The 120,504-nt window shown below is 45.2% G+C and overlaps 3 protein-coding genes and 1 pseudogene across 8 annotated transcripts; all 4 read left to right on the top strand.

Moving 5' to 3' along the window:
• Nucleotides 1–15,289: 15,289 nt before the first annotated feature.
• Nucleotides 15,290–16,338, top strand: LOC133764418 (poly(A) polymerase alpha-like). Its single transcript, XM_062198100.1, has one exon. It carries the CDS (start codon nt 15,466–15,468, stop codon nt 16,321–16,323), a length of 858 nt encoding a protein of 285 aa, XP_062054084.1. The 5' UTR covers nt 15,290–15,465; the 3' UTR covers nt 16,324–16,338.
• A 16,307-nt stretch (nt 16,339–32,645) lies between these two features.
• NUCB2 (nucleobindin 2) lies at nt 32,646–88,745 on the top strand. 6 transcript variants are annotated; one of them, XR_009866374.1, is made up of 15 exons: nt 32,646–32,748; nt 38,025–38,178; nt 57,464–57,607; nt 58,199–58,306; nt 59,660–59,786; nt 65,839–65,942; nt 67,245–67,430; nt 67,613–67,703; nt 68,253–68,311; nt 68,404–68,496; nt 72,442–72,531; nt 80,452–80,622; nt 81,833–81,914; nt 82,600–84,684; nt 87,402–88,745. XR_009866374.1 is itself a non-coding variant. In XM_062196421.1 (15 exons), exons 4-15 carry the CDS (start codon nt 57,464–57,466, stop codon nt 82,355–82,357), a joined length of 1,263 nt encoding a protein of 420 aa, XP_062052405.1. In that variant the 5' UTR covers nt 32,682–32,748; nt 33,850–33,955; nt 38,025–38,178; the 3' UTR covers nt 82,358–82,485. The 6 variants fall into 6 exon arrangements, 4 of the variants coding, with proteins under 4 accessions (XP_062052404.1, XP_062052407.1, XP_062052405.1 ...); XR_009866373.1 differs by having other exon boundaries at nt 82,600–84,739; XM_062196421.1 differs by lacking the exons at nt 82,600–84,684; nt 87,402–88,745 and adding exons at nt 33,850–33,955; nt 82,350–82,485 and having other exon boundaries at nt 32,682–32,748.
• LOC133763737 (retinitis pigmentosa 9 protein-like) lies at nt 55,672–56,662 on the top strand (annotated as a pseudogene).
• Nucleotides 88,746–96,264: 7,519 nt separating the features above from the next.
• On the top strand, nt 96,265–105,258 carry LOC133764417 (natural cytotoxicity triggering receptor 3 ligand 1-like). Its single transcript, XM_062198099.1, has 3 exons — nt 96,265–96,333; nt 101,375–101,722; nt 104,965–105,258. Exons 1-3 carry the CDS (start codon nt 96,273–96,275, stop codon nt 105,183–105,185), a joined length of 630 nt encoding a protein of 209 aa, XP_062054083.1. The 5' UTR covers nt 96,265–96,272; the 3' UTR covers nt 105,186–105,258.
• Nucleotides 105,259–120,504: the final 15,246 nt, after the last annotated feature.

Here is a 120,504-nt window from a genome sequence, read left to right as displayed (position 1 = left end):
TGTTTATTCTTGTTAAAGATAATCTTTTGGGGAAGGAAGCAAATATTTTACATCCCAAATTCCATTGGGATCCCCTGACTACTTGTTAACCTATCTGACTCCTCACATTCCCACCTCTCAAAGATTAAAACCCTAACATCTGTTAGGGGGAACTGGGCGATCATCGCTCTGGCTGCTTCTTGCTGAAAAGGGGCATTATTGGGAAGAGGAGTCAAGACTGGGTTCCAGCAGGAGGTGGCTTCTCCAGGGGGATGAAGTGCCAGCTTGCAGAAACTGCTTTCATTGGAGGTTTCATTTGCATGGCCACCTAGAATTTTATTTATTTATTTTTTTTTTTGACAGGCAGAGTGGATAGTGAGAGAGAGAGACAGAGAGAAAGGTCTTCCTTTTTGCCATTGGTTCACTCTCCAATGGCCACTGTGGCCGGCGCATCGTGCTGATCCGAAGCCAGGAGCCAAGTGTTTCTCCTGGTCTCCCATGCGGGTGCAGGGCCCAAGGACTTGGGCCATCCTCCACTGCCTTCCCGGGCCATAGCAGAGAGCTGGCCTGGAAGAGGGGCAACCGGGATAGAATCCGGCGCCCCAACTGGGATTAGAACCTGGTGTGCCGGCGCCGCAAGGCGGAGGATTAGCCTATTGAGCCACAGCGCTGGCCTAGAATTTTACTTTTTTAAGTCCAGAGAAAATGAATCTAACAAGCAGTTTAAACTCACAGTAGCTAAAACTGAGGATAGAGTCATTGTTGGAGGCTCTAAGAAAGGTGTCTAAATCATGAGCAAGTTTTTTCATTGAGAGACAAGTACAAACTGACAGAAAGGGCATGGAAATAATCAGGTGGGCTTAAGGCCTTGTCAGTTATGAGGCTCAGACCTATCTATTTCTTCACACGTGGTGCATCGTAAGGGAGGTACCCTATTGACTTCTATCACCTAGCTGGCCTGGGAGCAGAGCTGGCTCAAAGAGAAGGTAGGTGGCATTTCTAAAAGGAAAACATTTTAGTTACTATACAGTTCTACCTGCAATGTTGTTGACCCTACTTGGCCATCCCCTCTATAGCAGTGGTTACTTTGGAAGCTGGGCTGAGTGAAGGGCTTTTCAGCTTAGAGAGAACAAGGTCTGTGGCTCTGACTTGGAGCCCTTCAACTCCAGGGGAGGTCCGTTTGGTGAATCTTTCAATGTTTTCCCAGATTTCAGGTTTCAGAGATAGAGAGCTTAAATAACTTTCATTATGCCCACTTGTCAGAGCTTTGACTGAGCCATCTCATAGGTCACAAGTCAGTCTGTTTGTGTGTGTTTTGTAAATTAACTGTAGGATATAACTCTTTTCTTAATGTTGATTTATTAATTTTAATTTTATTTGAAAAGGAGAGGAGAGAGAGAGACGTCTTCCATTCATTGGTTCACTCCCCAAATGCCTGCATTCATCTGGCACTGGGCCAGGCTAAAGCTAGGAGCCTAGAACTCTATCAGGCTCTCCCTTGTGAGTGGCAGGGACCCAAGCATTCAAGCCATCATCTGCTGCCTCTCAGGGTGTGCATTAGCAGGGAGCTGGATTGGAAGTGGATGAGGGACTTGATCTCAGGCACTCCAATATGGGATGTAGGTATCCCACACAGCAGTTTAACCCATTGTACCACAGTGCCCATCCCAGTTTATGATCCTTGCATCGGGTCCTATGGTTTGTCCAACTGGAGCCACTTCTGTTCATGCAGTAGCCTTGGCTCCCATACCTCCTTTAGCAAGGGGTTGTGGGCAGGACAGTTTCCTCGCAAAAGGACAGTAGGAATGGAGCTAGGGATGTGAAGAAGCATAGTTGTGTGGACTCTCTTCTAGTGAGGTGGCTACAGGGACCACAGCTCCATGCAGATCCAGGTCCAGTGTCCAGTGTCCAGTGCCAGGGATCCATGATACAAACTGCAGTGCTGGGCCTCATGATAGCAGTGCTGTCTTCATTAGATCAGCTCTAGAGTGTCATCTGCCTTGGGGCAGAACCTCCAATACTGGTTTTTCAGCCCTCCTGGAGATTCTGTGGATTACCAGAATCCCTTTAATCAAGTTCTTTTCTTTTATCTCAGTTGAGTTCTGTTCTTTGTAAGTAAGAACATGACTTGCTCAGGGCATATGTTATAGAGGGCATCTAAAGGTCAAAAGGTGTTTTTTCTGGCCACATCTGTGGCTTCCCTTTACTTCCCCCAAGTCCATGACTCCAAGTAACTTGCATAGTCATTATTAAAACCTCCAACAAGGATGGCCCAAGTGCTTGGGCCCTGCACCCGCATGGGAGACAAGCAGGAAGCACCTGGCTCCTGGCTTCGGATCAGAGCAGTGCGCCGGCAGCAGCGGCCATTTTGGGGGTGAACCAATGGAAGGAAGACCTTTCTCTCTGTCTCTCTCTCTCACTGTCTAACTCTGCCTGTAAAAAAAAAAAAAAAAAAAAAACAAAAAAAACAAAAAAAACAAAAAAACCTGCAACAGACCTCTTGATTCTTAGTCCAGCTGATTGTTATGCCCGCAGTCTGTGGTCCCCCGAAAATCACACCACCAGAGACCGAAGTTGAAGCCAATTAGCAGGGTCCTTTTTATTACGAGTTCAAACCCCTGCCTCTCAGTGCCTCCAGGAGAGGAAGCCCCCCCCCCCCCCCAAGCCCTGAGCCCAATTCTTACAGAGCTTTTATTATCATGTACAAGCAGGTTTTAGGGGAATGCTTAGGTCAAGTTGACACTTCTGATAAGTCCCAAGACTCCAGGGTAGGGGCTGGTTGTTATCTCAAGCTTTAAACCTCCCTTTTACATTCCTGGACCTGGGTCAGGGTAGGGTCACATCTGGCCAGGTGGAGGAAAGGGGGAGTGTACGATAGTGAGGGCCAGGAACGGGCAGTGGTGTGGGTCGTACAATAATCAACTTAATGTAGTTACTGGATTACTTAGCTCAACATCTAACATAACACATATATAAAGTCAAAGATACTTAACATTGCTTATTATTACTACTAGTTGCCTAATAAGCTAATGTGATTACACTTAAGGTTACATTTAAATAATGATAATATTTTCTAGCACTATTATAATGGATAATAAGGGCATAGTAAAAGCTGCTTGTGCAGGTGTCTTCTCATGATCTCCTGTGAAAAACCTTGAAGACCTGCCTTACACTTGACAGTCAACTCATGTTTTTTTGAATTTGTTGTGTTTGCATGTCCTTGCCTATGATTCTTGAATGTATAGGATCTCAAAAATTCACTTAATGGATCTAAAATCCAACCGGTTAGGTGGTAGGTGATGACAGCCATCACCCAACTGGCTCCCATCACCCAGATGGGAGCTTGAATAAATGTCCACTGTAAATGGGTGTTAGTAAAATGGTGCAGTCTTATCTATGGTGCGATCTACACCCCATACACCATCCTAGGCTCTAGCACCTGCCACCATTGCTGGAAGCCAGGTGGTCAGATGGCCCAACCACCAGTGTCAGTCCCACCCCCATCCTAATGGAATTGGCTGCTCTTACATCCCTGCCTGCCTCCCCACCCCCCGCAAAGTTTTAAATGGACCTGTTCCTGAACACGGTGGCTCTCTCTTTCTCTCCGTCTCCTGATCTCTGTCTCTCTCTCTGTCTCTGGATCTCTCTCTTACGTTCTCCTTCTCCCTCTTTTCCTTCTTCGCCCCTTCCTTCCAGTCTGTCGGGTTTCCCCCAGTAAGCCCTTTCTCTTACTCCGGTGTTTGGTGTGTTTTGTGGCGGTCTTACAATGGGAAGACAGGGCGTATGGGCAGAGAGAGATATAGGTCAGTTAGTAGGTTTCTATTGGTGAGAGGATGTGGAAAATCTTAAAAATAAGTTTCTTTAATTTTCTCTGTGAAGCAGAGAGTATTCCTCAGCTTTGAATGGGGGTAGGGAAGGGATGTTAGAGGTTGCAATGAAGTGGTTTTCTTGGGGAATGTGTGGGTGAATTTGACTAGGGAGGTTAATAGAGTGGCTGGTTACCCCTGAGGGCCCACTTGGGGATTGTGGTCACGTATTTAAAATGAGATCAGTTAGTATGCTGGTATATTTTTCTCTAGCCATATTCATACAAGATAATTATAATTCAAGAGATTAAGGAACTGAGAAACTAAAGTGTTGGATGAATCATCAGCGGCAGCAGGGAGCGGGTGGGCAAGTGTTCACAACCAGCAATGTGTCTTAGATACTTTTCTGCCTCTTTCTTTTCTCATTTAGTGATTTACCTTGGAGATATTATTATACATCAGATCTGCCTGATACTTTTGTAGGACCCTAAAAATTGGTGTCCTATAGAGAGAGACCCCCAGAAGCACGAATTCCAATCCAAGCGATGCAATAAAAGCAAGAGGAAGTTTATTTCATCTGCGCAGATGGGCCAACTCTCAAGCACAACAACACACTCTGATGCAGTGCGAGAAGAGAGGCACTGATCATCAACTGCCCAGGGTATTTAAGATCAAAAACCACAACATTAGCATATCTCCACAGCATTACCAAGAATCACAAGATAAACCGCAGCATGACAAATTCTCATAAGACACGGGGTTTTTCCAGGGTAAGGGGACAGAAGACCTTGAGCAAGCCTAAACACGGGGTCATCATGACCAAAAACTCAACATAGCCCCTAAAATAATTATCACATGCTCCATTATCTCATAAAAGCATTAACACAGTCATCATATGCTACAAGGTCAGCTAATCACATGTTACAAGGTCAGCTAAAGTCTAGTTATCTTAAAAAAAATGCATTTTGCAAGCCAAAGCATTTTGTACAAAAGCAGAACAATATGCAGTTAGCTCAGCAGCTCCATTTTAACCCTTCCTATCTTAATTTCATATTCCAATTTAACCCCATCCTATCTTAATTTCACATTCCCCCCTTTTCTTTTGACCAAATTTTAATCTTAAAATTTAAATGATAGCTGCATTTTAAAGTAAACTTTGGTATTGTTGAGTTAGGATCAAAGCGTGGGTAACAGACAACCTATCGTTAACAAACTGAATAAGCCTATTTATTATGCATGGTCCAATGGTTAAAATTAAAAGTAATATTACCAAGGGCCCTGCGATAGAGGAAATCAAAGTTGTAAGCCAGGGGGATGAGTTAAACCAGCTATGGAACCATGACTGCCCTGCCTCAGATTGGCTCTGCCGTTGTTTTAGTCTTTCCCTTAATTTTGCCATGCTATCTCTGACCACCCCAGTGTGATCCGCATAAAAACAACATTCTTCCTTTAAGGCTGCACAAAGTCCTCCTTCCTTTAGAAATATTAAATCCAGCCCCCGTCTATTTTGTAATACTACCTCCGAGAGTGAGGTTAAGGATTTTTCTAATGCACTGACCGATTCTTCTAAAGCTTGTAAGTCTAAATGCATGGCTTGCTGTAACTGGTGATAATGATTTGTCTTTGAAAGGGCAGTGGCTCCGGTACCTATACCTGCCCCGATGCCCCCGACTGTGAGTCCTCCTAATATGAGGGCTAACGTCATGGTCAGAGGCTCTCTAGGGAGCCGAAGGTTTCCCTCATACTGTCGGTAGACTTCCTCGGGGTTATGTACTGTGACTCGAGGCCACACCTCAACTAAGACACACCATTCATGAGTTTGATTATGAACTTGTCCTGCCAAACAGGGGGTTAGGCCCGTATTGCACGCCCAAAATGTCCCATTTGGTCCTGTCAGGTAGTAGGTACCAGGCTTGAGAGTCTCAGTTTTATTACAGAGGCCTTGATATTGGGAGGGGACGGAGCCTACGCAAGATCCCTGTCCTGACACTTCTGTGAGAGTTAGTCGGTGGGATGGCAGATTGGAGCACTGGGGAGGGACAGTGGTATGGTTAGTCCAATTTCCAATAACAGCTACTCCCTCATAATAAGGGGGAGGTGAGGCAAGGCACAGCCAGCAATCCCGGGTCCTATCGGGGACTGAGCCGTTTAGTGCTTGGAAGGCCCCATGTATTAGGTTGAGGAGCCTATCCCCCGTCCCAGGTAAGGAAGGTAAGGAGGAGTTTTTATGGCCTAACGGAGGAGGCGTTACCACATTTGAAAAGGAGGGTGTCGGGGAAATCGGACTGGACTGATTTTTGGCAGGCTCCTGACTGGGCTGAGTTTTGACAGGCACCTGCCCAAGGAAATGTCCCCTCGCAAAATATGGGGAGCTCGGGCTCTTTTGATTTGTTAATACTTTATTTGGCCCAACTGCCATTTTGGATGGGGATGTCATTTTGAGTTTAAGCCTAAAATTGAGACAAGAATCCCGACCATCTTGGTAGAGGCAAAGGCTCCACTCGAACCCTCGGGCCGTGGTGCCCCATGGAGCCCTTTGTCCTGCTTGAGTAAAGGAGATTTCAAGTGGGTTACACCACCCTTTTCGTTGCGAGGTTGAGCCACATTGGGAATTTAACGGCCACTGGTCGGGGGACCCATACGTCCGCCGAGGGGGGTTAGTTCTTTTGACTAATATGTAGTCCCACTTAGAGGAAGGCTTCCAGTAGGCATCCCCAGTGGTTTCACATCCCCATGAGCCACAATAGTGAGGTACCCACCCACAACGATAATGAGTTTCCCTGGGCCGGTGACTTCCAGGGCAAACGTATATCCCGTCTTGAAGGGCCAGTACTGCCCTCTGGGTGTCACTCCCGCACCCGGGGCCTGTACCCGAAGAGTGTTGCTTGGGAGCAGACAACTGTGGGTGAAAGAGATCAGGGGTTCCCCATTCGGGCCCAGCCCCCAGCGCTAACGCACAAAGGTCCACCTGGAGAGGATCCCAAGGGATGGTAGCTTGTACTTTGGAGGTGGAGTTAACCACATCCCCAGCTTGGTTATAGATTAACCAGGTAAAATTGTAAATTTGATGGGGACTTATGCTAGTCTTAACAGATTTAACAATTAGGGGGTACAGAATGAGGGAGAAAAGAACAATGAGGCGCAAGTAAGTCTTATCTTGAGATTTTGGGTGCGTTGTCGTCTCCATTCCGGTGTCGGCTTGTCGGCAGGACTGCTAGTCCCTTGACTCTGATCAGCTGCTGTCCTCTGTTGGCGTGGTCAGTGCTTCAGCGCGGCTCAGGAGTCTCGGTCAAATGCTTACGAGTGTAGACGATGTTCCAGCCTGGAACGAGTGTGGGAGCACAGGGCACTTGGACTAGTATACGGCAGCCAGCTGCTTCCCTATATGCTCGTAAGTCAGCTACAAGGTAGAAAGCAAATCAGCAGGATAGGGAAAGTTGCAAAAGGGTGGCAGTATAAAAATGTAGTGTTATATAAAAATTGTGTAAAGGCATCAAAATTTTCCCTGAAGAAGTCATACAAATTTGGGTTGATACCTGGTGCCTGTCCAGCTGAATTGACCCAAATACTGTTTGTGACTTTCACACACCCTCTTCGACTTACTGTAAACATTTTACCATTTTCATTCCAGTCTAGAGTAAACTAGCCATCCGGATTTACAAACCATGTCCTTTCCTTATAATAAAAGCTCTTTTCTCTTTAACCCTTCTTACCAACGATACTCTTTTCTTTTATGTCCTTAACTTTTAACTTTGGTACTGCTGGGTCAGCGGCACTCTCTTAGCAATGACAGTATCCCAAATCTGTACGGTAACTCCCAAGTGGCTGCGCAGGACGGCCAGCTCCTCTGTGAGCTGCTTCACGCATTCGCGCAGCCGCTCGTTCTCCAGCCTGTACTCCAACACCTTCTCTTGCAACTCCCGAATGTGTTTGGCCCTGTCCCTGCTCTTGCGCGCAGCGATGGAGTTGCGCTCCTTCCTCAGCTGATACTCCTGGCTGTCCCTATGCGAGGAGCCAGCCGGGGAGGGCTCCTCAAGGAGAGGGCTGCGGGGGGGCACGGTGGTGGCCAAGGGGGCCCCAAAGACGCGTGGGGTGTCCAGCTGCTGTAGATGCCAGGTCCCAGCGCCTTCCTCTGAGGGCCGAAGGTCAGGCGACAAGTAGCAGGGGAAGGCAGAGCTTCCCGGTCCCTCAAGGCCCCGTGTCTCAGGCGCCGGCTCCATGGCAAAGAGATCGAAGAGTAGAGTCAGGGACTGCTTCTTCCAAAAGTTTTTTTAAAATCCTGGGAGGTGAGCATTTAAGCAAAGCCTTTAGCCAAATTAATAAAAAGCTGTAAGCCTTAAACAAAACTACCGGCAGCAATCTGACCCAGTCTCCACTATTAATTTAATCAAGGTCTCTTTACAGAAGCCTGAATGCAGCGCAAGTCAGCACCGCCCAGTTTGTTATAGTGCTGTGCCTGTCGCTGCATCCACGCCCCCGCATCCAGCCCAGACCAGATCAATCAGCAACATCTCGACCCAGTCCCTAGTGCCAGCTCTCCGTTATGGTCAAAGCTTCCCCTAGCTGAATAAAGCTTTCTTTAGCTAAACCCCCTGCACCCTGGCCACCTCTAGCTTGCCCGGGAGACAAAGCTGGGTCCATTATCTGACCCCAGTACCTTTGGTTGTCCAAATCGGGGAAACATTGGCGCTTGTCGGTAAAGCCTTTGTCTGTTCTGAGTTCCCCATGGGTAGTGGCGAAAGCGTACCTGCTGTTCTTGTGCATTTTCACCCACTCCTTTTTCTTGGCTGCACGGAGTGCTTGGTCCATAGCGATCAGCTCTGCCCGCCGAGCAAAGTTCTTGGGAAGGGGGGTTGGAGATAGAAACCCATACCACTGACCTCGTTCGACCGCCTCTCACTGTTGTCCCCGTTGTACTCCGGAAGCTAGGGGGGTGTCGGCTCACGTGGGCCCGTCCCGGACACCGCAGGAGGTGATGAAGTATTATCCACAGGAACCTGGACAGGGCCTGCATTCCCAACACTATCCCCAGCCGTGTGACGGACCACACGTATCCCAGCGAGGGAGGAGCCACTGTCGCCCAGCCTCACCACTCCGCTGCTGCCGTCTTTCCTCTCGCTGGCTTGCAGAGGCCGTTTTCGGTCAGTTCAGTCCCGTGTGGCAGACGTGCATCTCTGGATTCCCGTTGTTAGTCGAATCTTATTTGGGCACTTCTCTGTGCTTTTGTCGGTCTCCCGGGGTCCCTGCCTATTCTGATTTTCCCTTACTCTGCTTCCCTTTAACTGTGGTGGCCAGGATCCTAATTAGTTTCTGTTTCTTAGCCCATCTTAAACTTCCCCTTTTGTTTTTAACTAAATAGTTTTAACCCCCTTTAGCTAATCTCTTTAGGAGAGTCTGGCAGTAGAGTCTGAGTCTCCTACAGGGTTTCATTTAAGTATAGTAAAATTAATGTTAGTAAAACAGGCCCTGCAAGTCCTGTCAGGGCTTGTGATCCTAGTTGTATGGAGGAGGAGGACGGCCAATTAGAACGGGCCGGGGGTCCTTCCTCCTCTATTTTTTCTTACGCAGTCTTCAAAAGGCAAAAGATCTTCCTGCTCGCCTGAGAGAGCTAAGGGTTTTTCAGGTTTGAGGGTGTCCAATTCCTGCAATGGGTAGAGGGTTGAAGTAGGGTATTTGCCCTGGTCTGCAAGTTTCGATACTAGGGGTGTTGTGGGTAAAATCGGAGGGGATTTGGGGCTTGACGCCACCCCCAGAGCAACTGCTGACAATCCAGAACTGGGCTTTATTCTCAGGGCGGCGGTGGGTTTAGTAGGATCGAGCTCTGCCACCGCCCTGTTAGAAAGGAGGAAAGGTTTTACCCAGTCTGGGGGGTTTTTCGCCAGGTCCTCCCACACAAAGATGTAGGGCACTTGTTTCGGGCGCCCTTCTTTACCTCCCTTGCAGATCTGGCTCTTCACCTGTAAGATAATTTGAGAGTCAAAAGTCCCATCCCGTGGCCACCCGATGTTTAAGGCTGGCCACTCGGACGTACAAAAACTTGTCCAGTTCTTCTTCTGCACTCTTATAGACAAGTTTTGGGCCCGTTCCCGGACCTCTCTCCAATGATCTAAAGTAAGACTCAAAGGTGTAGTTAATTCCTGTCCCATGTTGGAGGGGAAAGGCAAGTAAGGTTAGTATATTAAAACACAGAAAACAACCACAAGACTCACAAATCACAAGACTCACAAAAAGTCACAAGACTCACAAAGACACTGCGCGCAACACTGGAACGAGACCTGCGCGCCTTAATGAGACGAGACCTGCGCGCAACAAAACTGAAACCAAAACGGGAGTAGCTGCTGCCACCAGCTCTTCTCCCGGGAAAGAAACCCTACTGAATAGCTTCCGATGAGAGCGAAGCGGCTGCCACCCGCCACGCTCCCCAGGTAAGCTTAATGATGGGAGCGAAGCGGCTGCCACCCGCCAGGCCCCCCTAAAATACCGCCTCTGGAGCGTCCCCCAGGGCTGAGCCAGGGGCACCGGGCACGTCTGCCCCTACCCACTATCGGCTCAATTCTTTCGGCGCCTAGCGCCCGGACGCCTAGCGCCCGTACAACATAAACCTCCGGTACGTCAAGCGCCCCGGGAAAGAAAGAATAAAAAAAATCAACCAGACACACAAAAACACTTAAAACAGCAAAAACTTACCTCCGATTGGAAAATGGAGCGTGGGTCTGGGGTCTCCAATCCCGGACGAGCCCCCAATGTAGGACCCTAAAAATTGGTGTCCTATAGAGAGAGACCCCCAGAAGCACGAATTCCAATCCAAGCGATGCAATAAAAGCAAGAGGAAGTTTATTTCATCTGCGCAGATGGGCCAACTCTCAAGCACAACAACACACTCTGATGCAGTGCGAGAAGAGAGGCACTGATCATCAACTGCCCAGGGTATTTAAGATCAAAAACCACAACATTAGCATATCTCCACAGCATTACCAAGAATCACAAGATAAACCGCAGCATGACAAATTCTCATAAGACACGGGGTTTTTCCAGGGTAAGGGGACAGAAGACCTTGAGCAAGCCTAAACACGGGGTCATCATGACCAAAAACTCAACATAGCCCCTAAAATAATTATCACATGCTCCATTATCTCATAAAAGCATTAACACAGTCATCATATGCTACAAGGTCAGCTAATCACATGTTACAAGGTCAGCTAAAGTCTAGTTATCTTAAAAAAAATGCATTTTGCAAGCCAAAGCATTTTGTACAAAAGCAGAACAATATGCAGTTAGCTCAGCAGCTCCATTTTAACCCTTCCTATCTTAATTTCATATTCCAATTTAACCCCATCCTATCTTAATTTCACACTTTTTGTTGGCTGCAGAGTATATGGTGTGCTCATCCCTGGGAGGAAATGGAGGCCCAGGGGTGAATGGAGCTTATCGGTAACATCTTAGCTAACGTCTTGCTTACACATGCATGAAGTATGTGTGACACACAGTAAGTGCTCCTATCTTCTTTAAATTCTTGACACATGTGCTTACCCAGTCCTTCTGGGCACCATTTCTTTGAAGTCTAGCACAGAATCAGCTTCTACAGACAACCACAGCCAGTATGCCACAGATTCAGGGTTTCCTCAGCCCTTGTTAGGAACTCCAACGGGCCACTCGCCCCACAAATGGGAGCTGTCCCAGGCTTGCAAATATAGCAGAGCTCCCCTCTCTGAAGCTAAAGAAATATTCTGGAGGCCTAGGCCTATGTTCTAGCTGCTGCTTTTCTTGATCGTAGTAGCTCATAATAACCAAATACCTATGGATTCTCTTCCTAACACAAAGGAAAGGGAAAATCAGACACGATAGAACTTTCATAATCTTAGGAAACTAAGTTCTCCAGACCAAGAGAGTCATGCTACCCTTCAAGTTACCTGGTTCCAGTCTGGGTACCAAGAATTGCATAAGCACAAATCTTCTGCTCCAAGACTCCAGACATTGGAGTTATTGGATCTCAAAGGTAGCTTCCATGTGGTTCACTCAAGGCTTTACTTACCCAATGTACCCAGCCTATGGCCCTGACCAGAGCTAACTAGGGCATCCTCCAGGGTAGGCCTAAATGCCTATGGGCTTCATGGGCCTTGTAAAAATCTATGTGTGCTGGCCGGCGCCACGGCTCAATAGGCTAATCCTCCGCTTTGTGGCGCCGGCACACCGGGTTCTAGTCCCGGTCAGGGCACCGATCCTGTCCCGGTTGCCCTTCTTCCAGGCCAGCTCTCTGCTGTGGCCAGGGAGTGCAGTGGAGGATGGCCCAAGTGCTTGGGCCCTGCGCCCCATGGGAGACCAGGAGAAGCACCTGGCTCCTGCCATCGGATCAGCGCGGTGCACTGGCTGCAGCGGGCTACCACGGCGGCCGTTGGAGGGTGAACCAATGGCAAAAGGAAGACCTTTCTCTCTGTCTCTCTCTCTCACTGTCCACTCTGCCTGTCAAAAATTAAAAAAAAAAAAAATCTACGTGTGCTTTTTTATTTATTTATTTGAGAGGCAGAGTTACAGACAGAAAGAGAGACAGGGAGAGAGAGAGGTCTTCCATCCACCGGTTCACTCCCCAAATGGCCACCATGGCCAGAGCTAGGCTGATCCAGAGCTAGGAGCTAGGAGCTTCATCTGGGTCTTCCACATGGGTGGCAGGGGCCCATGCACTTGGGCCATCTTCCACTGCTTTCCCAGGCCATTAGCAGGGAGATGGATTGGAAGTGGAACAGCTGGTACTGTAACCGGTGCCTATGTGCAATGCTGGCACCGCAGGCAGCACTGGCCCCTCCCTGTTTGTTTTTAGCTTGCCTCTTTCACCCTATTAGTGAAGCCAAGACAGTAGTGAGTGCCAAGGGGAGGCTGCTTAACAGCATCAGATGCTTCCAAGAGGCCAAGAAAGATAAGATTGCACAAAGGGTGGGTCTGACGAAATGAGAAGTTATCATGAGATTTAGAGAGGAGGCTTTGGGAGACTTTAGTCAACGAAGACTTCTTCCAGAGGACTCACTGTGAATTTGCACTTGGTGAATCTGAAGAATAAGAATCAATAAAGAGTAAAAGAATCTTAGGCAAAGCGATAGGTTTAGGGAAAAAGAAGGAAGACTGAGTAAACTTGGCTTTCAAGTACAAGGTTTTACTGCAGAGGAAGGTGCTTGAGGTAACAGCAGAGTTGGTGAGACCGGGAAGGGAGGCAGCGGCTACCAGCTTATCGTGAAGGCTCTCAGAAAAAGTCTGTCCTGGCGTGTGGGTATTTTGAAGTCACTAGAGAGCCCTTTGGGGTTCTTATTCCAGAGCTGAAATAGCTACTGACACAGCACCGTTGAAGCCTGTAGGCATGAGAATCAAACCAAACCAGGCAAGCCAAGAAGGGAGTGTTTTCTATTGCTTAAGTCAATATAGTATAATTCTAAAGCAGAACTCATGTGTAGTATACAGGAATGAAGTCATAAGAGGCTGACATGGACCCAAAAGATTGCTGATGTCTGCAGTGGCAAACCAGACTGTGTCTAGCCAGCCCTGCCGGCCCATCATGCTCCCACGAACACCTGATACAAGTCTTCCCCTTCCTGACCCCTTGGAGAAAGCCCAAGTTGCCAGTGGTTTGGTATGGCCAGATTCGTGAATTGCTGTGAATTGCTCAAGTCAACTTTTTAAAGTTTTAATGTGATCAAGCATATACTGTAACACACATTGGAGGCATATAAAAGAGCACTATGACAGCTAAGGCCCAACTGAAGATCCCCTCCCAGCACCCAAGAACTGATGCTGATCCTTCCTACTTTTAAAATTTTATTTGAGGGGCTGGCGCTGTGGCTTAGCAGGTAAAGCCTATAGTTCTGGCATCCCATATGGGTGCCGGTTCGAGTCCCGGCTGTTCCATTTCCAGTCCAGCTCTCTGCTATGGCCTGGGAAAGCAGTGGAAGATGGCAAAGTCCTTGGGCCTCTGCACCTGCATGAGAGACCTGGAAGAAGCTCCTGACTCCTGGCTTCAGATTGGCGCAGCTCCAGCTATTGTGACCAATTGGGGAGTTAACCAGCTGATAGAAGACCGCTCTCTCTGCCTCTCCTTCTCTCTGTGTGTAACTCTATCAAGTAAATAAATAAATCTTTTAAAAAAAAAATACCATCCATCCATCCACCCATCCACCCATTGACCTAAGAGGGGAGTTCAAAAAATTAATGGAAAACTGGAATTAAAAGGTAAGCTAATTTTATTGGAGGCAGAGGCAGAGGCAGAGAGACAGATGTCTTCCATCTGCTGGTTCACTCCTCAAATGGCCGCAATGGCCGGAGCTGGGCTGATCCAAAGCCAGGAGCCAGGAGCTTCATCTAGGTCCCCCATGTGGTTGCAGGGTCCCAAGCATTTGTGCCATATTACACTGCCTTCCCAGGCATATTACCAGGAAGCTTGACTGCTAGTGGAGAAGCCAGGACTTGAACTAGTGCCCACATTGGCCGCTCTGCAGACAGCAGCTTTATCCACTACACCACAGCCTCTGCCCCCAAATTTTTTCATAATATGCATTTCCATGAACTTTTTGAAGGTTCCCATATTTATATAAAACTGTGGATTCATATTTGTTTTTTTTGTTTGTTTGTTTTTTTGTTTTTGTTTTTGACAGGCAGAGTGGACAGTGAGAGAGAGAGAGAGACAAAGAGAAAGGTCTTCCTTTGCCGTTGGTTCACCCTCCAATGGCTGCCGCGGCCGGCACGCTGCAGCCAGCGCACCGCGCACTGATCCGATGGCAGGAGCCAGGTGCTTATCCTGGTCTCCCATGGGGTGCAGGGCCCAAGCACTTGGGCCTTCCTCCACTGCACTCCCTGGTCACAGTAGAGAGCTGGCCTGGAAGAGGGGCAACCGGGACAGAATCCGGCACCCCGACCGGGACTAGAACCCGGTGTGCCGGTGCCGCAAGGCGGAGGTTTAGCCTATTGAGCCACGGCGCCGGCCTCAAATTTGTTATTCTATTTCCAATTCAAATACCATTCTAGCCTTCTTCCTTTCTGTATTTTTACCCTCGTCTGACAGCAATCTGAAAATTATTCACATATATTTATTAATTTTCTCTATCCTAAAATTTGCCAGATGGTTTTAGAATTACCAACTTATTCCAGGCAGGAAACACACTACCTAATGAGATTTTAAGATCTGCTATGAGGGGTGGGTATTGTGGCACAGCTGGCTCCTGGCTGTTTGGGCCACCAGCATCCCATAGCAGAATGTTGGTTCGAGTCCCATCTACTCTGTGCTTCCAATCCAGCTTTCTGCTGATGTGCCTGGGAGGCAGTGGATGATGGCCCAGGTACTTGGGTTGCTGCCACCTTTGTGTGAGACCTGGATGGAGTTTCTGGCTCCTGGCTTTGGCCTAGCCCAGTCCTGGCTGTTGGGGGAGTGAACACTTTTTCTGTCTCTCCTTCTCTCTCCCTTTGTCACTCTGCTTTAAAATAAATAAGTAAATCTTAAAAAAAAATAAATAGGGCGCCATGTTAGGACAAAGGGGAAGGAGGAGAAGCGCTTAAAGCGGCGGGAGCGGGTGCGGGAGTGGGGTTGGACCCAGGGCTGAGGCAGGCCCCCCCTCCCTCCCGCCTCAGTGGATCATGCCCAGGGCGGCAGCGGCGGCGGTTGCGGGGGGGGGGAAGTGACTGGGCGGTGCCGGCGCAGGAGACGATGCCGTTTCCAGTTACAACGCAGGGATCACAACAAACACAGCCGCCGCAGAAGCACTATGGCATTACTTCTCCCATCAGCTTAGCAGCCCCCAAGGAGACCGACTGCGTACTCACACAGAAACTGGTTGAGACACTGAAGCCCTTTGGGGTTTTTGAAGAGGAGGAGGAGCTGCAGCGCAGGATTTTAATTTTGGGAAAATTAAATAACCTGGTTAAAGAGTGGATACGAGAAATCAGTGAAAGTAAGAATCTTCCGCAATCTGTGATTGAAAACGTTGGAGGAAAAATTTTTACATTTGGATCTTACAGATTAGGAGTACATACAAAAGGTGCCGATATTGATGCGTTGTGTGTTGCACCAAGACATGTTGATCGAAGTGACTTTTTCACCTCATTCTATGATAAGTTGAAATTACAAGAAGAAGTAAAAGATTTAAGAGCTGTCGAAGAGGCATTTGTACCAGTTATCAAACTCTGTTTTGATGGCATAGAGATTGATATTTTGTTTGCACGATTAGCACTGCAGACTATTCCAGAAGATTTGGACCTACGAGATGATAGTCTGCTTAAAAATTTAGATATAAGATGCATAAGAAGTCTTAACGGTTGCAGGGTAACCGATGAAATTTTACATCTAGTACCAAACATTGACAACTTCAGGTTAACTCTGAGAGCTATCAAACTGTGGGCCAAACGCCACAACATCTATTCCAATATATTAGGTTTCCTCGGTGGTGTTTCCTGGGCTATGCTAGTAGCAAGAACTTGCCAGCTTTATCCAAATGCAATAGCGTCAACTCTTGTACATAAATTTTTCTTGGTATTTTCTAAATGGTATGTGTTTAGATTATATTAAAATAAAATTGATTGTAGACACAATAAATAAATAAATAAATAAATATGCTAGTATCAGTTCAAACACACCAGTTCAGATCAGGTGCCAATCCTGTCAGATCTCAGCCAGTGTTATCTGAATGCAAAGTGGAACCCAGAGTTTTATTGACATAGACAACTACACTTGACCTCAACTGAGGAATCAGCCCATCCCAGAACACAGTTACCATAAGTGCCAATCCTGCTTGACATAAAACTAAATCACTCCAGACCAAGCCAGATCAGATCCGAAGCTTGATTTAGGATGGCTGAAAACCCAGAATATGCTAGCTAGTTCAGTCCTAGATTCACTTGTTCATCAATTTCTTTCTTTGTTAACTATTCACCGTAGGCCTACTGTGTTCCAGGACTGTGGTAGGTGCTGAGGTTTAGCTGGATGTGAGATGATTTCCTAGGAGCTTGCACCACCCAGTGTCCTACCTGCAGGGCCCAGATCCTCTTTCTGTTGTAGTTAACACTTCCAGACTAGTGTCATCAGATACGTGTTCATAGATTTTCCTCATGATATCATATTCTGCTGCATCCCATCATAAAATTTATGACAAATTGCCGGCGCCGCGGCTCACTAGGCTAATCCTCCGCCTTGTGGCGCCGGCACACCGGGTTCTAGTCCCAGTCGGGGTACCGATCCTGTCCCAGTTGCCCCTCTTCCAGGCCAGCTCTCTGCTGTGGCTAGGGAGTGCAGTGGAGGATGGCCCAAGTCCTTGGGTCTTGCACCCCATGGGAGACCAGGAGAAGCACCTGGCTCCTGCCATCGGAACAGCGCGGTGCGCCGGCCGCAGCGCGCCTACCGCGGCGGCCATTGGAGGGTGAACCAACGGCAAAAGGAAGACCTTTCTCTCTGTCTCTCTCTCTCACTGTCCACTCTGCCTGTCAAAAAAAAAAAAAAATTTTATGACAAATTTTATTACATAATCATATGTCCCTTACTGGCCCCACACTACAATCTTGAATAGGACTTTTTAAAACATTTATTTTCTTTTTATTCAAAAGGCAGAGAGAGACAGAGATCTTCCTTCTGCTGGCTTACTCTCCAAATACCCACAACAGCTGGAGCTGGACCAAGCTGAAACCAGGAGCCAGAAACTCCATCAGGGTCTCCCTTGCGGGTGGGAGGGATCCAAGTACTTGACTCCTCATCTACTGCCTACCAGGGTGAGTACCAGCAGAAAGCTGCATTGGAAGCAGGGGAGCCTGAACTCATATCAGGTACTCTGACCTGGGATGCAGGCATCTTAACCACTGGGTCAAACACCCACCACAGACCTAGGAGATTTCTATACCTGCTTATAACTCTTCATCCAACAAATATCTGTTAATGTCTTTAGATTGCCAGGATTTGGAGACATGAAAATGCTGTCTTTAAGTAACTCATAATCTTTAATTCCACCAAAGGCGATGGATAATTTTTTTAAAAAAATCTACTACAGTGTGAGAAATTCTATAATAAATTTATTTTCAAAGTTCTATCAAAGCCCAATGGAGTTGTTTCTTTCTTTCTTTTTTTTTTTTCTTTTTTCTTTTTTTTTCTGATAGGCAGAGTTAGACAGTGAGAGGGAGAGACAGAGAGAAAGGTCTTCCTTCTGTTGGTTCATCCCCCAATGGTTCCTACAGCCAGTGCGCTGCACTGATCCAAAGCCAGGAGCCAGGTGCTTATCCTGGTCTCCCATGCGGATGCAGGGCCCAAGGATTTGGGCCATCCTCCATTGCCTTCCCGGGCCACAGCAGAGAGCTGGCCTGGAAGAGGGGCAACTGGGACAGAATCTGGCACCCTGACCGGGACTAGAACCCGGGGTGCCAGCGCTGTAGGCGAAAGATTAGCCTAGTGAGCCATGGTGCCAGCCTGGAGTTGTTTCTTAATGCTAGGAAAGTATGGGTGAAGGAAGTGATTTCTCCACTGTCTTGAAGAATAACTAGGAGTTTAGTGAAAAAGATAGACATGCTAAGAAATGGTCTGAGCCCAGGCATGTGGGTCATAAAGGAAACAGGATGTGTCAAGGTCAAATACCCACAGTGGGTGATGCAGTGATCCTTTGGTTTTTGTTTTTCTAAGATTTATTTATTTATTTGAAAGGCTGAGGGCCAGCACCGTGGCTCACTTGGCTAATCCTCTGCCTGTGGCATTGGCATCCCATATGGGCGCCGGGTTCTAGTCCTGGTTGCTCCTCTTCCAGTCCAGCTCTCTACTGTGGCCCAGGAGGGCAGTGGAGGATGGCCCAAGTCCTTGGGCCCTGCACCTGCATGGGAGACCAGGAGGAAGCACCTGGCTCCTGGCTTCGGATTGGCATAGCTCCGGCTGTAGCGGCCATTTGAGGGGGATGAAACAACGGAAGGAAGACTTTTCTCTCTGTCTTTCTCTCATTGTGTAACTCTATCTGTCAAATAAAAAAAAAAAAAAAAAAGAAAGAAAGAAAAGAAAGGCGGAGTTACAGAAAGAGGGAGAGATGGAGACAGAGAGATCTTCCATCTATTAGTTTACTCCCCAAATGGCCACAATGGGTGGAGCTGGGCCAAGCTGAAGGAGCCAGGAGTTTCTTTTGGGTCTCCCATGTGGGTGCATGGGCCCAAGCACTTAGGCCATCCTCCATTGCTTTCCCAGGCACATTAGCAGGGAGCTGGATTGGAAGAGGAACAGCTGGGACTTGTACTGGTGTCCATATGGGATGCCTGCACTGCAGGCAGCAGCTTTACCTGCTATGCCACAGCACTGGCCGCCTAATGCTGTGGTTGGTTTGGAGACATCATGGTTTCTAGTACTTGGGGGTAACTCAATTTGTTTTAAATCTGACCCAAGGGAGATTTAACACCAAACATATAAAGAGAATTATGCCAATTTTGATTAATTTTCTTGGACAGTATTTTATGAATCAAATTCTTTCAAATCAGTTTAATTCTTTGGTTAATGCATAGACTGCAAATCTCTCAAATACACTGTAGGGGCAGTAAAACTCTACCTCCATCCGCTTAGGGTCCTGGCTGGGCCAGATAATTAATTTGACATAGGAGAGATTAATAGGAGAATTATAGATTTATTTAATGCAAATTTTATGCAGCATGGGAGTCCACCTAAGGAAATGAAGACCCTGTTGGAATCCCCTGAAAAGCAGAGTGATACAGAGAGACAGAGAGTGGTGTGATACAGTTGAATTGGACAAAGAGTAGTAAGCTGAAAATGTGGTAAGGAAAAGGGGGTTGAACTGGGACAATTTATTGGGTAGAGTAATGACTAGGAAGGTAAGGGTTAGATTAACAAGGTTGGTTTGTATACAGTGTTCTTGTCCTCAATGACATGAATATTGCTTTAAAATGAGAACATCTTTCACAGGAATTTTGTTTCCTGCTTTTTTTTTTTTTTTTTTTTTTTTTGACAGGTAGAGTTACAGACAGTGAGAGAGAGACAGAGAGAAAGGTCTTCCTTCCGTTGGTTCACTGCCCTAATGGCCGCTACGGCCGGCGCTGCGCCGATTTGAAGCCAAGACCCGGTGTCTCCTCTTGGTCTCCCATGTAGGTGCAGGGACCCAAGCACTTGGGCCACAGCAGAGAGCTGGACTGGAAGAGGAGCAACTGGAACTAGTACCCAGCGCCCCAATTGGGACTAGAACCCGGGGTGCCAGCGCTGCCGGCGGAAGATTAGCCAAGTGAGCCACGGCGCCAGCCATGTTTCCTGCTTTTAAGAACCAGGATGAAGGTCAGAGTGATCTTCCTGAACCTATTGGGCTTAATTTTTTTTTTTTTTTAAATCTAAGTGCCCTTTACCTAAAAATAGTCATACGCGACTGGTGCTGCGGCTCAATAGGCTAATCCTTTGCCTGCAGTGCCGCACACTGGGTTCTAGTCCCGGTCGGGGCGCCAGATTCTGTCCCGGTTGCTCCTCTCCCAGTCCAGCTCTCTGCTGTGGCCCAGGAGTGCAGTGGAGGATGGCCCATGTCCTTGGGCACTGCATACGCATGGGAGACCAGGAGAAGCACCTGGCTCCTGGCTTCGGATCAGCACGGTGCTACGGCTGCAGCGGCCATTGAGGGTGAACCAATGGAAAAGGAAGACCTTTCTCTCTGTCTCTCTCACTGTCCACTCTGCCTGTCAAAAAAAAAAAAAAAAAAAAAAAAAAAAAAAAAAAGCCATATGCCAGACCAATGGATTTTGGCGCCTTCAACATAACAGAGGCAAAATGCTCTAAGAGATCCGAGTATCAGATCAGAATATTCTTGGGGTTAAAATGGCAGGAAAGATGAAGGATAGAATTAAAAGAGAGAGAATGATCCTGCGGGGGAAGCAGGACACACAGCAGACTCATAGAATGGCAAATGCCCAAAACAGCACTCCTGCCTCAGAATCAACCCTTGGGACATTCGGATCTGGCTAAAAGGTCCATGAGAGTCTCACAGGCATGGGAAGCCATGACACGGTGGCAAAAAACAATCTAAATGAAAGACCCTGGTGAACAAGACCCCAGCAGAAGGAACAGGCCATCAAGGAGAGAGGTGCCTTTCTCTGAAGGGAGGAAGGAACCTCCACTGTGATACGGCCTTGACTAAACAAGTTCAGAGTCGGTGAACTCAAGGGGCTTCCATAGCCTAGACAGCTCATAGCAAGAGTCTCGGGTGATTGCTGACGTCACAAATAAGAGTGCCAATTGTTAAATCAACAACGGGAGTCACTGGGTACATGCTCCCCTCGTGGGATCTCTGTCCTTAATGTGTTTTACTATGAAACTTAAAAACACTACTAGTGGAACAATACCCTATACCTTGTGCGGTGTGTGAATGCAGCCTGTTGAAATCCTTGCTTAGTATATACTAAGTTGATCTTCAGTATATGAAGGTAATTGAAAATGAAACTCGATAAAGTGCGGGATGGGAGAGGGAGAGGGGAGGGCCACGGGAGGGAGGGAGGTTGGGGGGGGGGGGAAGCCACAACAATACAAAAGTTGCACTTTGTAAATTCACATTTATGAAATAAAAAATAAAAAAAGTATTAGCTATCTAAAAAAAATGGCAGGATATAAATATCCAGCTGCTTCTGTTTCTGTCACAATGGATTTTCAAAGGTCTGCATACTTCTGTCATACATCACCTTTTCCTCCCGAGACACATTTCCCAACAGTGACTCACCTCTGTTATACAGAATTCCCCACACCAGTGTCACAAATGCCTATAAGTGCTAGGCAGACAGTATGAGTAAAGGTGGCTCAGTGAGGACTGTGGTGAACCTAGGCTATCTGCCTTGTCCAAAGAAGGAAGCTGTTTGCTACAGCCTGCAGGTGCCACGTAAGAACACAGGCCAAGGGGTGTCAGAACTCAAGCTTTCTCAAAAGAAGCCAGAAATCCTGGTTTTTATTATGGAAATTCCAAATTTGGCAAATAATTGGGGGAAAAAACATGCAACATCTCTTATGCAGGCCAACAGAATCTCTTTATGGGCCATATTCTATCCTGGGCAGCAATCTGAGATCTTTGGCCTAGAACTTTGATACTTTTCTATGTTATCATACATGAAGGAATGAGTGACTGTTGCATCTCTTTATGACATCAGTGGTTACTGATTTCCCAAATATGAACCCTGCCCTCCTGTTGTGCACCACCTACTGGTGATTCCAGAGCCTGTCCATCTGTTAGGATGTCAAGTTTTTTCCTAATTGAGTTTGTGGCTCCTGGCTTCAGCCTGACCCAGCCCTGGCTGCTGCAGGCATTTGGGGAGTGAACCAGTGGATGTAAAACCTCTCTCTCTTTCTCTCTGCCTTCCAAGTAAATACAAATAATAAATAATTCTTAAACGATTTCAAGATTCACTCCTCTACTTGTGATATCATGAACTATAGTAACAATCTTCTCCACTCTTGAAGGTTGCTTGGCCACACCCTTTATGATAGCATGAATTGCTCTAACACCTCGGAATGACAACTCATTTCTTCATCCTATTGAAATCCTGTGCATATCATCTCTTTGTATCATCTCCCAGTGATATCAACCTCATTCCAGAACTGGGGTGGGGAGTGGAAAGATACAATCTACATAGCACCACACACAAAAGGATGAAGTGGGGGCTGGCATTGTAGCATAATGGGTTAAACCACTACCTGAATGCCAGCATCCCATATGTGTACTGGTTCAAGTCCCGGCTGCTCCACTTCCAATCCAGCTCCCTGCTAACGTGCCTGGGAAATCCACCGAGAATGGCTCAAGTCCTTGGAGCACTGAACCCACATGGGAGACCCGGATGAAGCTCCTGGCTCTTGGCTCCTGGCTTTGGCCTGGCCCAGCCTCAGCCACTGCGGCCCATTTAGGGCATGGACCAGCAGATGGAAGATCTCTGTATCTCTCCCTCCCTCTCTGTAACTCTGCCTTTCAAATTAAATAAATAAATATTTTGAAAAAAAAGAAAAGAAAATGTCTGCATAAAAGCTTTTAGAAGGGTCATACAAGGGCAGGTTTTGTGTTGCAGTGGGCTAAGTTGCTGCTTGGGATGCCTGCCTATTGTATTGGAGTACCTGGAATTAAGTCCCACCTCTGGTTCCAATCCAGTTTCCTGCTAATGAACATGGGAGGTCACAGATGATGGCTAGCGTGCTTGAGTCCCTGCCACCATTTCAGGAGACCTAGATGGAGTTCCTGGCTCCTGGCTTCACCTGGTATAGTCCTCATTGTTGCAGGTATTTGGAGGGTAAACCAGCTGATATAATCTCTCTCTCTCTCTCACTCTCTCTCCCTCTGCCTTTCCAATGAATGAATCTAATAAAAAGAAGAAAAAGAAAGATAGTGTTTTCAAGTAGTGCTGTTTTAAAGGATTGCCTGACCTCTGGTGAGTGGTTCATAGAGGGCCAAAATGGGAATAGGACATTCATTTGGAGGCTATTTGTAGTTTTCCATGGAGAAATGATGATGATTTAGACATGGTGGGGGTGGATAAAGAGGTATAGTTTATGTATTTTGAAAGTAGAACTTGCTTCTCTGTCCTTAATGTGCTATACACTGTGATTTAATGCTATAACTGGTACTCCAACAGTATTTTTCACTTTGTGTTGCTATGTGAGGGCAAACTGTTGAAATCTTTACTTTATATATACTAAACTGATTTTCTGTATATAAAGAGAATTGAAAATGAATCTTGATGTGAACGGAAGGGAAGAGAGTGGGAAAGGGGAGGGTTGAGGGTGGGAGGGAAGTTATGGGGGGGGGGGAGCTATTGTAATCCATAAGCTATACTTTGGAAATTTATATTCATTAAATAAAAGATAAAAAAAAAAAAGAAAGTAGAACTTGCTGATTGATTAGATATGCAGGAAAACAAAGAATCAGAATTGGCTCACCTGGTTTTAGCTTGAGCAACCCGTTTATTTACTAGATGAGAAGGATAGAGAGTGGTGAGTAGGTTGTCTGGGAAGCAGGTGTTTGAACAGTGTTAGGAGTACAAAAGGCTTATCAGGGAATAATAGCTGTGACAGGAAACGTGGCACAAGCATAATTGTGCAGGGGCAGCCCTCAGACAATGACACACACTGGACAACATCTCTGCTGGCCTAGCACGGAGCTCCAGAGCAAAAATTGCCAGTTAAAGTTTTCTGTTGCACTACACCCAGGATTATCACCTGGCCTAAGGCGAACATGGCTTAAGTAGGCCACCCCCTGAGGAGAGGGTGACTGGCTGTGAAGCTGAGGTAGACCTGAGACAGGTGACAGCCGGAGGCTGTCAGTTAACTGCACTGCTCACAGCTGGGCAGCCAGGTCTGTCTTCAAGTGGAAGCTGAGTAGATTTCCATGTTTCCTGCAGGGAATAACAGGCAGAAAAGATTAAGAATTTAGTTTTAGACAAGAGGGGTGCTGATAGTTAACTGAATCATATATATTCATTAAAGGAGTACTATGCTTTTACCATAGGCCATCCAAATGGAAACGTAGATAGTTGCAGGCAGTCTAAATTTCATTAAGAGATGTTTGGGCCAGAGATGTTTGAGTATTAGCATATACACGGTATTTAAGATCATGGACTGCCTGGCATTATGAAATGAGACACAAGATGTTTCTAAACCTAGAGAAGAATCACTCCTCTAGAGATTCTCTGGAAGCAATTTAGGTTGTCACATTGACTGCTGGGACCAAGGAACATCCCTGGCATTTGATGGGCAGGGTCTAGGTATGTAAAACCTTCTGCCCAATAAAGAGATGTCTTTTTTTTTTTTTTAATTTTATTTTTTTTGACAGGCAGAGTGGATAGTGAGAGAGAGAGACAGAGAGAAAGGTCTTCCTTTTTGCCATTGGTTCACCCTCCAATGGCCACTGCGGCCGGCGCATCGCGCTGATCCGAAGCCAGGAGCCAGGTGCTTCTCCTGGTCTCCCATGCGGGTGCAGGGCCCAAGCACTTGGGCCATCCTCCACTGCCTTCCCGGGCCATAGCAGAGAGCTGGCCTGGAAGAGGGGCAACCAGGATAGAACCCGGCGCCCCAACCGGGACTAGAACCTGGTGTACTAAAGGTGCCCCTGTGATAAGCTGGCTGTAGACGGAGAGGACGTTTCAAAGCCAACCCTTCAGGCATTCCATCTTGGGTAATGGCAAAGAAGCTGGAAAGGAGACTGGAAAGGAGTATCCAGGAAGGTAAACAGAGAGCTAGACGGTGTCAGGTGTCAAGAGAGGAGAGTGTTTCCAGGAGGGAGAAGTTAACAGCAACCAAAGCTGCTGAAAATTTGAGTATGATGAGGACAGAAGCTTCTCCACTCACAAGTGGCCATGGCAAGAACAATCTCACAAGAATGGTGGATATTGAGGCCAGACTGGCATAAAGTGAGAGTAAAAAAGTGTGAGCAAGGAGACAAAGGAACTTTATGAACAAATTTGAATAATTAGCAGGGCAGCAATTTGGAGGATGATTTGGGGTCAAGGAAAATATTTTATTCCTCACCTTACATTAGGAAATGTTTTAAGCATATAGCAAACTTGGAAAGAATTTTGCAGTAAAATCACTAAATTTGGCAACATTTTACTCTACTTGTTTTACCACATGTCTTTATCCACCAGGAAGGAATTTTTAAAGATGGAAGACACTGTAGCATGTTTGTACATAAGCCTGAAATGTGATTCCATAGCCAGGGAAAGATCAACCGTTCGAGAAAGATAGGAAATAAAGGAATGAAGTCGCTAAGAGGTGAGGGAGTAGAATTTAAGGCAGAGGCAGTGGGACTGCCTATTGGTGTTATGGAGAAGAAAGAGTGAAATAAGTAGAGAAATATGTAAGTTTATGGATTTGATATTGGGAAAACGTGGCAAACACAGTGTCATTGTCTAACTAACAGCTAGGCTCTCTTCTTTGTTGACAGAACCCAACGTTTGGTGTGGGGGCAGCAATGGGCCCAGAGGGAGGGGATTAATCATGATTGATCTAAGCCAACATGACTGCTTTTGCCTCCTTTGCCAGATATTAACTTTCCTACCATACCTGTAGCTAAGAGAATGGTTGCATAATATATTTCTAGTCAATGAAACTTGAAGGGTGTTTACTGGGTCTGGGATGGTTGTGTTTTGGGGGAGTTTCTGTGAAAACTTTTTCTTTACTGACAAAAGGAGATTGAACTCCTCACATAAAAGGTCATCCTCTTTTTTCACCTTCTTCTCCCATCTCCTACCCTATGTATTTCCTGTTCTAAAAAAGCAAATTTATTTTATTTGAAAGGTAGACACAAACATACACACACAAACACAATTTCCACCTGATGGTTCACTTCCCCATGGCTGCAACAGCCAGCACTAGGTCATGCTGAAGTCAGTAGTCCAGAACTCCACCCAGGTCTCCCACATGGGTGGCCAAGGACCCAAGTACTTGAGCCATCATCTGCTACTTCCTGTGATGCATATCAGCAGGAAGCTGAGTGGGAAGTAGAAGAGTTGGTACACAAACCAGGCTCTGCAATATGGGATGTGGGCAACCCAAGCAGCAACTTAACTGCAGTGCTAAACCCACATCCCTATTTCATATATATTTTTTAAAAAATTTATGTATTTATTTGAGAGATAGACAGTAAAAGAAAGAGAGTTAGACAGAGTGCTCCTACTTTCTGGTTTACTAATCAAATACTGGCAGCAAGCATGATTGGGCTGGGCTGAAGCCAGGAACCAGAAAGAGCCATGTGGGTTGCAGGACCCCAATTACTTGAGCCATTACTGCTGCCTCTCAGGGTCTGCATTAGCAAGAAGCTGAAATCATATGCCCAAAGCTAGGGATCAAACCCAGGTACTGTGATATGGGACAGGGACATCTTAACTGCTTGGGACTCCATTATCCCATATTGGAATGACTGAGTTCAAGTCCTTGCTCTGCTCCCAATTCCAGCTTTCTTCTGATGTAGACTCTGGGAGATGGCAGGTAATGGTTCAAGTAGTTGAGTCCCTACCACTCACATGGGAGACCTGGACTGAGTTCCTGACTCCTAGCTTCAGCCTTAGCCCAGCCTGAGCTGTTGTGTGCATATGGGGAGTAAACTAGTAGATGGGAGATCTTTCTGTATCTCTCTCTGTGTCCTCTGACTTTCAACAAAAAAATATGGAATGGATTAGAGAATGGGATAAAGGTGAAAAATTTTTGCACTGAGGATACTGCAAATATGATTATGGTGAATTATCGAGACCAGGAGTTAGTAACTTTTTTCCAAGCCACATAGTCTCTGTCTTAGCTACTGAACTCTGCCACTGTGGCACAAAACAGCCAGAGACAACACATAAAGCGTGTGACTGTTGAATGTGGCTGTGTTCCAATAAAACTACCTGCAAAAACAAGTAATGGATTGATTTGCCCCAAAGGCCATTGTTTGCTGATCTTAATGAATCTTAAGTTTTGACTACCATGTAGAGTTTATCACTGAGTGTTCTAGTTTCTGACTAGTTACTGTCTATTCCTCCTTCTTCCCTCTTAGCAACATAATGAAGAACTTGCTTCGCTAACTAATCGGCCAGTTGATATTCTGTAGGATCCTGGAAGAGGAAGTGAGAAGGGAATAAATTGAAGTATTAAAAAGGTTAGAATTTCCTTAACATCATTTCCACTCCCGCCCCCACCTTGAGATTAATATAGGGCAGAGTTCACATCAGCTGATTCTCTGGTGTTGTGTTCCTTTTATTCAATCCTAGCCTCCAGCAAACTCATTCTGAGTTTCTCAGCTGAACCAAAGGAAATCAAAGAATTTTCTTGGAATCAAGGAAACCAAGGAATCAATTGCTTAAACTAAGTTGAGCAATAACCTCTTTTTTTTTTTTTTTTTCTTTGACAGGCAGAGTGGACAGTGAGAGAGAGAGAGACAGAGAGAAAGGTCTTCCTTTTGCCGTTGGTTCACCCTCCAATGGCCGCCGTGGTAGGCGCGCCGCGCTGATCCGATGGCAGGAGCCAGGTACTTATCCTGGTCTCCCATGGGGTGCAGGGCCCAAGGACCTGGGCCATCCTCCACTGCACTCCCTGGCCACAGCAGAAAGCCGGCCTGGAAGAGGGGCAACCGGGACAGGATTGGTGCCCCGACCGGGACTAGAACCCGGTGTGCCGGCGCCGCAAGGTGGAAGATTAGCCTAGTGAGCCGCGGCGCCGGCCGAGCAATAACCTCTTGAAGGCAGTGGCAGTGGCAATCAGACAAGGTTTCCATGGGAACGGGGTGGACTTGGGGGGGAGGGGAGGGAAATAAAATCTGTTAAACATCTTCTCTCTGGCTCCTTGTACACATCATCTGAACCTATACATTACTTATGATCACAGGTTACAGATGGAGCAACTGAGACACACTATCCACCCTCAATACTGTATTAAACATGAAGGGCAGGCATCTAGCTTTGCAGTTAAAGCACAGGTTAAGATGCCTGTGTCCCATACTGGAGTACCTGGGTTCAATTTCCAGCCCTGGCTCAAGAGTCCAGCTTCCTGGCAATAAACACATGGGAGGCAGCAGATGATGGCTCAAGTAGGTGGGTCCTTACCACTCACATGGAGGACCTGGATGGACTGGGTTCCTGGCACCCAGCTCAGGCCCCAGCTCTGGGAGCTGTTTTTCTGCCTGCCTCTTAAAAAAAAAAAAAAAAGTTAATGAGCCATGCACCCTCTGCTTTACAAATATAAATTCATTTAATCTTCAACAACCCTATGAGGTGGGAATTATGATTGCCTCCGTTTTACAGATAGAGAAACCATGTGATGGAGACAGGTTTAGTAGCTTGTTGGAGGATGTTGGCTATTATGGGTGGAGCTGGGTTTTTAATCCAAGCAGAACAGCTTCATTGTCCACGCTCTTAAGCATGGTGTGTCACCACTCAGAAAGATTCCCTCATTCAATACTTGTTGGACAATGACTCTGCCAGAAAACGCACCAGCCTAGAGTTAGGTAACTAACTCAAGACCAGACACAGATCATAAGCTGTAAAGCCAGGGATGGAACTCAATTCTGCTTGGAAACCCTGTGTTCTTTCTCTGTGCGATGCACTGACTATATTTTCCTACTCTCCTTACCCTGGGAAGTTCTCTGTCAGCACTAACTTCCCCAAGTTCTGGGTTTTACTTCAGTAAAGTGATATTTCTTTGCAAGTCTCTAGGGAGATAGCATATTTCTAGATCTTACTATCAACATTCCTCTTTTTCTGTACCATTAAACGGTCTGGCCTTTATTAGTATATCAGCTGCTGTTCTGTTGTATATGCACATGACTTTCTGAAATAATTTCCTTCTAATCATGGATCTTGCTGTTTCATTACCATTTGCCCTGGCTTCCTTGTCTCTCCCCGCCCCGACCCCTGGATATTGCTGAGAATAATGTCATCATCTCAGTCACCACCAAAGTGTTCATTATCCTGTTCATTTTATTTATTGTATTGTTGCCCTAGTTCAATCTTTTCATTTTTCCAGGTTTTATTCATCGCCATTGGATTTCTAGGAATAACTCAGATAGATTGTTATCAGATCTCTGAAGGTCAACCCTTAAAGGGTCTATCCCACATTTTTTTATTCTTTTAAAAGATTTATTTATTTATTTGAAATTCAGAGTTACACACAGAGAAGAGAGGCAGACAGAAAGAGAGAAAGAGAGAGAGAGAGAGAGGTCTTCCATCTGATGGTTCACTCCCCAACTGGCCACAATGGCTGGAGCTGTGCCTATCTGAAGCCAGGAGCCAGGAGCTTCTTCCGGATCTCCAACATGGGTACAGGGGCCCAAGGACTTGGGCCATCTTCTGCTGCTTTCCCAGGCCATAGTAGAGAGCTGGATGGGAAGTGGAGCAGCCGGGTCTTGAACTGGCGCCTATATGGGATGCCGGCACTTCAGGCCAGGGTGTTGACGAGCTGTGCCACAGCACCGGCTCCCTATCCCAAATTTAAATGCCCAATTCAGGCACTTTGTGTTGTCCCCTATACTAGATTACAGGTAATAAAAATGTGCAAGAGGGGCTGGCATTGTGGCACAGGAGGTTAAGCCACTGCCTGTGATGCTGGCATCCCATACTAGAGTGTTGGTTCCAGTCCTAGCTGCTCTGTTTTGGATCCAGCTCCCTGCTAATGCACCCCCAGGAAGACAGTGGAAGATGGCTCAAGCACTTGGGCCCTGAAACTCGTGTGCAAATGTGGATGGAGTTCCAGACTCTTGGCTTAAGCCTGGCCTAGTTCTGGCTATGGGGGTCATTTGGGGAGTGAACCAGTGGGATGGAAGATCTATTTTTCTCTCTCTGTTCCTCTGTCACACTGCCTTTCAAATAAATACACTTTTTTTTTTTTTAAATGTGCAAGATAGTTGTTACCTTCAATGTTTACAGTCTAGTATTTTCTGCAGTGTTGGAATGTGGTATCATCTGATTTGACACTTTAACAAGGGTTACTAATGATACTAATATTTCCTATGTTTTTCTTTTCTTTTTTTTTAAGATGTATATATTTTTTGAAACTCCAAGTAACAAACAGAAAGAAAGAAATATCTTCCTTCTGTTGTTCACTCCCCAGATGGCCACAATGACCAAGGCTGGGCCAGGCTAAACCAGGAGCCATGAGCTTCTTCCAGGCCTCACACATGGGTGCAGGGGCCCAAGGACTTGAGCCACCCTCTGCTGCTTTCCCAGACACATTAGCAGGGAGTTGGATCAGAAGTAGAGTAGCCAGGACTTGAACTGGCACCCATATGGGATGCCAGCACTGTAGCTGGCAACTTTATTCACTGTGCCACAACACCAGCCCCTTTTCTGTTTTTCAATTTAGTGCTCCTACACCCTAATCTCCAGAATGTCTTTTCTTCTCTCAAGTACCTTTACTCTTTAATCTCTCCCTTGGGGCCGGCACCGCAGCTCACTAGGCTAATCCTCCGCTGCGATGCCAGCACACCGGTCCTAGTCCTAGTTGGGGCGCCGGATTCTGTTCCGGTTGCTCCTCTTCCAGTCTAGCTCTCTGCTGTGGCCCGGGAGGGCAGTGGAGGATGGCCCAAGTGCTTGGGCCCTGCACCCTCATGGGAGACCAGGAGAAGCACCTGGTTTTGGCTTTGGATCAGCATGGTGTGCTGGCTGCAGCGTGCTGGCCACAGCGGCCACTGGGGGGTGAACCAATGGAAAAAGGAAGAGCTTTCTCTCTGTCTCTCTCTCTCACTGTCCACTCTGCCTGTCAAAAAAAAAAAAAAAAAAAAAAAAAAAAAAAAAAAAAAAAAACAACTCCATCAGAACTGCTTATGACTATTTTTCTTACATTTCCTTCTGCCATTAACCCTTCAGTGGAGGCAGAGCCAAAGCGTCTGGTCTGACTTTCACAATGATGGTAAGATAAGCAGGGACAGATTTTGACTTAAAGACTGTGGACAAGTGTCCTCTTCTGAACCTCAAAATGGCACTTGGAGTTGCTGGCCCAAGTCTGTGGATGAGAGATGTTTTAAGAATGACGATAACTGGTCTTGGAAGCCAGAAACTTGACTTAGAGTTCTAGCTCAACCACTAACTTGAGCATGGCTAGCACGTATTGAATACTTACAATGTATCTGTCAATTTCCCATCAATTTGGTCTACTGTAGAAGGATACTATAGCATCCCCATTTTTAGGCAAAGAAACAAAAGCACACTTGTCCCAAGCCATGGAATCAAGAGCAAGTAGAGTCCAGTTTGGCAAGAAAGGCAGTCTTACCCCAACGTGGGTACCAGTAGCCACTGGCCTGTGTTACTTCCTGATGACAGAATCTTCCATTCTAGCTCACTTCTGAGTCCATGAGTAAAGCACCATGGTTCAACCAACTGTGGTATGAAAACGCTTGAAAGGAAAATTGTGTCTGTACTAAACATGTATTAACTTTCCCCTTGTTGTTTAGTATAAACAATATAACAAATATCGACATAGCATTCATGGTGTTTTCAGTATCATAAGCAACTTAGAGATGATTTAAAGTATCCTAGAAGTATCCAGGAGGGATATGTAAACCCTAGGCCAATTTATATAAGGGATTAGAGCATCTCTAATGTTGGAACAAGGGGTCTTGGACCCAAACCCTCATGGATACCAGACACTGGGCTGAACTCACACACTAGGAGCAGGTTCTTTACTGTTTTTTGTTTGTTTGTTATTTCATCTCATCTTTACTAACCACCCAAAAGTAGAAAAAAAAAAAAAAAAAAAGGCTTTTTTTTTTTTTTTCCAGGTGAAAAAAGCTACAGCTCAGAGAGATGCTATTAAGTGGTCGACTCAGGCTTTGAGCCTGCCCAGAGCTCCAGAAGGGTCTGCGAGCCTTGAGCCCCACACATCGATGCGCCTCAGTTTCCCTGTCTTCCACGTGAGGACTTTGGAGATGTGTCTGCAGATGGGTGCCAGGGGTAGGGAAATGCGACCAGGACCCAGGCACCGAGGGCCCAACAAGACGGGGGTGGGGTGCGGTTGCCAGGGCGCGTGATTCCCGCCAAAGAGGAGGTCCAGGTGTTGGAACGGCGCGAGGCCTGTGGGCGGGAAAGGGCTCGATCGTCCCTCTCTGACCGCGGGGGCGCAGCCGGCGCCGGCCAGATGTCTGGAAGGAGGCCATCCCAGGGGTTCTGTTCGAGTCTCGGGACCGCATCTCACTCGCCCAAGTCCTGCTCCACAGGCTTCTCCAGGAAAGACCGGGAAGGAAGAGGCGCGGCCTAGCAGCCCGCGCCGCAGAGCGCCACGTCCTTCTTGGCTCAGCCTTCCCCAGGCTCCCTCGCGTTCGCACCCCGCACCGCCCACCTCTCGGCTCGTCGGCGGGGCAGCCTGTCTGCCCCTGCCAATCGGCGGCCTCCGCGATCCCGAGTCGGACCAATCCGCGGCGGCAGGGGGTGGGGCCTGTCGCCATGGCAGCGAGGGGCGGGGGCGCGCGCTGTCGGCGGCGGGCCGGGGGCTGGAGGGACAGGTCTGTGTGCTGGAGGCATTCGGCGGGCGGAGTCTCGCACGCCGATACCCGACAAGGTAAGGCCGGTGGCCTGGCGGCGGGTGCCGATGGGCGAGGTTGGGGGCCGGGGCGGCTCTGGAAACAAGGCTCAGGTCTTTCCTGCCCTGCCAGGGCAGTGAGGATGGCTGGGGCTGCATAGAGGGCGGGCGCCGGGAAGGGGGTCTCTCGGCTCCCTTCTGAGGCACGGGGTCCCCTCCTCCGCCCCACTGGCTGCAGGGTATCCTGGGTTTCTTCGGGGTCGTTGAGGGAGGCGGGCTCCTGGCGGCTACGGGGCGAGGGTAGGTGCAGGACCGTGACCCGGGCGGGGTCCAGCTTGATGCTGGCAGGTCGCTGGGCGAGGGAGGCGCCCCCTGGTGAGGAGGGTGCACCCACCCGTGCGGGGCTGATGCTCAGCACCCCCAGCGCGGCGGGGCGCAGCTAGGCCCGGGGATCCCGCCTCTCTGCCGCTGCTGTTCAGCCTGGGAGCCCTGACACTTAGGAGAAAGTTCGTGCCGGCGCGGTCGATTTCCCCCTAAGTGGCAAACGAGGCGCAATATGAGCACTTTCAGTTTTAGGGGATGAGAAAATGTTACTTCCTGGTTGCACCTGCTAGATGTTAACTCAGTGAGCAAATGTGGTTATTGCGGTTGGTGGCGGCAACGGCCTCAGAAGGCAATTATTTTACATCAGAGGAGCGGGAAGAGGAGAGAGAGAGAAATAACTGGGGAGGGAGAGGATGAGCATGACTATGAAGTAGTATTCTGATTTGGGCGAGACAGACCCTCTTGAAATCCTCAGTGTCCACTGAACTCCTGAACTGCATAGTGAACGTTTTACACAACTGAATGAGTGCTGCCTTCCAAGCCTTTTATTTACGCTCCGTCAAATCCGTGGATGAGTGTGAACACTAAGTGATACAGTATCTTGGTTAAAACAGGAAAGACATGCAAATGTTTCTGATAGTCAATTTTGTTGAAGGAGATTGTGGCCTTTTCTTAGAGGAAAGCTTAAGGGATTGTTGAAGCAACCGCTTGAAGGAGCTAACTGAAAGCCGTGTGACAAGGGGTACAACAGATCTGCACCGGATAACATGTAGCTTTTTGTTTTTAAGGATTTGTTTAAACCATTTGTTACTTAAGGCCTTCCCTTGTGGTTTCTGTTAAATCATTGGATTCTGGTGATATCCACATGCTGGCTCTTGTCCCGTAGACCTTGTCTGAGGATTCACCCTGATTTAAGCTGAGAGTAAGTTCTTGTTGTACACAAGTTCCAAATGTCGGGCAAACATTTTCCCAGATGCTCTTCAGTTAACAGGGTCAACAATTAAAATAAAATCATGGAAATTTAGAATTTTAGAAATAAAATCTCAAATGAGGTGAACGTGGAAACTTCTGTTTCTCATCTTGATCTCCAGACTGTTCCTTACCTGGACTTACTGTCTCGTGTAAGTCAGAAATTCATTTCCTGGCCGGCGCCGTGGCTCAATAGGCTAATCCTCCGCCTTACGGCACCGGCACACCGGGTTCTAGTCCCTGTCGGGGCTCTGGCTTCTGTCCCAGTTTCCCCTCTTCCAGGCCAGCTCTCTGCTATGGCCCAGGAAGGCAGTGGAGGATGGCCCAAGTGCTTGGGCCCTGCACCCGCATGGGAGACCAGGAGAAGCATCTGGCTCCTGGCTTCGGATCAGCGTGGATCAGCGCGATGTGCCGGCCGCAGCAGCCATTGGAGGGTGAACCAATGGAAGGAAGACCTTTTTCTCTGTCTCTCTCTCTCTCACTATCCACTCTGCCTGTCCAAAAAAAAAAAAAAGAAAGAAAGAAAAAGAAAAGAAATTCATTTCCATTTCATGTGGTTACTCTTACTCTGCACTTAAGTTTATCTTCCAATGGTTAAGACCCATTGGGTTTCCCTTCTCTGTTCTCTCAAGATACTTGTTGTTCATATCATACATTCTACATATACCTTTTCAGCATGCTTTTGTGCCAAGTTGGTTTGTGCTTCAGCTGAAATGAAATGCACAATTAAGGAAATTAGGGCACTTTGAAAAACACTAATTAATTTTGAGCTCTGATATAGAGTGTCAGTATCATGATCAATTCCATTGTTTTTTTTTTTTTAATTTATTTATTTTGTGTGAAAGGCAGAGTTACAGAGAGGCAGAGAGAGAGAGAGAGAGAGAGAGAGAGAGAGAGAGAGAGGTCTTCCATCCAATGGTTCACTTTCCAGATAGCCACAACAGCTGGAGCTGTGCCAATCCAAAGCCAGGAGTCAGGAGCTTCTTCTGGGTCTCCCACATGGGTGCAGGGGCCCAAGGACTTGGGCCATCTTCTACTGCTTTCCCAGGCCATAGCAGAGAGCTGGATCAGAAGTAGAGCAGCCAGGACTCAAACCAGTGCCCATATGGGATGTCAGCACTGCAGGCTGTGGCCTTACACACTATGCCACAGTGCCGGCCCTTGTATTTGTTTTTGAATATGTTGTGTATCTCTGTAGATACACCAAATTCATTGTATGTTATTTAGAAAATTTTGTATTAAAATTGCTTCCTATCTTCTAAGGACCCTCTTGACGATTGGGGTGTACAAAATATGCCTTTGAGTATTAGTTACCTGGAGGAGTCAAATGTAGGATTTTATAGTGTAATTGATAGTAATCCTTAGGGTAGATACTGTGATTAATTGAGTTGACTCTACTTGATGTGCTAAATGTTTAGCTTTTCTAAACAACTGAAGTCTAGGAAGGGAAAATTTGCTGTTTTTGTGTTTAATATGTGAAATTAGTTATAGGCTCTAAGAAACAGGCTTCTGACAATTTCAAATAATTTGTTCAAGGAAAAACCTCAATCATTTAAATTTTTTTTTTTAATTTTTAAAAATATTTTCTTTACTTATTTGAGAGGTAGAGTTACAGAGAGATGGAGAGACAGAGAGAAAGGTCTTCCACCTGCTAGTTCACTCCCAAATGGCCTCAATGGCCAGAACTGAGCTGATCTAAAGCCAGGAGCTAGGAGCCTCCTCTGGGTCTTCCACGTGGGTGCAGGGGCCCAAGGACTTGGATAATTCTCCACTACTTTCCCAGGAGCATCAGCAGGGAGCTGGATTGGAAGTAGAGCTGCTGGACCTGAACTGGTGCCCATATGGGATGCCAGTATAGCAGGTGGAGGCTTAGCCTACTATGCCACAGCGCCGGCGCCACTTTTAATGCTTTTCAATATGAAATTTACATAACTACAATATGGTGAAATAGAATTTCATGACTAGATCCAACCCTGGTTCTGACAAATGATCTTGGCTAAGTCAGTTAATTTCCTTATGTTTTTCAAACTTTCTGTAAAAGTAGAGACTGAAGCAGATTACCTTTGGGAATATTGCTGGTCTCAGAATTCTCCAATTCTAAAATTCTAAAGCAATCTAATGGAAATTGAGATAGCAGTCACATGCTTTTATCTTTGCCAGAGGTCTTTAAAAAAATTTTTTTTTCAAGATTTATTTATTTGAAAGGTAGAGTTACAGAGAGAGAGGTGAGATCCTCCATCTGATGGTTCACTCCCCAAATGACCCCAATGTCTGAAGCTGTGCCAATATGAAACCAGGAGCCAGGAGCTTCTTCTCAGATGGCAGCTTACTTGCTACATCACAGCACTGGTCCTGTGTTCCTGTCTTGTTGGAAGTGTTTACTTCAATGACCTCCAGCTTCACCAGGGCTTTGGCCATGGTGATGATCAGAGGAGAGCTCCAGTGAAAGTTTTCAAAACTGATCTTACTTTTTAAGATCTAAACCTTGGATGTCTCCAGAACATTTTTTTCATATATGTTTGTGTCTGTATACATATATGCATATATATATATGTTTGTATATATTTACATATGTGTACATATATTTCATTTTCAAGATAAGAAGGACATTGATATTTCTGAGTATACTGTACTAGTTACTTGATGTTCATTCTTATTTCCTTCCCATCAACAAACCTATGAAGAAGCATTAGTTCAAATTTTAGGGATAGGAGAAATTAAATGGGAGAATCTGCACCTGATTTTGTTTTAATCACGCTGGGTTAACAAAAGTCATATACCTTTCCAAAATGTAATATGCACGTGATCACTCTTCTATATAGATTTCATGTTAAAAACATTATCCAAAAGATAAATATGTAAGTTTTTAAAATTTCAAAATACTATTTGTTTGTTTTTTTTTTTTTTTGGACAGGCAGAGTGGACAGTGAGAGAGAGAGACAGAGAGAAAGGTCTTCTTTTTCCATTGGTTCACCCCTCAATGGCTGCTGCAGCTGGCGTGCTGCGGCCGGTGCACTGTGCTTATCCGAAGCCAGGAGCCAGGTGCTTCTTCCTGATCTCCCATATGGGTGCAGGTGCTCAAGAACCTGGTGCATCTTCCACTGCTTTCCCAGGCCACAGCAGGGAGCCGTATCAGAAGAGGAGCAGTCGGGCCTAGAACTGGCGCCCACATGGGATACCAGTGCTGCAGGTGGAGGATTAACCTACTGTGCCATGGTGCCGGTTCTCCACCCCCAAGTACTTTTAACAGCCAGGGCTGGGCCAGAACGAAGCCAGGAGCCTGAAACTCCATCTGGGTCTCCCTCATGGGTGGCAGGGCCCCTAGCACTTGAGCCTTCACCTGCTGCCTCCCGGCGTGTGCATTCACAGGAAGGCATTGGGAGGGGAACGGAGACTCAAATCCAGGGACTCCAATACAGGATGTGAACTTCCCAAGTGGCAACTTAACTGCTGTGTCAAATGCCTGCCCCTGGAAATACTTTATTTTCTACTTTATTTATAGATTTCTTAGAAAAAATTGATTATGTTCATTAATGAGTTTGCATATAAGCTAGTTGTCTTGTATTTTATAGTTAGGAGGTGGGGTTTCAAAAAAGATTTTGATACATTTTGTCTTACCACTGATTTCTATGTCAGACTGGAACCAAGATGAATTTTTTAAGTGGTGGTAAGAGTAAAGAAAGATGCTAGTTAAAGATTTAACAGGAAAGGTTACCCTATATTTTGAAGTCTTATTGCTGATAAAGATAAGCCTTTAATTATGAATTCTTCTGGGTTATTTAAGAGGACTACGTATGATAAAACTTGGTTATAATAAATCAGTCTTTGTTCTCGTCCTTGATTCTGTTTATTTCAGAAATATCTCTCTCCTCCCCTCTGAAGTATAATATAATTTAGTCTATTTCCACATCATAAAAATGTGGTGCTGTTTCTTTACATGCTATGTGACGAATACTTGCGCTGTCATGTCTACTAAGGCTACATTTATTTTTGTATGTGTCTTACTATTTTGTTATATTTAGAACGTGCTAAGAGTCAGTTTCTGGGGAACAAACATTGGACGAGGAACCAAGACCCTCCTCTTCACTAAATTGATGTTGTGTCAGTCATCTTACCTCTCCTGATCTCAGTTGCTTCATCTGTAAAAGGAAATACAAATTCTGTACCTGTCTGAAGGTAAGAGCCCGGTTCAGAATTGCATTTGTTTGGGGAAGAAAGCCAACAAACAAGCTATTACCACCAGTAACAATAAAACATAAAAAGGAAAAAAGCAAAAACCAGACGTAATGCTTGTTTAAACACATATTATTTATTTTTTCATGTAAAGAGTTCTTGAAGTGGGCAGCCCAGGACAGGTGTACTGGCTTCATGAGGTCATCAGAGACCTAAGCTGCTTCCTGTTCTCTGATCTGCTGTCCCTAAGATGTGGCCCTGGTCCTCATAGTCCAAGCTAGCTGCCAGAACCCTAACCGTCACAGCCACATTGCAAGCAGCAAAACAAAAACAAAGAAGGGTGTAACCTGTCCTATTAAGGAGACTTCCTGAACCAAAGCTCTGGCTACAAGGGAACGGGGAAATGTGGCTGGATGCATGATTGCCCCAAAAAAGCTAGAGCTTTTGTTCCTGAGGAGGAAGGGAAGATTTGGATTGGCAGGCATAGAGAAGACTCTTACAATACGGACCTCTTTCTCTGTCGTCTCCGAGATCGCACGCTATGATAACCACTTATGGAAGCTTCAGTAATTTGCCATAGCAGAGCTTTAAGTCTGATCATTGCTTACAGAAGAAAATCACCTTTGTGTAATATATCATGTTTCTGTTTTTATTTTTATCCCATGATTCATTACAGAAGTCTTTCTCTGTCATTTGAGGATTTGGCCTGGTTTTGTAAAAAAATTACCCATAAATGCACCGTAGATGTTTGTTGTGCACTTGATGGTTGTGTTAAAAAGAGCTAGCATTTATTGAGCCCTATGCTAAAAGCAAGGCACTAAAATGACAGAAATAAGCTATCCCAAAGGTATCACATAAGAAATCATTAGGAAATAAAGTTATATTGGAAAGTATGAGATATATTTAATTTTTGTGTGGTCACAAGAGGTACACTTTTACCTTCTTGCTACTTAAAAGTAGTTTTTAATCACTTAACTGCTACAAGCCCTAGGTTACTTTATTTAGGCACACCAATGTTTTATTTCCTTATAGACAGTTCTTTGTAAATCTTACATTTCTCATGCAAAAGTGTTCAGGTGTCATTGTTTCTGTAGAAAAAGAGAAGAAAATGAACTGAAATAGCTTTGAGAAAAAGAAACTGAAATTCAGGGGCTGGAAACTGAAATGGGGAAGAATATTGAAGATTTTGTTATTCCTTTAAAATATTTTTAAAGGAGATAAGGAGCAAATTAAGATCTTATTTCAACAAAATATATTTGAATTGCTGGAAGATTTTGCATGTTTTTCCTGTTATGTAGGTATAAAATATAGTAATTGATTTATTTTTTTTTAAGATTTATTTATTTATTTGAAAGTCAGAGCTACACAGAAAGAGGAGAGGCAGAGAGAGAGAGAGAGAGGTCTTCCATCTGCTTGTTCACTTCCCAATTGGCTGCAACAGCCGGAGCTGCGCCGATCCGAAGCCAGGAGCCAGGAGCTTCCTCTGGGTCTCCCACACGGATGCAGGGACCCAAGAACCTGGACCATCCTCCACTGCTTTCCCAGGCCACAGCAGAGAGCTGGATTGGAAGTGGAGCAGCTGGGTCTCAAACCGGCGCCCATATGGGATGCCGGCGCTTCAGGCCAGGGCATTAACCCACTGCATCACAGAGCCAGCCCCACAGTAATTGATTTATTTTCATTTCATTTTTCCTTCCATCTAGAATTATTGACTCCAAATTAAAAAAAAAGAATCAGGAGCCTTTTGACTATAGAACACCCTAATTTTGTTTCCAAGAGACAGTTAACAGGGGCTGGCTTTGTGGTGGAGCATGTTAAGTCTCCGCCTGCAACATGGGCATCACATATGGGTGTTGGGTTCCAGACCCGGCTGCTCTACTTCCGATCCAGCTCCCTGCTAATGTGCCTGGGAAAGCAGTGGAGAATGACCTAAGTCTTCGGGCCCCTGCACTCACATGGGAGACCCAGATGAAGCTTCTGGTTCCTGGATTCAGCCTGCCGCAGCTCCAGTCATTGCAGCCACTGTGGAAGTGAACCAGTGCACGGAAGATCTCTTTGTCTCTCTTTCTGACTCTCCTCCTCTTTCTACAACTCTGCCTTTCAAATAAATAAATAAAAGAGACAGTTAATATTCTAAGTCAGCTGACTGGACATGTCTATTTGCTGAATATCATTTCAATAACTTTTAATTTTTTTCAGTGAACAGAAATCATGCTGTGTCTTGTTCTGTAAGCAGCTCTCTTCACGTTGCAGTTGCTTATTGAATAACCTGCCTTCTGCACTAGATTGAAACACTCTGAGGGTAGGAAGCACTTCTCTCTCACTCTCTTTTGTCTTCTTGTATTCTGTTAGGTGCATAGTAAGTCTCTTTACATAAATTTTAAATGTTCAACGAATACGTCTGTATGGGAGATTAAAGAATGCATACTTAAATTCAACCTTAAACTAAAGAGAAAGAAGAGCAAGAGGAAAGGTTTGAGGGAAGGAGAAAAAGGCTGTGAGGGAGGAACAGAGAACTGTTCACAGGGAAAGAGAGGCAGACTAGTTTCAGTTTTCTGCAGTCTTTTTAAAAGATCATTTTTTTATTTATTTGAGAGGCAGAGTGACAGAGAGAGGGACACACACATACACACACAGAGCGAGAATGAAAGAGAGAAATCTTCCATCTGTTTACTCTCGAATGGCTGCAACAGCTAGGGCTGGGCCAGACCAAAGCCAGGAGTGAAGAGCTCCATCCGGGTCTCCTATGTGGGTGGCAGAATCCCAGGTGCTTGGACAGTCTTCTCCCACCTTCTGGTGCATTTGTAGTGAGCTGGATCAGAAGCAAAGCAGCTGGGACACTGGCATCACAAGCAGTGGGTTAATCCACTGCAGCACAATGCTGGCCCCAAGTTTTGTATTCCTTTCATCCTTTTTCCTATGACTGTTTTAAAAAGTGTTCATATTTGAGGCCGGCGCCATGGCTTAACAGGCTAATCCTCTGCCTTGCGGCGCTGGCACACTGGGTTCTAGTCCCGGTTGGGGCACCGGATTCTATCCCGGTTGCCCCTCTTCCAGGACAGCTCTCTGCTATGGCCCGGGAAGGCAGTGGAGGATGGCCCAAGTGCTTGGGCCCTGCACCCGCATGGGAGACCAGGAGAAGCACCTGGCTCCTGGCTTCGGATCAGCACGATGCACCGGCTGCAGCGGCCATTGGAGGGTGAACCAGCGGCAAAAAGGAAGACCTTTCTCTCTGTCTCTCTCTCTCACTGTCCACTCTGCCTGTCCAAAAAATAAATAAATAAATAAAAAATAAAAAATAAAAAAAAAAGTGTTCATATTTGAGAGACAGAGAGAAAGAGAATTCCCATCCGTTGGTTCATTCCTCAAATACCCACAACATCCTTCCCCCTCCTGACTCAATCCAGGTCTCCCAAGTGGGTGGCAGGAACCTAATCTCTGTGCCATCACCATTGCCTCCCAGGGTCTGCATTAACTGGAAGCTGGAGTCAGGAGTGGAGCCGGTGGCAAACCCAGGAGGTCTCACTTGAGATAGGGAGTCAACTACTGGACCAAACGCCTGCTCCAACCGTTGTTTTTAGCCAGTTTTGGGATATCTTGCCCCACCGTCAGACTAGGAAACTGTCACACGCACAAACACACACACACACACACACCACCACCACCACCACCACCAGCAAGAGCAACAAGTGAATGTGATATGGATAACTACTGATAGGAATCAGTAGCTAGGAAATTAGCTGCTGTGAATGGATAGGAATTTTGATTTGGCAAGACAGAGGGAAGGAGATAAGCTTCCTTTTAGGACTTGGAAATTGAGGGAAATTATTTTATACCTACTGAATACTAAGAGCAGCTCATGAACCCTGCTTAGTTTGTCGCTTTGGCTGAGGTTCCGATGTATTTGGGCTCAGGGTTTCCATGTGTCTTCAGGTTGCCTGCTTTAGGATTTCTTTCTCTTTTTAAAGATTTATTTGTTTATGTATTTGAAAGGCAGAGTAACAGAGAGGGAGGTAGAGACAGAGCCAGAGAAGACAGAGAGAGAGAGGGAAAAAAATAAGGTATTCCATCTACTGGTCCACTCCCCATGACACTGCAAGTCATGTCTGAGCCAGACCAAAGTCAGGAGCCAGGAACTCCATCTGGGTCTTTCACATGAGTGGCAGGAGCCCAAGTACTTGGGCCATCTTCTGTTGCCTCCCCAGGTGCATTAGCAGGAAACTGAAGCAGGACAGCTGGGACTCAGATTGGCACTCTGATATGGGATGCCAGCATTGCAAGTGACGGTTCATCCTGCTGAACCACAATGCCAGCCCTGATGTAGGATTTCACATCATCCTGCTTCAGAGAGTAAATGATCAGCCTGGCCTGGTTCAGATCCGTCTACTATTTCAGCGTAGCTCAGCTCAGTGTCTCCTCTTTAGGTCTCTATCTTTCTTATGGAAGAAGAGGGTGATAAGGGAAGGGAGAGGCTGTTCTTACTGACTCAAGAATGGAAGCAAAGTAGGTCAGTCTCCCCTTCTTCCCTTTGCCTCTGCTTACCACTCCTCCCTCCTTCTTTCCTGTTGATATTCGTGTACTTTCCAGTTCGTGAAAAATCTGTAAACCTATCTCTGATACACTTGACATTATCTTGGTATTTAAAGAGATTTTAGTGTCATTACTTTTCTACCTAATGTACCAGAGCACTTTCCATTTTTTGTTATGATAACAGTTGACATTTATTGAGGACTTACTAAAGAGTAGAGTAAATGTTTACGTTAATTTGTCCTGGTTATGTCTAGAATAAACACTGAAAGATTAGAAATTAGTAGAGGGGGACTGGCGCTGTGTTAAGCCTCATCCTGCAGTAGGTTAAGCCTAATCCTATATGGGTGCCGGTTCGTGTCCCGGCTACTCCTCTTCTGATCTGGCCTGGGAAAGCAGTGGAAGATGGCATAAGTGCTTGGGTCCTTGCACCCATGTGGGATACCTGGAAGAGACTCCTGGCTCCTGGCTCCAAATTAGCTCAGCTCTGGCCTTTGTGGTCATCTGGGAAGTGAACCAGCAGATGGAAGACCTCTCGCTCTGTCTCTCCATCTCTCTCTCTGTAACTCTGCCTCTCAAATAAATTAATAAATTAAAAAAAATTAGTATGGGTAAAGGTATACCTAAACATTCTTCATCAATCTAATACAAAAAGGCAAAGGAAGAGAGGAAATATATACTAAAGAGGTAGGATAAATGGAAGGCTTTAAAGAAGATAGTAAGCTCCTGGCTTCTGGCTTCAGATCAGTGCAGATCTGGCCATTGCGGCCAGCTGGGGAGTGAACCAGCGGATGGAGGACCTCTCTCTCTGTCTTTACCAACCCCCACCCCCGTCTCTACCCCTCTCTGTAACTCAGTCTTTCAAATAAATAAAATAAATCTTAAAAAAAATAAAGAACATGGTAGATTTCAAAGTCAAGATATGGTCTTTCCTTACCTCTTCTGTGTTCACTGCACAAATGACCACAACACCTGAGGCTGGGCCATGCTGAAGCCAGGGGCCCAAGTACCTGGGCCGTCATACCTACTTTTCCAGGTGCATTAACGGGAAGGAGGATGAGAAGCAGAGCAGCCAGAACTTGAACCAGCAATCTGATTTGGGTTGCTGGTATCTCGAATGGTGGCTTAACCTACTGTGCCACAATGCCAGCCCTGTGATGTTGTTTTCTAACCTGTTATGTTCTATCAGTCTCTCTATTACCTTTAACATTAGTGTATCTTTTTTTTTTTAAAAGATTTATTTATTTATTTGAAAGTCAGAGTTACACAGAGAGAGAAGGAAAGGCAGAGAGAGAGAGAGAGAGAGAGAGAGAGAGAGAGGTCTTCCATCCGCTGGTTCACTCCCCAATTGGTCACAACAGCCAGAGCTGCACCGATCCAAAGCCAGGAGCCAGGAGCTTCTTCTGGGTTCCCCATGCAGGTGCAGGGGCCCAAGGACTTGGGCCATCTTCTGCCACTTTCCCAGGCCATAGCAGAGAGCTAGATTGGAAGTGGAGCAGCCGGGTCTTGAACCGGCATCCAAATGGGATGCCGGTGCTTTAGGCCAGGACGTTAACCTGCTGCACCACAGTGCCGGCCCCTAGTGTATCATTATGAGGCACGTAAACGAACATTAGGATTTTGCCAGCATTTCCAATTGACTAACATCAGGTTTGATTTTTTTCTCATGAAATTACATGTTGCCAGAAGTTAGTACATTTCTGTTCAGCATTAATAGGAAGTTTCTGACAAATTGACATTCACCCTAAAGATACATGAATCCATCAAACCAGCTTCATGTTCCTTGACTTTTTTTTTTTTGCACATTGGAGGCAATGTCAGGTTCTGCTGCCTTTGTTTGCTGAGGAGTGACCTGGCTGAGTCTCAGGGAAAGTGTAACGCAGCTCTGTTCACTTGCCTGAGGTGTGGGGAAGCACTCATTTGTTCCTTTATAAGAAAACATCAGAGGCTGGTGCTGTGGTGTAGCAGGTAAAGCTACCGCCTGCAGCGCTGGCCTCCCGTATGGATGCCAGCTTGAGTACTGGCTGCTCCACTTTCAATCCAGCTCTCTGCTATGGCCCGAGAAAGCAGTGGAAGGCGGCCCCAGTCCTTGGGCCACTGCACCCACGTGGGAGTCCTGGAAGAAACCCCAGGCTCCTGGCTTCATATCAGCCCAGTTTGACCATTTGGGGAGTGAATCAGTGGGTGGAAGATTTTTCTCTCTGCCTCTGCCTTTCTGTAACTCTGCCTTTCAAAGACATAAATACATCTTTAAAAAAAAAATCAAAATTTTTTTCCTGTAATATCAAATATGTGTTTCACTAACATCTGCTGATTGATTTCTATGCTTACAAAATGACTTTCATTTTCAGGTTAATTCATAGCTTAATCTTGTTAAAGCTATTTAAAATGGTAATTACAAACCATCAACACAGAAACTCAGAGTTATGACAGTAGGAATAATTATGATAAAGTACATGTACGTGTAGATACTAGAGATCTCTGCTGTTGCCACTTGCCCAATCACAGTTTTAATATTCCACTTATTGAAAGGTACTCTGATTTCAGAGATGTTAAACTGAGGAATTTTAGAATTAAGCATATTATCCATAAAGCAATTATTACATGTAAACAAAGAAAATATTCCAGATAGATGGCAGAGATTATCAGACTGGATAAAAAAGTAATATGTGTGGGTGTGCATGGATAGGTATAGATGTACAAGTGTACATATACTCATATAATAATGAGAAGAAAACTGGATTACTATATGGTATCAGATAAAATAGGCTTAAGACAAGTTGGGATATAAAGGTCACTCAAATGTTATAAAAGGTCACATCTAGCAGAAAGCTAGAAAATCTCAGCTATATCCAAAATCATAATGTAAGGCTTTTCACATTTTTCTAGCAATGGTAGAACAAGCAGACAGAATTAAGAATATAGAAAATTGGTAATTATGAAAAAATTATGAAGCTGGTGTAAAAGTTAATGATAGCCGGCGCCGCGGCTCACTAGGCTAATCTTCCACCTTGCGGCACCGGCACACCGGGTTCTAGTCCCGGTCGGGGCACCGGATTCTGTCCCGGTTGCCCCTCTTCCAGGCCAGCTCTCTGCTGTGGCCAGGGAGTGCAGTGGAGGATGGCCCAAGTCCTTGGGCCCTGCACCCCATGGGAGACCAGGAGAAGCACCTGGCTCCTGCCATCGGATCAGCGCGGTGCGCCGGCCGCAGGGCGCCAACTGCAGCAGCCATTGGAGGGTGAACCAAAGGCAAAAGGAAGACCTTTCTCTCTCTCTCTCTCACTGTCTACTCTGCCTGTCAAAAAAAAAAAAAAGTTATTGATGATTTTAAACTTTTTGTTAAAAGATTTATTTATTTAGGGGCCGGTGCTGTGGCATAGTGGGTAAAGCCGCCACCTGCAGTGCCGGCATCCCCTATGGGCACCAGTACGTGTCCTGGCTGCTCCACTTCCGATCCAGCTCTCTACTATGGCCTGAGAAAGCAGTGGAAGATGGCCCAAGTCCTTGGGCCCCTGCACCTGCATGGGAGACCCGGGAGAAGCTCCTGGCTCCTGGTTTCGGATCAGCGCGGCTCTGGCCATTGCAAGCAATTGGAGAATGAACCAGTGGATGGAAGACCTCTCTCTCTCTCTCTCTTTCTTTCTGCCTCTCCTTCTCTCTCTGTGTGACTCTGACATAGTTACAGAGAGGTAGAGGTAGAGGTAGAGGTAGAGGTAGAGGTAGAGGAGGAGAAGGAGGAGGAGGAGGAGGTGGTGGAGGTAGAGGTAGAGGTAGAGGTAGAAAGAGAGAGAGAGAGAGAGAGAGAGAGAGAGAGATATCTTCTGTCTACTGGTATACTCCCCAGATGACTGCAGAGGTAGAGGTGGAGGTAGAGGTAGAGGTGGAGGTGGAGGTGGAGGTGGAGGTGGAGGTGGAGGTAGAGGTAGAAAGAGAGAGAGAGAGAGAGAGAGAGAGATCTTCTATCTACTGGTGTACTCCCCAGATGACTGCAAAGGCCAGAGAGAGAGAGAGAGGGAGAGATCTTCTATCTACTGGTGTACTCCCCAGATGACTGCAAAGGCCAGAGCCATGCTGATCCAAAGCCAGCAGCCAGGAGCTTCTTTCGGGTCTCCACGTGGGTGCAGGGGCCCAAGCACTTGGGCCATCTTCCACTGCTTTCCCAGGCCATAGCAGAGAGCTGGATTGAAAGTGGAGCAGCGGGACACTTACCGGTGCCCATAGGGGATATCAGCACTGGAGGTGGTGGCTTTATCCCCTATGCCACAGTGCTGGCCCCCATTTTAAACTTTTTTTATCTTCACATTTTATTTTATGAGCTTGGATTTTTGCTCTATTTTTATTCCTTTAAAAAATTGAAGTGTGATTCAGATATCATAAAATTCATCATTATATATATATATATATTTTTTTTTTTTTACAGGCAGAGTGGACAGTGAGAGAGAGACAGAGAGAAAGGTCTTCCTTTTGCCGTTGGTTCACCCTCCAATGGCCGCCGCGGTAGGGCGCTGCAGCCAGCGCACTGCGCTGATCTGATGGCAGGAGCCAGGTGCTTCTCCTGGTCTCCCATGGGGTGCAGGGCCCAAGGACTTGGGCCATCCTCCACTGCACTCCCTGGCCACAGCAGAGAGCTGGCCTGGAAGAGGGGCAACCGGGACAGGATCGGTGCCCCGACCGGGACTAGAACTCGGTGTGCCGGCGCCGCAAGGCAGAGGATTAGCCTAGTGAGCCGCGGCGCCGGCTTCATCATTATATTTTTAAAAATGATTTATTTATTTGAAAGAGAAGGGGGGAGAGAGAGAGAGAAAAAGAGAGAAAGAGAAGTCTTCCATCTTCTGATTCCCTTTCCAAATTGTCTACAGCTGGGGCTAGGGCAGGCTGAAGCCAGAAGCCAGGAACTCCACATTGCTTTATCATCCAGCCTGATAATCTCCCGTGTGAGTGGCAGGAACCCAAGCACTTGAGCTACCATGTGCTCCTCCCAGGTACACTTGTAGGAAACTGCGTTGGAAGTGCAGAGTAGCTAGGACAGACACTCCTGTATGGCAGCTTAAGCCCTTGCACCACAGCACCCACTCTGAAAATTCACCCTTTTGAAGGTGAAATTTTAGGATGTTCAAAAGGTCATACAGCCATCTCTACTATCTAATTTTGGGACTTTTTCATCACCTCCTAAGAAACTCCATACTCATTTTTTTTTTTTGACAGGCAGAGTAGACAGTGAGAGAGAGACAGAGAGAAAGGTCTTCCTTTTTGCCGTTGGTTCACCCTCCAATGGCCACTGCGGCTGGCACATCGCACTGATCTGAAGCCAGGAGCCAGGTGCTTCTCCTGGTCTCCCATGTGGGTGCAGGGCCCAAGGACCTGGGCCATCCTCCACTGCACTCCCGGGCCATAGCAGAGAGCTGGCCTGGAAGAGGGACAACCGGGATAGAATCCGGCGCCCCAACCGGGACTAGAACCCGGTATGCCGGCGCCACAAGGCTGAGGATTAGCCTGTTAAGCCACGGCGCCGGCCTGAAACTCCATACTCATTAACACTTAACACCCCTACTAATAGCCCTAGGCAGCTACTAATACGTTTTCTGTTTGGTTTGTCTATTTAGGATTTCTTATAAACTCAATCATACAATATATATATCCTTTTACTTCTGGCTCTATGGGTTGTTAATGCATTTTATTAAATTTGATTTTAAAACCAATTTCTTCCTTAAAAATCTCAGTTTTTTGTTATCTAAAATAATCAGAAAGTGAAACAATTTTTGGTTTTTAAATGGCAATGGGGCAGATACTGAGGGGCATCAGAGTAAGTGGCCATCTGCAGCACTGGCATTCCATATGGGCCCTGGTTTGAGTCCGGCTGCTCCACTTCCAATCCAGCTCCCTGCCAATGCACCTGGGAAGTCAGTGGAGGATGATGCCCAAATGCTTGGGCTTTGCACCCCCATGAGAGATGCAGATGAAGCTCCTGGCTTTGGCCTGGCCCAGCCCTGGCCATTGCAGCCATTTGGGGAGTGAAGCAGCATGTGGATGATCTCTCCTCTCTCTTTGTCTCTCTCTCGCTGTAACTCTTTCAATTAAATAAATAAATCTTTAAAAAAAAAAAATTTGAGGAAAAATTGAACCTGTGCTAAACATGTAAGATTAAAAAAAAAAAAAATGGCTGTAACAATTTATTGTCTCCTTCCTGCAAACAAAGGTTTAAAATAAGTCCATGTTAAATAAAAAGCAAATCTAAGGATCTCTAAACCTAAACTTTATTTCTTCTTTCACAGAAGCAAGGTGTGTTTAATCAGAGGACATAATGTTTCACACTCCAACATGTGAAACTTTACCTCTTTTGTGTTGTATCTAATTATAAACTTCTTCCTTAATTGGTTTTTGTTATTATTACAGTTAATATTTGTATCTCAGGGCCCAGACTTGCTTCTTGCTCTACCAGTATAATTTTTTTTTTTTTTTAAAGATTCACTCATTTATTTGAAAGGCAGAGTTACACAGAGAGGGAGAGAAAGAGATCTTCTGTCTACTGGTTTATTCTCCAAATGGCTGCAGTGGCTGGCATTGAGCCAAGGCAAAGCCAGGAGCCTGGAATTCCCTCAGAGTCTTCCAAGTGTGTGGTAGGGTCCCAAGCACTTGGGTCATCATCTACTGCCATTCCAGGCACATTAGCAGGGTGTTGGCTGGGAAGCAGAGCATCTGGGACTCCAACCTGCACTTAGGGGATGTTGACGTCACAGGCAGCAGCTTGACCTGCAGTACTACAATGATGGCCTCAACTGCCAGTGGAATTTTCAACTGGCAGAATATAATGTTGAATGGCATTTATGGGGCTGGTGTCATGACGCAGCAGGTTAATCCTGTGGTGCCAGCATCCCATATGGGCGCCACTTCTAGTCCCAGCTGCTCCTCTTCCAATCCAGCTCTCTGCTGTGGCCTGGGAAAGCAATAGAAGATGGCCCAAGTCATTGGGCCCCTGCACCGACATGGGAGACTGGGAAGAAGCACCTGGCTCCTGGCTTCGGATTGGCACAGCTCTGACCGTTGTGGCCATTTTGGGAGTGAACCAACCAAAGGAAGACCTTTCTCTCTGTCTCTCCCGCTCACTGTAACTCTACCTCTCAAATAAATAAATAGATAAATCTTTTTTTTTTTTTTTGACAGGCAGAGTGGACAGTGAGAGAGAGACAGAGAGAAAGGTCTTCCTTTTTGCCGTTGGTTCACCCTCCAACGGCCGCTGCGGTAGCGTGCTGCGGCCGGCGCACCGCGCTGTTCCGATGGCAGGAGCCAGGTGCTTCTCCTGGTCTCCCATGGGGTGCAGGGCCCAAGCACTTGGGCCATCCTCCACTGCACTCCCTGGCCACAGCAGAGAGCTGGCCTGGAAGAGGGGCAACTGAGACAGGATCGGTGCCCCGACCGGGACTAGAACCCGGTGTGCCGGTGCCGCAAGGCGGAAGATTAGCCTAGTGAGCCGCGGTGCCAACCTAAATAGATAAATCTAAAAAAAAAAAAAAGAAGTACTGACCTATTAAAAAAAAAAGAAAGGCATTTATATGTGATAGACTTCAATCATTTAATTCAACGGTGTGGATATAAGCAATTTTATTAATATTTCTGATTAAGTAACAGCAAAGATCTGTACTTCACTAAAAAGAATAAGTGAATAACATAATTTAAGCACTGAAAGAAGACTAAGATCTAGTTAAATTTCCTCTGAAAATTGTTTTCTTTTAAGCGTTTATTTATTTGAAGGCAGAGTTACAGAGAGGAAGAGGCAGAGAGTGAGAGAGACAGAGGTCTTTTTTTTTTTTTTTTTAAAGATGTATTTTATTTATTTGAAAGAGTTACAGAGAGAGGTAAAGACAGAGGGAGAGGTCTTCCATCGGCTGGTTCACTCCCCAATTGGCTGCAATGGCCAGAGCTGCAGGGTCCCAAGGACGTGGGCCATCTTCTACTGCTTTCCCAGGCCATAGCAGAGAGCTGGACTGGAAGAGGAGCAACCGGGACTCGAACCAGCGCCTATATGGGATGCTGGCACTTCAGGCCAGGGCATTAACCCACTGCACCATAGCACCAGCCCCCATAGACAGAGGTCTTCTATCTGCTGGTTCATTCCCAGATGAACAGCCAGAGCTTCGAAGATCCGAAGCTGGGAGCCAGGAGCTTCTTCCAGATCTCCCACGGGCATGCAGTGGCCCAAGGACTTAGGCCATCTTCTACTGTTTTCTCAGGCCATAGCAGAGAGCTGGATTGGAAGTAGAGCAGTCAGGACTCAAACCAGTGCCCGTGTGGGATGCCAGCACTGCAGGTGGTGACTTTATGTACTACACTACAACACCAGCCCCCTGGTATTGTTTCTTAAAGTTGAGCATACAGATACCCTATGTTAATTCTGCTGGGTGATGAACTTGGTGTAGAATTGCCATAGGAACCATGAGGCATGGGCAAACATTCAGGGCAGCACCATCCACATTAGGTCCAAAGTGCAAACAATCCAATTGTCCTTCAGCAAATAGAAGGGACAAATAGATTGTGGTCCGTTTATATAATGGAATACTATACAGCAGTGAAATTAAATGAGCTACTGCTGACCACAGAACATGCATGAATCTTTTTTTTTTTTTTTAATATTTTATTTTATTGGCCGGCGCCATGGCTTAACAGGCTAATCCTCCGCCTTGCGGCGCCGGCACACTGGGTTCTAGTCCCAGTTGGGGCACCGGATTCTATCCCGGTTGCCCCTCTTCCAGGCCAGCTCTCTGCTATGGCCTGGGAAGGCAGTGGAGGATGGCCCAAGTGCTTGGGCCCTGCACCCGCATGGGAGACCAGGAGAAGCACCTGGCTCCTGGCTTCGGATCAGCGAGATGTGCCGGCTGCAGCGGCCATTGGAGGGTGAACCAATGGCAAAAGGAAGACCTTTCTCTCTGTCTCTCTCTCACTATCCACTCTGCCTGTCAAAAAAAAATTATTTTATTTATTTATTTATTTATTTATTTTTTTGAGAGGTAGAATTACAGATAGTGAGAGGGAGAAACAGAGATGAAGGTTTTCCATCTGCTGGTTCACTCCCCAAATGGTTGCAATGGCCAGAGCTGAGTCAATCTAAGGCTAGGAGCCAGGGGCTTCTTCTGGGTCTCCCACATCTGTGCAGGGGCCTAAGCATGTGGGCCATCTTCCATTACTTTCCCAGACCATAAGTAAAGAGCTGGGTCAGAAGAGGAGCAACCGGTACACAAACCGATGCTCATATGGGGTGCCAGCGCCCCAGGTGGAGGCTTAGGCTACTATGCCACAGCGTCAGCCCCAACATGGATCACTCCTAAAAGCAAAAAAGGCCAGACACAAAAGAATACATTCCACATGACTCATAAATATGGTATTTGTTTTATATTAAATTATACTACAACAGGATGAGTCTTCTGCTTGCTCCATATCCATTTGTTTATTATATATACTACAACTATTTTTCTCTATGGATGTACAGAAGATCTGAATCTAAATGTAGTTGAGTTGATGCATCTTTTTCTTCATAGTTAGTAGCTTTGGGGTCTTGTTTAAGAAGCCTATCCCTAACCCAAGTATCTTATGTCCTAGAAATTTTATTGTTTGCTGTTCACAGAACTTATATTATCTAGATTTGACTTATTTTGGTCTGTGAGGAAGAGATCAAATTTTACTTTTTCATATGGATGTTTGACTCAGTCGCATGGCTCTGGAGAGCTACTTTGATATAAATCAGGTGTCTCTCTCTATATGTATATGTGGGTCCATTTCTGGACTCTGAATATGCTCTATTGGTCTACCTACCCCTGTATCAATACCACACCATCCCAACCACTGTGGCTTTAAAACAAATCTTGCTATTTGGTAACATAAATGTTTTCGCTATTCTTGGCCTCTTATCTTCCGTGTCATTTAGTTCCATAGGAAAGCCCATTGGAATTTAGATTGAGATCGTACTGAATCTACAGATCTGCTTTAGAAGTGAGATCTGCACAATACTGACTCTTGGAATCTTTGAATCCACTATGAGCCTCTAATTCCTTAAAAGACAACATTTAAGGTGTTTCTCCATAAAATTTTGTGGTTTTCTTCTCCCCTCCCCTCCCCTCCCCTCCCCTCCCCTCCCCTCCTCTCCTCTCCTCTCCTCTCTTCTCCTCTCCTCTCCTCTCCTCTCCTCTCGAGCAAAGCAAGATTTATTTGAGTCAAAAACCTCCTGCAGCAGCAGCCAGGGGCAGGGTGGAGGTAGCTCTGAGAGAGGAAGACTGTAGTTTTCTAATTAGTGTTCTTGGATATCTCTCATATGATTTATTTTTAAGTAGATCAAGCTTTTTAAAAGCAAATGTATCAGTACTTTAAATTGAAGACAGTATTGATTTTAGAAGGTCATTGTAAGATTTAACTGCATTAATATATAAATATTTAACATACTCCTTGGTACATGGCAAATACTCAACAGATGGTTTTTGTTGTCATTTATGATGAACTTAGGGATCAGTTAAATATTTGTGAGCCGTAAATTCAGTCAGTGTTTTAGAGTAGGTTCCAATAGGCTTTTTGTGACTTTGTTGTTTTGAGATGGTGTCAGGGGACACACACACACATACATTAATATGTACTAGCACATTCATCTCTTGACCTGCTTTCTTATTCACAGTAGACTTAGTAGAAGAGTGAGGGAGCAGCAGAAATGACAGTAGCCCATTGAGGGGAAGTGGAGAAGTCAGACTCTCATCTTCTGCTGGTGGGAAAGTAAAATGGCACAGTTGCCTTGGAAAACAGTTTGTCAGCTTCTCAAATATTACACATAGAGTTACCAAATGGACTCAGCAGTTCTATTCCTAGGTATATAGCCAAAAGGATGGATACCATATTAACATAGTAGCTTGAGCACAAATGTTCACTGCAACATTGTTCAAAATAACCCACAAGTAGAAACAACACAAATGTCCATCAACTTAGGAATGGATAAAAATGTGGTGTATCCAAACAATGGAATATCTATAAAGTGATAAAAAAAAAAAAAAAAGGAACAAATTCCTGATGCCTGGTACAAAATGATTGAATCCTAAAAACAAAGTGAAAAAAGGCAGACACAAGAACCCACACTTTGTGTGGTTCCATTTGAATTAAATGTCTTGAGTAGGCAAAATATACAGACAGAAAGATGAGTGGTTGCCAGGGGGTGGGGAAAGAGAATGGGATGTGACTGCAGATAGGTATGGAGTTTCTTGTTTGGGTGATAGAAATGTTCTAAAAAATGTTTTTTTAATTTTTTTGACAGGCAGAGTGGATAGTGAGAGAGAGAGAGACAGAGAGAAAGGTCTTCCTTTTTGCCGTTGGTTCACCCTCCAATGGCTGCTGCGGCCGGTGCATCTCGCTGATCCAAAGCCAGGAGCCAGGTGCTTCTCCTGGTCTCCCATGCGGGTGCAGGGCCCAAGGACCTGGGCCATCCTCCACTGCCTTCCCGGGCCATAGCAGAGAGCTGTCCTGGAAGAGGGGCAACTGGGACAGAATCCGGCGCCCCGACCAGGACTAGAACCCTGTGTGCCGGCGCTGCAAGGTGGAGGATTAGCCTGTTAAGCCACGGCGCCGGTCAGAAATGTTCTAAAATTAAACAGTAATGGTTGCACAGCCTTGAGAACATACTAAAAAACATTGAATTGTACAATTTAAAAGGGGACATTGTAAGGCATATGAATTGTATCTCAACAAAAAAATAAAAAACACACCCACATATGTGGGCATGAACAATGAATAGATATAAACCTTAGTTGTCAGAAAAATAACTGTGGGGGAAGAGGAGGAGATTCATATTGTGACGATATTATTTGGAGAAATAAACCGTCCTATTAGAGATTCGTGATGTACAGAAGCCCATCACAAGTTCCACAAGTCTTGCAAAAATAACTTAGCGTTATTGAGCTATCATCTTTGAACAACAGTTACTCACAGGCCGTCACTGTGGCACAGTAGGTTAAATCCTTCGCCTGTGGCTCTGGCATCCTATATGGGCGCCGGTTCTAGTCCTGGCTGCTCCTCTTCCTATCTAGCTCTCTGCTGTTGCCTGGGAAAGCAGTAGAAGATGGCCCAAGTCCTTGGGCCTCTGCATTTGTGTGGGAGACCTGGAAGAAGTACCTGGCTCCTGGCTTTGGATCCGCCCAGCTCCAGCTGTTGTGGCCATTTGGGGAGTGAACCAGCAGATGGAAGACTTCTCTCTCTCTCCTCTTGGTGTCTGTAACTCTACCTCTCAAATAAATAAATAAAATATTAAAAAAAATTTACTCACAGTACTAGTTCCTAGGTAATAGTGGAGTTCAGGCTTGAGTTCACATAGGATTCACCTGGAAAGTTTGTTAAACCAGATTAACCCCAGATGTCTTGGGTATAGCCTGAAAATTTACATTTCTGACAAGTTCCCAAATAATCCTATCTTGTAAGTTTGAGAACAAAACTTTAAGTAGTGTCTTTACAGATTAGAAAATGTTATACTTTAAATGGGTGAATTTAAAAAAATATTTATTTGAAAGGCAGAGCAACAGAGAGAGAGGAGAGGGAAAGGTTGAGGGTGAGGGAAAGGAAGAGAGAGGCAGGTCTTCCATCCCATGCTTCATTTCCCAAGTGCTCACAACAGCCAGGTCTGAGCCAGACAGAAGCCAGGATCCAGGAATTCCATGCTGGTCTCCCGCACATGTGGTGGGGGCCCAAATACTTGAGCCATCATCCAGTGCTCTCCTGGGTGCATTAACAGGAAGCTGGATGGGAAGTGGAGCAGCTGGGATTTGAACTGGCACTCCAGTATGGGATGCTAGCATCACATGATGCCTGGAGGGGGCCACGCAGGCCTGATCTGCAGAGACGTCTCCTGGGGAATGCGTGGGTGGGGGGCTTGCCTGGTCCTGAACCGGGGTGAAGACCTGGATTCTTGGCACTGCCAGGAGGAGCTGAGTGTTCTTTGACTGTTTGGGCTGTTGTCGGTATTTGTTGGCTGATTATGAAAAACCTTCTCTTGGGCTTATCAAAGAAGATAAGATGAAGCCAGAAGACTGTATACCGGATGTACCAGGCAATGAACATGCCCAGGAATTTCTGGCTCATGCACCAACTAAAGGACTTTGGATGCCCCTGGGGAAAGAAGTCAAAGTGATGCAATGTTGATGTTGCAAATGTTATGATCACCAAACGGGTGACACAGAATGTCCTTTCTTTATCAAAGGCAACCAAAAGTTAGCACATGAAGTTCCCATGTATGACGTCATTCAGGAGAATAAAAGACATGAAAAGGATGTAAGGATCCAGCACTCAAAATAGTTCTTGGAGGGTTCTACGTCAGACAAAGAAGGGAGCAACTCCAGTTCCTCAGAATGTCAAGAGAAATGCAAGAAAAAGCCGGCGCCGTGGCTCAACAGGCTAATCCTCCGCCTTGCGGCGCCAGCACACCGGGTTCTAGTCCCGGTCGGGGCACCGATCCTGTCCCAGTTGCCCCTCTTCCAGGCCAGCTCTCTGCTGTGGCCAGGGAGTGCAGTGGAGGATGGCCCAAGTGCTTGGGCCCTGCACCCCATGGGAGACCAGGAGAAGCACCTGGCTCCTGCCATTCGGATCAGCGCGGTGCGCCAGCCGCAGCGCGCCTACCGCGGCGGCCATTGGAGGGTGAACCAATGGCAAAAGGAAGACCTTTCTCTCTGTCTCCCTCTCTCACTGTCCACTCTGCCTGTCAAAAAAAAAAAAAAAAAAAAAAAAAAAAAAAAAAAAAGAAAGCAAGAAAAAGGAGAAAGAAAAACATAAGAAAAGGAAGAAAGAAAAAAAGAAACAGAAGCATAAGTCTTCCAAGTCAAATGAGAGTTCAGACTCTTGAGTGACAAGATGTTGACTTGTTCCACATTCTCTTCTCAAAAAGCAAACACTGCAGCCAGAGAACAGGGGGAGCTGCCATCTGAGAGGGGCAGCACCCAGAGACCAGAGAGAGGAGGGTCTTGGGTGTCACGCCTGTGAATTGTCAGCACCATCCGGTGAAGAGCTGACCCTCAGGACAGTGAGTGGTGTCTTCCTAGGAACCAGCGCTGAACAAGCAGCTGACATCGCACCGGCAAGAAAGCGTGTCCAGAGCCCTTCTCCCTGCTGGTCACCTGAGTGTGCCATTCCTGCAATACCTCCTGCGAGGTGCAGGACTGAAGCACTGAGGGAGCTCTTCTGGGTTCTGGGGCCACTTTTGCCCTCCATAATGGGGCGACTCGAGTCCTGTGGACTTCAGAATCGCCCCTCTCTGCTGTTGAAGAGAATTAAACTTTACATTTTTAAATTGTAGTTATTGATGAATATGTGCATGTGGTCCAAATTTAAAATGTTTGTATGGTTTAATTATGAAAAGCCTTCCTTCTTCCTCTCTTACCACAGTTGTTTCCCAGTGACTCTCAGTGTTACCACTTTCTTTTGAAGGCTTCCAGAAATTAGTCATATTTCACAAGTATGGGACACTTTATACACACACTCAGTAGATGTTCACCTGCACATAGTTACTTTTTTAACTTTACCATTTAAACTGTCTTTACAGGGAGTACCTTTGGCTTTGCTGCCCTCCCTATAAAAGGTATATATTTATAGTAAAAAAAAAAAAAACCATGATTTCTTACCCTTTTCCTAGAATTTTTTTTGTTGCACTAAGCCTTTTAAGATTGAATATATTTTTAATGTGACACTGGGAATGCGTGTATATAGTTTTAGGACATCTTTTCGGGATTTTACTCTAATTATTCTTTTATTTCAGATGCGCTGGAGAACCATTCTGCCGCAACATTGTGTTCTCATGGTTACCTGTCTGGTCACTGCCCTTGAAGCTGTGCCTATAGACATAGACAAGACAAAAGTACAAAACACTCAACCTGTAGAAAGCGCAAAGATAGAGCCACCAGTAAGTAAAACGGGATTAATTGTAGCTAAATGGATTACAATTACAACTAAATGAAGTGAAGCGAAATGAAGTTATAACTTATGAAGTGGAATGAGACAATCATTACTTAAACATCGCTATTGTTTATTACTTATAAAATTGAACATTCAGGAGCTATTCCTGAAATAGCAGTAAAAAAAAGTATTGGACAAGCATATGCTGTTTAACATTAACCAGTGCTTGTTTACTATGGTTAGTACACAGAATTAATCACAATATATTTCCAATGTATGAGTAGAATGGAACAGCCAAGAAAACACTGTTATATTCAAAGGAGAGACAGATGGCAATGGAGAGAAACCAACTAATATGGTGACTTGAATCCTCATTGTCTTAAGTCACATAGGAAGTCTACCTTTATGTAGTAATTAAACGCAATGTTGGTTTAGATAGAAAGCTCTTCGAGAAATATTCCTTTTTCCTTTTGTTGAAGTCATCAAATCGGACAGGTCTCAGTGTCATTTTGCTGGAGACAGTTCGTCAGGATTGAGCTCTTTAGATTCGCACAGGAAAAACTTGCAGACGCGTCATTGTTTGATTCTTGCTTTGAAGGACACGGGGCTTTATTATGATGAATATCTCAAGCAAGTGATTGATGTGCTGGAAACAGACAACCATTTCAGAGAAAAGCTCCAAAAAGCAGACATAGAGGAATTAAAGGTAAATGCTATTCAATAAATAATTATTACTTAATTATAATTATTATGCAATTAAATAATTAACAGCATTTGAGCAAGCCAGACACTGTGTTAAGTCCTGGGCACATAAGATGAGACTCATTCCTAACTGTTAAGGAATGCTCCAAAGAAAATCATATCCAGAAAGAGATGGTTAGGATGGATATGTGATGAGTGTATAACATATTAGAGAGGGATAGAGGACAAACAGAATCCAGGATGAAGCTGTGGGGAAGGGTGGAAAGTCAGTCTCCCTGGTAGAGCTTATGCCAGCATTGATGATGTAACTGAGAAAAGGGATTTGTTTGATCTGGACATTTCATATAAATGGAATCCTATACTATGTGGTCTCTTCTGTCTGCCGTCTTTCACTTAGCATAATGTTTTCAAAGTTCATCCATGTTGTTGCATGTGTCAGGATTCTGTTCCTTTTTATGACTGAATAGTATTTCCCCGTAATGGTCCTATATATTCATTCCTCAGTTGGTGGCCATTTGATGTTTTCTACTTTTTTGGGTGGTAGGCCTAATGCTGCCATGAATGTGTATGTTCAGATTGTTGTATCAGTATGTCTGTAGTCCTCTTAGGTATATGTCTAGGAATGGAATTGCTGGGTCGTATGCTAACTCTGTGTTTAACTTTTTGAGTAACTGCCAAACAACTGGTTGTACTATTTTTTTAATACTACTTTTTGAGTTTCTCCTTTGTGGTTTAGTTATGCTTTCTAAATTACATGGCATTTAGACATCATGCTTTCAGAATTACAAACAGCATATCTTATGAAAGAAATGTTTTTTTAAAAAGATTTACTTATTTATTTATTTGAAAGTCAGTGTCAGAGACTAGAAGAGAGTGAGAACTAGAGTAAGAGTGATAGCCAGAGGGAGACAGAGAGAGATCTTCTTCCATCTGCTGGTTCAGTTCCCAAATAGTGGCAACAGCCAGGGTTAGGCCAGTCCTCAGCCAGGAGCCTGAAATTTCCGCCTGGTCTCCCACATGGGTGGCAGGGGCCCAGTTACTTGGGCCACCTTCTACTGCCTTCCCAGGCATATTAGCAGGGAGCTGGATTGGAAGTGGTACAGCCAGGACTCGAACTGACACTCCCAAATGGGTATCCAGTATCTCAAGCAGCTTAACACTCTATGCTACAATGCTGGCTCCCCAAAATTTTTTTATAATAATAAATTTTTTTATAATGATAAATTTATCTAAGTCAGTCAAAAGTATTTTATTCATTATTTACTTATTATTTATTAAAACCCTAGCTATAATGTGTTGCATCTCATCTAAAAATGAATTGTTACAGATACAATTAATTTATTAATTTTGTTGATAGAGTGGGAGGTTAAGCAAAGAACTGGATTTAGTAAGTCATCATGTAAGGACAAAGCTTGATGAACTGAAAAGACAAGAAGTAGGAAGGTTAAGGATGCTGATTAAAGCTAAATTGGATTCCCTTCAAGGTAAGTGCTAAAGAAAAGGTAGGAAAATCTCAATATTTGATTGCTGAGCTCAGTTAACATATGACATGTTCTTGTCAAAATTTTATGTTACTAATGATTTCACATCTCTTAATTTTTAAAATTTAACTGATTTCTTGAATAGGCAATATATTCATAACATTCAAAAGAAAAATAATTACTCTTAAATAAAATATAGTTGAAAAGTAATAAATTAAGACATTTATTTATTTTATTTATTAAAAGATTTATTTATTTGGAAGGCAGAGTTACAGAGAGGGAGAGAGAGATCTTCCATCCACTGGGATGCTGGCACTGTAGGTGGCAGCTTCACCTGTTACGCCACAGCACTGGCCCCCATTTATTTGTTTTAAAATTAGCCATTTATTTATTTGAAAGGCAGAGAGATAGTGGGTGAGGACAGCAGAGAGCTCTGAACCCCTGCTTCACTCCCCAAGTGCCTGCAAGAGCAGGGGCTGGGCCAGATCATAGCTAAGAGCTCAGAACTTAATCTAGTTCTTCTGCATGGGTGGCAGGGACCCAACCACTCGAACCATCACCTGCTGCCTCCCAGGATGTGCATTAGCGGGGAGATGGAATCGGAAGCAGAGCTATGACTTAAACGCAGGAACTTCACTAAGGGATGTGAGCGACTAATTTATAATAGGAAATATAACGTCTTAGGAAATAAAAAAAGCAGAAAATGAAAATCTAGTTAGAATGATTTCCTGTACATAGAATAGAAAAATTGTCAGAGATCTAGTGCCACAAAGAATGCCAGGCCCAAAGAGTTATATAAGTGCATATGGGATGCCGACAGTCTGGATGGCGGCTTAACCTGCTGCGTCACAGCACTGGCCCCCATTTAATATACATTTTTGTTAAATATTTTTATATAAATATATAATAATAATACATTATTAAATATTATTAAATATACATTTTTGTATTAGTACATACAGACAGTATTCATTTTTTCTAAAAGATTTATTTTTTTGAAAGGCAGAGATACAAAGAGAAGGAGGGAGAGAGAGAATCTTCCATCTGCTGGTTCACTCTGCAAGTGGCCACAATGGCTGGGGCTGGGCCAGGCTGAATCCAGGAGCCAGGAGCTTCTTCTGAGTCTCCCACATGGGTACAAGGGCCCAAGCACTTAGGCAATTTTCCACTGGTTTCCCAGGCACATTAGCAGGGCGCTGGGTTGAAAGTGAAACAGCTGGGACTCAAATTGGTTCCCATATGAGATGCTGGCACTGCAGGCAGAAGTTTAACCTTCTATGCCACAGTGCTGGCCCTGACAATATTCATTTTTTATAGCTACATAGAATTCTATTATATGGATATAACATAATTTATTTAATCATATTGGTGGCCATTTGGGTTCTTTCTTTTTTTTTTTTTTTTTTGACAGATTGAGTTAGACAGTGAGAGAGAGAGACAGAGAGAAAGGTCTTATTTACATTGGTTCACCCCCTAAATGGCTGCTATGGCCGGAGCTATGCTGATCTGAAGCCAGGAGCCAGGTGCTTCCTCCTGGTCCCCCATGGGGTGCAGGGCCCAAGCACTTGGGCCATCCTCCACTGCCTTCCCGGGCCACAGCAGAGATCTGGTCCAGAAGAGGAGCAACCGGGACTAGAACCTGGTGCCCCTATGGGATGCCGGTGCCGCAGGCAGAGGATTAACCAAATGAACCACGGCGCCGGCCCCTTGGGGTTATTTCTAGTGAACAATCTTATATGTGCATAACTATATCCATATACGATTATCAGTAGGATAATCTACCTAGGTTCTTCAACTCACTTGCAAATATCAATTGACGACACCAGTATGTGCCATTGGGAGGTGATGCTTGAGCACAAGAGAGACAGTACAGTGGGAAGAAGTCCCACCAGCTGGGCCAAGAGGGGAGCCTGGCAGGGGTTTTTACAGGGTGGGAGGCATGCTAGTTCCCATGAGCACTCGGCTGTGGTCTGCACATGACTGTGCTCTGGCTCACACCCCTTGGCACACCACACTTTGGCTTGCTTGATGTCCCTTTTCTGCACGTGACATGCTCAAAATGGTGGTGTTTCTCACTACTGCCACTCAGGGAAGACCAGGTGTTCGTCATAATGGGCTATTCTGGGCATGCACACAGGCTGGGGAGTACCCAGTGGGGCAGGAGAGGGTCTTTTGCTGTTAATGTCTGGGTGCTCCTTGCTCCTGGTTGGTTTGGAGCTGGAGACGGATACATGTCAGGTTGAGAGGGTCCTGGTATAATGAGTCCTGGTTCTAGCCTGTCTCAGTTTACCAAGTCAAATTGCTAAATCGAAAGGTATATGTATTTGTAATTTTTGGTAGATATGGCCACATTTGCCTCTGTAGAGGTCGTGTCAGTACACATACCCACAGCAAAAATTCCCACAGCCTTGCTAATGGTATGTGCCATCAAATTTGAGGAGTTGTACTGTACTGTTAGATGGCATAATATGTATTTCTCTTATTTTGAGTGAGGGTAACCTCTTTTTATATATTTCACTGTCTGGTCATGTCCTTTAGGGACAAGTTTTTTTTTTTTTTTTTTTAAGATTTATTTATTTATTTGAAAGACAAAGTTACAGAGAGGTACACACACACACAGAGAGAGAGAGAGAGAGAGAGAAAGAGAGAGAGGAGAGAATCTTTCTTCTGGTTCACTCCCCAAATAGATGCAACAGCCAGGGCTGGGCTAGGCAAGAGCTAGGAGCCTAGAACCCCATCCAAGTCTCCCACGTGGGTGTAGGGCCCGAGCACTTGGACCATCATCTGCAGCTTCCCCAAGCGCATTAGCAGGGAGCTGGACCAGAGGTGGGGCAACCGGTCCTCAAACTGACATTGTAGGCAGTGGGTTAACCTGCTATGCCACAATGCTGGCCCCAGGGCTAAGTTTTACCACATGTATTTTTTTCCTAAGTCGAACTCCTAGTTCCATGCCATACTGAGAATTCACCAGAAACTTGGTTGTTCTAACTTGAGCAGTTTGCTTTCTGGCGTAACAATTTGTTCCCAGGCTAGTCTTTACCTGTTTTGCCTCAGGCCTGGAATCAGCTGTTTCTCTGAGGAGCCCTGGTTGTTTTTAGTGGGAAATGATGTTATAGAACAAGGGCTGGTGCTCCAAGTTCTCCTTGCTACTGGAGTGTATTTTCTCTTCTGCACTTTCATCGGCCTGAGCTGGGAAGTATATCCGTGTCTGTACTCAAATACACACACATGCACGTGCACCTAGGAGGATGCTTTGAAAAGTTTGTGAAAAATGCAATTAAAAGATGTTTAGTTTGCAGCAAAACACTTTTTTTTTTTTAAGATTTATTTTATTTATTTGAGAGAGTTACAGAGAGAGGTAGAGACACAGAGAGAGGTCCTTCATCCGCTGGTTCACTGCCCAGATGGCCACAATGGCTGGAGCTGTGCCAATACGAAGCCAGGAGCCAGGAGCTTCTTCCGGGTCTCCTACGTGGGTGCAGGGGCCCAAGGACTTGGGCCATCTTCTACTGCTTTCCCAGGCCATAACAGAGAGCTGGATCGGAAGAGCAGCCAGGACTAGAACCTGCGCCCACATGGGATGCCGGCTCTTCAGGCCAGGTCGTTAACCTGCTGCACCACAAGGCCAGCCCTAGGGGCAAAACACTTTTGAAATCCATGTTTATGAGAGGCTTTTAAAAATTAATGGAGGGGCTGGTGTTGTGGTATGGCAGGTAAAGCCACTGCCTGTGACACCTGCTTCCTGTATGGGTGCTGGTTTGTGTCCCAGCTGCACCACTTTCCATTCACGCTCCCTGCTAATGACCCAGGAAAAGCAGCAGAAGATGGCCCAACTGTCTGGGACCCTGCCACCGACGTCAGAGGCCCAGATGAAGCTCCTGATTTCAGCTTGGCCCAGCACTGGCTATCGTGGTGTCTGGTGAGTGAACCAGCGGATGGAAGGTCTCTCCCTCTCTTTGTAACTCTTTCAAAATAAATAAATAAATCTTTAAAAGAACTGATAGAAGCTAATATGAAAAAACTATGCATAGATCTCATTTTTTTGCACCAAAACCAAATGTTACCCTTTAACTTAATTTCTCACAAACTCTTTTTTTTTTTTTTTAAAGATTTATTTGAAGTTAGGGAGATCTAGAGCCAGAGAGAGAGTTCTTCCATCTGCTGATTCATTGCCCAAATGGCTGCAACAGCCAGAGCTGAGCTGATCCGAAGCCAGGAGCCAGGAGCCAGGAGCCAGGAACTTCCTCCCCATCTCCCATGCGAGTGCAGGGGCCCAAGGACTTGGGGCATCTTCTACTGCTTTCCTAGGTCATAGCAGAGAGCTGGATTGGAAGAGGAGCTGCTGGGACTAGAACTCGCGCGCCTATGGGATGGCGGTGCTGCAGGCCAGGGCTTTAACCCACTGTACCACAGCGCTGGCCCCTCCCACAAACTTTTTTTTTTTTTTTTGTGAGGAGGAAGTGTGAGTCCACAACTACCCCCTCTATCTCTGAGTGCTATTTCTTTTTTTTTTTTTTTTTTTTTTTTTTTTAAGATTTTGTATATTTATTTGAGGGGCAGAGTTACAGACAGTGAGAGGGAGAGACAGAGAAAAGTCTTCCATCCGTTGGTTCACTCCCCAGATGGCTGCAATGGTCAGAGCTGCGCTGATCTGAAGCCAGCAGCCAGGTGCTTCTTCCCGGTCTCCCCATGTTGATACAGGGGCCAAAGCACTTGGGCCATCATCTACTGCTTTCCTAGGCCAAAGCAGAGAGCTGGATTGGAAGAGTGGCAACTGGGACTCGAACCGGATGCGGGCACTGCAGGCAGAGGATTAACCTACTGCTCCATGGAGCCAGCCCCTCCTACAAACTTTTAAAAGTACTCTTAGGGGCCAGCGCTGTGGAGACCCAGAAGAAGCTTCTGGCTCCTGGCTTTGGATCGGCACAGCTCTGGCTGTTGTTGCAGCCAACTGGGGAGTGAACCAGATGGAAGACCTCGCTCTCTCTCTCTCCCTCTCTCTCTTCCTCTCCTCTCTCTGTGGAACTCTGACTTTCAAATAAATAAATAAATAAATCTTAAAAAAAAAAGTACTCTCATACACATGAAATGTGCTCATGTTCATCTTCCCTGTACATATTTTAGAAACCCTGATGTCATACAGATAGTTCTTCTTCTTCTTTTTTTTTTTTTAATTTGCTTTGCTTTTTATTTTATTTGAAAGACAGATATAGAGCTTCCATCTGCCGATTCATTCCCCAAATGCCTGCAACAGCTAGGGCTGGGCCAGGTTGAGGCCAGAAGCCTGGAACTCCAACATGGTTTCCCACGTGGGTGGCAGGGATCCAGTTACTTTTGAACCATCATTTGCTGCCTTCCAGGATGCGTATTAGCAGGAAGCTGGATCAGAAGTGGAGGAGCTGAGATTCAAACTATGCATTCCAACATGGGATGTGCATGTCCCAGGGTGACTGCTGTGCCAGTTGCCTGCCCCACGCAGAGTTCTATTCCCATCCCTCTCCTTGGATTTCTTTCTTGCCCTCTACCCTTCCATGTTTGTGCATTCTTTCTTTCTAAGCGCAAACCCTGACTTCTAATAATGTTGTCACATGTACCCATTTGCTCAGGTCTATAATACAACTGACAGTCCAGTTCAACTGTAGTAAATTGTAGCCTGTTTCTACAAAGTGTTTTCAAAGACAAGCAATTGATATTTCTTTAAGTCAAACTGCAAATGAATTTGTTTGTATCTGAGTTAGATTTTTATTGTTCCATAAAGGATTCATTGCAGCAGTATACAGATAAAGCAGGGTCAACTAGCTTTTCTGTATCCAACATTAAAATATGCTTACTAAATTGTATTCCATTCTAGATTCTAGGACATTACCTTTGCCTAGAATAACAATGTAATTTAAACAGTTTTTGAAAAGGAAATATGAACTCTTATTGTAAAAGTTTACATTTTCTCATACAATCCTAGGGAATAAATATGAATACTTTTACTCATGTGTCATTTTGATTAATGTTTCGAGCATCTAGTAACTGATGGCTTACAATTTTTTTCATTTTCTTTCAGATGTAGGCATGGACCACCAAGCTCTTTTAAGACAATTTGATCACCTAAACCACATGAATCCTGACAAGTTTGAATCCAAAGATTTAGATATGCTAATCAAAGCGGTGAGAGTAATGCCAAATGTCTTTATTGTATTTTTGAGGTTTTGCAATATGACAGGTCAACTCAGTGAAGTGGAAGTATAACTTTTGGATAGTCTCTCCAATATTTTTAAAGGGAGATAGCTTGACTCTTACTAGTAGAGACATTAATGTAGACATACAGGTTTACTATTCCTTATCAAAAATTCCAAAATCTCAAAAATGAAACTTGACCTGAACTAACCAATTATAGTAATGCTATTTTTAGATTTTATTTAGATTACATAGTGTATTTATAGATTTTTGTTAAAGAAATATTAATTTGTCTTATTATAGATACCACGAAGATGTTCCATAGAATGGCATATATGCCATATTTCCTTCCTAAAAATCTAGAAAATTCTGGGACAGGCATTTGGTGGGCAGTTAAGATGCCACTTGGGATGCTGGATCCCATGTCAGAGTACCTGAGTTCAAGTCCAAGCTCTGCTCCTGATTCCAGCTTCCTGCTAGTGTGTACCCCGAGAGGCAGCAGGTGATGGCCCAAGTAGTTGGATTCCTGCTCCCGGATAGAGTCCCAGGTTGAGTTCCTAGCTCTTAGTTTTGGCCTGGCCCAGCCCTGGCTATTGGGTATTTGGAGAGTGAATCAATGAATGGGAGCTCTCTTTTTCTCTCTCATTGTCTCTCAAATAAAATAAATAAAAATAAATACAATATTTAGAAAATTCTTAAGCACATCTGGCTTCAGGGGTTTTATTTTATTTTTAATTTTTATTTACTTATTTGATTTATTTGAAAGGCAGAGAGAGAGAGAGAATCTTCCATCTGCCAGTTCACTTCCCAAATGCTCACAACAGCTGATGCTAGATCAGGCCGATGGTTTCAGGAATTGTAGATGAGAGTTTGGGCACCTCTCTTGTATCACGGAAGAACAGAGTTACCAAACTCGAGGTTCTAGTCTGGCAGTTATGAGGTACGGTTCAATGGCTGGCAACCATTCTAGCTTTCTATACAATGCAGTTTTCATACATCCCCTTCCTTCCTCTTTTTAAAAGCAAGTTTTGTTTTGTATTATTTGCTTATAGGGAACTTCATAACGTTGAAACTAGCTTTGAACTTTTAGTTTATTTCAGTGCCTACATCTCTGGCATAATAATGGCTAAAATATAATGGTGGAATTATATTTTTGCTCTTCTATTCCAGTGTATTTTGCTCTCCTATCCTACCTCCTGTTAGAGAGTGTGCTGTATTCAAGAAGAGCCTTATTTGTATTCGTATTTTGAAATACATCTTTTTATTTACTTTAAATGGATAATTGTGTTCTAGGCGACAACTGATTTGGAGAACTATGATAAGACTCGGCATGAAGAATTTAAAAAGTATGAAATGATGAAGGAACATGAAAGGAGAGAATATTTAAAAACACTGGATGAAGAAAAGAGAAAAGAAGAAGAATCTAAATTTGAAGAAATGAAGAAAAAGCATGAAAATCATCCCAAAGTCAATCATCCAGTAAGGATTGTGACTTTAGATGGAGATACTTCTTTGTGCCAATAGCAGACTTTTCCCATAAGTTATTAGTACTTAAGTCTTGATTCTGAATTCTGCCACTTTCCTCAAATTTGTATTTTATTTTGAGTCTATACACATGGATTATATTTTGTTTTGAGCAATTTTTTAAAATTGGTTCACAGGGGAGCAAAGATCAACTAAAAGAGGTATGGGAAGAGGCTGATGGATTGGATCCCAATGACTTTGACCCCAAGACATTTTTCAAATTACATGGTAACAGATTTGATACAATTATTAATGCCCGTTTCTGCTGTTTGAAAATTATATTTGCATTGATCAACTGATTTCCGACAGGATTTCTTATTGAACCCTCCTGCTAGTAGGTGCTTAGAGCTTATCTCTAGATATTAAGGTAGTCTGTATGGCTTAAGATAATTCAGGTCAGTATCTGTGTTTGTGTACGGCTTTTCCTGTTGAGTTATTATATGACTTACTGCGAGGATCTTTGTAAACTTAAGGGAGTTCTCTGACCAGCTAGGTTATATCTATCAGGCTTTTTAATGCAATATTAGCATTTACTTTACTGGTAGAATATTTGCTTTATATATTTGTAGAAAAATACTTCAGATTTATAAATAAATTTAGAGTTGACTCAGGCTGCTCAGAAGCTTCATAAAAAAAAAGAGCCTTTTTCTGTAGCATATGTACTGATCTCTCATGTCAATACCACTTTTGCAAACCATTTATAAATAACTGCATGTGAATTATTTATTTTCTAAGGCCTTAAAATCTATTTTTGCATTTGTAACTCTTAAACTTTAGATGTCAATAATGATGGGTTCCTGGATGAACAAGAATTAGAAGCCCTGTTTACAAAAGAGGTAAATGAGTTTATTAAGTACTCGTTCTTGTTCCCTCTCTTCCTTCTGGTGCCTTCTTTTCTTTCATGTTGGTTTTGAAATTTTCATTTCAGTTGGAGAAAGTGTACGACCCCAAAAATGAAGAGGATGATATGATAGAAATGGAAGAAGAAAGACTTAGAATGAGGGAACATGTAATGAATGAGGTATGTTTTCAAAGTTTACATGTTATTTTTAGTGATTATTTAAGTTATTGCAATAAATCTTATCATAAAATGGAAAATAAACACATAGTATAGGTATTTAATTGGATTTTGCATTTTTGATCCAGAATATTATACTAGATTCCCTTATTATAAAATTTTTATCATAAATTTAAAAATATTTTTTGGCAGTGAGAAATAATAAAGTCCAGTATTTGATATTTTAAAAGCCTGTTAGTTTTACTAAGAAATAGCACAACTCCAATACCTTAACAGATTGCAGCAACAAATATTTATTTCTTGTTGGCGTTATGCGAGCTGTAAGGGTTGATTGCATCTAGACGTGGCTAGGCTAGGCTGGCTTGGCCAGGTTGCACTGTGGCTGGGCTTGGCTCTGTATACCTTCCTGTTGCTGGCCTAGGAATTCCTAGGAGCTGTCTCTGGGTGCTAGGAGGGACATGAGAGACCCCAAGCCAAACCATGTCATAGTATTTAAGACTTAAGCTCAACTTGGCCGGCTGCCTTAGGTCCACTTAAAATTCCACTGGCTAAAGCACAGGTCAGAGCCCAGGTCAGTGAGGAGGGGATGTGTAAATCCTACAGGATGTTCCCTAAATCATGTGACACTGGGTGGGGGTACGTGATCCTATTGCAGGAGGGAGCAATAGTTGGAAACAATAATCCAAAGTCTCACAGAGCCCTAGCATTTTAATTTCTGTCCTTTTCAAAAATTTATTTGAGAGGTAAAATTACAGACAGGGAGAGTGAGAGTCAGAGAGAAAGCTCTTCCATCTACTGGCTCACTCCCCACTGGCCGCAATGGCTAGAGCTGGGCCAATCCGAAGACAGGAGCTAGGAGGTTCTTCCGGGTCTCCCACATGGGTTCAGGGACCCAAGCAGTTGAGGTATCTTCCACTGCTTTCCCAGGCTATAGCAGAAAGCTGGATTGGAATAGGAGCAGCTGGGACAAACTGGTGCCCATATGGGATGCCAGCACTACAGGTGGAGGCTTAGCCCACTATGCCACAGTGCTAGCCCCAGCTTCTGTCCTCTTTAAAGCAACTGATCATTTTTTCAATTTGGTTTATCCAACTCATTTTTTTCCCCCTTCTGACTTGGGTCTCCAGGCAAGCAATGATGCATGTTACTTGTTAAAGAGGTCATAGAGGATGCCCTTGGCAAATAGAATGATGACTATCTAAGCACATTGTTTGTGCTAACTCCTGAGCATATCACCCTGCTCTGTTGGCGCCGTGGAATTTGACCGGAGATGGACATAGAAAAAATTCTAACTGGGCTCACGTCAGTCTTACAAACTCAAATTGCCAGCCGGCCCTCTGCTGGACAATTCTAGATTCCCCTGGACGGGTCACTTCTCCACTTCGAGTCTGACACTTTCACTTATTCTCTCCTTTCATTTCATCTTTACGGCACTTCCTCTCTCTCTCTCCTCTGTCCTTGCCTCTCATTTTCCTGAGGAAATGGATTCCATCAAGAGAATTCTTCATCCTCCCACTACCACAATCTGCCTTGTGTGCATTTATTTTGCCTTGCCTTCTGTTCACTGAAACTCCTTCCAGGGGTCCACAGTCTTGTAGACTCCCTTTTTCGTGGAGTGCATCTTCACCTGGCTTTTGGGATACCACTCCTCCTTCGTTTCCTCATATGCCACTCACCCAATCTTTTCAGTCTCCTTTGCTGGCTGTCCCTCCTCTGCCCAAGTTCTTAATGTCATAGTGCCCTGGGCCTATCGCTTAGCATGGTTTCCTCCCTACCTTCATTCTTTCCTTAGGTGATATTGTGGAGCCCCAGGTTTCTATATATGCATGTCATGCAGGTGAATTAAAAATGCTTGATGTGGGCTGGCACTGTGGCTTAGCAGGTAAAGCTGCCGCCTACAGTGCTGGCATCCCATATGGGCGCTGGTTCAAGTCCTGGCTGCTCCACTTCCGATCCAGCTCTCTGCTATGGCCTAGGAAAGCAGTAGAAGATGGCCCAAGTCTTCAGACCCCTGCAGCAGTGTGGGAGACCCAGAGGAAGCTCCTGGCTCCTGGCTCCTGGCTCCTGGCTCCTGGCTTCAGATCAGCACAGCTCTGGCCATTGCAGCCAGTTGGGGAGTGAACCAGTGGATGATATACCTCTCTCTCTCTCTCTCTTTGCTTCTCCTTTTCTCTCTCTGTGTAACTCTGACTTTCAAATAAATAAATCTTTAAAAAAAAAAAAAAAGAAACTTACATCCAACTACTTTCCCTCACCTGGACTCCAAACCCTTAGCCCACCTTAAGATATATAAGGCCCAGCCCGCTGAAGACTGTACCCTCTGCCACGTGTTCATCTGTGTGCACGCCTGCAGTTGGCCACCCACCTCTGCGAATTTATTTTTTTTTGAATAAATTTGTTCTGGCTGTGAGTCCATATCCTGTCTCCTCTCTGTTCTACACCTTTTTTCCTTACAGAATATACTTGCCTTTCTCTGCAGTCCTTGGCCTCTGCTCCTCCTCTAAGCAAAAGCTTCTAACACAGACATCCTGTGCAGGGTAGCTGAAGCTTGCTGGTTTGCTTCAGTGCGTTGCACCTGAATATCCGCACTGTGAGTGCTGCCTTGGCGTCCCTATTGACTGTGGTCACTGCCAGTGTCAGGTGCATTCCTTTGACCATGATGGAGTTTGCCTTTGTAACTCAGTTTGCCACAGTCTAATAGAACCATTGAAGAGGATCTGGAGAGGTTGTCAACTTTTTTTTTATTTTTTATTTTTTTTTTTTTTATTTTTTTTTTTTTATTTATTTTTTTTTTTTTTGACAGGCAGAGTGGACAGTGAGAGAGAGAGACAGAGAGAAAGGTCTTCCTTTGCCGTTGGTTCACCCTCTAATGGCCGCCGCGGTAGCGCGCTGCGGCCGGCGCACCGCGCTGTTCCGATGGCAGGAGCCAGGTGCTTATCCTGGTCTCCCATGGGGTGCAGAGCCCAAGAACTTGGGCCATCCTCCACTGCACTCCCTGGCCACAGCAGAGAGCTGGCCTGGAAGAGGGGCAACCGGGACAGGATCGGTGCCCCGACCGGGACTAGAACCCGGTGTGCCGGCGCCGCAAGGCGGAGGATTAGCCTGTTGAGCCACGGCGCCGGCCGAGGTTGTCAACTTTAGTTTTGATTTACTTAGGTAGCTTTGAGGAAAAAATGTTGAGAGCATTTTAACTTAAACTCTTTTAAACTTGGTGAAAACAGCTCTCTTTTTGGAATGGTTATTCTTCATGCCCAAGCACCTGCCTTTGAGAGAGATTATGCATATTATAGCAAGGGAAGAAAACAACGTTGGCCTAACCAGTCTGATCAGCTGACTCAAACATGGTGATCTTTGGGGTATCAAATTTATAGGTCTCTTTTTATCTTCAAAGTTGAGTTGTATAGAAGAGAAAGATGTCTGTTTTCTTTTTAAAAAATATTTATTTATTTATTTGAAAGGTAGAGTTACAGAGTGAAAGAAAGAGAGACAGAGAGATAGAGATCTTCCATCTGCTGGTTTGCTTCCCAAAATGACTGCAATGGCTAGGGCTGTGCCAGGCTGAAGTCAGGAGCCAGGAGCTTCTTCTGGTCTCCCAAGTGGGTGCAGGGGCCCAGGGACTCGGGCCATCTTCCACTGCTTTCCCAGGCCATCAGCAGGGCACTGGATTGATAGTGGAGCAGTCAGGACTCAAACTGATGCTCACATAGGATGTAGGCACTGCGGGCTGTGGCTTAACCTGCCTCACCACAATGTCAACCCCAATACCTCTTTTCTGATTCTGGTCAAGTGTTGAGTGTTGCATTTTTGTTTTTTCCTCTAGTTGCTGTGGATGTTAGGCTAGTCCTAATTGCCATGTGTTTGTATAGTAGCATGTATTAGAAGAGAGTTGCTAGTGTGTAAAGAATGTAAGATTTATTTTATCTGACACTTGCATTTTCTTTTAATCAGGTTGATACTAACAAAGACCGATTGGTGACTCTGGAGGAGTTTTTGAAAGCAACAGAAAAAAAAGAATTCTTGGAACCAGATAGCTGGGAGGTAATAGAATCTACTTCAAATGGAATGCATAGTTCAAGAAATTCTACATCAGTCTATTCTGCTTTTTAAGTTTTGTTTCCTGTTATATTTGCATGTATAATCTACTATTTTGGCTTTTTATATGAAATTGAAATGTCACTACAGGTTGAGCATCCCTAATCCAAAATGTGAAATGTTCCAAAACTTTTTGAGTATCATGCCACATGTGGGAAATTCCATATTTGACCTCATGTCAAAATGCAGGCACACTAAAATACTGAACAAAATTACCCTCAGGCTATGTGTATAAAGTATATAAAACATAAATAAATTTTGTTTATACTTGGGTCCTATTCCCAAGATATTTCATTTTGTATATGCAGATATTTCAAAATCAGAAAAAAATCTGAAATCTGAAACAGTTTGGAGCCTAATCATTTCAGGTAAGTGATAATCAACCTGTATAAAGAAATGTATGAACTTAATTCCTTTCAAAGATTATAGCATTTGGGGGCCGGTGCTGTGGTGCAGCAGGTTAAAGCCCTGGCCTGAAGTGCTGGCATCCCATTTGGATGCTGGTTCTAGTCCTGGCTGCTCCTCTTCCAATCCAGCTCTCTACTATGGCCTGGGAAAGCAGTAGAGGATGGCCCAAGTCCTTGGGCTCCTGCACCCACGTGGGAGATGGTGGAGGCAGGGGAGCACTCCTGGCTCCTGGTTTCTGGCTTCTGATAAGCGCAGCTCCAGCAGTTGTGGCTATCTGGGAAGTAAGCCAGTGGATGGAGGACCTCTCTCTCTGCCTCTCTCTGTAACTCTTTCAAATAAATAAAATAAATCTTTAAAAAAAAATATAGCAGTTAAAATCTTGTTTGTGAGCACACCATGTATAATTAGAAGTCTTTTAAAAATTATATTATTTTCTGGCCGGCGCTGCGGCTCACTAGGCTAATCCTCTGCCTTGCGGCGCCGGCACACCGGGTTCTAGTCCCGGTCGGGGCACCGATCCTGTCCCGGTTGCCCCTCTTCCAGGCCAGCTCTCTGCTGTGGCCAGGGAGTGCAGGGGAGGATGGCCCAAGTCCTTGGGCGCCTGCACCCCATGGGAGACCAGGATAAGTACCTGGCTCCTGCCATCAGATCAGCGCGGTGCACCGGCCGCAGCGGCCATTGGAGGGTGAACCAACGGCAAAAGGAAGACCTTTCTCTCTGTCTCTCTCTCTCACTGTCCATTCTGCCTGTCAAAAAAATAAAAATTATATTATTTTCTAAATATAAAATAATTTTCATTGTTGAAAATTAGAAATACAGACATAATTAAAGAATAAATCACAGAGGCTGGTGCTGTGACTTAGTGGGTAAAGCTACTACCTGCATTGCCAGGATCCCATATGGGCACTGGTTTGAGTTCCAGCTGCTCCACTTCTGATCCAGCTCTCTGCTATGGCCTGGGAAAGCAGTAGAAGATGGCCCAAGTCCTTGAGCCCCTGCACCCACATGGGAGACCTGGAAGAAGCTCCTGGCTTTGGATTGGAGCAGCTCCTGCCATTGCAGCCATTTGGGGAGTGAACCAGTGGATGGAAAATTTCTCTCTCTCTCTCTGCCTCTTTCTAACTCTGCCCTTCAAATAAATAAATAAAAAAAATCTTTAAAAAAAGAATAAATTATAAGTTATCTATAATTTTAATATCCAGAGGTAGACATCTAACTTTCGCACTATATTATGCCAATTTGCCTTAGAGTGCACTTTGTATATACAGTATGTGCATATATGGCACAAGTAGGTAAACAGTGTATTATCCCATATGCAATAAGTATACATATATATTCATATTAATATTATATTTATATTTGAAAAATGGCTTCATACTATATAAATGATTTTGCATGTTCATGAAATACTTTTTAAAAATTTAATAATATTTCATGAACATTTTCCAATTTCATTCTTCAAAAACATTTAAAAGGCAACTATACATGCAGTTGTATAGCTTGAGTATAATTTATATACTCATTCCTCCAGATGTAGACAGTCTGGGCAAATTCCAATATTTTCTTTTTTTTTTTTTTTTGACAGGCGGAGTGGATAGTGAGAGAGAGAGACAGAGAGAAAGGTCTTCCTCTTTGCCGTTGGTTCACCCTCCAATGGCCACTGCGGCCAGTGCATCGTGCTGATCCGAAGCCAGGAGCCAAGCGCCTCTCCTGGTCTCCCATGCGGGTGCAGGGCCCAAGGACTTGGGCCATCCTCCACTGCTTTCCCGGGCCATAGCAGAGAGCTGGCCTGGAAGAGGGGCCACTGGGACAGAATCCAGCGTCCCAACTGGGACTAGAACCTGGTGGGCTGGCGCTGCAAGGTGGAGGATTAGCCTGTTAAGCCACGGCACCGGCCATTTTTCTTGTTATAAATAACGCTGTGATGACCATCAAATTGGCCTATTTGTGGGCAATCTATAATGATTCCCCTGGGACTAATTTCCAGGAATAGAACAATTCTCAAAACTGACACATTTTTTATAAAGATTTATTTATTTATTTGAAAGAATTACAGAGAGAGAGAGGGAGAGAGAGAGAGAGCTTCCATCGGCTGATTCATTCCCCAGTGGCCACCACAACCAGGGCTGAGCCAGGCTGAAGCCAGGAACCAGGAAGCAGGAGCCAGGAGCTTCATCTGGGTCTCCCACATGGGTGCAGGCGCCCAAATATTTGTGCTATTTTCTGCTGCTTTACCAGATGCATTAATAGGGAGCTGGATTGGAAGTGGACCAGTTCAGACTTGAACCAGCACCCATTTGGGATGCTAGCACTGCAGACAGTGACTTAACCCATTATGCCATAGGACTGGCCCCTGGACACATTTTGTAATGTTTTTCATTATATCTTAATTATAATTACAATCTTTTATTATATATCTATATCTATATCTATATCTATATCTATATATAGATATACACCTTGGTGAATTGCCCCAGAGAAGTATACAATACCATGGTCAACTGTATAAATGTACATACAACTTTAAAAGAATAATTGAGAGGTACCAACCAAAATAGATAAAGAACACTGTCTTTTTCTACTTAAAAACAAATAGATAACATTTAAATTAGATTTTTAATTGTCCAGAAAATAGTTTGAGATAGAGTGAGTGACTGTCCTGGTTTGCCCAGGACTGAGGGTTTCCCAGGATGTGGAAGTTTTTATTGCTAAATTTCACTGGGAAAATTGAGAATGGTGTGTTGCTTTAATCTGAGATCATAGAAATCAGCCTCTTTCTGTTTTCTAGGTTTTATTCTTTTCTTTTTCTTTCCTTTTTTTTTTTTTTTTTTGAGCAGTGGAGTGTTTTATTCTACTTATTTATTTTTATTTATTGGAGAGAAAAACAGAGAGGGGGAGGGAGAGAGAGATCCATCCCAATCATTTGTATACTCCCAAATGCATCCGACCTCTGGGGCTGGGCTGGGCTGGGCTGAAGCTAGGAGCTCGGAACTCAGTCCAGGTCTTCCAAGTGAGTAGCAGGAACCTAATTACTTGAGCTATCACCTGCTACATCTCAGGATCTGCATTTATAGGAAGCTGGAATTAGCACTGGAGCCTCATATCTAACCCAAACACTCTAATATAGGATGCAGGCATTCTGACTGGAGTCTTTTTTTTTTTTTTTTTTTTTTTAAGATTTATTTTATTTATTTGAAAGAGTTACAGAGAGAGATAGAGAGAGAGAGAGAGGTCTTCCATCCACTGGTTTACTCCCCAGATGGCCGCAACGGCTGGAGCTACACCAATTCGAAGCCAGGAGCCAGGAGCCTCTTCCGGTCTCTGACGTGGGTACAGGGGCCCAAGGATTTGAGTATACTGCTTTCTACTGCTTTCCCAGGCCATAGCAGAGAGCTGGATTGGAAGAGGAGCAGCTGGAACTCGAACCAGCACCCATATGGGATGCCGGCCCTGCAGGCAGTGGCTTTACCTGCTACGCAACAGCACCAGTCCTTCACTGATTTTTGTTTCCTGAATAATGTCCTTTATAACAAAAGAAAATCCAAGTCAGTCTTTAAATTCAGTTGTAATGCCTTTTTGGCTTCCTGTAAATCTGAAACAATTCCTCAGTCTTTTTCACACTTCCCAGCATTGACTTTTTAAAGATTTATTTATTTATTTGAAAGGCAGAGGCAGAGACAGAGAAAGGTCTTCCGTCTGCTGGTTCACTCCTCAGACGGCTACAATGGCTGGAATTGCGCTGATCCTAAGCCAGGAGCCAGGATCCTCTTCTGTGTCTCCCACCTGGGCACAGGGGCCCAAGCACCTGGGCCATCCTCCTCCACTCTCTCAGACCACAGCAGAGAGCTGGATCAGAAGTGGAGTAGCCAGGACTTGAACCAGCAGCCATATGGGATGCTGACACTGCGGGTGGTGGCTTCACCCACTAGACCACAGCGCCGGCCCCAGAACTGACATTTTAATGACCTCAGACCAATTATGTTGTGGAGTGTCCCTTGAATATGGCTGAAGGGGTGCTCAGTGGATGCTGTTCATGAGTCCTGGAACTGGCACTGTTAACTTTCATCATTTGATTAAGCTGGTGTCTACTGAATTTCCCTACTGTAAACTTACTGTTTTACCTTTAAAAAAAATCTGTTTTTAGACTAGTTAATTAATTTTTTCATATGTGTATTTTTAATTGACATAATTGTCCATATTAATGGAGTACAGACTATTTTACTTCTTGTGATGTAAGAGTGTGTTTTCTAGTCCACCGTGCAATCAGAACCAAAAGTTAGCTTTTTAAAAAAATCCACTCAATATGATATAAAAAAAGCATTTTCACATAGTATTTCTTAAGTATTACTTTGCTAGCTATGGGGGTACATAACCAGTTTCTCAGGGTTAGTTATTTTCAGTTTTCTTTACTGTTATTTACAAAAGAAAATGCCACCATCAATAAATATTTTATGTAAAACTTTTTAAATGTGTGTAAAGTTGTTTTATAGGTTAGATTCTCAATGTGGCACTATTAGAACAACTCTAAGGCACTATTTTTAAGGTTGTGTAAGAATATTTTCTTTGCTGAAGTGCTTTTCCAAAGAATTGTACCATTCTACATTTCTACCAATAAAAAATGAGTGTACTTTGTTAAAAAAGGTATCTTATGGGAGTATGCTTTGAGACCATGTAAGTGTCTCAGTATCTACTGGTTTTAGCATCCGCTCCTGGTGCTGAACAGAATCCGTTGTTACTGTGATGACGGACAAATGGCGATTTTCTGATCTCATCATTCCTTCTGTAGTGATCGGTTGGTTTTCCACTGAAAGGAAAAAGCTGTCCCTGCCCCTTGTCTGTGTATGTCAGTGGAGAATCATGGCTTCTTATTTTACTCAGTAAGCTCTAATCCTCACTATCATTTATTGCCATGCTCAAATTGTCCAGATCTGGCCAGTGGGAGGTTTTTCAAATTGAGTGTTATGTACTTTTATATCGCTATTGTTCTTTGAGGATGTTCTTACCTTTTTTTTTTTTTAAATTTATTTATGTATTTGAAAGTCAGAGTTACACAGAGAGAAGAAGACACACACACACAGATCTTCCATTGCTGGTTCATCCCCCAGATGGCTGCAACAGCCAGGGCTGAGAGCCTAGAGCTTCTTCCATGTGGGTACAGGGGCCATCTTCCACTGCTTTCCTTGGCACATTAGCAGGGAGCTGGATCGGAAGTGGAGCAGCTGAGACTCAAACCAGCGCCCATGTGGGATGCTAGAGCTACAGGTGGAGGCTCAACTTACTATACCACAAGACAGTGCCAGCCCCAGCTTACTTTATATATGTATATGTATATATATTATATATATATATATGTATTTATTTTAAAGATTTATTTATTTATTTGAGAGGCAGAGTTACAGACAGGGAAAGGCAGAGAGAGAGGTCTTTCATCTGCAGGCCTCACCAGCTGGAGCTGAACCCATCCGAAGCCAGGAGCCAGGAGCTTCTTCCACGTCTCCCATGAAGGTTCAGGATGGCCCCTTGCGCCATATTCTACTGCTTTCCCTGGCCATCAGCAGGGAGCTGAATTGTCAGTAGAGTAGCTGGGACTTTGAACTAGCACCCCATGGGATGCCGGCATGGCAGGCAGAGGCTTAACAGTGCTGGCCCCCCACCTTACTTTTAATATGACAAGAAACTCCAAGTTCATCTTGTTCTTTCCCTGCCCCATCCATGGAATCATCCATTTTTCTAAGGAGATTGATTTTATAGACCCAAGTCAGCACTCAGTGGGTCCCTTGCTACTGGATTACCATTGCTTCTAATGCTTCCATTGCTTTCAGATGATAGAAGTGGAGAATGAAAAAATATATATAGTATAAATAAAATAGAAATTATATATATATGTATACACACACACACACACACATATATATATATATATAAAATGTGTCATCTATGTAGTATGTGTCCGTGTATGCACAGGCACACATACGCATATAAATGCACACTTAAGCACACTTCTGTTCCTTTATATATACCTATTAACATGTATTACAAGTCACAAGGACGCACCAGTATCTCCAGTTTCAATCCAACACCTCAGATTGCAACACAGCATTTCATCTTTTATTCTTTCCATTTTTCATGTAAAATCTAACTGCCATATTCCATAAAAAATTCTGCAAGTCTCCTCCATCCTAGACTGTATAAAGAGTTGCAGAATTGCTGATGCATGCCTCTGCAAAATAAGAATTTGTGTAGGTTTTTTATTTTTAACCTGAGACTATATTTTAATATGGTCGAAAAACTGCGAACTAAAGTGACTTGGGTTAGTTCTTTTTCCCCTTCCTCTTCTGTGAGTTATCTTATTCATTTTAAATGAAAGTACTGTTATTTGCTTCTGTTTTTACATTCCAAATGTTGGGGTTTTCCTGTCCTTGTGGATTTTATTTGATTTCTTTAGTGTGTGTGAAACATTAGCATGCTTCCAAAAAGTGGAATCTGTACAAAAAAGATATATTCAGAGAAATTTTACTTCCCTTCCCACTCAGTTCTTACTTTTGGGTTTGATTTTATTTATTCTTTAAGGATTTATTTTTACATTTATTTGAAAGACAGAGTGACAGAGGAGAGACAGAGAGAGATCTTCCATTCACTGGTTCACTCCCTCAAATGACTGTCTCAGCCAGGCCTGGGCCAGGATGAAGCCAGGAGCCAGGAATTCTGTCCAGGTCTCCCTTGGCAGTGGCTCAAGCACTTGGGGCCACCTTCCATTGCTTTTCCAGGCTTGTTAACAGGGAGCTGGATCTGAAATGGAGCAGCCAGAACTTGAACCAGCGCTCATATGGGATGCCAGTGTTGGAAGCAGTAGCTTAACCTGCTGTACCACAATGCAGCCCTAACACTTAGGCTTTAATACCAATCTCATTAGCCTCCAGATTTTCCTTCCTGTTTTCTCCTTCTGTTCAAATAAGTACATAAATATATGCTATCTTATTTCTCTTTTCTTTTTTTTTTTTTTAAATTATTTTATTTATTTGAAAGACAGTTACAGAGACAGGTAGAGACAGAGAGAGAGGTCTTCCATCTGTTGGTTCACTCCCCAAGATGGCCGCAACGGCCAGAGCTGCGCCAATCTGAAGCCAGGAGCCAGGAGTTTCTTCCGGGTCTCCCACATAGGTGCAGGGGCACAAGGACTTGGGCCATCCTATACTGCTTTCCTAGGCCACAGCAGAGAGCTGGATTGGAAGAGGAGCAGCCAGGACTAGAACCGATGTCCATATGGGATGCCGGCGCTTCAGGCCAGGGCATTAACCCACTGCGCCACAACGCCAGGCCCTTATTTCTCCTTTCTTACATGAAGGTTTAATACTACAATACTCATCGTACTTTGCTAATCACAGTTTTGAACCTGAATCAGACTTTATTATTTTTTTTCCTCCTAAGATTATTCTACCCTCATTTGTTTCCTTTTAGACATTGGATCAGCAACAATTCTTCACAGAGGATGAACTAAAAGAATATGAAAAAATTATCTCCTTACAAGAGAATGAACTTAAGAAAAAAGCAGATGAGCTTCAGAAGCAAAAAGAAGAGCTGCAGCGTCAGCATGACCAGCTTGAGGCGCAGAAGCAGGAATATCACCAGGTAAAAGGATTACGGCACCAACACAGATTGTAGATGCTTTGTTGAAAGCCTGTGTTTTGTAATGTAATATTCCAAGGTACTACCAGCTGTAGTATTTTATTTGAGAGGCAGTGAGACAGAGAGATCGAGAGAGTAAGAGCTCCCATCTGCTGGTTCACTTGCAATGGCCAGGGTTGGGCTGAAAAAAAGCCAGACAGTGAGAATTCAGTCCAGGTCTCAGTGTGTGGCAGTGTGGTGCACGTTTGCAGGAAGCTGGAACTGGAGCAGAGCTGTGACTCCAACCCAGGCACTCTGATATGGCATGGAAGCCTCTCAAGCAGTGTCATAATCTGTAGACCAAATGCCGCTGCTGAGGCATATTGTCTTAAATTTTAATGTTCTAAAAAATGTTTTGTTGAATATTAATCTAAATTTTAGAATTTGACTATCTTCATTTTAGAAAACAATTTCAGTTAGTTTGTCACACTTCATCAAAGGTCATCTTATGATAGAAAATCAAATAAAACTTAATTTTAAAAAAAGAGTATTTATTTGAAAGGCAGAGTTACAGAGAGGCAGAAGCACAGAGAGCAAAGTCTTCCATCCACTGGTTCATTCCCCAAGTGGTGGCAACTGCTGGAGCTGTGTGGATCCGAAGCCAGGAGCCTGGAGCTTCTTCTGGGTCTTCCACATGAGTACAAGGGCCCAAGGATTTGGGCCATCTTCTACTGCCTTCCAAGGCCATAACAGAGAACTGGATTGGAAGTGGAGTAGCCAGGTCTCGAACCAGCACCCATATGGGATGTCGGCACTGCAGGCGGCAGCTTTACCCATTACACCACAGCGCCAGTCCCACAAAACTTAATTTTAAGATTTTCTTTTTTCGGCCGGCGCCGTGGCTTAACAGGCTAATCCTCCACCTTGCGGCGCCGGCACACCGGGTTCTGGTCCCGGTTGGGGCACCGGATTCTATCCCGGTTGCCCCTCTTCCAGGACAGCTCTCTGCTATGGCCCGGGAAGGCAGTGGAGGATGGCCCAAGTCCTTGGGCCCTGCACCCGCATGGGAGACCAGGAGAAGCACCTGGCTCCTGGCTTTGGATCAGCGAGATGCGCCGGCCGTGGCAGCCATTGGAGAGTGAACCAGCGGCACTCTGCCTGTCAAAAATAAAAAAAAAAAAAGAAAGAAAGAAAAAGAAAAAAAAAAAAGATTCTCTTTTTTCCATCTCACCAGGTTGTACAGCAGATGGAACAAAAAAAACTACAACAGGGAATTCCTCCATCAGGGCCAAATGGAGAACTGAAGTTTGAGCCACGTATGTAATTTTGCTTTTTTGTTTATTAGTTTGAGAAAACATATCATTGTAAATTGAAATATTTATTACAAATATAATATTTCAAATCATTAATATTCATATTATTTTATATATACTGTTTAATAGAAAAATTGCAGTACAGATAAATGAAAGGCTTCTAAAGTTTTACTATCAACATTTTCAAATGCAATATAATATATAAATGCTATATAATGTTGAAATAAGTCATTATGTCATAATGACTTATTTCAACATTATCCATAATTATTTACAGTCAGTTATATCAATCATATCAGAGAAGATCTTTTTAAGTTGATTATTATAAGACTAGCTAAGTGTAATTTTAAAAGTAAACACTAGATATATCTGTAAATAAAAGAAAATTCAGAATAAAGGAAGATTCCTTTAAAATGAGAGTATATTTTTTTTGAACAGACATTTAAAGTCCGAAGGCCATCAGAACTTGGAAGAAAACTGTTAACTCCACATCTATTTCATCTTTTTACCTCCTGTCATTTTTCTCTGCTCAATAAATATTTTAAAGCATATTTGGAATAAAGGAAAGTTCCTTTAAAATGAGATGCATTTTATTGGACACAGATAGTTAAGGTTTGAATTTTACTGGATCAAGAAGAAAACGAACTCACATTTATACCTTCCTTCTTTTTTCTTTGTTCTCCTTTAGTGATTTGATTAAGTGGCCTCGGGCCATAATTTAGGGAAACCAGCAGTAAGTGAGAAAGCTCTGCCTATTGCCTTTAAAATAAATTGTGCTCACCCATAAAGATAAGTATTATTTCACAGGTGCTTCTCATCTCTCTCAGTAATGTCTCTTTGGTAGTAACAGTTCTGAAGAGGCTGTAGTATCTTTTCCCTAGTGTTTCGTGGAAACTGCCCCCCACTTTTAACAGCCTTCTGTGCCAGTCATGCTTCCACCAAAACGCTCTTGCTCCGCTTCAGGCCATCTCTCGTTTACATGTTTGCTCCAGCCCTTTGAGGCAGCTTCCCAGAGGCAGCAGCAGCACTTGAATTTCATCCCCTCGGCAAGAATTGAGCTCCCGGGGAGGCAGAGAAATTCATGTGGCAGTGTGACCATTCCTCTAAACTAAGAAAGAGGCAAGTTGGGACATTTGTCAGGCAACCTTCCGTTTTCGCCCCTGTCAGCCATGCTGGCTGCCAGACATCCATCTGAGACTCAGCGCTCGCTTGTCCCATCCCAAAGAGGAACCACCGAAAATGTGGTCCAGTTTCACACATGAGCTCAAGGATCACGGTACCTGGGTGTTGACCTGTTCATCAGGTTACGTGTGGCTCCTTGTGTTCTGGCCCCTACAAACTAAAAGGCAACTTTTCTGTCCCAAGAGCAGCACATGCATAAGGCGTAAATGTAGGAAAACTGCATTTATGTTGACCTTTTAGGATAGGGAAGAATTCAAAAATAGTGGTTACTGATCCATAGCGATCAGAAAGCGCTGCTTAGAAAGAAACAATCATCTCTTTGCTCTGGTACTTTTTGTCCCTGCCTCATTTTTCTGAAAGCACCTGCCTTAGGCATTGTCCTCCCGGGCCCTTGGCTTTGCCTTCTAGGAGTTTTTTCTTGTCCATGAATTTTCAAGGGACATATCTGGCTAGGTGTTGTAAAGTAGGCCCTTCTTGGAGGCTGGACAGTCTTAGCAGTTCACTTCCTGTTATTGTGGGCTCGGAGCTCCGGGCTTGTTGTACCTAGTTAACAGCGACAGGCTCTTACAGACCAAGTTTGAATCTTTATTTGTTTTGACCAAATGAATTCCTCAAATTTAGTAAGCTTCTGGTCTGTTTTCTTTAATCACTTTCATGAATAACCACAGCTATGGCTTTTACATAATTTGAAGATACCATTTGAAACAAAACACCCCATCATTTCCTTTCTGGCCTCTGTGCCACTCCCTGCCCTTGTGCTGGCCTGAGAACTTTCAGACTCCAGGCTGGGGTTGAATGGTGGCGGGCTGGGCCTGGTCTTTGGCCCTGGGACGGCTCCTATTACTAACAGAAAATTCTTACGGGAAGGTTCTTGAAAAATGTTGAGGAGGGTTTGGTGGCTTCCTAAGCCTTTCCTTAAAACTATTTCAGCCTGCAGTACAGCAGTCTTGACTTTTTCAGTTCTTCAAGGCTCATGATTTGGGATTTTGTCAGTTTTTATTGTAGGAAGAGAGCAAGGCCCTCAGCAAAGTTACATTGCCTTCATCTCTGCAGACTTGACATTAGCCTGAGTCACATTTCTTTTGGAGGACTTTGCTGAAAGAGGCAAGAAGCAGCCTCTATATGTTAGTGCTACCACCACCTTCTCTGATAACTCTCCCTCGGTCTCATGGCCCAGACACCTGTTTCCTCAGTAAGCAAACCTCCCCATTCAAATCTTTGCACCACTTGCTGCACCTTTCTTCCAGCTGGGGTCAGGATTCTTGGTTGGAGGTAATGGAATCTTCTTAAAGAAGATTCTTCTGTTTCCTTAAACAGAAAGACATTGGTCAAGGAATATAGATAGCTCACAGGATGTTTAGAAGGGTGGGAAAAAAATAGACATAGGCTGAGCTTCTAGGAACTCAGTTGCAAGAGTGGGCTGATCAAGAAGCTGCCTGCCACATCAGGAAGCCACCTGCTGGATTAGGAAGCCTTGCACAGTTGCCGGCTCTGGAGCTGCAGCGTCTCTACCATGCTCTGTACCGATGAAGACGGTGTCTCGTGTCCTGCCTCTTCCCTGATGGAACGCGGCTCTGAGTGAAAGTCTCCAGTGAGTGCACCATTTGATTGGACCAAGCACATCTGGAACCCCAGCTGCAATGGAGGTTGGGAAGTATCCTACAGTGTTTAACTTCACTACCTCTGTGTTACAGGAATGCCTATTAAAGGCTATGGAGTTAAACCAATCCACCATAGTATCTCCTTGTTTGACATTAAGTTCTGTCTAACATTGATAATTTTTAAAATCTTAATCCTTATGTTATAATTTAAAAAAAAAAGATTTATTTATTTGAAAGACAGAATTACAGAAAGGCAGAGAGAGAGAGAGGGAGGGAGAGAGAGGTCTTCCATCTGCTGGTTCACTCCTCAGATGGCTGCAATGGCTGGAGTTGTGCTGATCCGAAGCCAGGAGCCAGGAGCTTCCTTTGTGTCTGCCATGTGGGTGCAGGGCCCCACGGACTTGGGCCATCTTCTACTGCTTTCCCAGGTCACAGCATAATGCTGGATTGGAGCTGGAGCAGCCGGGACTCAAACCGGCACCCATGTGGGATGCTACCACTGCAGGTGGCAGCTTTACCCACTATGCCACAGCGCTGGCCCCATATTAAAATTTTTAAAATCATCATTGTATGTCTATCCAAACATACATCATATTTTTGTTAAATCAAGAATTTCAAAATTAAATATAGCACTCTAGAAAAATTCTTATACAAAGTTTAAAAAACACACACACTCAAAAACCAATCAACATAGTGCTAATGCTATATCTTTTTAGAGATGGAGAATTCTTATCTCTATTAGATGAATTTCAGGCAATGTAGAAAAATGGTTTGCAGTATCATTTTGTTGACTTAATATCCATGACCAAGAACTGATAGCACAGGCATTCTCTTGGGAAAACTGTTTTAGTTAGTGAACGGGGGAGAAACTGGAAAGTTACCAGAGAACTTAGAGCAATTTTTTTTAAAGTGTTTTTTGGTGTGAGTAAATAATGCATGGATATTAATCTATACGTGCCTCAGAGTTTCCAGCAAATTATTATAATTTATATTATTCAAAAAAGAATCATTGAAACTAAAAGTCTTTATAGACTTAAGGAATTCCAGTTCTTATGAGTACTGGTCATTCAGGAGTGAATATTATTTCTGAGAAAGTTGCGAATAGTATTCTTTCCAGCTCCTTTTGAAAGCATTGGTGCTGTGTTTGATTTATACCATTTTTTGTATTTCTTTGGCTATTTGTCTTGGGTTTAGCTGATTTAGTGGTATGTAATATAATTTAGTAATTCGGAGTTTTATTTAGCATGTGAATTTTCATGAAACCTGTAAATTTTATAGTATACTTAGGTATATATAGTTAAAATTAGAGTTTTAAAACATGGTGGGTGTCTAGAATATGAAACTCTCATTAAAGAAAACCATAACTCAGAAGTGATGGTAGAGGGCCAGCGCTGTGGCTTAGCGGGAAAGCCACCGCCTGCAGTGCTGGCATCCCATATGGGTGCTGATTCGAGTCCCATCTGCTCCTCTTCCGATCCAGCTCTCTGCTATGGCCTGGGAAAACACAGAAGATGGCCCAAGTCCTTGGGCCCCTGCACCCGCGTGGGAGACCTGGAAGTAGCTTCTGGCTCCTGGCTTCGGATCAGCACAGCTCTGGCCATTGAGGTCATCTGGGGAGTGAATCAGCAGATAGAAGACCTTTCTCTCTCTGCCTCTGCCTCTCTGTAACTCTGCCCTTCAAGTCAATAATAAATAATAAATCTTTTAAAAAAAGTAAATAACAATAAATAAATACAGAAACCAGAGCTGGGGGAATAAAAAAGTAGTGGTAGAAAAATCCTCTGAGACATGACTGTATGCTTCTTTTTTTTTAATATTTATTTATTTATTTGAAAGTCAGAGTTACACAGAGAGAGGAGAGGCGGAGAGAGAGAGAGAGAGGTCTTCCATCCAATGGTTCACTCCCCAATTGGCCGCAGCTGCTGGAGTTGCGCCGATCCAAAGCCAGGAGCCAGGAGCTTCTTCCAGGTCTCCCACACGGGTGCAGGGCCCAAGGACTTGGGCCATTTTGTACTGCTTTCCCAGGCCATAGCAGAGAGCTGGATTGGATGTGGAGCAGCCGGGTCTCAAACCAGCGCCTATATGGGATGCCGGGGCTTCAGGCCAGAGCATTAACCTGCTGTGCCACAGTGCCAGCCGGTTATATGCTTCTTAAAATATATTTATTTATTTTAGTTGAAATTCAGAGATACAGGGAGAGGGAGAGAGATGTTCCATTGGCTGGTTCATTCCCCAAATGACCACAGGAGCCATGGCTGGGCCCAGCCAAAGCCAGGAGCCAGGAGTTTCATCAGGGTCTCCCACGTGGATGTGGGACCCACACACTTGGGCCATTCTCTGCTGCTTTCAGAGCCATTAGCAGAAATAGAGCAGCCATACATGAACTGGAGCCCATGTGGGATCTCTGATGTTGCAGGTGGCAGCTTTACCTACTCTGCCACAATGCCAGCCCTCGATAATTTTTTAACTAAGATTTATTTACAATGGCATTATTTTCCATGCTTATTGAACAGGATTATAATAGCATAAGCCTAAATGTGAATGTTTTTCACATAAAGAAAGACAAAGAAAATTTTGTTTTGTGATAATGTGATTTTTAAGATAGCCTAGCTTATAATAGAGGGAGCAAGAAATCTATTTTCCTTGGGATGAAATTTCGACAAGCTCAGTTCTGGTTAGTGCATAAATTTTGATCTTTGTTTTACAGCTATGTGATACAACCAAGAAGAAACTGGAAAGGAGCCAGAATTAGACAATGGGGTTCATCATTTCTGTGCAAGATTTATGTCCTTTGGAGAACCTGCTAGGGAAGCCACCTCCACCCTTAACCACTGGTGCCTCAACTACAGACATTTAAAATTCACTTGTTTTTGTTGAATTTGGGAGACTAAAACATATTCAGTAAAATGCAAAGTTCACTGTTTTTCCTTGTGGGTGATGGCAAGACAGTAATGACAATCCTGTTTTGACATGTAAGATTTGTAGAAAAGCAGATCTTTTCTGTGCTTTTTAAAAAATAATGCAACATTGGCAACAGCTTACCAATGCTTCCCTCCTGTCTGTTAAATTGACTTTTTAAATGAATAGTTAGTTATGAGGATGTAACCCTTTCTTAGAGAACCCAAGAACTGAGCCAGACCCCGTGGCCGCAGCAAGGGGTGAAGTCACTGTATTGATAAGTCTGGATTTACCATTTCCAGCTCTGCCAACTTGATGGTTGATACAAAAGCAAAGCAAAAAAATTGAGAGTCTTTCATTTTACAAATTGAAGTGTTTTCAGATATTGCCTATAGAACTATGTGAATAAAAAAAAAACACCTGCGTTTCATGCACACGGATGTTTACAGTTTTCACTGTGGAGCTTTCAGGATTCGTTTTAGGTGATGTTGGTCATGCACTCGGTGACTGCTGTGTGCCAGCTTGCTCATCAGCCAGTCTTTGACAGTGTGTTTCTCCCTTCCTGGTTGCCCTCAAAGCTTTGTCTGCCTGTGTAAACAAGTTGTATTGTGTTTTTTTAAACAAAATTTGTTTACAGTCTGTTGCAAACAGTATTTGACTTTTGCTGTGCAAATGTGCTTATTTTATTTTAATTTGTGATTATACATATGTGTATCACAAAATCAAAGCACTAAAATTGGGGCAGGCAGTTGGCACAGCAGCATAAGTACCTGCTTGGGGCACTTGTTTATCTCATTGGAGTCCTGACTGCTTTGCTTCTGATCCAGTCTTCTGTTGATGCACAGAAGACAATGGCACAAGAACTTGCGTCCTTGACACCCACATGGGACATCATGGTGGAGTTCTTCTGAGTTGACCTGGACCAGCCCTGTTATGGAATAAATTAGTGGATGGAAGATCCTTCTGTTTTGCTCTTTCTCTGCCTTTAAAAAAGAAAAGTATAAAAATATTTTTGTACCAGCCCTATATATAATTTTGTGACTCCATAGAATTTTAAAATGAGTAATAATTTAATTTTTACATGATTTCAAAAGTTATGACTTGTCTGAGTGATTTAAAAGTGAGAGAAAAAATAAAATTCCATCTTACTCTTTGCCTTCTCCTAAGTATCATTTTATTTAACATGTTATTTTTTGTTCAATTTTGGTCCATTTTAAGTGTTCCCTTTTAGTGACATCGGAGTATATACCATTTAATTAAATCCCTGCCTTCACTGTCAATCCCCAGTGTATGACATGTGTAACACTGAGTAGTGCCATGCCTTGTTTTACACCATGATGCTTTGTGACCTTTCAGTTGGTAAAGTGACTTGGGTTTGCTTTACTTTTGTATTTTATCCTTTCTGTACTAGGCAATGCTACTTTCTAAATATTTCTTTTTTCCCCCCAGAAAACTTTTATTTAAGTAATACAAACTTTATGCTTTTTATAAATACATCTTTAAGAACACTGTGATTCTTCCCACCATGCCTGCCCTCTCACTCACACTCCCACCCTTCTTCCTCCTCCCTCTCTTATTCCTATTCTTATTTTTTATTACGATCTATTTGCAATTAGTGGAGGATGGCCCAAGTGCTTGGGTCCTGCACCCCATGGGAGACCAGGATAAGCACCTGGCTCCTGCCTTCGGATCAGCATGATGCGGCGGCCATTGGAGGGTGAACCAATGGCAAAGGAAGACCTTTCTCTCTGTCTCTCTCTCTCTCATTGTCCACTCTGCTGTCAAAAAAAAAAAAAAAAGATCTATTTGCAATTAACTTTATACACATATTAGTTCAACAAATTGTATGAAAAAAACTGTTCCCCAACAGTCGAGACAAGGGCTGTTCAAAGTCATTGCAGCTTGAAGCATTAATTTCACTTCTATAGATTACCTTTTAGGTGCTCTATTAGTTATCACAGTCAGGGAGAACATATGGTATTTGTCCTTTTGGGACTGGCTTATTTTGCTAATTATGTTTTCCAGATTCATCCATTTTGTTGTAAACAACAGGATTTTTTTTTTTACTGTTGTGTAGTATTCCATAGTGTACATATCCCATAATTTCTTTATCCAGTCTTCAGTTGACAGGCATTTCGGTTGATTGCATATTTTAGCTATTGTGAATTGAGCTGCAGTAAACATGGGGGTATGGATAACTCTTTCATTTGCTGATTTCATTTCCCTTGGTAAATGCCCAGGAGTGGGATGGCTGGGTCATATGGTAGGTCTATATTCAGATTTCTGAGGTATCTCCATACTGTCTTCCATAGTGGCTGTACCAGTTTACATTCTCACCAACAATGGATTAGGGTACCTTTTCTCCACATCCTCTCCAGTATTTGTTATTTGTTGATTTCTGTATGAAAGCCATTCTAACTGGGGTGAGGTGAAGCCTCATTATGGTTTTGATTTGTATTTCCCCAATGGCTAGTGATCCTGAACATTTTTTCATGTATCTGTTGACTATTTGGATTTTCTTTTGAAAAATGTCTGTTTAAGTCCTTTGCCCATTTTTTAACTGGGTTGTTTGTTTTGTTGTTGAGTTTCTTGATCTATTTATATATTCTGTTATTAATCCTTTATCAGTTCTATAGTTTGCAAATAATTTCTCCCATTTTGTTGGTTGCCTCTCACTTTCCTGAGTGTTTCTTTTGCAGTGCAGAAACTTTCCAGTTTGATATAATCCCATTTGTCAATTTTGGCTTTGATTGTCTGTGCCTTTGGGGTCTTTTCCAAGAGCTCTTTGCCTATGCCAATGTCTTGCAGGGTTTCCCCAATGTTTTCTAATAATTTGATGGTATCGGGTCATAGATTTTGGTCTTTAATCCATTTTAAGTGGATTTTTGTGTAAGGTGTGAGGTAGGGGTCTTGCTTCATGTGGAGGTCATTAACCCAGCACCATTTGTTGTAAAGACTGTCCTTGCTCCAGGGATTGAATTAACTTCCTTATCAAATATAAGTTGGTAGTAGATGTGTGAGTTGATTTCTGGCATTTCTGTTCTGTTCCATTGGTCTACAAGTCTTTTTTATTGTGTGAGTCCCAGGCTGCTTTGATTATAATTGCCCTTAGTATGTCTTGAAATCTGATATTGTGATGCCTCAGCTTTGTTTTTGTTGTATAAGATTTCTTTAGCTGTTTGGGGTCTCCTGTGTTTCTTTTTGAATTTCAGCATCATTTTTTCTATATCTGAGAAGATGTCCTTAGTATTTTGATTAGGATTGCATTGAATCTATAAATTGCTTTTGGAAGTATGGATATTTTGATGATAAATTGATTCTTCCAATCTGTGAACATGGAGGACTTTATTCATTTTTTGTGTGTGTCTTGTTCTATTTCTTTCTTTAATGTTTTGTAATTCTTATCATAGAGACTTTTGACATCCTTGGTTAAATATCCAAAGTACTTGATTTTTTTGTAGCTACTGTGAATGGGATTAATTTCAGTGGGAACATGTCTAACTTTTCCCCATTCAATAGGACATTGGCCATGGTTTGTCATATATTGCTTTAATTGTGTTGAGAAATGTTCCTTCTATTCCGAATTTGCTCAAGATTTTCATCATGTAGCAATGTTGTATTTTGTCAAATGCTTTTTCTGCATCTATTAGGATAATCATATGGTTTTTGTTCTTCAGTTTGTTAATGTGACATATCACATTGATTGATTTGTGAATGTTGAACCATCCCTGCATACCAGGAATAAATCCCACTTGGTCTAGGTGGATGATCTTTCTGATGTGTTGTTGCATTCTATTGGCCAGAATTTTGTTGAGGATTTTTGTGTCTATGTTCATCAGGAAAATTGGTCTGTAGTTCTCTTTCTCTATTGTATTTTGTTCAGGTTTAGGAATTAAGGTGATGCTGCCTTCCAAGAAAGAATTTGGGAGGATTCCCTCCCTTTCAGTTGTTTTGAATAACTTGAGAATTGGAGTTAGTTCTTCTTTAAATGTCTGGTGGAATTCAGCAGTGAAGCCATCTGGTCTGGGCTTTTCTTTGTTGGGATTCAATTTCTGTCTTGGTTATGAGTCTATTTAGGTTTTCTATGTCTTCCTGTCAATTTAGGTAGATCATATGTGTCAAGGCTTCTGTCCATTTCTTCTAGGCTTCCCATTTTGCTGGTGTACAGCTCTTTAGTAATTTCTGCTGATTCTTTTTATTTCTGTGTTGTCTGTTGTTACATTTCCTTTTTCATCCCTAATTTTATTAAGATGAAGGCATTAATTTTATTGAGCAGTTTTCTCTCCATTTATTGGTTAGTTGGGCCAATGGTTTGTCAATTTTGTTTATTTTTTCAAAAACTAGCTCTTTGTTTAGCTGATCTTCTTGTATTTTTTTGTTTCAATTTTGTTGATTTCTTCTCCAATTTTAATTATTTTCTCCTAGAAATTCATTATTTCAGGTATTTCATTCTAGCTTCTTTTTAATATCTCTATTTCATGGTAAAACTTTTTTCATTAGTTTGTGAATTTGCTTCTGATTGCTTCTTTGTAGTCTGACGATTAATTTTCTGAATTCCATTTCTGGCAAATCTTGATCTCTTCTTCCCTTTCTATTACTGAAGTGCTGTAGTGTTCTTTTAAGGGACTCATGGTGTCTTCCTTATTGTTTTTTTTTTTTTTAAGATTTATTTATTTATTTTAAAGGCAGAGTTACATAGATGCAGAGGGAGAGGGAGAGAGGAATGGAGAGGGGGTAGAGAGAGGAGAGGGAGAGGGAGGTGTCTTAAATCTGCTGGTTCACTCCCCAAATGGCCACAGTGGCCAGAGCTGAGTTGATCCGAAGCCAGGAGCCTGGAGCTTCTTCCAGGTCTCCCACGTGGGTACAGGGCCCTAGGACTTGGGCCATCTTCTACTGCTTTCCCAGACCATAGCAGAGATGGTGGCGGCTTTACCTGCTACATCACAGTACCGGTCCTTTCCTTATTCTTATTTTGTTCTTCTTATCCCTTCTGCATCTGTGTGGGTTTTTTTTGTTGGTTTCTTTCTCTCTCTCTCTCTCTCTCTCTTTTTTTTTTTTTTGTCTTTGTTTTTGTCTAGTTGCTTTTCTATGGGAACTTTCACATTTGGCAGTTTCCTGTGTTACGAGTTGCTATGGGTCTGTGTATAGTGAGCAGGTTGCAGAGCCCCTCCTGCTGGTGCTGGGTTAGATTTTCAATGGTGGTGGAGTGGTTAGGTACTTTCAATACACAGGGCTTCCTCTTGAATGTTCAGCCTCCATGGTGGGGGAAGAAATTCTTCTAGATTATTGTAGCCCTTGTTCTTGGGTGCGGAGTGAGGTGAGGTGACCCCAGCAGTTGATGGGCACATGCACAGGAGGCAATGGCTGCAGGCCCCTACTTTTGTAAACAAACCATGGAGCAAGATGTCTTCTCTCTCAGCCTGCAAGTGCATGTCAGGGGAGGGGGTAGGGAGATGGGGGTGGAAGACCTCTCCACCTGTTCCTCAATATTTGCCCCCACCTTCTAGTTCCTGTGTGGAACTTCAACAGCAGTTCGCCAAGCTCTCCCTACCGCTGCTATTCAAACCTCTGCGGGACCACAAATTCCTGTGTCACCTGGTCCTCCGAGAGCTGGCACCGACCTCCCAGGTCTGAGCCCTTCACACTTGGCTCTCTCGGCGTGGACCTGGCCGACCTCTGCTATCCTCCTGGGTTTTCTGCTGTGAGTCTCTCACAGCCCTATCTCAGGCGGGTGTCTTCTCTCCTCCTTAATTGTTAATTTTGCCCAGCATGATTTGGATCATCCTGCCACATACCACCATTTTGTCCTCCCACTGTTATTTCAAGTCTCTGTATTTTTAGCACACATATTTAATCATCGGGAAATCTTTGAGGAGTGTAGGATGTTGTAGCACCATTTTCAGTCTTAATGCCTTAATAAAAGCCCCAGCTGCATGGGATTCACCAGGCCTTTCAGATAAATTCATACATTTCGTCACTATCCCAAACCATTCCTCTTTTCTCTGTGGGAGTCATTGTATTTCTCAATACAATCAGGTGACTATATTAAAAGAGTTATTTTCTAAAAGATAAAATAGGTTGGGGCCAGTGCTGTGGCGCAGTAGGTTAATCCTCCACCTGTGGCACCTGCATCCCACGTGGGTGCAGTTCTAGTCCCAGCTGCTCCACTACCCATCCAGCTCTCTGCTATGGCCTGGGAAAGCAGTGAAAGATGGCCCAAGTGCTTACGTCTCTCACCTGCATGGGAGAGCCAGGAAGCCCCTGGCTTCTGGCTTCAACTTGGGCCAGCTCCAGCATTTGGGGCCACTGGGGAGTGAACCAGCAGATGGAAGATGTCTCTCTCTGTCTCTCCCTCTGTCTGTAAATCTACCTATCAAACAAACAAACGAACAAACTCTTTTAAAAAAAAGCTGAAGATTTTGCTTTAAACCATGTGAGGCCAGTGAATGCCTAGAGCCACAGTTTCATTCTTCTAAGCAGGTTCGGGTGGCATTGGACCCCTGCACCCGTGCGGAACACCCGGAAGAAGCTCCTGGCTCCTGGCTTCATATCAGCTCAGCTCTGGCTTTTGTGGTCATTTGGGGAGTGAACCAGTGGAATGGAAGACTTCTCTCTCTCTGGCTCTACCTCTCTCTGTAATTCTGTCTTTCAAATAAATAAAATAAATCTTAACAAAGGAAAAAAAAAAAAAAAGAAAGAAAGAAATCACGTGGGCCTTATGCCGGCACAATAAAAGACTGCTTCCTGCTAAGAGGCCTTGGTGTGTTGTCCCGGTGCAGGCATCCTGCTACAGGTGTACCAAGTTATGTGGCCTCTAACTGAAGGAACAGCGTTTTGGGTGGAATATGTGTGTGTGTGTGTTTAAAAGCTTGTGCCTAGAATAGGTCTGTACAGAAGACCATCAGTGTCTTCTGAAAACAAAACTGCATCTGCAGTTAAACCATGAGAAAACATCTCCATCACTGCTTTTCCTTTAAATCAAGGGAGCTGGGGCCGGCGCTGTGGCACAGCGGGTTAAAGCCCTGGCCTGAGGGGTCGGCATCTCATGGGCGCCTGTTCTAGTCCTGGCTGCTCCTCTTCCGATCCAGCTGTGGGCTATGGCCTGGGGAAGCAGTAGAAGATGGCCCAACCCTGCACCCACGTGGGAGAAGTGGGTGCTCCTGGCTCCTGGCTTCGGACGGGCTCAGCTCTGGCTGTTGCGGCCATCTGGGGAGTGAACCAGCAGATGGAAGACCTCTCTGGGTGTCTCTACCTCTCTCTGTAACTCTTTCAAATAAAAATAAAATAAGTCTTTAAAAAAATAAATAAATGAAGGAAGCTAGTGTTTTAGGAACCGTTAAATGTGATGGCTACACATCCTAATTTAAAGTCAGGATTTTAAGGACCTTTGATTTTATTATTGCCAAGTTATAAAAGCAATCTTTACAAGTATGTGACTGAAAATGCTTTGTTAACTTTTAAACGGAAAATTTTGATTAGCCTGAAGATATTCTTTTTTTTTTTTTTGAAAGGCAGAGTGGACAGTGAGAGAGAGAGAGAGAAAGGTCTTCCTTTTTTCCGTTGGTTCACCCTCCAATGGCCGCTGCGGCCGGCGCACCGCGCTGATCTGATGGCAGGAGCCAGGTGCTTCTCCTGGTCTCCCATGGGGTGCAGGGCCCAAGCACTTGGGCCATCCTCCACTGCACTCCCTGGCCACAGCAGAGAGTTGGCCTGGAAGAGGGGCAACCGGGACAGGATCGGTGCCCCGACCGGGACTAGAACCCGGTGTGCCGGCGCCGCAAGGCGGAGGATTAGCCTAGTGAGCCGTGGCGACGGCCAGCCTGAAGATATTCTGATTTGTTTTTGGCTTATTTAGAGTTTGGACTGTTTTTCAAACCAGGAATAACGGGATTTCAATTTGATAGAGAATCAGAAAGACAGACTTTACACTGCATTGTTATACTTGGATTCGTTTTATGAATGTTACATCAAGTTTTCAGGGTAAGTTTTTGTTGAAACTATTATTCCAGTTATTGTGTGCAGGGATTCATCTTTAATTACGGTACACGTAAAACCCGGAAAATATGTAGTATTTGCCTTTTAATTCCGTGGGGGAGAAGACGTGTGACAAAGTGGGAAGAATGCAGGGCTGGTGAGAAGCCCGCATCCGAGTCCTGGGTTTGGGCTCTGGCTGAGAGGGAGCTCGGGGCGGGCACGCTGTCTCCTGTCTCACCTCCAGACATCTCTCACCTCCAGCCATCTCGGGGTTATAGACCTCCCAGAGAGGAGGCCTCTCCAGCGGGGTGAGGGCCGCCGGCTACCCCTTTGCAGCCGCGCAGCTGCATGTGTTGCGAACCCCGTCTCAGGTTCGGAACCCGCGCTCCTATTGGATGCCGGCCCCTCAGGCCGGGGCATTAACCCAATGGCCACAGCGTTGGCGCCCACTCCCTGGCACGGAGGTCACTCCTCTCCTTCGATTGGGTGAGCGCACTCAGGGCCCGCCCCTCTCGGGCCCGCCCCGTCGGCGGCAGGGCCCGCGGTTTCCGAAGTTGTTTCGCACTTCGGATTTTGCGCACTCAGCTGGCGTCCGCGGCGGGAGAACCGTCTCCTGGCCGCCCCGGCTGCGGGAAGCAGCTGACAGCAGCGCTCTGCTCGGCGGCCGGCACCCGCGGAGCGGGCGGAAGGCAGAGCGGCTGAGTGGATGGCGAGCGCGCTGGGAGCGCCGCTGCTGCTGGCCGTGTGGGCCGCACTGCAGGTGGCAGGTAGGGCCAGGGAGCGCAGGGGACGGTGGGGTGCGGGGTCCGGGGCCTGGGGGAGGGGGTGCGGACAGGACGCCGCTGTCGCCACCCGGCTCGGAGCCCTGCTTCGTGAAATACAGATACGGGTAGCGATTCCACAGGTGACTGTCCTGAAGGCGTTCTGTGTGCCGGGTGACAGCCCGCAGACGGTGCCCCAAGAGGGTGCGCTTGAGTGGGTCGCCGGAGTGGCCCAGACCTTCTGGGTGTGGCGAGTGCGCCGGTGTGGGGGTGGGGGGCCGGACGGCGGCGGTGGCCGGAGAAGCCCGGAGAAGCCCAGAGCCGGCGAGGGCGCTGGTGGCGGTGGGGGGCGGCGGCTGAGGGTTCCGGAGGCCAGGGGCAGCCTCAACTGCAGCTTAGCGCCCTGGCAGAGGAAAGGCTTTGTGCCTTAAGGATGTATGCCATATACACACGCGACATGTATGTATGTAAACGCATGTGTTGTTTCCCCAAGTTTGAGAAACAAAAGGAAGTTCTAAAGAGATTAAAATTGGGGGTTAAAGCCACGGCCTGCAGTGCTGCCAGCCCACGTGGACGCCGGTTTGAGTCCTGACTACTCCACTTCCCATTAAGCTCCCTTCTAATGTGCCTGGAAAAGCAGCAGAAGGTGGCCCAGGTGCTTGGGCCCCTGCACCCACGTGGGAGACAAGAAGCTCTTGGCTCCTGGCTTCCACCAGGTGCTGCTGGGTCCTTTGCATTCACTTGGGAGAGTGAACCAGGCAATGGAAGACACCCCCCCCCCCTTTCTCTGTCTTTCAAATAAATAAATGTAAAAATGTAGACATTAAACAGAATAGTTGATGATGATATCAAAAAGAACAAATAGTATTTCTAAGCATTCTAAGCACACCCTGAAAATAAAGTTAAGAAAACCATTTCATGTACAATAGCTTCCAAAAGAATAAAAGCCTGGCGTGGCCCAGTCCCGTGTGGCTGTCCTTTGCAGCAGTGGGCGGCTGCTTCTGTCCACCTGCTCTCCTAGCTCGGTGCGTGCCTCTGCCCCATGGAACATTCGGTGGACATGGACACGAGGCCCCAGAACTCTTTCTGGTTGTGAACTAAAGGCTAACAAAGATTCTCACTTTGAAGTGGACAGTGACAAATTCAGCACCGGTTGTCATCAACGATGTCCCTAGGTGCTGGTGCACAGGATGCACGTCACCTTGTTAGGCAGAGGCAATGAGTGATGCGGCCAGTCCAGTTACAGGCACACTGACAATTTGGGAAATGCACGGCCAGCAGTTTCCCTTGGCGGCTAGAAAAGGCGCCACCTGTGACTTCAGGCTGAAGAGTGGTTCAGGGCCTGTGCATGTGAGTGGACGGCCCTTAGTGGCCAGGGAGGAAGACGTGGACTCAAGAAGAGGAGGATGTGAGACTGTTGAGCAAATCTGGAAGCGATCTGCTCCTAGCGGTGCAGCAAGGTGCCTCAGGAAAAGCAAAACCTGCCGCTGATGGAGGTGGCGGCCTTGGAGATGACGAGGAGGAGGAGACTGAAGAAGCAGCTCTATAGGAGATACCCCAGCCCAAAGTCACATAATCGAGCCAGCATGGGAAGGGCTCAAAACCATCAACGCCAACATCAAAAGGTCAGGAATCCCTCAAAAAGCAGGAAAACACTCCTGAAGCACCCAAAGGACCTGGTTCTGTAGAAGACATTAAAGCTGACGTGCAGGCAGGTGTGGAGAAAGCTGGTTGTCTTCCCTGGGTGGAAGATGAGAAATGCTTCCAGGGACTGAGCAGGAGGCCAATCGAGATCTCTCTGTGGAGGAGGCCTCCGAGAACACAGTTCAGACAGTTGGTGAAAGTTTTCCATGTGACTTCATTTCTGTAACAGTTGGGAGTGGCCTGTCCTTTTTACAGTGGAGGGTGAGAAGTTTCCCTACCATGTTGGATACATGTTGTCCATATTGGGTGGCCAAGAATGTGTTGTTCACAATGCCCGTTTAGGGGGTCAGTGCTCTGGTGTAGCAGGTTCAGCGGCTGCATGCAGTGCTGGCATGCCATGTGGGCACGGGTTCCAGTCCCAACTGCTCTACTTCTGATTCAGCTCCCTGCTAATGCACCTGGGAAAGCAGCAGAAGATGACCCAAGTGCTTGGGTCCCTGCACCCATGTGGGAGACCAGGCTGAAGCTCCTGACTCCTGCCTTTGGTCTGGCCCAGCCCCGGCCATTGGTGGTGTGAAGCAGCGAATGGAGGATGTCTCTCTCTGAATCTCCCTCTCTCTAACTCCATCTTTCAAATAAATGCATAAATCTTTTTTTTAAATGGAATCCACCCTTTGCTTGGGTTTTTAAGTAGGCATGGTATGTTAGGACAGGACACAGCATAGTGGTGGTCATACATGGAAATGGTGGGGAGCCAAAAATATATGTGTTAAATGCTCAGTTCTTTAATAAAATAAACAAGGGGAATAAAACACGTGGGAATACGTTTAACAAGAGAAACATAGAGCCATGTGTCCCGTGAAGGTGCTTCAGGCAGTGAAGGACAGCACACGTGTGCTGGTCCCATGAGATTATAATGGAGCAGGAGCCATCAGAGTGCAGTGCAGTGCAGTACTCACAAGTCAGTGGAGGTGCCGGCATGAAGGAGCTGGCACTGCCGTTAGTGTCAAAGTGTGGCAAGTGCAGTTACAGTGCCACCCTTGATAACAGTGACTGTTGCTGGCTTATGTATTTAGTACACTGTGTATGTTACTGCTTTAGATGCACTGATTCTGCTTCTTTATTTTGAAAGGAACAATGGCTGGTGCCATGGTTTAATAGGCTAATCCTCTGCCTGTAGCACTGGCACCCCGGGTTCTAGTCCTGGTCGGGGCACCAGATTCTGTCCCGGTTTCTCCTCTTCCAGTCCAGTTCTCTGCTGTGGCCCAGGAGTGCAGGGGAGGATGGCCCTGGTCCTTGGGTCCTGCACCCACCTGGGAGAGCAGGAAAAGCACCTGGCTCCTGGCTTCGGATCAGCGTGGTGCGCCAGCCGCAGCGGCCATTGTGGGGTGAACCAACGGAAAAAAGGAAGACCTTTCTCTCTCTCTCTCTCTCTCTTACTGTCCACTCTGCCTGTCAAAAAAAAAAAAAAAAGCCCTTGATTTTATTATTAATAATTCCTCCTAAGAGAACAGCACATTGCAGTTAAGGAAGCTAGTGATGGTCTGGCCTCAGTTATTCCTCACAGAAGCCGTGGGGAGTAAGCGTGGTTCTGCCAAGAGGGAAGCAGACATTTGGGGAAGTCCAGTGGACCCCTCAGCAGTTAGAAGACGGCAGAGCCAGGCCCATCCCTATTGCTCCTTGCTAGCTTTCTTCTATACCAAGTGCTGCTGGTGACACTGGGCTTCTGCAGTGGAGTTATATTTTGAATGGACATTAAAATTATATTAAAATTGGTTTCTGGACTGAAATAGGCTACATTGCTATTATTAAGTGTATATGCTTTTGGGATGACTTAATTAGGTATTTGTAAATGTTATATGCATTAAATATCAAGAGCTATTGGAGCTGGCCCTGTGGCGTAGTGGGCTAAGTCTCTGCCCGAGTGCTGGGCACTGGTTCGAGTCCTGTCTGCTCCACTTCCTATCCAGCTCTCTGCTATGGTCTGGGAAAGCAGCAGAAGATGGCCCAAGTCCTTGGGCCTCTGCACCCATATGGGAGATCTGGAAGAAGATCTCACTCAAGGCTTTGGATAGGTGCAGCTCTGATTTTTGCGGCCAATTGGGGAGTGAACCAGCAGATGGAAGACCTCTCTCTCTTTCTTTCTCTCTGTCTCTTCCTCTCCTCTCTCTGTGTAACTCTGACTTTCAGGTAAATAAATTAATCTTTTTAAAAAAGTCTCCATCCAAGTTGAAACAGCATCACACATTATTTTCTGATATTAGGCATTGATTTTTCTTACACAAGTTTAAATACAATTCCTATTACAATTTGATAAAATGGGTTCAATTGGCACGAACTGAACAAAATTGTTGCGACTTTTTTTTAATGGGGTTTTGTCTCTTTTTAGACTGACTGTACTTACTATCCACTGACACTGGTTTGGTGTTGGTACTGCTGAACATTTTATACATGAAGCTAACATGCTAGCAGGGAAGAAGCTAACAGGCATACCACTGTCTTTGATGTGGCGGCTGATACTAATTTCCCTTGTGTTAGGTTGAACCTACTCTAGAGAAGTTGCAGATCAGAAACCAAGCAGCAGTTTTGGAATTCGACGCCAGCAAAATAAGTGAAAAAGAAAAAGTTACTATTAAAAATTGGTTTTAATACTTTCTGTCTTTTACCCAAATGACCTTCCACACTTGCTCAGCAAATTTGTGTTAAGGGCTTTGTCACATTTAACCTTACCTTACCCTGTAATGATGTTGGCTGACATGTAGAAGACTGGATGTGTATAATTCATACGGTATATAAACATTAAGAGGTTCATCACTTTCCAGGCTCATAGATCAAGTCATGTGGGCGGTGCATCAGTACACTGTGGCATCACTAAAACGAATGCTGTATTGCTACAGGGCCTTCAGGTTTGTAAAAACATAACCACAAGTTATACTGACTTGTGTAGACTTGTCACGTCTGAGCTGAGTATAAAATATCACGTGCTTACCATTTAAAAATAAAATAATAAATAAATTTGTGGATGAGTCTGTAGAAAAGCAGACTCAGGTGCCAAGGCCATGCAGAAGGCCAGGTGGCTGGGGCTGCTTGTTGAGGACAAACCCCACCTCCACCTGCAGACTTTGCTAAAAATCAGCTCGGTTTGCTCGTTCATCTGCTCATGCTTCATTGCGGATAGCTCCAGTTCCTGGGCTTCATATCAGCAGGAACCATCTTGATGTAGAGCAGAAGTCGAACTCTCCACTTATCACCCTAACAGGGCCATGGACAAAGGACCCCTGTCCAGAGACCTTCCCTATCCGTGCCCTAAAGGAATTTGCTTGCCATTCATGTGGTCGAGTTTGAGCTCCGGGCCTGTTATTTGCCAAGGGGCTCCTATAACTGAGTTCTCCTGTTGCCACAGGTTTTCTGGAAGTGGAGATGGCAGGGAAGACTCAGGTCGTGTTCCTCAATGACGATGTCACCATCTACTGTAAGATCCCTGGTTCCCCACTCCTGGACAGCAGCATCATGGGTGTCATGTGGTTTCGGAAGATTCAAGGATCGGCAATGGAAGCCAGGCTCTTTGAGTATTATGGCGATCACCAAGCGGCCTTCCGACCTGGAGCCAGCGTGCCTCTTGAGCTGCTGGAGAGGGGAGACGCCTCACTGCGGCTGCCTGCGATCCAGCTCAGGGAGGCCGGAGAGTACCGCTGTGAGGTGGTGGTCACCCCCCAGAAGGCAGAGGGCGTAGTCCAGGTGGAAGTTGTGGGTGAGTGTCCCAGGGTAGCGCCCTACAGTTTTCCTGGTGCTGGGGCTCAAGTGGAACAAGGCTTAGAGCAGGGGCCCGGAGATCAGATGTGGTTTTGAGTCCTGGGCTTTGGTAGAGTTAGACAACCTTGGGCAAGTTATTAAGCATTCTGAATCTCAGTGCGCTTTTCTCTAAACAAGGGGAGTCGTCTGCCCGGGAGGACTGTGGGAAGATGCCAGGAGAACACGCAGGTGAAGTGACTGTCAGGGAACTGATTCAGTCATTGTGCGTGGGCAGAGAAAGGCGGCCATGGTGATCATTACGTTATTCCCATATGGGGTGGGAGTCAGTCTCACTGAAGAGCTGCCTTGGAAAGGAGAGGGAAGCTGGGCTGTGGCTCTCAGATGTGACCCCCATGCCAGCTTTTTGCTTCCAAACTGAGTGCACTTATCATTTAATATCTTTGGGCCTGGATTTCCCAATACAAAATGGGCCGTGTGATAGGACAACGTGTGCAAACCTCCATTGAGTGCCTGCAGTGAGCAAGGAACGTTCCCAGGACAAAAGCATCCCCTGACTCCATCTTTGAGCTCCACTGTCTTCCATTACAAAGTGTCCTGATGCACCCTGGTGAGAACGTAGAGAAAAGGGAACCCTGACACGCTGTTGGTGGGAATCAGTTACCATGGCCATTATGGGTACCAGGGTGGAAGGTGTTCAGAGAAAGGCAACACAGGCCAGAGTTTGGCTTAGTGGTGAAGATGCCCACCTCTGGGGCCTGGGTTGTATCACAGCGGGTTTTGCCACTGGCATCCCATATCCTGAGTGCTGGTTCAAGTCTGGCTGCTCCACTTCCAGTTCAGCTCCTGGCTAGTGTGCCCGGGAAGGCAGTGGAAGATGGTCCAAGTGCTGGGGCTCCTGCCATGCATGTGGGAGAACCAGGATGGAGTTCCTGGCTCCTTGCTTTGGCCCAGCCTAGCCCTGGCTGTTGCAGTAATCTGGGGAATGAAGCAGTATACGGAAGCTCGCTCTTGCTCTCGCTCTCATTCTCTCTCTCTCTCTTTCTCTTTCCCCACCCCTCTCCCTCTCCCTCTTTCTCTGTTCCTTTGCTCTTTCAATAAATACATAAAGAAATCTTTAAATGAAAGGATGGAATGACATGTGCAGCCAAATGGATGGTCTTGGTGGTTATTGTGGTAAGTGAAATAAGCCACACACTCACAGGTACTGCATGTTTTCTGTCATGTGAAGTTTCAAAATATGTATTTGGAAAAGTGACCTACTAATACGTGGATGGACTTAGTGGGTTGTTGCTGGGGCTGCCATAATGAAACACCTGTGACTGGGTGGCTCACACAACAACCTGTGGTTTTCTCGCGGTTCTGAAGGTGAGGTGTCGCGAGTGTTGGTTTCTTTTGGGCCCTCTTTCCTTGGCCGTCCTTTCCCTGTGTTCCTGTGGTTTTCCCTCTGTGCATTGTGTCTGGGTCCCTATTTCCTCATTTGCTAAGGCCCCCAGTCAGGTTAGATGAGCACCTATCCAAATGTTCTCATTTAAGCTGAGTTTTCTCGTTAATCCAGTCTCATTCTGAGATGCTAGAAATGTGGGGGGCATGGTAATTGTAGAGGGACACAATTCAGTACTAAGAAGGGAAGACTGTCTGTGAGCCCTCCGTGATTGTACATAAGACCTTGAATATTTTGACATATTGACTTTGGGAGTGGGGATATATGTTAGTTAGGATTCATTTCCTCTGCACCAGACAGAGAGCCAAAAGCAATGATTTTGAAAAAATAATGGACTTCATTTTTTTCTGGGAGAGTTTTACATTTACTAAAAATCAAGGCACCGGCCTTGGGGTGTAGTGTGTTAAGCCGCTGCCTGCCATTTGCGCATCCCATATGAACACCTGTTCAAGTCCTGGCTGCTCTAGTTCTGATCCAGTTCCCTGATAACATACTTGGAATAGCAGCAGGAGATGGCCCAAGTTGTTGGGGCCCTGCACCCAAGTGGGAGACTTGGAAGAAGCCCCTGGGTCCCGGCTTTGGCCTGGCACAGCCCTGGCTTTTGTGGCCATTTGGGGAGTGAACCAGCTGATGGAACCTCTCCCTCTCTGACTCTCTCTCTTTGTCTTTGTAATTCTGCCTTTCAAAATAATAAATCTTAAAAAAACAAAAACCAACCTCTAGTACGCATAGCAATTAGTTTGGTGTGATTTAAAATCTCGGAAAGCTAATGCACAGCCCTTGCCCATTATTGATGTCTGTGTTAGTATGGCACACTGTTTGTTAAAGGTGTATCCAGGCAGCTGGGTCAGAAGTGCAGCGGCTGAGCCTGAAACGGGTGCCCGTATTGGATGCTGGACCACAGTCAGCAGCTTTACTCACTACACCACGACGCCGGCCCCAGTGTGCCACATTTGATACAAGTTTTTTATTTGATAGCAATGAGCTGTCATTCACTGGTTCACTCCCCAGACCCTCCCAGTGAGTTGAGAGAGGCCCGGAACCAGGGCTCCCATGTGGGTGTCAGGGACCCAGTTACCTGAGTCATCACTGCTGCCTCCTAGATGAAGGGGAGAAGGATGCTGAAGGGGAAAGGGAGTGACGGCCACGGCCCTTTTCTTTAAGACAGACTTTTATTGAAGCAGGCTTTCTGCAAGTTGCTCTTGCCACTTTTGATTGTGCCTGGACCCCTCAGACCCTAAGTTCACATGGCCACGCTTACTTGCGGTGGAAGTTGGGTGATGTAGCTTTAACTGGATGTGTTACATCTAACCAAAAACACAGACTGGAAATTCGGCAGCATTTAGCAGTCTCTACCACAACAGTGCTCCAAGATTTTCTCCAGATTCTCCAAGGTGTGCATGATGCAAAAGAGCTTCAGAGACTCATGGGGCTCTGGCGTGATGACGTTTAGCTGAATCTGAGTGCCATCAGTTCGCTCCCCTCTCCTGCGGTCATGCTACGTGCCAGACCTCAGGCTGGTAATAAGCTTGTGCTTGCCTCCCTTCAGGGAGCCACTGTCTGGTATCGTACATTAGTGCTTCCCAGCATGACAGGACTGGGCATGGCTGCAGAGCTACCCAACCTCGGTCTCGGTCTTTAAGCAGAGTGGCCATCTCGTGGATCTGGTCCCGTCTTGGCCAGTAGCAGTGATGGACAGACGTGTGCGTGCCAGGGAAGTCAGTTAGCAGAAACTGTGAGGGCAGTAAATGATGGCTGAGCTCTGGGCCTCAGGCTGTGTGACTCCTCTCTCCTGGCAGCTTCCCCAGCCGGCAAAGTAACTCTGGACCAAGCCCCAACGAAAGAAAACAGATACGCACGTGTGGTGTGCAAGTCAGCTGGGTTCTACCCTGAATCCATTAACGTAACTTGGGAGAAGTGGACCCAGAAGGCTCCCCAGCACCTACAGATTTCCGAAGGCATCTTCACTGGCCCTCCGGTCAAGAATGAGGATGGGACGTTTAATGTTACTAGCTACTGATGCTGAAGTCGCCAGTGGAAGCTGATGGGGCCATCTACCAGTGCGTGGTGGGACACATATCCTTGCACACCTCCCAGAGGTTCAGCCTTCCAGCGATTGAGACAGGTAAGCATCTTTCTGGATATGGCGCCTCTCTTCATATTGAGGGAGTGTAACTTAAATTGTTGGATGCCTCAGGGATCTTTTCTTGGGATTGACAGGGAAGGAGAGAAAGCTTGGGCTGGAGGGAACAAGCTGGGGTCAGACTCTGCCCTGCCCCGCATCAGCAACCCAGACTGAGTCCCTACACCAGATGTCTGGTCAGTAGAGGGTGGTGATAATAGTCATCCAGTAGAAACAGGGCTGCTCATCAGCTCATGGCACCTTCAGGGTGAGGTCTGGATGGTCTGTGTGGCTTGGAGTGGGAAGCTAGCCTGATGATGGGGGATGGGGACGGGATCCTGCCCAAATCCCCTGCAGAGAAGGGGCTAGCAGGGGCCAGGAACCCACCTGCAACATCCCTTCTGGCAGGATCCAGTCTACATTGAACTGTTAGCTGGCAGAGGCCAAATTAGAGGTCCTGTCTCAAGGGCTGTGTCCCAAGGAGAGATGGCCATCGTAGAGGGGTCCCACAGCTGCCTGGGGCTTTGCCCAGGCTCACCAAATCGTTAAGACAACACAACTCACAACAGAGCCCCTCCTGCCTGCAAGGTGGGAGGTTTTTGACCTCATCCGGGGTGACCTGATCACGTCTCTAGTGTTGGGTAGGAATGACTCTGCTGGGCAGATGCATCTTCCTGGAGCTAGGAGGCGTAGGGAAGGCAGAGGTCCTGGGGGGATGTTTGTCTAGGTGTGCCAGATGGGACCTTGCGTGCTCCTAGAGTAGAAATGACCTGTTCTTGGAAGTAAGGGTATGTGTGGGCGGTGTGTTCCAGGTTGTGCATGCTGGTGTGTGGGAAACAAGTGAAATGGAAATATGCTATGTGCGTGTACGTGTGCGTGTGTGTGTGTGTGTGTGTGTGGTTTGGGAGGTCTGTGTGTAAGTGTGAGAAGATGAAGTGGTGGCTACAGAAGCTCTGAAGACACTTGTTGCATATGTACGTGCTATGTGGTGCCCATATTACAGTGCATTTCTGACAAGGGCTGAATACAAGGATGTGTCAAGGTGTGTGTGATGGGATTGGCGATGCTGAGACACGTGGCAGAGGGCAAATGACACAAACCACACAGGTCCTAGCTGCAGTTGGGTGGTCTTCTTGGCTCTCGCAAATAGCTTTCTCTTAACGTTCTTCTCTTTCTCTCAGCAGAATCTGTGACGGGAAACGTCTTTGGGAATAATTTCTACTCTATTCCTGTGGCAACTGCAGTTATTGGACTGATTTTTTTAACTTTTTTAATTTTTATTTTAAAATATTTATTTATTGATTTGAAAGTCAGTTACACACACACACAGAGAGAGAGAGAGAGAGAGGTCTTCCATCCGATGGTTCACTCCCCAATTGGCCGTAATGGCCAGTGCTGCGTCGATCTGAAGCCTGAAGCAGGATTTTCTTCTGGGTCTCCCAGGTGCTGTCGGAATACTAATGCATCCAGCAGTGATATTAGTTGACAAAGAAGATGTGGTACAAGGGGTTAAGGTGCTACTTGCAATGCCAGCATCCCATATCAGAGTACTGCATTGAGTCCCAGCTGCTCCACTTCCAATCCAACTCCCTGATAATGTGCCTGATAAAGCAGTGGACCCTGCACCCATGTGGGACACCCGGATGGAGTTCTGTCTCTTTCCAAATTGCAATGCACGGAACGGGCTTCCATCAGAAGACAACTCTCCAATGCCATGTGAACAAATGTACTGAAATCAGCAGAGCTGACAGAGCCAACTGTCAAAAGCATCAGAAATATTTCTTTAAAAAGCCAGTGCTTCAGGTTGGCTTGTTAGGCAGCCCAAGTAACTGATACAGCTCCTCGAGAAAGAGTATTTGACCAAAGGAGTGTGGTAGCCAGAGAGGTGTGGCTTACCGAGACCCTCTTTGGGAGGCAGCGTAGTCAGCCACTGAGTGCCAGCCATAGCACCTCAGGTCTGCTGCAGTGTTTGAGCTGAAGCCACATCCACTCTGGACAGCTCCAGCTCCACGCCAGGAGCCGCCTCTTGGAGTGGCCCAGGTGGCCTCTAGCTATAGCCTGAGGCCCTTTCCCCTCAGTCTTCCCTCCTGCCTCCTGCCTCTCTCTCTTCACTTGCATATTGGTCTGGGGCTTTTTCCTCCTACTTGCTGCTCCCTTCATGTTTCACAGGAATCACCCTCAGTAACTCTCCGCCTGGAGAACTGCTTCCCAGAAGACCCAGTGTGAAGTACTGCAGTGGGGGAAATGCTGAGTGCATGGCTTCTTTGAGGTGAAGGCCACGGGCAGGTCTCATCCAGACAGGTGGCAGAGACCAAAAGGTTTTAGAGAATGCATGCGTCATTCACATGGCTTTTTGCAATCACCCAGAGAACCTGCCCCAGTGGGGACTGCTCAAGCTGCCCTCTGTGGGGCACAATTACAGAAGGCTTTCATTCTTCTGCTTCCAAGATGGGTGGGAAACCAGAGGCACAGTAAGAACTGAACAAAATACAATGAGAGTCTCAGTCAGAACTGGACTGTATTTCTCTGGGTCATCTGGCGGCTATCTCCCTACCTCCAAAACGATGGTGCTATAAGAACAACTCAGGGGCCGGCATTGTGGCATAGCAGGTAAAGCTGCTGCATACGATGCCCGTATCCCAGATGGGTGCTTGTTTGAGACCCAGCTGCTCCGCTTCCAATCAAGCTCCCTGCTAATGCTCCTGAGAAAGTAGCAGAAGATGGCCCCTGCACCCACGTGGGAGCCCCGGAAGAAGTTCCTGGCTCTTGGCTTCGGCTTGGCCCATCTTTAGATGGAAGATTCTCTCACTCTTCCTCTCCCTGCCCCCCAACTCTGCCTTTCATACAGATAAATCTTAAAGAACAAACAACTGGAATTGATCAGATGATGTAAAGAATAAACAGAGGCAGAGCTGAACTCAAAGTCTGGTTTGCCAAATTGATAGAAATTACATATAACTGTATTTTTAATGATATCATGACTGTTTTAAAATCTCTGCACTGAAGCTGAACACTTGTTCATTTGATTGTTATTTATTCCCTAACCTATTTTCTTCTGGAAAATCTACTTAACTATTTATTAGAATCCTTAAGACTTTGACTATAATGTAAGTGCAAATATGTTGTCTCGAGAAAGTAGTAGGGATTTTGCTTCCCTTGGAGCCCCCTCCATGCCTCTCTGGCTGGAGGTCTCTTACTCTAATAAATCTTGCTTTTCTCTTTGCCTTGTCTGTTTGGAAATTCTTCTTCCATGTGAGACAAAGAACCGAGGTAATAATATTTTTGCCGCCGCCATCTCACCCCTACATTTTGGTGCTGTGACGTGGATAGCAACTCCAACACGACACGGATCCCACTTAAGTTCAACTCCAACCAGTATCAGGGTCATCCCCCAGACTAGTGAGCATGTGGACAGCTCTTGCTTTTATTGGTGAATTTCACTCTCCTCCATAGCAACTCTCATTTTCTCAAAAACACCAGGTCCCGGTCAGGCAGTTAAAAACGATTATCATGGCTGCCATACTGAAGACTCAGGGGCCAGGCTTGCTGATTAGGGCCAGAGCAACCCCCTGGAGCTGAGACTCTAACCCCTCTTTTCTCCGGTGTAGACTGGCCCCTCATGTGGCACTGGGAGGTCTCGAGACAACTGACAGATTCTGGCTGGGGCTACACCCCAGTGCTTCAAGAGGTCTCTTGCAGGCACCAGGCCCCGACAGCTGGAATGGTGTTGGTCTGGGAAATGCACTTCCCTGCAGGGAGCAAGTCCCCTGCTCTTCTAGAGTCCTCACAAGCTGCAAAGCCCGAGGCTGCACTCTTCCTACTTCTCATCTCAGCTCTGGCAATGTTGGTCTGGTCCACGTCAGCTTCCATTCACAAGATTGGCCCAGTGGCCCATTAAGGTGTTGGCCGAAAACGGCATTCTGTCCTTCCTTTCTTGGAGGCTAACTCGTTGGTGATACTGGGTGCAGCTTGGAGCGAGGCTGTGGGCCCTGGGCTCCATGCCTCAGTGAGTTTTTCCTTTACCCCAGATCCAGGCAAGATCTCCACCTCTCTCTGTGCCCCTAAATGCTTTCTGCACCTTGCGAGGTTACCTCAGTTCTTACTAACTTGAATTCTTGGTCCCATTTGTAGGCATTTTGTAAGTATTTTGTTCATTAGCTCTGGGTTCAAGTTTAATTATCCCATTTGTAGTCCAGTAGTTTTCAATCTAGAGTCCCATTAGATGCAGCTCCCCACATGACCAGAACTTGTGCAGGCAAGTCTCAGCATGTCTCTGGTATTCCCTACCTTCCTCCTTCCTATGTAGCTCATACCTCAGAGGAGGCATACTGGGAGAATTTTTATTCCCCCACTCTGCTTCTTTATTCCTTCACCCACCTAGTCAACAACCCAGTGGTAACCAGAACTGGTAACGTCTCTCCACACTCTAGCTTGAGGCACCTTTGTTGGCTAAGGCTCTTGCCATGAAGGCTCATTGTCAAAATCTGGCCCGATGGAGAAGACTCAAGGTTAAGAGGCATAGAACAACTATTTTTCTTCATGTAGGAGAACAAAGTGACAATATATATTTGACCAGTCAGAGGCCCAGTCTAGCACACTGCGAATAAAAGGAGCTGATCACTCCCTGCATGTTCTACTATCTACCTGAGGATACAGGCGTGGCAGGCTGAGCGAGCATGGGTAACACGTGCTAACCCCTCCTCAATTCTTCCCTTTTCTGTGGGCTTCAGTCCACTTCTGGAAGCCACAGACAGCGGGAAAGTTCTGAGAGACATTGTGGAACGAGAATGCTGTGTCAAGATGCCTGCTGGCGAGCGAGCGTCAGTTACTCAGGAATGGCTTCAGAACGCACCTGGCAAAGAAGCCTGCCTGGCAACAGGCAGTGATTGGTTAGGGCATAAACCGCCCCTTGACTGGATTGGCTGCCTTGCCTATATAAGCTGCTGTACCAGCTGAAATAAATGAGGCTGCAAGCTCATAGCCTCTAGTCTGCTTTCAATGAACTGCCGGTGTCTGTGTCAAGACTCTGCGTCTCTTGCCTCCACCGTGCTCCTCCTCTTAGAACGAATCCACAGCAACAAGACATCTCAAACTCAGGAGAGATAAGAGCTGAGGGACGCTTCCATTTTTATACTCTCATTGCAGGAGGCATAGGCATTCTTGAGGATGCATGCTTAGACTGGGATGCCTTTGACCCCTGAGCTTAAAGAAAAATGCCTCATCCTTTTCCACAGCACCATCTGGCCTGCTTACAAGCTAGAGGATGGAGAAGTTAGCCTAAGTGAGTTATGAAAAGTGCCAGCCCCTCTACTCTGACTCCCTGACTCAGAAAGACCTCTGCTCCCTAACTGGCTCCTTGCCTCTATTTCCCTGCATGTGCTCCAGTATGCATTAAACAATTTTCCAGAGTGTCACAGGTCCTTAGGTCTATGTAGTGAGCTATAGGGTCCTCCTGTTATCACTTTTGACTACTGTTGAGGCTTTTAATCCCAGTGGAGGAGACTTTTTGTCCAGTGACCATTGCCCCCACTGTTGTAATTTTGTCTGGGCATGGTGGTGGTGGTTTCTAAGCAAGAATCTAGGCCCGAAAACCTCTGATGCTAATGAACATATATGGATCGATCCATATGATGAACTCTTGGACTTCTTGAGGTAGCTCTAACCTGACTCCTCATCCCTGAGGCTGATTTGACTGACAGCCTGATTAGACACTTCCAGCATTGGCTTTTGGTTTTGGGGTATAATGTTATTGTCTGTTTGCAAGGCCTCCAGTTTTTCTCCCCCTACCCTGCCTCTTCATGGGCTCTCACAAGAGCCTCCTTGTAGGTCATTGCCCTTTATTCTGCCCCCTTAGGAATCTCTGGAGGGGTGTTCAGCTGCTCTGATGGATGTCCTCTTCCCTTAAACCTAACTTAATGTGAACGATCTCCAGTGGAAAACTAGACTCAAATTCAATTAAAACCTAAAAAGATGTCTTTGGTAAATAACAATCTCATGCCTGAGAATTTTAGTTCAGCTGTAACTGGACATTAGGTTTAAAGGAATTTATCTTTTGTGAATCTAGGAAGATCACTGCCTTTAAAAAATACTGCTTTGTAACTTGACAAACTTGTTTTCCAACTTGATTTAACAGATCCAGCTGCAATAGCAATAGATAAGCAGTCCTTGTCAGCCCCTAAAGTGGATTTTGCAGTCTCTGTTTTATGTCATTGATTTCTTTTTTCTTTTTTTTTTTTTAATTATTTGACAGATAGTTAGACAGTGAGAGAGAGAGAGAAAGGTCTTCCTTCTGTTGGTTCACCTCCCCCCCCCCCCCCCCAATGGCCTCTACGGCCTGAGCTGTACAGATCCGAAGCCAGGAGTCAGGTGCTTATCCTGGTCTCCCACGTGGGTGCAGGGCCCAAGCACTTGGGCCATCCTCCACTGCCTTCCCGGGCTACAGCAGAGAGCTGGACTGGAAGAGGAGCAACCGGAACAGAATCTCTGATTTTTGAGATGATCAAAGAGACAGAGATTTTGTGTTCTGTTGAAGTAATCTATTGTGTTCTCTTAATATCGCTGTTATGATCTGTGATTGTTTAAAAACAGCTAATTTTTCTTCATTAGGAGTTATGGTTTGTTTGAATATATGCACATTCAAAAGCACTTGAGTAATCACCTTAACCATGATCGTTTCTGGTCTATATTATGTCATGATGTTCAGGGATCCTGATTCTACCAGATATTTTAAACCTTCTTGGCATCTTTTTACAGGCATTCAAAAAATCAAAATTCCAAATTTCTTGGACCTTGAAATTTCCTGTTGCATCCTTGGAAGTATCAAAGGATGTATCTCTCATCTTGTAGAGGCACCAACTAATAAGGCTATTGGGATTATATTAAAGGTACTGTCAAGATGTGAAGTGGTACGGAACTTTAAGTTATGATCATGTAAGATGCTACTGATACAAATGTCCACAAGTTACAAAAGTCTGATGGTCTTGTTGTGTAGTTATCAGACATGATGATTATCTGAATGAGAGAGGCCCAGAGGCCTAAAAGGGATAGACGTTTTAGAAAATTCTACAGGTGTTTTCAAAAATATTGTGTGGAGTAAACAAGTGCCTCTTCTTGTTAGTTAATGAGTTTACAATTTTAAACAGGGCTATGTAAAGCCTTTTGTCATCCACAGTTTTGCAATCAATTGATGATAATTTAAAAGAAACAGCTAAGGACTTTAAGAAGCTATTACTGACGTTATACATATGTACATGTTGTATGTCAACATGGGAAAATTTATTGAAAGCTTTGTTTTAATTGGTTTATAGATAAAAGATTGCTCATAAATGTAAACTGCTATCCTAACACGAAACCTTGGACAGAAGCCGTTTCTGCAAGCTGGCACTGCTTCCCCACCTGCGGCTGGAACCCTGTCTTGACTGTGACTCCGCCCTGTTAGCTTGAAGAAGCCAGAGAGGTCATCGCCCAGTTCGGCTAGCAGAAGTTAGGGTCAGTTCCTCTGGGGGAGGGAATGCGGGGAGCCAGACAGGTTAGTGGGCAGTCAGGGTGGTCCCAGCAGAGCTTTATGGTGCAAAATGCTTGCTTTCCTCATGGGTTGTCTATAGCAAGGTCAAAAGTACCTACCTGGAGCCAGCGCTGTGGTGTAGCCAGTAAAGCCACTGCCTGCAGTGCTGGCATTCCATATGGGTGCCGGTTCTAGTCCCGGTTGCTCCACTTCTGATCCAGCTCTCTGCTGTGGGCTGGGAAAGCAGTAGAAGATGGTCCAAGTCCTTGGCCCCTGCCCCATGTGGGAAGCATGGAAGAAGCTCGTGGCTCTTGGCTTCAGATTGGTGCTGCTCCAGCCATTGTGGCCATTTGGGGAGTGAACCAGTGGATGGAAGATCTCTCTAACTGTGACTTCCAAATAAATAAATTAATAAATCTTTTTTTTTTAAAGTATCTGCCTGCCCACTCCTTGGAAGCTTCTGGTCTTATCCTGAGATAGCTCTCTGGCTGGAGGTCTCTGACTCTAGTACATCTTGCTTTTAATCCTTATTTTTTTTTAAAAAAAGATGATAAATAAAACACTAAGTTAAAAAGAGTCTGGTTTGCTTCAGCTGGGATGCTGATGGGCAGGGGATGAGGAATTGGAGACATAGTTATGCTACAAAGAATGACATTTCATGCAGAGGAGTCATGTGACTCAGAGACAAGGGGTAGCTGAGCTGATCAGCTGAAGAAAGCTGCAGAACGGCTCTGACGCGTGCCATGCACCTGTGCGCTGTTGCTTTCCTGCTGACCCCACGGGATCTCGTCGGCCAGGTAGGAGGTGCGGGCCTGGGTGGTGATGCCCGTGGTTTCTACCACTCTCTCCAGGATGACGATGATCATCCTGCTGCTATACCAGCATCTTGCCCTCCCGCTGTTATTTCAAGTCTCTGTATTTTTAGCACACATATTTAATCATCGGGAAATCTTGGAGGGGTGTAGGATGTTGTAGCACCACTTTCAGTCTTAATGCCTTAATAAAAGCCCCAGCTGCATGGGATTCACCAGGCCTTTCAGATAAATTCTTACCCTCTGTCACTTCCCCAAACCATTCCTCTTTTCTCTGTGGAAGTCATTGTATTTCTCAGTACAATCAGGTGACTATATTTGAAGAGTTATTTTCTAAAGATAAAATAGGTTGGGGCCAGTGCTGTGGCGCAGTAGGTTAATCCTCCACCTGTGGCACCCGCATCCCATATGGGTGCCGGTTCTAGTCCCAGCTGCTCCACTTCCCATCCAGCTCTCTGCTCTGGCCCGGGAAAGCAGTGGAAGATGGCCCAATGCTTGGGTCTCTCACCTGCATGGGAGACCCAGAAGAAGCCCCCAGCTTCTGACTTCAGCTTGGCCCGGCTCCAGCATTTGGGGCCACTGGGGAGTGAACCAGCAGATGGAAGATGTCTCTCTGTCTCTCCCTCTCACTGTCTGTAACTCTGCCTCTCAAATAAATAAATAAACAAATTCTTTAAAAAAAAGAAAAAAGCTTAAGATTTTGCTTTAAACCATGTGAGGCCAGTGAATGCCCAGAGCCATGGTTTCATTCTTCTAAGCAGGTTCAGGCGGCCTTGGGGCCCCTGTCCCTCGTAGGAGACCTGGAAGGAGCTCCTGGCACTTGGCTTCCTATCGGCTCAGCTCTGGCTTTTGTGGTCATCTGGGGAGTGAACCAGTGGAATGGAAGACTTCTCTCTCTCTGGCTCTACCTCTCTTCTGTCTTTCAAATAAATAAAATAAATCTTAACAAAAGAAAAAAAAAAAGAAAGAAATCACGTGGGCCTTATGCTGGCATAATAAAAGACTGCTTCCTGCTAAGAGGCCTTGGTGTGTTGTCTCAGTGCAGGCATCCTGCTACACGTGTACCAAGTTATGTGGCCTCTAACTGAAGGAACAGCGTTTTGGGTGGAATATGTGTGTGTGTATTTAAAAGCTTGTGCCTAGAATAGGTCTGTACAGAAGACCATCAGTGTCTTCTGAAAACAAAATTGCATCTGCAGTTAAACCATGAGAAAACATCTCCATCACTGCTTTTCCTTTAAATCAAGGGAGCTGGGGCCGGCGCTGTGGCACAGCGGGTTAAAGCCCTGGCCTGAAGGGTTGGCATCTCATGGGCGCCTGTTCTAGTCCTGGCTGCTCCTCTTCCGATCCAGCTGTGGGCTATGGCCTCGGGAAGCAGTAGAAGATGGCCCAACCCTGCACCCACGTGGGAGAAGTGGGTGCTCCTGGCTCCTGGCTCAGCTCTGGCTGTTGCGGCCATCTGGGGAGTGAACCAGCGGAAGGAAGACCTCTCTCTGTGTCTATACCTCTGTAACTGTTTCATATAAAAATAAAATGTCTTTAAAATAAATAAATAAATGAAGGAAGCTAGTGTTTTAGGAACCGTTAAATGTGATGGCTACACATCCTAATTTAAAGTCAGGATTTTAAGGACCTTTGATTTTATTATTACCAAGTTGGAGGAATTTAAAAAAGTTTTCCTTTTAAGTGCTGAGTTATAAAAGCAATCTTTACAAGTATGTGACTGAAAATGCTTTGTTAACTTTTAAACGGAAAAATTTTGATTAGCCTGAAGATATTCTGATTTGTTTTTGGCTTATTTAGAGTTTGGACTGTTTTTCAAACCAGGAATAACGGGATTTCAATCTGATAGAGAATCAGAAAGACAGACTTTACACTGCAGTTGTTAGACTTGGATTCGTTTTATGAATGTTACATCAAGTTTTCAGGGTAAGTTTTTGTTGAAACTATTATTCCAGTTATTGTGTGCAGGGATTCATCTTTAATTACGGTACACGAAAAACCCGGAAAATATGTAGTATTTGCCTTTTAATTCCGTGGGGGAGAAGACGTGTGACAAAGTGGGAAGAATGCAGGGCTGGTGAGAAGCCCGCATCCGAGTCCTGGCTTTGAGCTCTGGCTGAGAGGGAGCTCGGGGCGGGCATGCTGTCTCCTGTCTCTCACCTCCAGACATCTCTCACCTCCAGCCATCTCGGGGTTTAGAGACCTATCAGGAATGAGGTGTTTCCAGTGGCTTGAGCGCCGCGGCGCACGCCCGCGCCCGTGGACCCGCTCAAGGCCGCCCCGCCCATCGCCCCGCCCATCGCCCCGCCCCCCACGCACTGGGTTTCCGAGCTCATTCTTTTTTTTTTTTTTTTTTTTTTAACTTTTATTTAATGAATATAAATTTCCAAAGTTCAGCTTATGGATTACAATGGCTTCCCCCCCATAATTTCCCTCCCACCCACAACCCTCCCCTTTCCCGCTCCCTCTCCCCTTCCATTCACATCAAGATTCATTTTCAATTCTCTCTATATACAGAAGATCAGTTCAGTATATATTAAGCAAAGATTTCAACAGTTTACCCCCACATAGCAACACAAAGTGAAAAATACTGTTGGAGTACTAGTTATAGCATTAAATAACAGTGTACAGCACATTAAAGACAGAGATCCTACATGATATTTTTTAAAAATTAATTTTCTATGCAATTTCCAATTTAACACCTGGTTTTTTTTTTTCATTTTCAATTATCTTTATATACAGAAGATCACTTCAGTATATAATTAGTAGAGACCTCATCAGTTTGTGCCCACACGGAAACGCAAAGTATAAAAATACTGTTTCAGTACTAGTTATAGCATCACTTGGCTTTAGACGACACATTAGGGACAGATCCCACATGGGGTGTAAGTACACAGTGACTCCTGTTGCTGATTTAACAATTTGACACTCCTGTTCATGGCGTCAGTAATCTCCCTAGGCTCTAGTCATGAGTTGCCAGGGCTATGGAAGCCTTTAGAGTTCGCTGACTTTGATCTTATGCCGATAGGGTCATAGTCAAAGTGGAAGTTCTCTCCTCCCTTCGGAGAAGGGTACCTCCTTCTTTGATGGCCCCGTTCTTTCCACTGGGATCTCACTCACAGAGATCATTCATTTAGGTCTTTTTTTTTTTCCATGATATCTTGGCTTTCCATGCCTGCTATACTCTCATGGGCTCTTCAGCCAGATCCGAATGCCTTGAGGGCTGATTCTGAGGCCAGAGTGTTGTTTAGGACATCTGCCATCTTATGAGTCTGCTGTGTATCCCACTTCCCATGTTGGATCTTTCTCTCCCTTTTTGATTCTATCAGTTAGTATTAGCAGATACTTGTCTTGTTTGTGTGATCTCTTTGACTCTTAGACCTATCAGAGCTATCAATTGTGAGCTGAAATTGATCACTTGGACTAGTGCGATGGCATTGGTACATGCCATCTTGATGGGATTGTGTTGGAGTCTTTTAAATAAGCTGATGCCCTGTAATTAGGTGCATATACGTTGAGAATCGTTATATCTTCCTGTTGAATGGATCCCTTAATCATTATATAGTGCCCCTCTTTGTCTCTCCTAACAGTTTTTGTGGTGAAGTTTATGTTGTCCGATATTAATATGGCTACGCCCGCTCTCTTTTCATTTCTGTTGGCATGGTATATCTTTTTCCAGCCTTTCACTCTCAGCTTGTATGGATCATTGTTGGATAGATGGGTTTCTTGTAAGCAGCAGAAGGATGGGTTTTGTTCCTTAACCCAATCAGCCAAGCGGTGTCTTTTAACTGGACAGTTCAAGCCATTAACATTCAATGTGACTATTGAGAAGGAGTAACTTTGCCCTGCCATTAGCCAAAGATACTTTCTAATATATGGTTTGAGGTTCCTGTGATCTTTTGGTGTGAGGTTTCCTACCTTCACCTTCTTTCATATTGGTGACCGTGTTTCTGTGTTTCTGTATGTAACACATCTTTAAGCATCTTTTGCAGGGCTGGACGAGTGGCGACGAATTCTTTCAATGTCTGTTTGCTGTGAAAGGTCTTTATTTCACCTTCATTCATAAATGAGAGCTTTGCAGGATATAATATTCTGGGCTGGCAGTTTTTCTCTCTTAGCACCTGGGCTATGTCTCGCCATTCTCTCCTGGCTTGTAGGGTTTCTGAAGAGAAGTCAGCTGTGAGTCTAATTGGAGATCCTCTGAGAGTAATCTGGCGTTTCTCTCTTGCACATTTTAGGATCTTTTCTTTGTGTTTCACTGTGGTGAGTTTGATTACAACGTGTCGTGGTGAGGATCTTTTTTGGTCATGTTTATTAGGGGTTCTATGAGCTTCCTGTATTAGGATGTTTCTGTCTTTCTCCAAACCTGGGAAATTTTCTGCTAGTATCTCACTAAAAAGGCCTTCTAATCCTTTCTCTCTCTCCATGCCTTCAGGTACTCCTAGAACCCGAATGTTGGGTTTTTTAAGAGTATCCTGTAGATTCCTGACAATATTTTTTAGATTTCTAATTTCTTCTTCTTTTCTTTGATTTGATTGTTTCCTTTCCTGTTCTCTGTCTTCTAAGTCTGATATTCTCTCTTCTGCTTCGTCCATTCTGTTTTTAAGACTCTCTAATGTGTTTGTCATTTGATCTATTGAATTCTTCATTTCATTATGATTTCTCATCACTATCACCATTTCTTGTTCCACTAGTTGTTTCAATTCATTTTGATTCCTCCTTAATATTTCATTTTCACGGGAGAGATTTTCTATCTTGTCCATTAAGGATTTCTGTAGTTCAAGAATTTGTTTTTGAGAACTTCTTAATGTTGTTATCAATTGTTTGAGATCTGCTTCTTGCATTTCTTCAATCTCCCTATCTTCATAATCTTGAATTGGGGTGTCTTTTTCATTTGGGGGTGTCATAGTGTCTTCCTTGTTCTTGTTACCTCGGTTTTTGCATTTGTTGTTTGGCATGTTGGAGATATTTGGTTTCTTCACTGTGGTGTTTTTTTCTGGTTACACTATGGCTCTATATTAAGTGGATTGTCTGCTTTCAGTGGTGCCTTAGAGGCTTGAGATGGGTGTGGATTGAGAGCTGTGTTTGGTGCCTCAGGGCTGAGGATGTGTCAAAGATGAGACTCCCAGGTTAGGTGTGGTAAATCTCTCTCTTTTTTGATTCAAAAGGGAAGTAATTCTGCACAGCTGAATGTAATTGGAGGTAGTTAGCAGGCAAATGATATACCCTCAGGAGCCAGAGATCGGAAGCTCTTTCCCAGGGACCACACAGGGAATCTCTGCTGCCCTCAGTGTGGGCTCCAATTCTCCTGCAGTCTCCCACTGGGTTGCCAAGTTAGATGCTAATCTCCTGTTATTTCACCCCTCCCCACAGAGTCAGGTTTTTCTGCTAGGCTCAGGGCTGGTGCAGACCTGTAGTCACCCTGCTTATGACGTATGTCCAAAATGGCGCCTGCTCTTTGTCTTGCTCGCCTTTGAGAGGTGAGCGGAGAGAGAGAAACTTGTGTCCGTATCGGTCGCTTTTTTTTTTTTAATTTTTTTCCTCTTTCTCTTCTAGTTAGCCTGGTGAACTTTTCCCCACAGAGTTTCAAGCCTCGTTCCCTCTAGCCTCCTCTTTCCGCTTGCCCGCTGGTGTCTCGGGCTATTGTGGTTCGGCTCACCTCGCGTTCCAGCGCTGGTGCGTTGAGTCTGCTGCTGGTGTCCCGAACTTGGGCTCCCACGCTCTCCACGCAGGTCCACTGTGAATCTCTAGTTCCGGAAGAGTTTCCTATGCTGTTTCATCCTCTACTCTTCCTTGACCCTGCAGTATCTCCACTTATATTAACCTGTCTCTCTCTCCAGCCTAATAGTGTGGTCCCTGCCTATTCCGCCATCTTGCGCCGTCCCGAGCTCATTCTTAACGAACAGCGCCTCAGGGTCGGAAGTGCCGCCCGGGCCCCCTCTCAGGTCGGGGTCTTTCCGAGGCTGATCCCCATTTCGGGGAGCCGCGAGAGTCCACGCGAATCGTGAGGGAGGCGTGCCGCGCCAGGCCGCGCGCGGCGTCCGGGTGTCGTAGTCACCTGCCTCTCCTGGCTCCCGGCGCCGCCGGCCACTCCAGAGGGTTTCCAGAGTCGTTTCGCACTTCGGGGTTGCGCCCTCAGCTGGCGTCCGCGGCGGGAGAACGGTCTCCTGGCTGCCCCGGCTGCGGGAAGCAGCTGACAGCAGCGCTCTGCTCGGCGGCCGGCACCCGCGGAGCGGGCGGAAGGCAGAGCGGCTGAGTGAATGGCGAGCCGGCTGGGCGCGCCGCTGCTGCTGGCCCTGTGGGGCGCGCTGGAGGTGGCAGGTAGGGCCAGGGAGCGCAGGGGACGGTGGGGTGCGGGTCCGGGGCCTGGGGGGAGGGGGTGCGGACGGGACGCCGCTGTGCCACCCGGCTCGGAGCCCTGCTTCGTGAAATAGACTCGGGTAGCGATTCCACAGGTGACTGTCCTGAAGGCGTTCTGTGTGCCGGGTGACAGCCCGCAGACGGTGTCCCAAGAGGGTGCGCTTGAGTGGGTCGCCGGAGTGGCCCAGACCTTCTGGGTGTGGCGAGTGTGCCGGTGTGTGTGTGTCGGGGCGGATGGGGGCAGTCGCAGAGAAGCCCGGAACCGGCGAGGGCGCTGGTGGCGGGGGGTGGGGGGGGGGTGGGGGGTATTCCGGAGGCCAGGGGCAGCCTCAACTGCAGGCTTAGCGCCCTGGCATAGGAAAGGTTTTGTGCCTTAAGTATGAATGCCATATACACACGCGACATGTATGTATGTAAACGCATGTGTTGTTTCCCCAAGTTTGAGAAACAAAAGGAAGTTCTAAAGAGAGTAAAAATGGGGGTTAAAGCCACGGCCTGCAGCGCTGGCAGCCCACGTGGACGCCGGTTTGAGTCCTGA

Source organism: Lepus europaeus, chromosome 7, assembly GCF_033115175.1.
Source record: "Lepus europaeus isolate LE1 chromosome 7, mLepTim1.pri, whole genome shotgun sequence".
Classification (NCBI taxonomy): domain Eukaryota; kingdom Metazoa; phylum Chordata; class Mammalia; order Lagomorpha; family Leporidae; genus Lepus; species Lepus europaeus.
This window is presented reverse-complemented; position numbering and strand designations above follow the sequence as displayed.

Bases quoted from the DNA above. Each gene is read 5' to 3' on its own strand.
- LOC133764418 (XM_062198100.1), top strand. From the start codon at position 15,466: ATGCCGTTTCCAGTTACAACGCAGGGATCACAACAAACACAGCCGCCG.
- LOC133764417 (XM_062198099.1), top strand. From the start codon at position 96,273: ATGGCGAGCGCGCTGGGAGCGCCGCTGCTGCTGGCCGTGTGGGCCGCA. The intron at 96,334-101,374 runs GTAGGGCCAGGG...CTGTTGCCACAG, and splicing joins GGCCGCACTGCAGGTGGCAG to GTTTTCTGGAAGTGGAGATG. The intron at 101,723-104,964 runs GTGAGTGTCCCA...CTCTCCTGGCAG, and splicing joins AGTCCAGGTGGAAGTTGTGG to CTTCCCCAGCCGGCAAAGTA.
- NUCB2 (XM_062196420.1), top strand. From the start codon at position 57,464: ATGCGCTGGAGAACCATTCTGCCGCAACATTGTGTTCTCATGGTTACC. The intron at 59,787-65,838 runs GTAAGTGCTAAA...ATTTTCTTTCAG, and splicing joins TAAATTGGATTCCCTTCAAG to ATGTAGGCATGGACCACCAA. The intron at 67,431-67,612 runs GTAAGGATTGTG...ATTGGTTCACAG, and splicing joins ATCCCAAAGTCAATCATCCA to GGGAGCAAAGATCAACTAAA.